At 43.5% G+C, this 143,105-nt stretch overlaps 7 protein-coding genes, 1 long non-coding RNA gene, 1 other non-coding gene and 1 pseudogene across 20 annotated transcripts; 5 read left to right on the forward strand and 5 right to left on the reverse strand.

Annotated features, from left to right (window-relative positions):
* Positions 1-2,499: 2,499 nt before the first annotated feature.
* LOC110532740 (endochitinase A) lies at positions 2,500-13,058 on the reverse strand. Of its 7 annotated transcripts, XM_036988812.1 has the most exons (15): positions 12,697-13,058; positions 12,301-12,406; positions 12,047-12,127; positions 11,833-12,013; positions 10,744-11,599; positions 10,439-10,563; positions 9,697-9,748; positions 9,409-9,537; positions 9,029-9,166; positions 8,654-8,802; positions 7,268-7,322; positions 7,079-7,158; positions 5,707-6,142; positions 4,180-4,391; positions 2,500-3,256 (listed from the first exon to the last, which is right to left on the reverse strand). In XM_036988812.1, exons 2-15 carry the CDS (start codon positions 12,360-12,362, stop codon positions 3,191-3,193), a joined length of 2,622 nt encoding a protein of 873 aa, XP_036844707.1. In that variant the 5' UTR covers positions 12,363-12,406; positions 12,697-13,058; the 3' UTR covers positions 2,500-3,190. The 7 variants fall into 7 exon arrangements, with proteins under 7 accessions (XP_036844707.1, XP_036844706.1, XP_036844705.1 ...); XM_036988811.1 differs by having other exon boundaries at positions 11,833-12,127; positions 12,301-12,391; positions 12,803-13,058; XM_036988810.1 differs by having other exon boundaries at positions 11,833-12,127; positions 12,301-12,391.
* Positions 13,059-14,277: 1,219 nt separating this feature from the next.
* Positions 14,278-27,113, reverse strand: LOC110531250 (differentially expressed in FDCP 6 homolog). 3 transcript variants are annotated; one of them, XM_036988817.1, is made up of 10 exons: positions 26,973-27,113; positions 22,413-22,553; positions 22,134-22,319; positions 21,516-21,743; positions 20,148-20,403; positions 19,689-19,987; positions 17,127-17,293; positions 16,316-16,514; positions 16,052-16,142; positions 14,278-15,494 (listed from the first exon to the last, which is right to left on the reverse strand). In XM_036988817.1, the coding sequence occupies exons 2-10, from the start codon at positions 22,443-22,445 to the stop codon at positions 15,298-15,300; spliced, it is 1,656 nt and encodes a 551-aa protein (XP_036844712.1). In that variant the 5' UTR covers positions 22,446-22,553; positions 26,973-27,113; the 3' UTR covers positions 14,278-15,297. The 3 variants fall into 3 exon arrangements, with proteins under 3 accessions (XP_036844712.1, XP_036844711.1, XP_036844710.1); XM_036988816.1 differs by lacking the exon at positions 26,973-27,113 and adding an exon at positions 26,313-26,497 and having other exon boundaries at positions 21,600-21,743; XM_036988815.1 differs by lacking the exon at positions 26,973-27,113 and adding an exon at positions 26,313-26,496.
* Positions 27,114-30,112: 2,999 nt separating this feature from the next.
* On the forward strand, positions 30,113-32,260 carry LOC110533037. Its single transcript, XR_005053457.1, has 4 exons — positions 30,113-30,203; positions 30,879-31,117; positions 31,256-31,581; positions 31,733-32,260. It is a non-coding gene; the product is annotated as an uncharacterized LOC110533037 (long non-coding RNA).
* Positions 32,261-33,135: 875 nt separating this feature from the next.
* On the forward strand, positions 33,136-38,894 carry fance (FA complementation group E). The gene is made up of 10 exons (XM_021616861.2): positions 33,136-33,485; positions 33,653-34,274; positions 34,373-34,417; positions 34,507-34,563; positions 34,652-34,795; positions 35,216-35,339; positions 37,068-37,143; positions 37,267-37,333; positions 38,129-38,254; positions 38,465-38,894. The coding sequence occupies exons 1-10, from the start codon at positions 33,277-33,279 to the stop codon at positions 38,567-38,569; spliced, it is 1,575 nt and encodes a 524-aa protein (XP_021472536.2). The 5' UTR covers positions 33,136-33,276; the 3' UTR covers positions 38,570-38,894.
* Positions 38,895-40,701: 1,807 nt separating this feature from the next.
* On the reverse strand, positions 40,702-64,624 carry LOC110532743 (innate immunity activator protein-like). 3 transcript variants are annotated; one of them, XM_036988819.1, is made up of 10 exons: positions 64,255-64,624; positions 50,689-50,776; positions 50,246-50,379; positions 47,697-47,819; positions 47,313-47,436; positions 46,019-46,072; positions 45,642-45,918; positions 45,244-45,417; positions 43,718-44,507; positions 40,702-42,124 (listed from the first exon to the last, which is right to left on the reverse strand). In XM_036988819.1, the coding sequence occupies exons 2-10, from the start codon at positions 50,741-50,743 to the stop codon at positions 42,029-42,031; spliced, it is 1,827 nt and encodes a 608-aa protein (XP_036844714.1). In that variant the 5' UTR covers positions 50,744-50,776; positions 64,255-64,624; the 3' UTR covers positions 40,702-42,028. The 3 variants fall into 3 exon arrangements, with proteins under 3 accessions (XP_036844714.1, XP_021472539.1, XP_036844713.1); XM_021616864.2 differs by having other exon boundaries at positions 47,196-47,436; positions 64,255-64,621; XM_036988818.1 differs by lacking the exons at positions 50,246-50,379; positions 50,689-50,776; positions 64,255-64,624 and adding an exon at positions 48,183-48,288 and having other exon boundaries at positions 47,196-47,436.
* A 2,256-nt stretch (positions 64,625-66,880) lies between these two features.
* Positions 66,881-72,724, reverse strand: LOC110531251 (protein FAM107B-like). Its single transcript, XM_036989288.1, has 5 exons — positions 72,538-72,724; positions 69,365-69,404; positions 68,879-69,047; positions 67,992-68,136; positions 66,881-67,623 (listed from the first exon to the last, which is right to left on the reverse strand). The coding sequence occupies exons 1-5, from the start codon at positions 72,562-72,564 to the stop codon at positions 67,519-67,521; spliced, it is 486 nt and encodes a 161-aa protein (XP_036845183.1). The 5' UTR covers positions 72,565-72,724; the 3' UTR covers positions 66,881-67,518.
* Positions 72,725-77,653: 4,929 nt separating this feature from the next.
* Positions 77,654-78,676, forward strand: LOC110531252 (annotated as a pseudogene).
* A 224-nt stretch (positions 78,677-78,900) lies between these two features.
* Positions 78,901-79,242, forward strand: LOC118966196. The gene has a single exon (XR_005053462.1).
* Positions 79,243-93,334: 14,092 nt separating this feature from the next.
* On the forward strand, positions 93,335-127,601 carry LOC110532744 (mitogen-activated protein kinase 14A). Of its 2 annotated transcripts, none has more exons than XM_021616865.2 (12): positions 93,335-93,742; positions 100,149-100,278; positions 101,473-101,531; positions 109,162-109,273; positions 109,556-109,585; positions 110,010-110,057; positions 110,270-110,384; positions 114,403-114,474; positions 116,787-116,866; positions 120,850-120,928; positions 121,212-121,385; positions 121,559-127,601. In XM_021616865.2, exons 1-12 carry the CDS (start codon positions 93,624-93,626, stop codon positions 121,621-121,623), a joined length of 1,083 nt encoding a protein of 360 aa, XP_021472540.1. In that variant the 5' UTR covers positions 93,335-93,623; the 3' UTR covers positions 121,624-127,601. The 2 variants fall into 2 exon arrangements, with proteins under 2 accessions (XP_021472540.1, XP_021472541.1); XM_021616866.2 differs by lacking the exon at positions 116,787-116,866 and adding an exon at positions 117,702-117,781.
* Positions 127,602-131,734: 4,133 nt separating this feature from the next.
* tlr5 (toll-like receptor 5) lies at positions 131,735-134,983 on the reverse strand (the record flags this gene model as incomplete). Its single annotated transcript, NM_001124208.1, is given in 2 exon segments — positions 131,735-134,099; positions 134,833-134,983. Coding segments are annotated over 2 exon segments (1,995 nt in total). The 3' UTR covers positions 131,735-132,124.
* Positions 134,984-143,105: the final 8,122 nt, after the last annotated feature.

Here is a 143,105-nt window from a genome sequence, read left to right on the forward strand (position 1 = left end):
TTGGTGGAGGTTCTTGCAGGAACCTAACTGCCCAACTGAAACGTTTGGATTTGAAAGGACAGCAGGTGCAGGCACTTAACTGAAAAAATGTTAAGATCTCCTCAATTTAAGTTAAATTGTAGGACCCCTTTGTATGACCTAAACATATATATATATATATATATGTTTTTTGAAGATTCCATTTGTCTTTTCATATTTGTGCAAATCTTTCTAAAACAGAAAATGGACACAATTCAATGGAAATCAATCAACAAAGAGGTAAGAATATGTAGACTATAAGAATATGTAGACTATAAGAATATGTAGACTATAAGAATATGTAGGCTATAAGAATATGTAGACTATAAGAATATGTAGGATATGTAGACTATAAGAATATGTAGACTATAAGAATATGTAGACTATAAGAATATGTAGGCTATAAGAATATGTAGACTATAAGAATATGTAGACTATAAGAATATGTAGACTATAAGAATATGTAGACTATAAGAATATGTAGACTATAAGAATATGTAGACTATAAGAATATGTAGACTATAAGAATATGTAGGCTATAAGAATATGTAGACTATAAGAATATGTAGACTATAAGAATATGTTGACTATAAGAATATGTTGGCTATAAGAATATGTAGACTATAAGAATATGTAGACTATAAGAATATGTAGACTATAAGAATATGTAGACTATAAGAATATGTAGACTATAAGAATATGTAGACTATAAGAATATGTAGACTATAAGAATATGTAGGCTATAAGAATATGTTGGCTATAAGAATATGTAGACTATAAGAATATGTAGACTATAAGAATATGTAGACTATAAGAATATGTAGACTATAAGAATATGTATATAAGAATATGTAGACTATAAGAATATGTAGACTATAAGAATATGTAGACTATAAGAATATGTATATAAGAATATGTAGACTATAAGAATATGTAGACTATAAGAATATGTAGACTATAAGAATATGTAGACTATAAGAATATGTATATAAGAATATGTAGACTATAAGAATATGTAGACTATAAGAATATGTAGACTATAAGAATATGTAGACTATAAGAATATGTATATAAGAATATGTAGACTATAAGAATATGTAGACTATAAGAATATGTAGACTATAAGAATATGTAGACTATAAGAATATGTATATAAGAATATGTAGACTATAAGAATATGTAGACTATAAGAATATGTAGACTATAAGAATATGTAGACTATGAGAATATGTAGACTATAAGAATATGTAGACTATAAGAATATGTAGACTATAAGAATATGTAGACTATAAGAATATGTAGACTATAAGAATATGTAGACTATGAGAATATGTAGACTATAAGAATATGTAGACTATAAGAATATGTAGACTATGAGAATATGTAGACTATAAGAATATGTAGACTATAAGAATATGTAGACTATAAGAATATGTAGACTATAAGAATATGTAGACTATAAGAATATGTTGGCTATAAGAATATGTAGACTATAAGAATATGTAGACTATAAGAATATGTAGACTATAAGAATATGTAGACTATAAGAATATGTAGGCTATAAGAATATGTAGACTATAAGAATATGTATATAAGAATATGTAGACTATAAGAATATGTAGACTATAAGAATATGTAGACTATAAGAATATGTTGAAGACTATAAGAATATGTAGACTATAAGAATATGTAGACTATAAGAATATGTAGACTATAAGAATATGTAGGCTATAAGAATATGTAGACTATAAGAATATGTATATAAGAATATGTAGACTATAAGAATATGTAGACTATAAGAATATGTAGACTATAAGAATATGTTGAAGACTATAAGAATATGTAGACTATAAGAATATGTAGACTATAAGAATATGTTGAAGACTATAAGAATATGTAGACTATAAGAATATGTAGACTATAAGAATATGTAGACTATAAGAATATGTAGACTATAAGAATATGTTGACTATAAGAATATGTAGACTATAAGAATATGTAGGCTATAAGAATATGTAGACTATAAGAATATGTAGACTATAAGAATATGTAGACTATAAGAATATGTAGACTATAAGAATATGTAGACTATAAGAATATGTAGACTATAAGAATATGTATATAAGAATATGTAGACTATAAGAATATGTAGACTATAAGAATATGTAGGCTATAAGAATATGTAGACTATAAGAATATGTAGACTATAAGAATATGTTGGCTATAAGAATATGTAGACTATAAGAATATGTAGACTATAAGAATATGTAGACTATAAGAATATGTAGACTATAAGAATATGTAGACTAAGAATATGTTGAAAGCTATCTGTATTGGGTGCAGATGACTGAACTTCTCACTTTTGTGTCTGTAGGTACACAGACAAGGAGGCATACAAAGGTATGTCAATTTGTATTGGCCGTTTCCAATGGGCTTCACTATAATAAAACTCACAAAACATAAATAATACATGTCAGTAAAGAAAGTTCATATACATTTATTATAAACAAATCTAGACAATCTGATTTGGGCCTCATTTAGTTAGTGTTGAACTATGTCACTATACACACACACAATGAAAAAATGCAAACATAATACACATTAAAAAAAAAATGAAAATTTTACTTTCGTATTTTTGAAAGCTGTAAAAAAAAAAAAAACATTTTATTGCAACATTGATCAAGTTAACAATTCCCAATAGGTTCAGTAGCCTACTCCAATAGGTTCAGTAGCCTACTCCAATAGGTTCAGTAGCCTACTCCAAAATCATAGATTTCAATCACTGGTACCCACCAACATTTGATTTCTGGACATCAATTCATTCACTTAGTTTCTGATTCCAATCAAAATGTAGAAATGTCTCATTCTTGGATATTTTGCATACTGTAATACTGTCAGAAATAAAATTATTAGTAGCATTATATAGCCAGTGCATGCCAATGTGGTAAAAATGTTTCTAACTTGATACATTATTGAACATGTTATGTTTTGGAAAAGTAGCTACTTGGAGCAGTAATAGATATTTTGTAAGTGTGACAGCAAATCTGGCTATAACAGGGTTCGGAAAACAAACATTAACACACTCCTTAAAGACGTAGCTTAACAATCCATTATGGGTCTCTTCTTATCAGTAAACTAGACCAGACTCAAAACATAAAACAGTGATGAGTCATTATCTCTCCCGGAGAGGAGAGGAGGAGGAAGTAGATGAGGGGTCCAAGATAATTGGCCGAAAAAACTGAAGGGGAGGAATGAACGGGAAGAACAGGAAAACAGTATTAAATACTTTCAACTATCACAACATGATCAATGATGCTCTTCTGATTAATCCACAATGAACATGAATCAGAGTCTAAAGGTTGGATAGTCTCACGATGTTATCCTACCAAGTCTTGTTTATCAAATTGGCTGCTGGAGGAATCCTGGAACCCGAGGCTATAGATAAATGCCTATAGGACTAATACAGTTACGGGCCAAATGTATTGGCACCATTGCACTTTTCTTAAATCATTTAAATTGAAGAAAAATAATTCCCTCCCTACAATTAAACATGGGGGGGGGGCTTTGCTGCCTCTGCTACTGGGGGCTTTCAATGTATGCAAGACATCATGAACTCAGCAGATTGATGTTCGACCCAGTGTCCATTGAAGGTGATGGTTCTTGTGTTTTTTTGTTGTTGTTGTCTTGCTACATCAAAAAGCACCCTGAAATGGTTCAAGATGAGATGCTGGACTGTTCTGGAGTGGCCTACGAAGAGTACAGATCCCAATCCCATCCATAACCTACAGTGAGAGCTGAAAACAGCAGTTGGTGGAGGGTACCCCTCACACATTGAATAATTAGAATGGTTTGCTGCTGATGAGGGGCCAAATTGCCAGTAGAAAGGTGCAGTAAGCTCATTGATGGCTACAAGAAGAGTTTATCTGCCGATATTTCTGTCTATGCCATGTCCTAATTTTCTAAATAAAAATGGTAAACTTTAGTTTACAAAAAGAAAATTGTTCTGCAATGTTGAAAATCCAATAACTAAGTGTGGGGACAAAAGGCTTTTTGAATTTTAACTTATTTTAGAAGAAATATGGAATGACTTCAGAAAAGTGCAAGGGTGACAATATATTTGGCCGCAACTGTATGTAAACTAAAGGATGATACCCAACTCACAGTGTAGTCCTGGAGATGCAGGGCTGCTGCTACAGGGTTTCCACAGCGGGTCTGCAGGGGCCAGGATGACGAGGGAGGTAGGGCTGGGGAGGAGGAGGAGGTGTAGGTGGCCACCTCCTCATCCAGACGTAGCTCCTTCAGAGGAGGGAGGCGCCGGCGGAGCAAGGCTGTAGCAGAACTCAGAGCACCGCTCTTTGGGAACATAATACTACCTGAAACAATACACGGTTATCGATCAATTAAACAGATTCATTTATAAAGCCCTTTCTGCAACAATACACGGTTATCGATCAATTAAACAGATTCATTTATAAAGCCCTTTCTGCAACAATACACGGTTATCGATCAATTAAACAGATTCATTTATAAAGCCCTTTCTGCAACAATACACGGTTATCGATCAATTAAACAGATTCATTTATAAAGCCCTTTCTGAAACAATACACGGTTATCGATCAATTAAACAGATTCATTTATAAAGCCCTTTCTGCAACAATACACGGTTATCGATCAATTAAACAGATTCATTTATAAAGCCCTTTCTGCAACAATACACGGTTATCGATCAATTAAACAGATTCATTTATAAAGCCCTTTCTGCAACAATACACGGTTATCGATCAATTAAACAGATTCATTTATAAAGCCCTTTCTGCAACAATACACGGTTATCGATCAATTAAACAGATTCATTTATAAAGCCCTTTCTGCAACAATACACGGTTATCGATCAATTAAACAGATTCATTTATAAAGCCCTTTCTGAAACAATACACGGTTATCGATCAATTAAACAGATTCATTTATAAAGCCCTTTCTGCAACAATACACGGTTATCGATCAATTAAACAGATTCATTTATAAAGCCCTTTCTGCAACAATACACGGTTATCGATCAATTAAACAGATTCATTTATAAAGCCCTTTCTGAAACAATACACGGTTATCGATCAATTAAACAGATTCATTTATAAAGCCCTTTCTGAAACAATACACGGTTATCGATCAATTAAACAGATTCATTTATAAAGCCCTTTCTGCAACAATACACGGTTATCGATCAATTAAACAGATTCATTTATAAAGCCCTTTCTGAAACAATACACGGTTATCGATCAATTAAACAGATTCATTTATAAAGCCCTTTCTGAAACAATACACGGTTATCGATCAATTAAACAGATTCATTTATAAAGCCCTTTCTGCAACAATACACGGTTATCGATCAATTAAACAGATTCATTTATAAAGCCCTTTCTGCAACAATACACGGTTATCGATCAATTAAACAGATTCATTTATAAAGCCCTTTCTGCAACAATACACGGTTATCGATCAATTAAACAGATTCATTTATAAAGCCCTTTCTGAAACAATACACGGTTATCGATCAATTAAACAGATTCATTTATAAAGCCCTTTCTGCAACATCAGTTGTCGAAAACTGCTTTACAGTAACCCAGACTAGACTCCAAAGAGCAAGTAGAAGCACAATCAGCTAGTAAATACACTGACTTTGAGTCCTACCTCTGGGCTGGCGCAGGGGGACAAAAGCTGAGAGGTTGGTCAACCTGGTCAGATCTGTGGCTGCAGCTGTGACTTCCGGGATTTCTGGTGCAGAGGCTCTGTCTAACTTTGGATGCAGAGGGAGGAGGTGCATCGCCTCCTGTCCTCCTGCAGCACAATGCTCCATGGGCCCACCTCGCTCCAGAAATCCGGCCACAGGGCTCTCCTGTTCATGTGCTGGAGCTGGTCTGTGCAGCTTCTTGCCAGTTGAGAAGAAAATGACTGATTCTCTGTGTGCGGCTTGGAAGAAAGTCTGGAGTCGTCCTCCTGTGTTACTTTGCTTCTCCTCCTTCGCCAGCTGTTGGTCTGCTCGTGTCTCAGCAGGGTCTTGATCCAACACCACACAGTCTGTCTGTTCTTCCTCCTCAGTCTCCTTAAACAATGTCTGGACAACCTCCTGCCACACATAGACATGTTAGTCATTTATCAGACACCTAATCAGAGCGACTTACAAACAATGCATTCAACTAAAGTATGTAAATCCATCAATCGTGGCAAGTAAATGCCACCTGTTAGCCCCCCCCCCCCCCCCTGCATGTCTCCAGATCTCCGCTGTGGCCCTGGAGGCCCCAGAGTCTGGGAGAGCCTGCGTAGGGGGTCCAATGGGCAGACAGGAGCCTCCTCTGAAAGAAGATGGCTCAGTGAGTTAGAGCATCCATGGTGCTGGCAATAGCAGGGATGTGAATTTAAGTATGCTCCCTCTAATTCTCTCCCTCCCCTCCCGGAGGATCTGAGCCTCAGGACTACCTGGCCTGATGACTCCTGACTGTCCCCAGTCCACCTGGTTGTGCTGCTGCTCCAGTTTCAACTGTTCTGCCTGAGGCTATGGAACCTCGACCTGTTCACCAGATGTGCTACCTTGGTCTAAAACAGCAGTTCGGGGACCTCTCTTGATCTCTCTACAGCACCTGCTGTCTTGACCTCTGAATGCTCCGCTATGAAAAACCAACTGACATTTACTCCTGAGGTGCTGACCGGTTGCACCCTCTTCAACCACTGTGATTATTATTTGATCCTGCTGGTCATCCATGAACGTTTGAACATCTTGAAGAACAAGCTAGCCTCCACCCGGCCACCCCTCATAGCCTAGTTCCTCTGTGTTCCAGCCTTTCTATGGTGTTTTTCCAAGCCACCGCGCTTCTACATCTGCAATGCCTGCTATTTGGAGTTTTAGGCTGGGTTTCTGAATAAGCACTTCGTGACATCTGTTGATGTATTTATAAAGCCCGTTTTACATTTGATTGATTGGGCAACAAATACTGAATGTTATCACTTTAGTGTTCACAGTTTAACCATGGACATAAGAGTCAGGGGTGTACTGTAACATACTGACCATGGACATGGGCTGATGCCTTGTGTCAGGGACCCGCTGGGGTGTCCACTTTAAGGCTGGGGTCAGGCTGATTGATGTCACTGAGGAGAGGGACAGATAGACATAAGGCAGACCAAAGAGGAGAGGGACAAACAGGAGAATATCTGGTTGAGATGTGGCAATAGAAAAGGAGGCATATGACCAACGTACCCATAGGTTCTCCAGGAGCTTCAGTGTGCCACTTTGTGATGGGTACTCGCTGTGCCTGGAAAGGTAAAGTACCACAGTGAATCTTGTGTTACTCACCCGTAGAGGGTGGCTGCTTGTTTCATACAGCACTAAGGTGACATAACAAGTAGGCACATGAGAAAGTAGGATGGTAATCATTTTTACAAGGTGTAATATGAAGAAAAATGCTCTGGTATATTTCCTGGTTTCTAAAATTCTAATAGTTTGCCTAAATTTCAGTTTGTGACAAAACAAGTTGTTCTTTTGTAAAAAAAAACATTTTTAAAACATTGTACCATCTAAACCGCTGTGAAATATATTTCCCATAAGCATTTTCAGCTGTCAGGGTTCATGCACTCACTCATAGATGGAATTTCATGACTTCTCAATTACTTCTAACCAAATGTCCATGACCAACAATGAAACCTTTATGTACAGTATGTATAAAGTGAGAATAATGTGGTACCAACACTGGGAGGCTGCTCTCATGAACCAGCTCCCGTCTTTCAGCAAGGCACTTAAAAATCCCACAAAGTAGAATAGCTGTTAGGCAACTGTATATAACACGTGGTCAACCCTCAGGTCTGGAAAGCTATTGGGTGTGCAGGCTTTTGATCAAGCCCTGCTCAAACAGGTCAGAGACAGTTTATCAAGAGCGGTTGAGCAGCTCATTTCTAAAATATGGTTAGTTAGAGAGGTACTGGAGGATGGTTGACCACCCTCGATGTAAAACATTACAACATTACAAACAAATACGCTTCGCCTTTAAATAATTCACTCATGTAATATATTAAAATATCAAATGACTATGGAAGGCTGCAAATATTCTAATTCAATTGAAGCAATCCCTCACATTTTCTTCAGTCATATTTAGCTAAACTATCTCAGAAGTGTTCACTTTGCTGGCTGACTGGAATATATTGAGTTACAATGCCCCATATATTGGATGCACAAACCACCTGGAAGTCTCTAAAAAAAAAACACGTTTTGAATCAACATAATAAAAAAAAAAACAGGCTACATCTATAAATCTCATTTGACGATTCACAAATTATTATTTAGATTCACATGATTCGATTCAACGCGATTGAAGGGTTAGGGTTGACTCTAACCCTAACATACATTTAATTTCCCTGACTTCATGGATTTTATAATTTTTCCAAAACTTTTCCAGGCCTTGAAAACACCATTATAAAAATTCCATAACTTTTCCAGGACCATTCAAAACCCTGTTGTTTGAAGCTGGTGTACAAAACCAAAAGCAAAAGACGCAAAAACTAAATGTATAATGTTGTTTTCGCCCTGGTGGGAGCAGCTTTATATGTGTTTTTGTTACTAATAAATCAAATCGATCAAACGGTGACTGACAGTGTAGATGGAGGTGCCCCTGCCAGATGGACAGACAGAGGTGCGCTGGGGTGTGGCTTCCAGGGGTGTCCCAGCCTTCACCTCTTCTTTCTGCAGGATGCTGCCGAGGGCTGCAGCATCTGGGAAGAACTGAACACGCCGTACTGGACCTGGAACACATACAAGGTTACAGACTTAATAGTTTGACAGTGTTTTTTCTTCTTTGCCGTTTGAAGCTATAAAAGCTTCTTTAAAAATTCATTTTTTTTGCATTATGATTAATGAAGCAGTACTGATCTATTTCTGGGATTTCTAAGCTTTGTTTCTTAAATGTATTCTTTTTTTTATTTTAAACTTACCCAAAGATAGGATGTGTCCACTAGTACTACCACTGACCTGCAGAGGCTGCTGACTTCTTGTGACTCTTCATGACAGACACTCTTTGGGGCTGGAGAGAGTAGCTGACCCCTTCATCCTGCAGGATGCTGTTGAGGGATGAAGGCTCAGGGGAGAACTGAACAGACCTTACGGGACCTATAAACAATACATGCACATACAAGGTAACAGACTTGCTAGCCGATCCCAGCTTCCATAGATTGAGCCGGAGTAGGGGTTTGAATAGGCTGGCTAATCAAACAGGTGCTACATATAACATTTCCACCCTCTAATAGCCCTAAACGTTTACACTATATCAGTAGCACATAGACCATTTATTTGCAGCATTAGGAAAGTTACACAAATCCATCTGGGATGTGTTCAGTAGTACTACCACGGACCTGCAGAAGCTGCTGTCGTCTGGTGACTCTTCATGACAGATACCCTCTCCAGCTCCAGAGGGGAGCCGACCCCTTCAGTTTGCAGGATGTTGCCCAGGGCCGGAGACAACTTTACATTCCTGACAGGACCTAATTCAACAGAAGAACATAAAGTATACTAAACAGCAAATTGTATTTTTTTATAAGATGCTACAGTACATTAAACAGGTCCACCTGTAAAAATGTACATAACATGAAGGAATGCAAATTCACAAGAGGAAAAATAAATAAATAAATAAATACACTGACCAGCAGAGGGCACTGTCCTCAGACCATTCTTCATGATGGACACTCTCTGGGGCTGCAAAGAAAATAATACCTCTAGTTAGTTAATAGGCAAACTGATGGACACAAACTCAGACAGTTCATCAGTACCAATTGTACAGGCAACCTCAAACATTGCTATGGCATTAATACAGATCGTAGTGCGAACGGCCTAGTACATCACTTCCGGTCATCCATGACCTCTATACCAAGTGGTGTCAGAGGAAGGCCCTGAAAATTGTCAAAGACTTCAGCCACCCTAGTCAGACTCTTCTCTCTGCTACCACACGGCAAGCGGTACCAGAGCGCCAAGTCTAGGTCCAAGAGGTTTCTAAACAGCTTCTACCCCCAAGCCATAAGACTCCTGAACATCTAGTCAAATGGCTACCCAGACTATTCACATTGCCCCCCTCCCCTCTCCACACCACTCTCTGTCATCTATGCATAGTCACTTTAATTCTACCTATATGTACATACTGGCTAAATAACCAGCACCCCCCTGTATATATTGTTATTTTTTACTTATATCTCATATTCTTATCTGTATTTTTGAAACTGCACTGTCAGTTAGGAGCTCGTAAGTAAGCATTTCACTGTAAGGTCAAGACAACCTGTTGTATTCGATGCATGTGATTAATGCAATTCGATTTGATTTGAAAACAAACAAATACCAACGCACTACAACCGACCCAAAATCCCTGTACCTCATTCCACAAGGACAACTCACCATGTTGTTATAGGCTTGTGTAGAGGGACGGCTGGACATAAAAACCCTGGCTGCACCGATTCCCTCATTCTGGAGGATACTACATAGGGCAGAGGGGTCAGAGTGGAAGGCAGCCTCCACACTCCCTGGAACACACACAGTACAATGGAGCACATCTTCAATTTTAAAAAGAAACGTGTGAAATGAAGCGATTGGGGAGAGAGACTATAGTAGGCTACTATGCCTAATATTACCAGAGAAAGAAGCAGAGGATGTTTGAGTCCTTTACTGGTACCCCACCATTGGTAATAAAAATCCCTTCTCACCAGTGCTACTACTTGGTAACTGCCCAGGCATGGAAGGATCTTTCATGCTGAGCATGTCAAAATGGCCACCACAGGCTTCCGTACTGAGGGCAGTGGGCTGGGCTGAGGCAGTGGAGGCACTACTAAATGAGAAAGCACTGGACGAAAGACCTGAGCCGAGAGCAAATGAACTGGGAGGTCTGGAAAGTTGTCCCAATCCAGGTACGTGCAATAGAGTTTCTGAAGAAGACTGTTTGGGATGTTGAGACAAAGACATGGAGGTGGCAGCACTGGGAGCCTGGGTCTGATGAGGCTTCCCCAACTCTCTATTTTGCTGTGACAAGATCCCGCCAGGCCCTGAGCCTGCTTTTCTAGCTGCCAAGTGTAGTGCAATTGTTGGGAGTTGAGCAGCAAGCGCTATTGTTGACTTTGATTGGGCCTTGTTATGAGTTGCTGGGATGCTACTGGGCAGTTGGGCAGTGGTTGTTGTGGGTCTTGTTTTTAGTTGAGCAGCAAGCGCTATTGTTGACTTTGATTGGGCCTTGTTATGAGTTGCTGGGATGCTACTGGGCAGTTGGGCAGTGGTTGTTGTGGGTCTTGTTTTTAGATGAGCAGCAAGCGCTATTGTTGACTTTGATTGGGCCTTGTTATGATTGGCTGGGATGCTACTGGGCAGTTGGGTAGTGGTTATTGTGGGTCTTGTTTTTAGATGGGCAGCATTGCTAAAAGTACTTTTAGGTTGGGTTGGTTGAGCACCAGCCCTTGCAGTAGCAGCCAGCGGTCCCCTCTGGTTCTGTACCCCCTTTCGGTTGGCCTTGAGATTAGAGAAGTTGAAAGGCACAGGCTTGGTGCTTGGTTTCATCCTCTTGGCTTTACCCTAAAGGAAAACAAAGACACACATAAACTAATTATTATTTAGCACTGACAAGTAGTGCTTTGGAGACGCATATTCAGGGCAGGTTTCCCAGACCGAGATGAATCCTAACCCTGGACTAAGAAGCACTGTTTAATAGCCAGTGAGTCTGCTTTTTAGTACAGGAATGGGCTTAATATGGGTCCTGGAAACCAGTCCTTAGTGATGCAGGTGATTGAAGAAAAGATGCTCCTTACCGCTAGAGAGTTGTCCTCCCATCTCTTGTGTGACCGCGTGAAGTCAGAGGGAGTCTTAAGGGGCAGGGACTTGGCCAGCACTGGGAGCCTGCTGATGCCCAGCGGTCTTATCGTGAGTTTAGGACCGTCGTCTGAGGCTGCTGCTGGGTCCTTGTTCTCAGGCCCCGGTTTGGAAGGATGGCCATGGGGTACAGAGGGGTGTTTGGAAGGATGGGGTACAGAGAGGTGTTTGGAAGGACGGGGTACAGATGGGTGTTTAGAGCCTGGCTTTGTGTCTGCTGTCATTCTGTTGAGACTGGAGGGGGACAGTCAATGTAGAGAGTGTAGACATATGTTTCAGGCAGTGTATCCACAGTGTTGTTTTTAAATGCAGGTTCAGCTATAGACAGCGGCCATGAATCATTAGCGAGATGCAACCACCAAAATAAAGCACAATAGACTAATTGTGTTCATACTCTGCAGGCCTACCTTGAATGGTCGTTCAGGACTGTGTTCTGACATTGCTGACGCAGTACTGGAGAGGAATCCATGTTGGCTCAGTCAGGGGTTCAACAATGTTCTGTAAATAACAAACCTGAACCAAATGTTTGTAAACATAATTCAGCATGCTGGCTAACACAGTTGGCAAGAGCGCATAGATAGCTATGCCTTTTAGGGACAACAACAACATTGACGCAGTGCTCAATTGCTTTGCTGTAGTTGGTTAACTTCATTTCACTTGAATACATCAAAGAACACATTGCAATCTTCTAGCTAATTCCTTAAAAAACACCACAAAACGTTGAACAATTTAACCGGTACTGCTAGCTTGCTAACGTTACTTGATTCATGATATGACAATATATCAAATCTTACTTTACTCACATGCAAACTTCAAAATAGTTAAATGTTTGCTTGCTTCCAAAAATTTATTCTGTAAATTTCGAAGAAAATATTAAGAATATCCCAGACTTTTCACCCCCAAACAAACCTCAAAACTTCCTGGACATGCGTCAGTTTGTACAAAGCACCTATTTTCATTGGTTAATCAACAAACACCAAAATCCAATCGCTGTGAATGTTTATTCTGCGGCCATATTTCCTTTGACCAATCAACAACAAGCGTGTAAAAACAACTCCATGGAAACGACGCATGAATCTTCACCAGGTGATCTATTGCAGAACCGTTCCATAGGCACAAAAAGCTTATTTTTCTAAATGTTTGTGTTTACATCCCTGTTAATGAGCATTTCTCCTTAGCCAAGATAATATATCAAGCTGACAGGTGTGGTATATCAATAAGCTGATTAAACAGCATGATCATTACACAGGTGCACCTTGTGCTGGGGACAATAAAAGGCCACTTTAAAATGTGCAGTTTTGTCACACAACACAATGCCACAGATGTCTCAAGTTTTGAGGGAACGTGCAATATGCACATTGACTGCAGGAATGTCCACCAAAGCTGTTGCCAGAGAATTGAATGGTCATTGCTCTACCATACGTTGTTTTAGAGAATATGGCAATACGTCCAACCGGCCTCACAACCGCAGACCGTGCACGTATCAGCACGCCAGCCCAGGACCTCCACATCCTGCGGGATCATCGGACAGGGAAGGGGGTGCTGTAATAGAGCCTTTTTGTGGGGGAAAACTCAGTCTGTTTGGCTAGGCCATGCTCCACAGTGGGTGGGCCTGGCTCCACAGTGGGTGGGCCTGACTCCACAGTGGGAGGGCCTGGCTCCACAGTGGGTGGGCCTGGCTCCACAGTGGGTGGGCCTTGTTCCACAGTGGGTGGGCCTTGCTCCACAGTGGGTGGGCCTGGCTCCCAAGTGGATGGGCCTATGCCTTCCCAGGTCCACCCATGGCAACACCCCTGCCCAGTCATGTGAAATCCATAGATTAGTGCCTAATTGATTTATTTCAATTTATTTATTTCCTTATATGAACTGTAACATAAGTAAAATCTTTGAAATTATTGCATGTTGCGTTTATATTTCTGTTCAGTAAATAAAGTAGTCAAAAGTTTTTAGTATTTGGTCCCATATTCCTATAATGTAATGACTCTACAAACTTGTTGGATGCACTTGCAGTTCGTTTAGGTTGTGTTTATTTTTTTGTGCCAAATAGAAATTGATGTTAAATAATATATTGTGTCATGTTGAGGTACATTTTATTCTAAATAAGAATATATGTTTTTAAACACTTCGACATTAATGTGGATGCTACCATGATTACGAATAATCTTGAATTGATCGGGAATAATGATGTGTGAGAAAGTTACAGAGGGCCAAAGATCATAACCCCAAGACATGCTAACCGTTCACCATTACCGTTAGCATGTCTTAGCATGTCTTTAATGCCTACCTCTGAAATTTAAAAATAAATTGTTAAACAACATTTCTTTCTCTGAGCAATTGTATTAGTATAAAATAATTTCCAAAAGAAATTGAGCATATAATATTGCTCAGTATTTGAATAATTTATTTTATACAGTCATTATTGCTCATCTTTATCAAGGGTGTCAATCATGTCAATCCCACCACATTATTGGATCTTGGTATTTGCAATAAATCTCTCCTGTAATTGTCCTTTTTGGTCAGAAGGTGTCTCTCTTAACACTTTTTTGATACATATTGTCACATCCAATATGTATCCACATCCAAAAAATAAAGCAGGATAATACCTTGAATTAGTTATTCGTTTCGTCACACAAACAATGAGAAGATATAAGGATTGGGAAAATGCAATGTCTACATAGTTTACACACACAGGGTACGCACCTGGCCCCCGAGCTTACATTTCTACATGTGTGTAAAGTTTCAACTGACTCCGGAAACAGGAAATAAAGAGACCACAGAGCTGTTTGCATTAATTTCCACTCTTCTCTGTTTTCATATTGTACCCATTTGGTACAGAGTACTCTCCTTATTTTATTAATATGTCTGTCTGTCTGTCTGTCTGTCTGTCTGTCTGTCTGTCTGTCTGTCTGTCTTTCTGTCTGTCATTACAAAGAGGGAGAGAAGAGAACAAACTAGACTCATTTAGTAAATATATTTACAGAATTCATTTTGTGAGATGAAAGAAATCTTCATCTTGTGATCTTTCAGAAGAAATTCTCAACAACAAAACAAACACTTGTGGTTATTCTGTTCTTCATTAAAACATGGAGACTTGCTATCAACATAGCGTGAGATGCTGTGATGGAATACTATTGACATAATACATTTACTACCAATGATGCATCTAATTGTTTACTACCAACTTGGTGGGAGAATAATATTCAAAAGATTAACATCATGTATCTTGACGATTCCTTTATCCCATCCATGCTTTTCCGTCAACTAGACAGAACGTTCACATTGACACCACCTAAAAGATGAATTCATACTCGCTCAGTCTTTCCACCTTTTCCATTACAAAAACCACAAACGAAACACAGTTGGTCACACAGTTTTCCCTTCTAGAGGAGAATAACCATATCCTCTCAGGGGATGTCCATGCCTCCGTTAGAGGTCTGTGAGAGACGTTTCTCTCCTTCACAGCCTAACCCCTCACCACTGCTGTCCACGTTCTCCTTGCTCTCGTCATCCTGCTCCTCTGACCGCTGTCTCAGACGCAGGCCGGGATCTCTCTGAGAAGGGATCTGGAAACGGGAGAACGAGCCTCCAGAAGATCTCTTCTCTGATACAGGATACAGAAACACAAACACTAAGCCTGCTGTACTGTTTTCTGCTGGGCAAGACCACATTGTAACTAAGTATGTCTTGGTCAATTATTCATAAGTGATGATTGGTGAATCTGACAAAGCCATCTTGTTATGAACGAGAACAGTGGTTGTTGGCAGGTAAGTCATCAGTGTACCTGTGGTTTGAAGTTACTGTGTCAAAGACAAGAGGGATGCTAGAGCCACGGATTTACAGTAGAAAATATGATGAATAACTCAGAAATGCACGAGTACGTCTTACCAACGCTATGCTTAAAGAAAGAAGTACACTAAAATGAGGTTGTCAAAACCTAGTTACAACCTCAGAGAAAGAGGGACATCTCTCACGACCTTTAGCATACACCTACTACTGTACAGTAGTTCTGCACATCGCATGTCTTACATCGCTCCCTGCTCTTTGTGCATAGTTAAATGTCAAATCGCAAGGAAATGTCTGCCCACTCAAGTGACCTCATTACATCACACGATGCTGAACACTTGACAAAATGGCAACATTTCAATGTGCGTGACATACCTCCTGGTCCAACTGGACTCATCAGCCGGTTCATCTGAACATTCCAGTGTTTGACGTTGGTGCTGGCTTGACGAAGCTTCCTTTGGGCAGCCTATCAGGACACAATGAAGATTGAAACATGTGGAACAAATTCACACTAAAGACATGAATAAGGCTCTAATGTTAATCACATTGATGTTAGTGTTGATAATTAAGCCCAATCTAAATATCCAGTGTTGTTGTGAAGGGAAGTAGTCAGTGTGTTGATAACGGTAGGCTACTCACCACAACGTCCTGGTCGACCCGGTGTCGGTTGGCCCTGACCTCCTCCAGCTGCCGCTGAGCTTCCTCCAGAGCCCGGGTCTTGTTCTCCATCTCTTGCCTCAGCTCCTGCTTCTCTCTCTGGGTCTTCCGGATGTACTCCTCCTGCTCGTCCTGGAGGGCCATCAGGGCCTTCATCTTCTCTTCCTCCTCAGACAGCAAACTGGGCAATACAGATTCAAGGTTTTTTAGAAACATGTCAAGTTAAAACACACAGGGCATACAGTAGTCAGTAAACATAGCATGATTTGCTGGAGATTTAGAAAGAATTCGGTAACACTGTATTTAAAGCCAAGTTATTACAAGCATGGACGAGCCTATATTCTTTATGATATCTTTGCCATGTCTGAGATTCTTTGAGAGCTTTGACAAGCAGGGAACTTAACGCTTGGTATTATATGCAGTGCTCACAGCCAGAAAGGGCATTAATGGAAGGACACGTCAGATAATTTCTTTTTTTGCATGTAAGATTGAGACAGAGCCCATGCACACCCTGTCAACATATCCAACAGATCGTAGCTAGACAACTTCCTCTGCTAAAAACTCTACTTCCTCAGGAACCTCACTAACGCAACAGCCCACCCTTCAACACTGATCAGCTTCTCACCACATCTGTCTCCCTGTGGTGTGCTGTGTTCAATAAAAGACATGCAGCTTATACGTGCTAAGTGGATGCGTTTTCACATGCCGACTGCTAGCCCTACCTGAGCCTGTCTATGGAAGTGAATATGTTTGAAGAAGAATACTGTGTGTGTGTGCGCATGCAGCACCCTACCCAGTCTGCGCGTATCTAAAGACCTCTTCGTCCTGTCTGGCCTTGATCTCCTGGTGCAAGGCCTCCTCCAGACTCGTCTGCAACCCCTCCAGCTCCTTGATCCTCTTCCTCTGCCGCTCCGCCTCCTCCTCCTTCAGAATCATCTCTGCTTGCATGCTGGCCCGCGACTGGAGAGACACACACAGCATAGAAGATCTGTCACCAACTCTAAATCTGCACCAACCATCCTCCACAGTACACAACACAACCGCCACCCTCCTCCTCCTTGACACAGGTAAGCACACACTCAAAACAGAAGGTTCTATAGACTGCCAAAAAAGGCAATTGGATCTTGGATCATAACCATAGCAGATCCCTTTTTGGTGCTACATAGAACTTGTTGTAAGGTTATATAAAAGAACCATGCTCATAAGGTTCTCATTGGAACCACACTCCTTTCTTCCCTTCACCCTCTCCCCCTTTCCTGTTACTAGCTGTCCTCACCGCCTCCCTCCCTGTCCTCACCGCCTCTCTCCTCTCTATCCTCACTGCCTCTCCATCCTCACCGCCTCCCTCCCTGTCCTCACCGCCTCCCTCCCTGTCCTCACCGCCTCTCTCCTCTCCATCCTCACTGCCTCTCCATCCTCACCGCCTCCCTCCTCTCCGTCTTCACCGCCTCCCTCCCTGTCCTCACCGCCTCTCTCCTCTCCATCCTCACTGCCTCTCCATCCTCACCGCCTCCCTCCTCTCCGTCCACACCGCCTCCCTCTCTGTCCTCACCGCCTCCCTCCTTTCCCTCCCTCCATTGTCACTGCCTCCCTCCTCTCCCCCCCTCTCTGTCCTCACCGCCTCCCTCCCCTTCATCCCTCCATTGTCACTGCCTCCCTCCTCTCCCCCCCTCTCCGTCCTCACCGCCTCTCTCCTCTCCGTCCACACCGCCTCCCTCTCTGTCCTCACCGTCTCCCTCCTTTCCCTCCCTCCATTGTCACCGCCTCCCTCCTTTCCCTCCCTCCATTGTCACCGCCTCCCTCCTCTCCCTCCCTCTCTGTCCTCACCGCCTCCCTCCTTTCCCTCCCTCCATTGTCACCGCCTCCCTCCCCTCCCTCCCTCTCTGTCCTCACCGCCTCCCTCCCCTTCCTCCCTCTCTGTCCTCACCGTCTCCCTCCTTTCCCTCCCTCCAGTGTCACCGCCTCCCTCCTCTCCCTCCCTCTCTGTCCTCACCGCCTCCCTCCCCTTCCTCCCTCTCTGTCCTCACTTTCTCCCTCCTTTCCCTCCCTCCATTGTCACCGCCTCCCTCCCCTTCCTCCCTCTCTGTCCTCACTTTCTCCCTCCTTTCCCTCCCTCCATTGTCACCGCCTCCCTCCCCTTCCTCCTTCCCTGTCCTCACCGCCTCCCTCCTTTCCCTCCCTCCATTGTCACCGCCTCCCTCCCCTCCCTCCCTCTCTGTCCTCACCGCCTCCCCTTCCTCCCTCTCTGTCCTCACCGCCTCCCTCCCCTCCCTCCCTCCCTGTCCTCACCGCCTCCCTCCCCTCCCTCCCTCTCTGTCCTCACCACCTCCCTCCCCTCCCTCCCTCTCTGTCCTCACCGCCTCCCTCCCCTCCCTCCCTCTCTGTCCTCACCGCCTCCCTCCCCTCCCTCCCCCTCTGTCCTCACCGCCTCCTTCCTCTCCCTCACCCTCTGTCCTCACCGCCTCCTTCCTCTCCATCACTCTCTGTCCTCACCGCCTCCCTCCCCTCCCTCCCTCTCTGTCCTCACCGCCTCCCTCCCCTCCCTCCCTCTCTGTCCTCACCGCCTCCCTCCCTCCCCTCCCTCCCTCTCTGTCCTCACCGCCTCCCTCCCCTCCCTCCCTCTCTGTCCTCACCGCCTCCCTCCCCTCCCTCCCTCTCTGTCCTCACCGCCTCCCTCCCCTCCCTCCCCCTCTGTCCTCACCGCCTCCTTCCTCTCCCTCCCCCTCTGTCCTCACCGCCTCCTCCTCTCCCTCCCTCCCTCTCTGTCCTCACTGCCTCCCCTTCCTCCCTCTCTGTCCTCACCGTCTCCCTCCTTTCCCTCCCTCCATTGTCACCGCCTCCCTCCCCCCTCCCTCACTCCCTGTCCTCACCGCCTCCCTCCCCTACCTCACTCTCTGTCCTCACCGCCTCCCTCCCCCTCTGTCCTCACCGCCTCCTTCCTCTCCCTCCCTTTCTGTCCTCACCACCTTCCTCCTTTCCCTCCCTCCATTGTCACCGCCTCCCTCCCCTCCCTCCCCCTCTGTCCTCACCGCCTCCCTCCCCTCCCTCCCCCTCTGTCCTCACCGCCTCCCTCCCCTCCCTCCCCCTCTGTCCTCACCGCCTCCCTCTTCTCCCTCCCTCTCTGTCCTCACTGCCTCCCCTTCCTCCCTCTCTGTCCTCACCGCCTCCCTCCTTTCCCTCCCTCCATTGTCACCGCCTCCCTCCCCTTCCTCCCTCTCTGTCCTCACCGCCTCCCTCCTTTCCCTCCCTCCATTGTCACCGCCTCCCTCCCCTCCCTCCCTCTCTGTCCTCACCACCTCCCTCCCTTTGTTATCGCTTCTTTTCCACCGTCTCCCTTTCCCCTCCCAGTCTTCACCTCCTCTGCCTCGCGGAGCTGCACCTCCAGGGCCCGCTGCATCTCATCATGCTGCTGACGCCTCCTCATCTCGTCCTGTTCCAGGAGAGCCTGGGCCTGCCTCTGTGCCTCCTTCAGGAGCTCCAGCTCGGCCAGCTTACGCTCCTTCTCCTCCTGGAGGGCCCGAAAACGTTGCAGCTCCTCCTCCTTGGCCAGCCGCCTCCTCTCCCGTTGCTCCCTCTGCTCCCTCCTCTTCAGCTTCAGGTCCTTGTGGAGAGAGGTCTTCCCTTCAGTGTGTAGACGGATGGCTGTCTGAATGGCTGTGGGGAGGGAGGGGGATAGGCTGTAACAAGTTGTACAATAGTACTTCCACACAGGGCTCACATTATATATTCACTCTTAGAGGAGCCTGAAGTCTATTGCGAGTGAATGCATTATTAGTAGGAGGGATCACTGAGTAGAAGAACATGCCCCACAGACCTGCTGTCCATTCCTGTCTCTGCTTGGTGTCTGAGGCACTCATCTCATAGGTCTTGGAGAGAGTTTTCAGACAAAACATACACCTCTTCCCATCTCTGTCTGGCAGAACCTCCACACAGCAGTCCCCGTCCAGAGGGATGTTTCCCTGGCGATCCTTGCGGTCCTCGCTGGTGTAGTAGGCCAGGGTACCGGGCCTTAAGGTGAACCAGCGCTCCTTCCAATTCCTCCTCAGCTGACCCTTCTTCCAAAGATACCCCTGGAGGCCACAAAGTCAACACACACATTATTGACATAGAACAACTTATCACTGACACATCCCCTTTTGCCCTTACCAATGTTTGCAAATCTTTAAGGTGGTGGCAGCAATATGGTGGAAGATACATCACTACACAGCTTAAACACTCAGTTGCCAGTTTATTCGGTACACCCATCTAGTACCAGGTTGGACCCCCCCCCCCCCCCTTTTCCTCCAGAACAATCTGAATTAAAATGTTGCTCAATTGCTATCAAGGGACCTAACGTGTGCCAGGAAAACCTTCCCCACACCATTATACTACCGCCACCAGCCTGTACTGTCGACACCAGGCAGGATGGGGCCATGAACTCATGCTGCTTACACCAAATCCTGACACTGCCATCATCATGACGCAACAGGAACTGAGATTTGTCGGACCAGGCAAACTTTTTCCACTCGTCAGTTGTTTAGTGTTGGTGATGGCGTGCCCACTGGAGCCACTTCTTCTTGTTGTCAGCGGATAGGAGTGGAACCTATCAGCTGCAGTAGCCCATTTGTGACAAGGACCGACGAGTTGTGCGTTCTGAGATGCCGTTCTGCTCACCACTGTTGTACTGCGCCGTTGTTTGCCTGTTAGCTTGCCCGATTTTTGCCATTCTCCTTCAACCTCTCATCAACGAGATGTTTTGGCCCACAGAACTGCCGCCGATTGGACGTTTGTTTGTTATGCCATTCTCTGTAAACCCTAGACACTGACGTGTGTGAAAAGTCCAGGATGCCGGCCGATTCTGAGATACTGGAACTGGTGCATCTGGCACCAACGATCATACCACACTCAAAGTTGCTTAGGTCACTAATTTTGCCCATTCTAACATTCAATCGAACAGTAACCGAATGCCTCAATGCCTGCCTGCTTTACATAGCAAGCCATGGCCACGTGACTCACTGTCTGTCGGAGCGAACCATTTTCATGAACGGCGTGGTGTACCTAATAAACTGGCCACCGAGTGTACATATCCCTTCAGACATGCTAACATCAAGATTTTCTGGCCAAGCGGGAGGGAAAGGGAGCGATGTGGGACCGGCTGAGAGACAGACAGACCATACTGCTCTATTGTTTTCAGGTAGCCTACCTCTTTGAGGACATCTCCGACTATCTCCCTGTACACCTCCTCTATGGCCATGCTGGTGATTTCCTGGTCCATGCCTCTAGTTACCTTCCCAGAGTTCATCATGTCCAGGAAGGACCAGACAGTGAAACCATTCTGCTGCACTGTATCCTTGGAGATGAAGTCCTCCAGCTCCACACAGTTGAGCTCAACACTCATGGCCATACACATCTTCTTGAGCAGGTATTCCACCTGAACAAATAAAGTGTGGAGCACAAATATTTGGCATAGAAAAAGACATTGACATTGTATATTGTGGTGAAAATAGTTGCCTTTCACTTGTTTTGCCACCAGTGAAATGTATTGTTTTTGATTGATAAGGTAACCTCCTCCATTTTGTTTTTAGTGAAACAACCTTGACTGCTGGTTCTCACGCAGAGCCACTGTGCTCTACTCTAAAAGCTGCCTGTAGCTTATCATAACAACACTGCCAACAGCAGTTGTGAAAAACAGACTACAGGAAACCAGAAGCTATGTGACATGCAAGCCCACATTTACTGCGCATAAAGGACCACAAGTCTGCAATTTTTTTCCGAGATTTGGCAGGTAAATACTAGGACTGGATGGTGAAGTTGAACTCACCTCATCTGGGACCATAATCAGAGGGTATTTGTCCTCTGACAAAAAGTTAAACAGGCACCAGAGACTAAAGGCATCTTTCCCTGGCAACACGTTCTTATTGTCCTTCCCCGGCTTGTAGTTCTTCTTAGCAGTGAGAGTCCAGCAAAGCTCATCTACTTGTTCCTTGACAAAACAGCCCTCTTCTACCTGTGTGCAGGAAACATAATAATACACACAATGTTGAGTGAGACTAACAAAAACATAAACTCAGCTGTTGCCATGATGCATGCATTTCATTACCTTGTCCAGTATGTATTTGTTGAGGTAAGGCATGTACCCCTGGCTGGAGACCGGTCCATCATCATCATCCCTGAAGTGTTCTTCCAGAGCCACTGGGTCGTGGGGGATGGACAGAACCGTACACAGGTTATGGGACAGAACCTAAAACACATGGACAACAGGTAGATCTGGAGGAGTTTTTTTTATTATTTATTTTTATTTCACCTTTATTTAACCAGGTTGGCTAGTTGAGAACACCTTTATTTAACCAGGTTGGCTAGTTGAGAACACCTTTATTTAACCAGGTTGGCTAGTTGAGAACACCTTTATTTAACCAGGTTGGCTAGTTGAGAACAAGTTCTCATTTGCAACTGCGATCTGGCCAAGATAAAGCGTAGCAATTCGACACAAACAACAACACAGAGTTACACATGGAATAAACAAAACATACAGTCAATAACACAGTAGAACAAAAGAAAACAAAAAGTCTATATACAGTGAGTGCAAATGAGCTAAGTTAAGGAAATAAATAGGCCATGGTGGCAAAGTAATTACAATATAGCAATTAAACACTGGAATGGTAGATCGGCAGAAGATGAACCAATACGGAACGTAACAGACGTCAATATTAGTATCTGGCCAAGACCTGTTTATAAACCTTGTACAGACTTGTCTCTGTCAGACAGAAAAGAGCATTAAATACTTTGACAGTTTAAGACCTGAAACACAAAAGCTGAATCATTACAGTATTTTAGTCTCAGAGGAAACATGCATCATGCACCCATCACGTCAGAATACAGGAGAAGGATATAGTCAAATATCTATTGGGTTACTTCAAGAGAGCTTCTTGTGTTCACACAACAATGTTCCAACTGCCATTTAGACCTTCTGATAAGATTGAGGATGCTCTCATGAAAAACAAGAATAAATGACTGGACCTTACTGAAATAGAAGTTGAGAGATATGTATCTTATTTTGAGAGAGACTCAGTAAACCCGTGTAGAACCCAGCCTTCATTTTCTGACACATCATCACCACATCCTGTCCTCCTCTCCTCCTCCCTCACTCAGTCAACCCTCTTCTCACAACTGAACCAAGGATTTTATTGGGATCCCCATTATCTGTTGCTGAAGCAGCAGCTACTCTGCCTGGGGTCCACACAAAACATAAAATATGACATAATACAGAACATTTAACTACACACATTTTAAATAAGCACAATGGAAACATAAACGTTCCTCTGGACAGTTACACGCATACATACTGACTGTACACTGGTACATATACATGTGAGTTATAGGGGAGAGGTGTGTTGTGAGGTGTTTTATTTTTTAAAGCAAATGTAGCTGTTTGCTTGAATAATTTGAGATGGGAAGGAGTTCCATGTGATCATGGCTCTACATAATACGTTGGGTTCCCTTGAATTCATTCTGAATGTCTGTGTCTGGTGGGTTATGTCTGTCAGAGCTGTGTGTAAGTTGATTATACAGGGAAGTTTGAATTTCACAATATTTCTCACAAAAACAAGAATGAATGCAGCCAATCTCTCCTCTACTATGAGCCAAGAGAGACTGACATGTATACTGTTGACATTAGCCCTCTTTTCTACATTGAAGGGCAAGACGTGTTGCTTTGTTCCGCGCCAGCTGCAGCTTTTCTAGGTCCTTAGTTGCAGCACATGATCATATCATCAGGCAATAGAGATGATTTGATAAAACTAGAGCTTGCAGGATTTGTTTGGTCGACTGTGGCGTTAAAAAAAAGAAGCAGAGCATCTCTTTATCACAGACAGACCTCTCCCCATCTTCACAACAATTATTCCTTGACCATGACACTTTACGGTCTCAGCTGACACCAAGAAGTTCTCCCCCCTCAACTTCCTCAACAGCCACACCATTCATTACCAGATTCAGCTGAGGTCTAGAACTTAGGGAATGATCTGTACCAAATACAAAACTCTTAGTTTTAGAGATGTTCAGGACACAGTTTATTATTAACCAACCACCCATTACAAAACTGACTGTATAATGTTAAATCATCAGCGTACATAGACACACAGGCTTTGTTTAACAGTAAAAGGCCCTAGAGTGCTACCTTGCGTTACAGCACACTTGACATGTTTTACATTAGAGAAGCTTCCATTAAAGAAAACTCCCAACCCATGATATGGCAGCAGATGTAAAGCCATAACACTTAAGTTCTCTCAACAACAGGTTATGGCCAATAATATCAAAGGCTGCTCTGAAGTCTAGCAGTACAGCTCCCACAATCTTCTTATTATCAATTTATTTTAGCCAATCATCAGTCATTTGTGTCAGTGCAGTACATGTTGAGTGCCTTTCTCTATAAGCATGCTGAAAGTCTTAATTATTTTTCAAAAAGTTGCTAAGAGCCGGCAGCAAGTTGATTGATCGGCTGAACGAGTAAAGGGGCTTTATCATTCTTGGGGAGCGGAATGACTTTAGCTTCCCTCCAGGTCTGAGGACAAACTTTTCTCCAGACTCAGATAATAAATGTGACAAACAGGAGTGGCAATACAGCCTGCCATCATCTTCAGTAGCTTTCCAGCTAAGTTATCAATACGAGATGGATTCTCACACTAACTTCACAGAATTTAAAATTACAATGCTTTCTTTCATTATTAGATATTTTATGCATGAATATGTTGGCTCACAGTTTGTTGTTGGCATTTCATGTTTGCATTTGCCCACTTTGCCAATGAAATAGTCATTAAAATAATTGGCAATATCAAAAGGTCATGTGATGAATGAGCCCCGAGATTTAACAAAACATGGAGTTGAATTAGTCTTTCTGCCCACAATTTCATTTAAAGTACTCCAAAGATTTTTATAGAATTTATATTAGTTTCATAAAACAGTTTCTTCTTATTTCTGTTCAGTTTAGTAATATACATTTCTCAATTTTAAAGAACACCAAGACCCGCGTGGCTTGGGGACCTTCAGCCTCTATGAACCTGACTCCCTGGTCTCTAGACTGGCCCATACTCCAGACCAGTCTGCCAGTACCAGCATGACAGGGATAAGCCTAGTCACGAGGTTCTGATAGTGAAAGCCAGGCCAGGAGCACATGGCTGAATCATGGAGCTCGATGGAGGAGAGTGGGACTGGTCCCACACCATGTAACAATATAGCCTGGTCCGATGTTTGTTTGTGCTCTGGCCAACTCCATTGTTCATTGTCAAGCCAAACAGCGTGACAGGGAGTTGGCATGCTAGCACCAACACACTGGCACTCATGTTCATATCAATAAGCACTGAAGATGTACGTGGACTGTAGTACAAGTGGCGATGTGGTGACAAGTCATATTCACCAGCTGTCTGGTCGTGCTCAGTGCCACAGTACCAATTGCACTGCATGTGGTGACATCATGGACCAGCCTGGTCACAACTTGGTGATGAGGCCTTCCATTCATAGAAACGCAGAGCAAACCGTAACTCTCCAGCTCACACATTGCCCCTACTGTGCACTATTTCACTATCATCAGTGTTGTTCTCCCACCCATGGGAAAAATACAGTTACCACTGCGAGCCCTATTACAACACTAAAACAATCAGCTAATAACTTGACACACACAGAGCATGTGCCATGAAGGTTTGCTCAACCAGGAAATACACTCAATCAGATGAAGATCAGCAGAAGATCTACCACATATACAAACATATACAGCATATCAAGATATTCAGGACCAGTTCTGCTCATCTTCACTAATGTCAAAAGTATATTTTTATTGACCCAGAACTATATATTATTGGATGACTCCAGCTACCCCAATAAAGATCTTCATGAGGTCGGAAATGAGAGAGCTGGGTGCCTTGGTTAGAAGACGGTGCCCCTAAAACATGGGGCCAAACCCCTTAGTAAAATCCCATCAATTTTGGCTGAAATGAATCCAGGTGCTCACCTTGAGTTGAGACTTGGACACTTTCCCACTCTTCTCAAGATCCAGAGCAGTGAAACCATACCAAATAGACTTGAGGAGCTCTGAGCGTAGGTCCATGTCTACAGCAGCATAACTTTTTCTCTCTCTCCCTCCCTCCTCTCGATACATGCCCCTACGCTGTGATAGCCTCTCGAGCCACCCACACCCAGTAGTGCTTTGACTGTGGGGCCCTGCTGTGCTGACTGCACTACTAAACCAGTCAGTCTCAGTTGCACCACCTGCTGGCGGGGCATTGTAGTGTAAGGGTCCAATAACAGACTGACATACTCCTTTAATATAGTGAACAAAAATATAAACGCAACATGTAAAGTGTTGGTCCCATGTTTCATGAGCTTAAATAAAAAAGGTACTTATGTAAAATGTCCATTTATTTTTTATAACTTTGCACAAATTTCACACCGTCACACTGTGTGTAGATTGCTGACAAAAAAACACAACTATTTAATCCAGTTTATAATAAAGCTAACGTAACAAAATGTGGAAGAAGTAAATGGGTCTGAATACTTTCAGAATACACTGTATTCACTATATAAGTCCAAAATATTACAGTGAAGTATATCACCTCCCGCTTAACGTCTTATTTTGAATATAACCAATGACATGTATTTCATTTACTCTTACCTGTATAGTTGGTAGCAGCAGCTGGACTGTCTTGTCTGCTGTGGCTGGTCTTCACCTTCTCCAGTCTCTCCTCTTCCCCTCTTTCATTCTGTTGGCTGCCAGTCCCATTCCATGATACCCTCGAGATGGGGAGGGCAGTGGGGCGGAGAGGTCGAGGTCCCCCAACCCCCAGCAGGTCTCCAAAGTCAGAGGCCACTGCCTCTTCCTCCTGTGCAGTTCATATGATATCAGCTGCTGTGTCCAGGGTCTCATGCAAGTATAACTGTAATCGCTGCCGAAGGTGCTTCAACAAAGTACTGAGTAAAGGGTCGGCAGGGTTACAGTTACACAGACAAGTTATACTTGCATGATTTAGCATAATTAATTAATTAAACCGTTTTGTTTGAAACTGAGATTGTGAAATTCCCATAAACAAAACATTTTTTAAAATCTTTATTTAACTAGGCAAGTCAGTTAAGAACAAATTCTTATTTTCAATGATGGGTTAACTGCCTGTTCAGGGGCAGAATGATAGATTTGTACCTTGTCAGCTTGGGGTTTTGGGGGTTTGAACTTGCAACCTTCCGGTTACTAGTCCAACGCTCTAACCACTAGGCTACCCTGCCGCCCCACTTAAACAGGAAGGTGGAGTGGTGTTCCTGTGTGGGTTTCTAACACAGCCCACATATATATATATATATATATATATATATATATATATATATATATATATATATATATATATATATATATATATATATATATATATATATATATATATATATATATATATATATATATATATATATATATATATATATATATATATATATATATATATATATATATATATATATATATATATATATATATATATATATATATATATATATATATATATAAAACTTTTTTTTGTTTTTTATGTTGTTCAGTCTTTGATCTGCTGCAATGTTCAACATTTCATCCGGTTGTAGAGCACAAGTTGTTTTGATCAACTAAAACAACTGATTTCTGTTATTGATTAAACTTGTAGTTGAAACTTGGTATCACTTAACTTCATTCAAACTTTGAATTTGAAATGCCATTGCTATGGAATTTACTGCCTCCAAAATAATCGATTCCTCGACTCCCATTCTCCTATGATTCAGTATTTTTGCAACGAAGGAGACAGGATGGTTGCCATGGTCACTTTAATTATGCCTATACTGTTCAGCAGCTGAAATCAGCAGGATGGGGAGCGGGGGCGTATTTACTAAGAGAGGTTTATCATGGATTTCTGAAATAATGATTATGATCACACTTTCTCAATGTAAATATTATGGGGACACCTATACATTTGGCAGCCAAGCATGAGTTATCAGTGTAGCCTTGTCTAGACATGACTTTGAAAACTATCTTCACGTCTTAAAAAAAATAACAATACAAAATAAAGAACTCCACTCCAGACTTCCGTTAATAGAATGAAAAATAATTACAGGGCAGTTTGTCAAAACTAAACCTTTGTGAATCGTCCACTGGAATAACACACATGCTTGTATAATAATTACATAAACATTTCAAGTAATACTATCCCCATCCAGAAAGGGCTGTGTAACACCGCAAATAATGGGTTTATCAGCATAGTGCACCACATAACCCCATGTGATCTGTCAAGGCTGTGCACAGCGGAAATATGACTGAATAATTCTAGTTCCTACACACCACCTTCTATATTTATACAAAATAGGCCTTGTTATAAGTTGATAAGCATCATGCTAATGCCAGTTCTCTCTAGAATGCAAAATGTCTTCTTAGTAGGACTCCGCAATATTGAGTTGTTTTGGGAGTCGAGGAAGATTCGACTCCAACCACAGGAGTCTGAGTCTACTCCAAAAATCATAGAGTCTTTCACCCCTAGCTTTAACTAGCTAAAGTGTTAAGTTCAATGATCGGTTAAAAAAAAGGTTTGAACCCCGGTCACACCACACCCAGACCCATATATTTAGTTACGCCAACTTTTAGAATTCTAGACATTCCCTGTTACACGACATTGTTTAAATATTCCCCATGTAATGTTTATGAGGAGGTAACATGGCTGCCATAGAATGTTGAAGTGTCATGTACAGGGCTGTGAAAAAGTTTTGCCCTCTTTCAAATTCACATTTTTGATAGTGAATGTTATCAGATCTTCAACCAAAACCTAATGTTAGATAAAGGGAACCTGTGTGAACAAATAACACAATTACATTTATTTCATAAAGTATACAACACCCAATGCCCGTGTGGTACAAAGTAAGTGCCACCTTTTAGCTGCAATGATTCCAACCAAATGCTTCCTGTAGTTGTTGATCAGTCTCATGTCTCAAGACATCAGTCAGGAAGTTAAAGCTTGGTCATTTGCAGTCTTCCAAATGGACAAAGAACCCAAGCATACTTCTAAAGTTGTGGCAAAATGGCTTAAGGACAACAATGTCAAGGTATTGGAGTGGCCATCACAAAGCCCTGATCTCAATCTTATAGAAAATGTGTGGGCAGAACTGAAAAAGTGCATGCGAGCAAGGAGGCCAACAAACCTGACTCAGTTACACCAGCTCTGTCAGGAGGAGTGGGCCAAAATTCACCCAACTTATTGTGGGAAGCTTGTGGAACGCTACCCAAAACGTTTGACCCAAGTTAAACCATTTAAAGGCAATGCTACCGAATACTAATTGAGTGTATGTAAACTGACCCACTGGAAATGTGATGAAATAAATCAATCATTCTCTCTACAATTATTCTGACATTTCACATTCTTAAAATAAAGTGGTGATCCTAACTGACCTAAGACAGGGAATTTTTATTTGGATTAAATGTCAGGAATTGTGAAAAACTGAGTTTAAATGTATTTGGCTAAGGTGCATGTAAACTTCTGACTTCAGCTGTACATAAAGTGCATTTGGGAAAGCATTCAGACCACTTTACATTTCCACATTTTGTTACGACAGTCTTATTCTAAAATGTATTAAATTGTATTTTTTTTCCTCATCAGTCTACATACAACACCCCTTAATGACAAAGCAAAAACAGGTTTTGAGAAATGTTTACAAATGTGATAAGAAAGTAAAATATCATCAATAGTATTCTCTAATGGCACACGGAAATATTTATTGAGCCTTTTGGCTTTTCTTATGTTCTTTGTGTAACAGAGTCAAAGATTGTCCTGTAAGCTTTCCCAAAAGCTTGACATTTCTCTACTGGCGCTGCCGAATTGGATCCTTTTTGGAGGCGCAGCTGGTTAGTATGTTTCTGGTTAGTATGTTGCTGGTTAGTATGTTTCTGGTTAGTATGTTGCTGGTTAGTATGTTGCTGGTTAGTATGTTTCTGGTTAGTATGTTGCTGGTTAGTATGTTGCTGGTTAGTATGTTGCTGGTTAGTATGTTGCTGGTTAGTATGTTGCTGGTTAGTATGTTTCTGGTTAGTATGTTGCTGGTTAGTATGTTGCTGGTTAGTATGTTGCTGGTTAGTATGTTGCTGGTTAGTATGTTTCTGGTTAGTATGTTGCTGGTTAGTATGTTGCTGGTTAGTATGTTGCTGGTTAGTATGTTTCTGGTTAGTATGTTGCTGGTTAGTATGTTGCTGGTTAGTATGTTGCTGGTTAGTATGTTGCTGGTTAGTATGTTTCTGGTTAGTATGTTTCTGGTTAGTATGTTGCTGGTTAGTATGTTGCTGGTTAGTATGTTGCTGGTTAGTATGTTGCTGGTTAGTATGTTTCTGGTTAGTATGTTTCTGGTTAGTATGTTGCTGGTTAGTATGTTGCTGGTTAGTATGTTGCTGGTTAGTATGTTGTCAAACAGGGTGGTTGCGTGTTGGAGAAGCGGAGGTTGCAATATCAACTACCATTAAGGATGTTGAGTGCGGAAGTAATACTGCTAAGCAGCACTTGAAAGCTGTTACATTTGTTCCCAGCAGGAGCCTTCCTCCCAGGAGGCAGCGAAGGCGGTGGCAGCAGAGTGTGGTGCCTCCTCTTTCTCCCCTTGCCCTCCAGGCAGACCAGGACAAACTTCAACCTGAGTAAAGATGTGACCTGTGGCATCTGCATGAAGACGGTGTACGAGAAGACCAGCGCTGGGGATAGGCGCTTTGGCATCATGCCAGAGCTACAGTGTCACCTGGAGAAAAAAACTAAACTTCCAGGAAGAAGTTATAAAGTAAGCGAATGGGGAGAAATGTTAGTTTATTGTGGCTTGTTTTAGTTTTTGATCATCTACTGTCGGCAGTGTCCTATCTTTTTTAAAACATTTTTTGGACTTGTCGAAGTAACCAACAACTTTATCTCTCTTCCCAAGGGGTTTCCAAAAGTGCAGAGTCAAGTCGGCGTTTTACATCCCCAACAAGTACTGGGTGGAAGGAAAACCAAAGGAAAATCTTATCCGTAACTTTAAAGATAAATGCAGGTCAGCTTTTACCATTCTCTCGACCAGATGTCACTATGGATTTCTGGGGTTCTGGCATCCTAGTTTGATTGTGGTAAACCTATGCTCTGTTTCAACTCCAGAAAATAAGATGTAGTTTCTTCATGTGTCATGGATGCTGTCCCTTCAAGATGGAGTGTCTCTGTTGGTATGACCTGCCTCAAGGCTACAGACCCCATCGCTGCCACGATCATCTTGTGGTATTTCAATGATCGTATTAATGTCACACACACACACACACAGTTCAACATAGATAAATGTAAACTGAAACAGATATTTGTGATATTGTTGTGACCACTCAATGCATTTCTAAATTGTAAAAAGCTTCTTCTTTTTTTTCTCACCCAACAGCACCATGCCATGAGTCTGGATGACTTAAACAGCTTCTTGACTGTGTCATTGTTCTGCCTCTTCTGGATGACTTAGACAGCTTCTTGACTTTGTCATTGTTCTGACTCTTCTGGATGACTTGCTGGATGATGACAATGGTGTTCCCGCTGTACCTGGGTGAATATGACAAGTATGACCTATTCTAAGCACTGCCACCCTGCCCCATGGGTTTGGACTGCAATGGGTTGACTAGGGCCTTTACTTTTGATTGGATCCCAGGGTTGTGTGGGTTGTTGCTTGGAGTCATCCTCTTAGACCTGTGATTGGCTGTTCTCTTGCTGTTGATGGGTTTTGGTTCCATGCAAGTTGATGGGTTAATGAATTAGTTGACTAATTGATGTGATGGTCACCCCACATTGCCTGGTTCATCTCTAGGTTTCTTCCTAGGTTTTGGCCTTTCTAGGGAGTTTTTCCTAGCCACCGTGCTTCTACACCTGCATTGCTTGCTGTTTGGGGTTTTAGGCTGGGTTTTTTTACAGCACTTTGAGATATCAGCTGATGTACAAAGGGCTGTATAAATACATTTGATTTGTTAAGAACAAATTCTTATTTTACAATGATGGCCTACCCTGGCCAAACCCTCCCCTAAACCCGGACGATGCTGGGCCAATGGTTCGCACCGCCCTATGCGACTCCCAATCACTGCCGGTTGTGATGCAGCACCTTAGACTGCTGCGCCACTTGGGAGCCCAGATTAGGCTTCATGCTTACCTTTACTGTTGACAGGGAAACTCTTGTTGCGGTGTTGACATGATGATTGAAGACCTAATGTTAGATTTGATTTATTCTATTATGTTTTCAATGTACACACAGAAAAGGGAATAAAATATTGTTTCACAGTTTGCTGATTATTTATTTTTTTCCTGCTGCAGGCATTGGCGATGTCTAATGTTAGTGAATTCCCACATATGCACAAGTGGTACTGTGCATTTGTAAATTCATACCCCTTCTCCTTTTCACATTTTGTTACTTAAGTCTTATTCTAAAATGTATTAAATTTGTTTTCCCTCATCAATCTACGCACAATACCCCATAATGACAAAGCGAAAACAGGTTTTTAGAAATGTTAGCAAATGTATAAATAAAAAAATAACAGAAATACCTTATTTGCCTAAATATTGCGACCCCTGTGTGTCTTAGTTGGCTTCAAGTAAAATTTGAGAACTGGCTTGTCTTTGTTGAACCTTTTTATACTGAAGCCAAAACTGCACACAGTGGTTGTGATAAAGACTGCTTGGTATGGATGACTCAAACACACATTTTCAGTATAGCCTCAAAAAAGTGAAAAACCATTTAGTTAGCCACGTCACCGGGGACCAGCAGTTATCGATCTTACCACTCCAGCTCAGTAGGCGGCGCCAGACCCTCATGTTACAAGTTCACGTCAGGAAGAGGGTGGTGAAAACGTAAACAAAGCATGACATTTTGTATCGCTGGTTAGTTGGAGGAAAAAAACAACATATTACGCTTATTTTAGGCCGTTTCTTGTTATCCATAAGACGACCATGGACACAAATACTTTGTTGCTCCGGTTTGATGGACGCTCCCGGTTGCTGCTTCGTTCTTTACTATCGGGAGCTACTGGTGCCCGTCGAGGTCTGTGGGTGTTCCAGCGGCAGCGACGGTCAGACCCGGACCGCTGCCTACACACCTGTCTCGAGACTCTTTGCCAGCAGGAAATATGCCTGAACAGTGATGCTCAGACCCTGACAACGTGAGAAAATAGTCCAAACTCGTTTATTCCACTAAAGTTAAACAGCTAGGCTTTTTGACCTCGTTGTTTGACTTCTCTAGACTGACCAGACTAGTGATGTGTATTTTAAATGTAAAAAAATACATAATATACGTTTCTCTTCGATAACCCACTGCTCTTTTCCTTAGCAAACCACTCGTGTGCCTATTTCCAGTTGCCTTCCAACGGAGCCTCGTGTCCTTCCTCCATCTCACCCACCCTTTGCATCCCCGGACCAGTGTCCTTCACCTGCTAGACTGCCTCAGCCAGGGGGAGCATGCCCCAAACCCCTGGGTGTCTGCCCTAGTCGTACAGCTCCGGAGAGACCTGGGAGCCCCTGGGGGGAAGGAGCCTCTAATCACCCCCCAGTGCAGAGAAAGACTAAGGGGACTATGTGAGCGTCTGAGGGATAGTGGTGGTGGTGATGATAAAGCAACAGGATGGGCCTTGTGTTTAGGTGGACCAATAGAGCCACAACTGTCTTCATCCTCACAGGGTGGGCTAGATGTGGTTCCGAAGAGGAAGAGCAGCTGTGTTGATCTGGACTCAGAACCTGAGGACGACGCCGGACAGCAGCGTAAGAGGATGAGGATAAGTCTCTCTCCTGTGGACACTGAGAGGAGTTGTAGCAGTATGGAGTATGTGGTGGGAACGGAGGGTTTGAAGGATGAGATGGAGACGGACCGGGTGGTTGGTGTCATCCCAGAACCAGCTGTGGAACCGCAGCCAGCAGCAGGGAGTCCAAGTGATGCCCTGCCTGAGAATGTAAAGGTGAGATGAATAAAGGACATGACTTAACTATTCAGTCACATTAGTATTCTGTTGACACCACCGAAGAACTGAAAGTAACTTATGTGTTCTTGGTTCAGGCTTCTATCCCTCAAATCAAGGAAATGTTGGAAAGTGAGATGGAGGTAAGATATCTATTTTAATGAAGTGATCATGTCTGAGATGCACTGACTCACATGAAAGGGCCTTAATCCCCTGTGTCCTCTTTGTTTAGTGGGACCAGAGCTCAGTGGATATCTTCAAGGTGCTGAACGACTGTGACCCCTCCCAGGTTGGACTTTTTTAAATTGACACTAAAACATTAGCAAAATCAGGTTGTTCATGAGCACTACTTCCAATAACAACCATTCTCTCTGTAGGTAGAGATCTTATGTAGGATGCTGAGTTTGTCTGAGATGCCAGAACAGACCCTACCTCAGCTCTGTAGCTGCCTGCTAGAACTCTCTCCTGATCTCAGTCACAGCACAGCAGCCACACTCATCAAGAGTCTCCTGCTGGGAAAGGTACCTCACATTTCATTCATATGTACCCTTTTCACACCACTGACCAACACTGAGCCAAAACAAGCTGCACTGGGCTGGCCTGGTTACCAAGCTGCACTGGGCTGGCCTGGTTACCAAGCTGCACTGGGCTGGCCTGGTTACCAAGCTGCACTGGGCTGGCCTGGTTACCAAGCTGCACTGGGCTGGCCTGGTTACCAAGCTGCACTGGGCTGGCCTGGTTACCAAGCTGCACTGGGCTGGCCTGGTTACCAAGCTGCACTGGTTACCAATCCATCATAGTTTCTTTGCTGGAAAGGACAATGTGAAAATAAAAATCTGAGCCAGTACTGTTCAAGTCGGCCTTATAATGTGAATAAGACAATAGCTTGTCAGGCTACCTATATCTCTGACTTCTTCTCCCGTACTGTTGAACTCTGGCAGGTTCTGTCCCTTTCTGAACCTGCCTCACGCTGTCTAGTCACGGCTGTGACGTCACTATGCAGTCGCTACCCCAGGCCAACCTGCCACGCTCTGATTGGACCAGTCCTGGAGGAAGGGCAGACAGGTGAGTGGGACATACACATTGATCAATAGTGGACTCCAAAATAGAAGAGCATTAACTGTCAGTCAATAAAGTATTCACCACCTATGATGTTATATTTAGCCACTAATCATCAATTCATCTTTCTATTTATATACAATCTCTTTATTTACCACGTACGGTTCCTTTGGAAAATATTCAGAGCCCTTGACTTTCCACATTTTGTAACGTTACAGCCTTATTCTAAAATGTATTGCATTGTTCCCCCTCCCCCTCAATCTACACACAATACCCCATAATGACAAAGCAGAAACAGGTTTTTATAAATGCTTGCTAATTTATGCAATTTTTAAAAAAATGGATCACATTTATTAAGTGTTTCGACCCTTTACTCAGTATTTTGTTGAAGCACCTTTGGCAGCGATTACAGCCTTGAGTCTTCTTGGGTATGATGCTACAAGCTTCACACACACCTGTATTTGGGGAGTTTCTTCATTCATCTCTGCAGATCCTCTCAAGCTCTGTCAGGTTGGATGGGGAGCGTTGCTGCACAGCTATTTTCAGGTCTCTCCAGAGATGTTCAATCGGGTTCAAGTCCCGGCTCTGGCTGAGCCACTCAAGGACATTCAGAGACTTGTCCCAAAGCCACTCCTGCGTTGTCTTGGCTGTGTGCTTAAGGTCGTTGTCCTGTTGGAATGTGAACATTTGCCCCAGTCTGAGGTCCTGAGCACTCTGGAGCAGGTTTTCATCAAGGATCTCTCTATTCATCTTTCCCTTGAATCTGACTTGTCTCCCAGTACCTGCCGCTGAAAAACATCACAGCATGATGCTGCCACCACCATGCTTCACCGTAGGGATGGTGCCAGGTTTCCTCCAGACGTGACGCTTGGCATTCAGGCCAAATAGTTCAATCTTGGTTTCATCAGACCAGAGAATCTTGTTTCTCATGATTTGAAAGTCCTTTAGGTGCCTTTTGGTAAACTTTAAGTGGGCTGTCATGTGCCTTTTTACTGATGAGTGTCTTTTGTCTGGCCACTCTACCATAAAGTCCTAATTGGTGGAGCGCTGCAGAGATGTTTGTCCTTCTGGAAGGTTCTCCCATCTCCACGGAGGAACTCTGGAGCGCTGTCAGAGTAACCATCGGGATCTTGGTCACTTCCCTGACCAAGGCCCTTTCCCCCGATTGCTCAGTTTGGCCGGGCGGCCAGCTCTAGGAAGAGTCTTGGCTTCCCTTTAAGAATGATGGAGGCCACTGTGTTCTTGGGGACCTTCAATGCTGCAGACATTTTTTGGTACCCTTCCCCAGATCTGCGCCTTGACACAATCCTGTCTCAGATCTCTACGGACAAGTCCTTCGATCTCATGACTTGGTTGTTGCTCTGACATGCGCTGTCAACTGTGGGACCTTATATAGACAGGTATATGCCTCTCCAAATCATGTCCAATCAATTGAATTTACCACAGGTGGACTTCAATCAAGTTTCAGAAACATCTCAAGGATAATCAATGGAAACAGTCTCATAGCAAATGGTCTGAATACTTATGTAAATAAGCTATTCGGTTATTTTTAGTACATTTGCAAACATTTCTAAAAACCTTTGTCATTACGGGGTGTTGTGTGTAGATTGCAGAGGAAATGTTTTATTTAATACATTTTAGAATAAGGCTGTAACGTAACAAAATGTGGAAAAGTCAAGGGGTCTGAATACTTTCCGAAGGCACTGTACATCTAAATCTGGGATGTATCATCAGGCAGTGCACAGGCTGAGCTGCTCAACAGATTGATAGAAGACTGCCTGGATCCCCACTTCAGACTGCTGGTGTTTCAGTAAGACAAACCAACCCATTGGGCGTAATGGATCTAACAACTAGTGAAGTGTTCTGGCTGTATTGATTACATGTATTTTAATACAACGTCTTATACAGTCTCATAAGATCTTCTTTTGTCCAGAATGACAATCAAAGGGATTTGGTGTGAAGGACTGCTGTCTGTCATTCATGCCCTGCTGGACAAGAAGGTGAACCATAAATCTACTCCATTCAAATACAAACTAGTCCTCTAATGTACCATATCTACCAGACCAGACCAAACTATACTGAACAAAAATATAAACGAAACATGCAGCAATTTCAACGATTTTACTAACTTAACGTTAATGTAAGGAAATCTTGTCAATTAAAAAAAGAGTTTTTCCCCACAAAAGGGCATCATTATAGACAGAAATTCTCCTCAGTTTCATCAGCTGTCCGGGTGGCTTGTCTCAGACAATCCTGCAGGTTAAGAAGCCGGATGTGGAGGTCCTGGGCTGGCGTGGTTAAACGTGTTGTGAGGCTGATTGGACGTGTTGCCAAATTCTCTGGCAACAGCTCTGGTAGACATTCCTGCAGTCAGCATGCCAATTGCACGTGTGGCGTTGTGTGATATTTTAGTAGCTTTTTATTGTCTCAAGCACAAGGTGCACCTGTGGTAATGATCATGCTGATTAATCAGCTTCTTGATATGACACCTGTCAGGTGGATGGATTATCTTGGCAAAAGAGAAATGCTCACTAACAGGGATGTAAACAAATTTGTGCACAACATTTAAGAGAAATAAGCTTTTTGTGTGTATGGAACATTTCTGGGATCTTTTATTTCAGCTCATGAAACATGGGACCAATATAAATGTGGCATTTATATTTTTGTTCAGTATAGTTCTCTAATCTACCATAGTTATCTAAACCAATTGATTTGATCGCATTGTATGTGAAAACAGAGTATTCATAAAATCTCTAGTCTCTCATTGATTTGAATCTGTTTGTATCACTTTTCAGCTGGAGCTGAATGAAGAGCTGTTCACACTCTTCACTGACCAGCTAAGCTCCCAGGCACCTCACTTCACCAAGTCCATGAAGTATGCCAAGATGATGCTCACTGTGCTGACCAAGTATAACACGCATGTAGGTTATTTCAATCAATCAAACGTATTTATAAAGCCATTTTTAAATCAGCAGTTGTCCTAAAGAGCTGTACAGTAACCTGACCTAGATCCCAAAGAGGAAACGGAGGCACAATGGCTATGAAAACACCTTAAGTCCAGTCTAAAGGTATAACTGTCACTTAACGTCTGTTTACTGATAGACTGCTATTGTCTGGTTGTATTTGTCCAGGTAACTGTGGCTCACAAACGCACACTGTCCTGCTGCTTGTCCTCCAATGAGACATTCTTGAAGAAGTCTCTTCAAGCTGCCCTGAAGAGAATCAAACATTCATGAAATACTGTCTGAATCACAATACTGTTAAACTATTAAATTCATTATAATGACTGATTACAGTAAATGGTAGGGTATTTTTAAAGTCATTTTTACTAAAATGTTATGTCAGCTGTGTTTAAAACAAATTACAAGTCAGACGTTTGTTGTTTCATATTGATCTAATGTAAAAATTCTGGAATTCTGCAAGAACTTGCATAGCATACCTGTAAACCTGTATGTATAAACAATGTTGCAAATGTTTGGAATGCAGTTTTAACCAATCAGCATTTAACCAATCAGCATTTAGACCCACTAGTTGAAATAAAAGCCAACATGCACAAAAATATTGGTTACCTTTTGGAGTGTCTTTGAACCAGTATTTTGCTGTCAGAGAGGCATACATGTGGCACCACAGCATTCACTTTAAGTCCCGATCAGATTTTCTTTAGTGGCACGATGGAAAAAATATCGCAATATTTGCACCCACCAATATGGCTGAACTCCGTGTCCAGTTTATTTTTGCGCAATTTTCGGGGCGACTTCCTTTCCAGCGCAGCGTGAAGGAGGAGAAACCGACAATATGAGGTCAGTAAAAAAATATTTTATAAATCATTTCTAATTATTATTATTTTTGACAATTATTACGGAATATATTTCTGTAAATCAGAACTTCAACAATTGCCCATTGGATGGATTTACATAGAGAACCTTTGTAACTAACATCCTGGACACATTATTTTTGAAGGTCAAATTTACCCAAGGACTTGTGGAGACACTTCTAACTATAGAATTATATATTCTTCTTTAACTCCTTGATTTACTTCAATTCTATCTTATCTAATTGAACACATGAAGCAGTTCAGGATTTACTTCTGATTTATTACTGTTAAAGCAATGTATGTTCAACAATCTAATTGGAGCTTGCTCTAAATAATGGGAGGCACTCAAAAGCTTTGCTTAATTTTTTCACGGCTCAAAGAAACTTAACTTCATAATAAGTGGGGTTTTAAATGATTGGTAAATAAATCCCTTGCTGCCCTGTACTACAGTTGTATGTCGTAATTTGTTGTTTGTCCTTTTTTTCCATTCACAGTAAGGTCTCCAGGGACACGGTTATATGAGGCTGTTAGGGAGGTCCAGCAGGGCTCTCTGGCTAAGCCCAGGAAGTACATTACATCGTTTTTCCCCCCTCAATCTACACAATTCCACATAATGACAAAGCAACAACAGGTTTAGATTTTCTTGCATGTTTATTAAAAATGAAAAACGGAAATATCACATTTAGATAAGTATTCAGACCCCTTTACTCAGTACTTTGTTGAAGCACCGTTGGCAGTGATTACAGCCTCAAGTCTTCTTGGGTGTGACGCTACAAGCTTGGCACACCTGTATTTGGGGAGTTTCTCACATTCTTCTCTGCAGATCCTCTCAAGCTCTGTCAGGTTGGATGGGGAGCGTCGCTGCACAGCTATTTCAGGTCTCTTCAGAGATGTTCGATCAGATTCAAGTTCCTGCTCTGGCTGGGCCACTCAAGAACATTCAGAGACTTGTCCAAAAGCCACTCCTGTGTTGTCTTGAATGTGCTTAGGGTCGTTGTCCTGTTGGAAGGTGAACTGCCGCCTCAGTCTGAGGTCCTGAGCACTCTGGAGGAGGTTTTCATAAAGGATCTCTCTGTACTTTGCTCCGTTCATCTTTCTCTCGATCCTGACTAGTCGTCCAGTCCCTGCCGCTGAAAAACATCCCCACAGCATGATACTGCCACCACCATGCTTCACCGTAGGGATGGTGCCAGTTTTCTCCAAATGTGACGCTTGGCATTCAGCCCGAAGAGTTCAATCTTGGTTTCACCAGACCAGAAAATCTCATTCCTCATGGTCTGGCAGTCTTTAGGTGCCTTTTGGCAAACTCCAAGCGGGCTGTCGTGTGCCTTTTACTGAGGAGTGGCTTCCATCTGGCCACTCTACCAGAAAGGCCTGATTGGTGGAGTGCTGCAGAGATGGTTGTCCTTTTGGAAGGTTCTCCCTTCTCCACAGAGGAACTTTAGAGCTCTGTCAGAGTGATCATTGAGTTCTTGGTCACCTCCCTGACCAAGGCCCTTATCCCCTATTGCTCAATTTGTATTAATCTCTCAAAAAATAAATGCCACTTAACGATCAGTCATAACAAGCCTTTTAATTATAAATATAGAAACGATATCAAAACGTAGACAATAAACTGGTTAGTACCACAACAAATCCGCAATGCAGTGAAAACCTCCCAACACAATTATGCCTCAAACAAACCAATTAGAATCAAATGCATCTTAGGTTAATATAAATTAAAAGTTTAACAGGTTAATGTGCAGCTTATTTCATGTTATTGTACTACAGCTTACAGAGAAACAGACACTTTCTAGCATTTTCTAGTTCTATTTTCTAAATGATGTTAAAAAATAATATAATACAATTATATTAAGGATTTAGTGACAGTTGTGCTGAAGGATCCCTTAAGTTAAAAGAGAAAACAAAGATAATGTAGACATTCAATTAAATAAATACATAATTATATTAGGAATGTTACAGCTTTATTACTCCCAATGTAATAGATAAAGAAAGAAAACAAATATAAATAAATAAATAATTATATTAAAAATGACGTAACTTCATTTGGAAACTACGTGAACCTTGTTGTGCAAATATGTGTGCCAGACACGTAACTTCTACAGTAAGACACGTAACTTCTACAGTAAGACACGCAACTTCTACAGTAAGACACGCAACTTCTACAGTAAGACACGCAACTTCTACAGTAAGACACGCAACTTCTACAGTAAGACACGCAACTTCTACAGTAATCTTGATATGTTATAGTCATTAACAAATGTATGAAACTTGTTACAAACACATATCATATTTAACCTGAAGAAAATAATCTAATTGATTCACCTGATAATAATAATAACGTAATTTTTTAAATAAAATAAATTAACTGGCAAAGTGCCTTTATATAGAAATGTCAAACTTGCTTTGCATAAAGCATTCGATAAAATAGTGGTCGAGCTAGATACTTTTCACGGTGCCCTACTACACATGGAGCCAAGATCTTCTTCATTTTGTCGAGGACAGTTGTCCCTCACCAGGGACATATAATCTCACAGAGAGTCCATTGACTCAAAAAATACAGACATACTCAAGTCTCTAGAAAGTCATTCCCTCCTTGTGTGTAGCATAGCATACTGCAGTAGGGTAACTCCCCCTGGTTACAGCCAGAGACATATACTGCAGTAGGGTAACTCCCCCTGGTTACAGCCAGAGACATATACTGCAGTAGGGCAACTCCCCCTGGTTACAACCAGAGACATATACTACAGTAGGGCAACTCCCCCTGGTTACAACCAGAGACATATACTACAGTAGGGCAACTCCCCCTGGTTACAACCAGAGACATATACTGCATAGATATAGATATATATTGTGTACCATATACTGTATATGGCTGTGGTTACACCTGGCTGACGATCTCTGAGTCCTCTTCAACAAACCACTGTACAGGAGTTCCATCTGCAGCCCTCTGAAGGATCCGCTTCTGGTGGGGACCCTGAAACACAACAACACATTTCGTTCCTGTTCATTATATTTAAATGTATACTTTAAATTTTAGCCATTTAGCAGACACTCTTATCCAGAGTGACTTACAGGAGCAATTAGGGTTAAGTGCCTTGCTTAAGGGCACATCAACAGATTTTTCACCTAGTCAGCTCGGAGATTCAAACCAGCGACCTTTCGGTTACTGGCCCAACGTTCTTAACTGCTAGGCTACCTGCCGCCCTACATACCATTACACTCTTAACCGCTAGGCTACCTGCCGCCCTACGTTACATTATACTCTTAACCGCTAGGCTACCTGCCGCCCTACATTACATTACACTCTTAACCGCTAGGCTACCTGCCGTCCTACATTACATTACACTCTTAACCGCTAGGCTACCTGCCGCCCTACATTACATTACACTCTTAACCGCTAGGCTACCTGCCGTCCTACATTACATTACACTCTTAACCGCTAGGCTACCTGCCGCCCTACATTACATTATACTCTTAACCGCTAGGCTACCTGCCGCCCTACATTACATTACACTCTTAACCGCTAGGCTACCTGCCGCCCTACATTACATTACACTCTTAACCGCTAGGCTACCTGCCACCCTACATTACATTCTTAACCGCTAGGCTACCTGCCGCCGTACATTACATTACACTCTTAACCGCTAGGCTACCTGCCGCCCTACATTACATTACACTCTTAACCGCTAGGCTACCTGCCACTCTACATTACATTACACTCTTAACCGCTAGGCTACCTGCCACTCTACATTACATTACACTCTTAACCGCTAGGCTACCTGCCACTCTACATTACATTACACTCTTAACCGCTAGGCTACCTGCCACTCTACATTACATTACACTCTTAACCGCTAGGCTACCTGCCGCCCTACATTACATTACACTCTTAACCGCTAGGCTACCTGCCACCCTACATTACATTAAACTCTTAACCGCTAGGCTACCTGCCGTCCTACATTACATTATACTCTTAACCGCTAGGCTACCTGCCACTCTACATTACACTCTTAACCGCTAGGCTACCTGGCGCCCTACATTACATTACACTCTTAACCGCTAGGCTACCTGCCGCTCTACATTACATGACACTCTTAACCGCTAGGCTACCTGCCTCCCTATATTACATTACACTCTTAACCGCTAGGCTACCTGCCACCCTACAATACATTACACTCTTAACCGCTAGGCTACCTGCCGCCCTACATTACATTACACTCTTAACCGCTAGGCTACCTGCCTCCCTATATTACACTCTTAACCGCTAGGCTACCTGCCACCCTACATTACACTCTTAAGCGCTAGGCTACCTGCCGCCCTACATTACATTACACTCTTTACCGCTAGGCTACCTGCCGCCCTACATTACATTACACTCTTAACCGCTAGGCTACCTGCCGCCCTACATTACATTACACTCTTAACCGCTAGGCTACCTGCCGCCCTACATTACATTACACTCTTAACCGCTAGGCTACCTGCCGCTCTACATTACATTCCCGTTCCTTTAATATCAATATGAGATGTTAGTAATGCTATGGTGGTGAGTGTTAGGGGGCATCCTCACCTGCAGGTAGGGCGGGAGGTGAGGGGACGTGGGGCTCTTCACTCTGAACGACCCTTGGCCTTCCAGGGAACTCGGGCGTGACTTTTGGAACTGGTTCCAGGACTTGAGCTCGTCTGACGACATTTCCCTGGGCAACACCCGGGCAGGTTGATTGGGGTACTCCCTCAGTGACGGGGTATGTACCAGGCGAGTGTAGGGGGGTGGAGGCTTCAGAACTCTCCTGGGGGATGACGGTGGGGGCCCCTGCTGCCAGCGTCTGTGCTGCTGCTGTTGCTGTGGGGGCCGGGAGGGGGACAGGTAAAGACCCTTCCCCAGGGGACTGCCCAGGTCCTGTGGGGAAAGAGGGGAACATGTGCCTTCCTCTGCCATTCTTCTTCTCAAGCTGGGAGAGGACCGGTGCTGGTTGTTTTTCTTGTGAAAGCTGGAGCCATTCAACGCAGGGCTGGTGGGACTTTGGGCTCCGTAGTGGAAGCCATAGGGAGGAGGGCAGAGCTTGGGGATCTCGGGAGATGCGGGGCCCTCCCTCTCTTTGTGATTATCTCTGTCCGTGTCCCGGCTGGGGGGGCTGGTGTAGGAGGGGACAGAGTGTTCAGAGCTGCTGTCCTCAGAGCTGGACTGGTACAGTCGCTGGGGGCTGGTGTAGGATGGGACAGAGTGTTCAGAGCTGGACTGGTACAGACGCTGGGGGGTGTACTGTGGAGACCGAACCAGGAACTCTGGCCGTCGGCGTGGCAACCTGGCTCTCCCACGTCCCTCACCCAGGTCATGAGTGGGCTTACTTCTGGGAAGCCTGAGAAGATGAAAAAAGACAGGGGAGAGAAAAGTGAGCTACTGTGATGCACTTTGTGTATGTCTGTCTCCCTATACTGTGTAATTAATACAGCAACTTCATTATTAAATGTGATCTAATCTAGTCAATGTATTTTATCAATATAATTTATGTAACGTATTACCCACCCACAACAATAGACACACAAGAAGACACAATAAAGGTAATCAACACCTTCATCTGTGTTATGGTGTTGATGTTCTGTGTTATGGTGTTGATGTTATGGTGTTGACGTTCTGTGTTATGGTGTTGATGTTCTGTGTTATGGTGTTGACGTTCTGTGTTATGGTGTTGATGTTCTGTGTTATGGTGTTGACGTTCTGTGTTATGGTGTCGACGGTCTGTGTTATGGTGTCGACGGTCTGTGTTATGGTGTCGACAGTCTGTGTTATGGTGTCGACGGTCTGTGTTGTGGTGTCGACGCTCTATGTTATGGTGTCGACAGTCTGTGTTATGGTGTCGACGGTCTGTGTTGTGGTGTCGACGTTCTGTGTTGTGGTGTCGACAGTCTGTGTTATGGTGTTGACGTTCTGTGTTGTGGTGTTGACGTTCTGTGTTGTGGTGTCGACAGTCTGTGTTATGGTGTCGACGTTCTGTGTTGTGGTGTCGACAGTCTGTGTTATGGTGTCGACAGTCTGTGTTATGGTGTCGACGTTCTGTGTAACGGTGGTGACGTTGTTAAGCGTTAGTTGGTTACCTGAAGGACAGGGAGTACTGTCTGCGTACGTGCAGCTCTGGAGTCGAGGGGGCGCTGGAGGAGTTGATCTGTCCATGTCTCAGAGCCAGGTTCTTAATGGAGGGGAAGTGGGAGGGCAGGACTCTGCTGTCTGCAGGGAACACTGGGGTCCCTACTGGGGTCCCTACTGGACTTCTGCTCAGAAAAAGAGGGAGAGAGAAAGAGTGGGCAGGGCAGGATTTAGACAACTGCTAGTTTAAAAGTTAGAGGATGTAGTTTATGTAGTCAAAAGCAAAACCCTTTTTAATGGGGTTCTGGGCAGAATAAATATTTGAGTAGCAAAGTAGGACCTGCACACTCAGTTGCTCCACCTTTATTGGTTAACAGCGTTCTTATCCAAAAAGGATATGGACTCTTACCTTGGCCTGCTGCTGCAGACAGTGTTAGGTTTCAGATAGGGCTGGTCCAGATTAGACTCTCTCCAGGGGGAGTTCTGGATGGGGGAGCGCTCAGGAAACTCCACACTGCAGCTGGAGCCCATACTGGAGGTTTGGGTCTGCTCCACACTGCAGCTGGAGCTGAGGCTCTGGGCTGAGATGTGATGGAGACTGCCCTGGGATGAGGAGGACTGGAGGGACAGGGAGCCCACAGAGGACTGTATGAGTGGGTCGACAGATGATGAGGAAGAGAGAGAGTCTATGGATAGATAGAGGAGACACAATAGAAAGGGTCAGACATGACACTTTGGAATCGTTGAATTGTATTGGCATTTCTACTGTGTTAGTTGATAACTCACCATCGTCCAGGGCCACTGCATCAGACAGGGAGCTGTCGTCGGACATGCACAGATCTGGGGACAGAAATAAAAGAAGGCTTTATTTAAGACTTCATTCAATTAGGGGAAGGGGTTGTGAAAATGATCAACATTGTAGTGTAATTCTTCTGACATGTACTGCTTATGTGATTCAATAACTAAACAATTGTGAATTTTAAAAAACTCCAACCTCCATCGGAATGAGTGAGAATATAACCAAAGACAGTATCGTATGAAAATAGGCATAGCCTTAATGGCCATGGACTCTTAGAATCTCTTAGAATCTTCCTAGGTTCCAGCCTTTCTAGGGAGTTTTTCCTAGCCACCGTTCTAATGCATCTGCATTGCTTTTAGGCTGGGTTTCTGAATAAGAACTTTGTGACATCTGCTTACATAAAAAGGGCTTTATAAATACATTTAATTGATCGGTAGAAACTGCCTATCAATCAATGGCATGGCGACCTTGGCTAGCTAAGCTCATGCGTAGAAACATGTCATCGGGTCTTAACTGTCCAATAAAAATAGTATCTGAAATACTTCTTCAGTATATCCTGTCCACAGGGGGCTGCTGAGGGGAGGACGGCTCATAATAATGGCTGGAATGGAGTGAATGGAATGGTATCAAACACCTGGAAACTGTGTGTTTGATGTGTCTGATACCATTCCATTTATTCCGCTCCAGCCATTACTATCAGCCGTCCTCCCCAATTAAGGTGCCACCAGCCTCCCGTGATCCTGGTGCTATCATCCGTAAAATATCTGTATAAATGAATTGGTCCCAATGAAGTATGAACAACAGTACAACTATAAAACTCAAAGGCACTCCTTCGATGTAAATTTGTTTTTGACAAAAATGAAAACTTGTCAGTTCGTCACTTTCACTAGGTTGGAGTTATAACATGTTCAACTACTTAAGAAATGGGATACAATCTAGGTTGTGCCTTTTAGATTTAGAGAAAATGAACAACTAAGGAATCATTTTTCATTTCTCTCATCGACTTGTCAAGCTCCAGCCTGGTCTGCTTAGTTTGCTTCGCAAGTATTCCCGGAAGTCTCACAATGTTTAGAAACGGTGATTCTGTGTAACCTAAGCTCCCTGCGGACTGCAGAGCCCAATGTGACCAGGTTGGGGCAGCAGTAGCACAGGCACAGCATTCACCTCTGTGTTTGGCTGTGTTGTTGTTCTTGTTGGTCGGTGGAGAGGAGCACTCGTTTCTGATCCTGTGCTGAAACACAGCTTCCTGGAGATCCTTAACTTTCCTATCTTCCCTCTTACACTGCTGCAGCCTGCTCTTCTTCTGTGGTTTGGACAGGTGCTCCTCCACTGAGAGTCTACGGGCCGCTTCAACGATCTGGAGCTGCAAGGCCAGGTCTGCCTCTAAGGAATGAAGCTCTGAATCCTGAGTGAGAGAAAGTTTTTATTTAGCTTAGATGAATAACAATGAACTATCAATTTAATAGACTTCTTGATTGGGCTGGGTTTAAGGAAATAAATACTGTATTCAGTGTTCAAATCTCTCTATCTGATATGCACTTTGCCTTTGCTTATAAGCTTTACGACATATTGTTAGGAAAAACTGCTGACCTTACCTATTACCAATACTGTGTAATATAGGAAGTGTAAAGGATGACCGTGGGAAGGGTTCATATTGGTCTGTACCTCTCCATCCTGGTGAATGAGACTGCCATCCAGTTTGAAGGTAGCTCCTATCCTCCTCCGGACACGAGGTGGCTTCTCATCAGGAAGTAGGGGGTAGTCTGAAGACAACTTACCTGTCAGCTCCTGTAAAATAAATACAATCCAAAGTCAACTGAAGTCATTTCTAAACATACCCCTAAGAGATTACATCTGAAAGAGCAGTCTGTAACTCTTCTATGAACCATTGGTATGTAAATATGAGACTCAGTTTTGTGACGTGCAGGAGACCTATGTTAGCCCACTGAACTACAACCTAGGCATTACCTCAGGGAGCTAACATAGGTCTTCAGGTCTCAGGCTAGGTTAGACACTCACAGCCTCCCTGACGCAAAAAATATATATATTTATTATTATTATTTATTTTTTATATATTTTTTATTAGGGGGTAGATCAGCTTTAATATTGCAGGTAGATTGTAGCTTCCATCAATGTAATTGTCTGCATCACCCATATTGTCACGTATGCTCCCTCGCTGGCCTCTAGGTCACCAGGCTGCTCATTAGGGCGCACACCTGTCACCAGCGTTACGCGCATAATGACACTCACCTGGACTCCATCACCTCATTGATTACCTGCCCTTTATATGTCCCTCCCTTTGGTTTCCTCCCCAGTTGTCATTGTTCCTGCTTCATGTCGGTGCGCTGTTTGTGTGTCTTGTTTTGTTCATTTTTTAAATGTATTCACTCCCTGAACTTGCTTCCCGACTCTCAGTGTACATCGTTACACATATATTCTTGTTGCAAGTATATATACAGTACCAGTCAAAAGTTTGGATACACCTACTCATTCAAGGGTTTTTCTTGATTTTTTACATGAAATAACACCATATATAACACCATATATTTTATATTTGAGATTCTTCAAAGTAGCCACCCTTTGCCTTGATGACAGCTTTGCACACTCCTAGCATTCTCTCAACCAGCTTCATGAGGTAGTCACCTGGAATGCATTTCAATTAACAGGTGTGCCTTGTTAAAAGTTGTGGAATTTCTTTCCTTAATGCATTTGAGCCAATCAGTTGTGTTCAAACAAGGTATGGGTGGTATACAGAAGATTGCTCTATTTGGTAAAAGACCAAGTCCATATTATGGCAAGAACAGCTAAGCAAAGAGAAAGGACAGTCCATCATTACTTTAAGACCTGAAGGTCAGTCAAGGCGGAACATTTCAAGAACTTTGAAACTTTCTTCAAGTGCAGTTGCAAAACAATGAAGCGATACGATGAAACTGGCTCACATGAGGACTGCCACAGGAAAGGAAGACCCAGAGGTACCTCTGCTGCAGAGGATAAGTTCATTAGAGTTACCAGCCTCAGAAATTGCAGCCCAACTAAATGCGTCACAGAGTTCAAGTAACAGACGCATCTCAACATCAATTCTTCAGAGGAGAATGCGTGAATTACATTTTTTTATGTTAACTTTATTTAACTAGGCAAGTCAGTTCAGAACAAATTCTTATTTACAACGATGGCCTAGAAACAGTGGGTTAACTGACTTGTTAACCCACTGTTAATAACAGTGGCAGAATGACAGATTTGTACCTTGTCAGCTGAGGAATTTGAAATTGCAACCTTTCGGTTACTAGCCCAACGCTCTAACCACTAGGCTACCTGCTGCCCCAATCAGGCCTTTGTGGTCGAATTGCTGCAAAGAAACCACTACTAAAGTACATCAATAAGAAGAGACTTGCTTGGGCCAAGAAACAGGAGCAATGGACATTAGACCAGTAGAAATCTGTCCTTTGGTCTGATGAGTCCAAACGTGAGGTTTTTGGTTCCAACCACCGTGTTTTTGTGAGACGAAGAGTAGGTGACCGGATGATCTCTGCATATGTGGTTCCCACTGTGAAGCATCGAGGAGGAGGTGTGATGGTGCTTTGCTGATGACACTGTCAGTGATTTATTTAGAATTCAAGGCACACTTAACCAGAGATACGCCATCCCATCTGGTTTGCGCGTAGTTGGACTATCAATTGTTTTTCTACAGGACAATGACCCAAAACATCTCCAGGCTGTGTAAGGGCTATTTGACCAAGAAGGAGAGTGATGGAGTGCTGAATCAGATGACCTGGCTATCACAATCACCCGACCTCAACCCAATTGAGATGGTTTGGGATGAGTTGGACAGCAGAGTGAAGGAAAAGCAGCCAACAAGTGCTCAACATATGTGGGAACTCCTTCAAGACTGTTGTAAAAGCATTCCTCATGAATCTGGTTGAGAGAATGCCAAGCGTGTGCAAAGCTGTCATCAAGGCAAAGGGTGGCTACTTTGAAGAATCTCAAATATAAAATATATTTTGATTTGTTTATCACTTTTTTGGTTACTACATGATTCCATATGTGTTATTTCATAGTTTAATGTCTTCACTAGTAATCTACAATGTAGAAAACCCCTGGAATGAGGAGGTGTGTCCAAACTTTTGACTGGTACTGTATATATAATATATATATATATATATATATATATCAACACCGTTATAGATATGCATAAATACAATAGTGTGAATACTCACAGCCTCTCTAATGCAGAGCTTCTTGAGGTCCAGTAGACACAGCTCCAGCCTGTTCTCCAGAGCCTGGTGCTTCAGCCTCATGGCCCGGGTGTGGGTGGTCAGGTCCTTGACTGGCAACGTGGGGCTGTCGGGACCTGAGATGATGTTAATGGAGATTTTTCCACAGAGCACAGGCCTCATGCAGGCATCACATGGTGCCACATTTGGTGCTTTTATCACAGAATTAACGATTGCTATAGATTATAGACAGCAAGCTTGCCAACTATCAATACACTTTATCTCTTGAATTTATCTCCTGAATTTATCTCTGAAGTTCAATATTTGATACGACAGATTTAGGTCTCAGCATTAATAATGCGTTCAGTGCTTTCCGTAACGATTTATATCTGAACCTAGAATGGATCTCTTTCACATTTAGGGTTGTTGATGTGTTAAGCTCTTACCAGAGTTGAGAATGATCCCACTGTCAGTGTCACTGGTCTCCTCTTTATCCATCATGGCTGTTGGAAGGTATTTTCACACTGTTAAAACCTGTTGGAAAATAGACAAATAGTTAAATCATTATTAAATCATCCTTATTCACCAAAAAACATATCCAGCTTTATGATCACTCAGGACGGGGGAAAACTGATTCACCTAAAAAACATATCCAGCTTTATGATCTCTCAGGACGGGGGAAAACTGATTCACCTAAAAACATATCCAGCTTTATGATCTCTCAGGACGGGGGAAAACTGATTCACCTAAAAACATATCCAGCTTTATGATCTCTCAGGACGGGGGAAAACTGATTCACCTAAAAACATATCCAGCTTTATGATCTCTCAGGACGGGGGAAAACTGATTCACCTAAAAACATATCCAGCTTTATGATCTCTCAGGACGGGGGAAAACTGATTCACCTAAAAACATATCCAGCTTTATGATCTCTCAGGACGGGGGAAAACTGATTCACCTAAAAACATATCCAGCTTTATGATCTCTCAGGACGGGGGAAAACTGATTCACCTAAAAACATATCCAGCTTTATGATCTCTCAGGACGGGGGAAAACTGATTCACCTAAAAACATATCCAGCTTTATGATCTCTCAGGACGGGGGAAAACTGATTCACCTAAAAACATATCCAGCTTTATGATCTCTCAGGACGGGGGAAAACTGATTCACCTAAAAACATATCCAGCTTTATGATCTCTCAGGACGGGGGAAAACTGATTCACCTAAAAACATATCCAGCTTTATGATCTCTCAGGACGGGGGAAAACTGATTCACCTAAAAACATATCCAGCTTTATGATCTCTCAGGACGGGGGAAAACTGATTCACCTAAAAACATATCCAGCTTTATGATCTCTCAGGACGGGGGAAAACTGATTCACCTAAAAACATATCCAGCTTTATGATCTCTCAGGACGGGGGAAAACTGATTCACCTAAAAACATATCCAGCTTTATGATCTCTCAGGACGGGGGAAAACTGATTCACCAAAAAACATATCCAGCTTTATGATCTCTCAGGACGGGGGAAAACTGATTCACCTAAAAACATATCCAGCTTTATGATCTCTCAGGACGGGGGAAAACTGATTCACCTAAAAACATATCCAGCTTTATGATCTCTCAGGACGGGGGAAAACTGATTCACCTAAAAAACATATCCAGCTTTATGATCTCTCAGGACGGGGGAAAACTGATTCACCTAAAAACATATCCAGCTTTATGATCTCTCAGGACGGGGGAAAACTGATTCACCTAAAAACATATCCAGCTTTATGATCTCTCAGGACGGGGGAAAACTGATTCACCTAAAAACATATCCAGCTTTATGATCTCTCAGGACGGGGGAAAACTGATTCACCTAAAAACATATCCAGCTTTATGATCTCTCAGGACGGGGGAAAACTGATTCACCTAAAAAACATATCCAGCTTTATGATCTCTCAGGATGGGGGAAAACTGATTCACCTAAAAACATATCCAGCTTTATGATCTCTCAGGACGGGGGAAAACTGATTCACCTAAAAAACATATCCAGCTTTATGATCTCTCAGGATGGGGGAAAACTGATTCACCTAAAAACATATCCAGCTTTATGATCTCTCAGGACGGGGGAAAACTGATTCACCTAAAAAATATACGTTTCCATTCCTGATGCCGAAAGTATTTTTATTCTGATCCTCTAGCTTCCTCTTCTCTCTCTTTCTTCTTCTCCCTCCTCCCTCTTCTCCCTCCCTCCCTCCTACCCTGTCCTCCCTCCCTCCTACCCTTACCTCTCTCCCTCCTACCCTGTTCTCCCTCCCTCCTGCCCTGTTCTCCCTCCCTCCTGCCCTGTCCTCTCTCCCTCCTGCCCTGTCCTCCCTACCTCCTACCCTGTTCTCCCTCCCTCCTGCTCTGTTCTCCCTCCCTCTTGCTCTGTTCTCCCTCCCTCCTGCCCTGTTCTCCCTCCCTCCTGCCCTGTTCTCCCTCCCTCCCTCCCTCCTGCCCTGTTCTCCCTCCCTCCCTCCTGCCCTGTTCTCCCTCCCTCCCTCCTGCCCTGTTCTCCCTCCCTCCTGCCCTGTTCTCCCTTCACAATAGGCAGCAGCCCCCATGCTTGACTCGGCACATGTGCGAGGGGACCATGGGTTAATCCGAAACCGGACGCTATGGCAACGGTCACAGGGCGTACCGCTGTTCTCCAAGGGGAGTGTGTGTGTGTTGCCATACGGAATGTCAGAGGGCGTTTAAAAGGGACGCACCGTCGCACCCCAAAAAAGAGAACAGGAAAGCAGATGGCTGCAGAGCAGGGGAATTATCCCTCTCATGGACTGCACCTGTTCCCCCTCCCAGAGTCACACACACACCAACAGCGCTCCATTCAACCAGTGTCCAGAGAAACAACCCTCGAGGGGCTTTTGAAGTGGAACAATGTTTCAATGCTGAACCTGTCTCTGTAGCATCAGCCAGCTCACATAAAGACACTGAAGGTTCATGATATAGCACATCTAGGATTTCACTTATACATTCTCACACTGTTGAACACATAAACAATGTTTATGATCCATTCTATTGTGTGTGTGTGTGTGCGTGTGCGTGCGTGTGTGTGTGCGTGTGTGTGCGTGTGCGTGTGTGCGTGCGTGTTTGTATACGTACTAGGGTTGAATGGCGGGAACCCGGTTACTGAGATTTACCGCCCAAAACCACTCCCTTTCCCCGGTATAAATAACTGAGAGAAAACGGTAAATTATAATAAATTATTTATATGAACAGCATGGTGTGAAATGGAACTTTTTAATTATATGCCATGTCTAAATACGGCCTCTATACGGCCTCTATACAGGCTCTATACGGCCTCTATACGGGCTCTATACGGGCTCTATACGGTCTCTATACGGCCTCCATATGGCCTCTATACGGCCTCCATACGGCCTCCATACGGCCTCTATACGGCCTCTATACGGCCTCTATACGGGCTCTGTACGGCCTCGGCATGATGAATCAACGCTCAGGGTGGGGACAGACCATCTCAGGATGGAGAGTAGTTCACAATGAATGTACTGTAGATCTATGTATCATCTCACCATGGTAACGTTTTGTGACAGGTAGGCAGCAGCACAGCCTATGCTACAGTAATAGAAAGCCTGAACATCTCCATCTGGCTTTCAGGGATCACCTTGTTATTGTTTTAATTCCAGATGCAGAGTTTTAAAACAGCCTGTCACTCAAATATCGTTGCTTTAAGTCAGTGTACATGCAAGCACTCTCTCTCCGTCAACTCTCTCTCCATCAACATCCAAAATAGATCATCCTGTTCTAGATTTTCTAGATAGATTGAACAGGTCAGCGTAGACCAAGTGTGCATCTGAAATGGCACCCTACTCCCTATATCATGCCCATAGCTCTGGTCAAAGGTTGTGCACTATAGGGAATATGATGCCATTTTGGGCACATCCCATGACCACTACACTGCTGAAAATAACTTCCTTTAGACTGGGCAGCAAATTTGAGCTGTTGACATGAATCTTCTGTATCTATGTCTAAAAACACAACTTCAGTATGTCAACAGACGGAAGGAACTCATGTAGCTCACGTCTCTACAGGTCATGTTGCCTTAGCCACTGTGGGTTACCAAGTCCAAATAATCCACTGGCCCTATCTAGAGCAGTGATGTTTAGAGATGGGTATCAGGCCTGTTCCTGTAGAGATGCGGAGGACTCATCACCCTGGGAGAGTTCCAAATGGAACCCTATTCCCTTTAGGGTGCACTACTTTTGACCAGGGCCCATGTCTTCTATATAGAGAATAGGCTCAATGGCACGGACAAATTATTCACCTAGTCGGCTCAGGGATTCGCACCAGCGACCTCTCGGTTACCGGCCCAACGCCTTAACCACTAGGCTACCTGTATCCACCAGTCTGGACAATCTGCTGTGGGTTCAATAATTGCTGATCCAGTCGAGAAGGAGCGCTGGTTGGTTGGGCCAACACTGAGACAACAGAGCAGGAGGAGGAGAGTGGAAAGGAACAGGGCTGAGTGGCTGAGGTAGGGGCCTACAGTGAGACAGTGGAAGGAAGAGGACTGAGGTAGGAGCCTACAGTGAGACAGTGAAAGGAAGAGGACTGAGGTAGGGGCCTACAGTGAGACAGTGAAAGGAAGAGGGCTGAGGTAGGGGCCTACAGTGAGACAGTGGAAGGAAGAGGGCTGAGGTAGGGTCCTACAGTGGAAGGAAGGGGGCTGAGGTAGAGGCCTACAGTGAGACAGTGGAAGGAAGAGGGCTGAGGTAGGGGCCTACAGTGAGACAGTGAAAGGAAGAGGGCTGAGGTAGGGGCCTACAGTGGAAGGAAGAGGACTGAGGTAGGGGCCTACAGTGAGACAGTGGAAGGAAGAGGGCTGAGGTAGGGTCCTACAGTGGAAGGAAGAGGACTGAGGTAGGGTCCTACAGTGAGACAGTGGAAGGAAATGTGCTGAGGTAGGGGCCTACAGTGAGACAGTGGAAGGAAGAGGGCTGAGGTAGGGGCCTACAGTGGAAGGAAGAGGACTGAGGTAGGGGCCTACAGTGAGACAGTGGAAGGAAGAGGACTGAGGTAGGGGCCTACAGTGAGACAGTGGAAGGAAGAGGGCTGAGGTAGGGGCCTACAGTGGAAGGAAGAGGACTGAGGTAGGGGCCTACAGTGAGACAGTGGAAGGAAATGTGCTGAGGTAGGGGCCTACAGTGTGACAGTGGAAGGAAGGGGGCTGAGGTTGGGGCCTACAGTGTGACAGTGGAAGGAAGGGGGCTGAGGTAGGGGCCTACAGTGTGACAGTGGAAGGAAGGGGGCTGAGGTAGGGGCCTACAGTGAGACAGTGGAAGGAAATGTGCTGAGGTAGGGGCCTACAGTGTGACAGTGGAAGGAAGAGGACTGAGGTAGGGGCCTACAGTGTGACAGTGGAAGGAAGAGGGCTGAGGTAGGGTCCTACAGTGGAAGGAAGAGGACTGAGGTAGGGGCCTACAGTGAGACAGTGGAAGGAAGAGGGCTGAGGTAGGGGCCTACAGTGAGACAGTGGAAAGGAAGAGGGCTGAGGTAGGGGCCTACAGTGTGACAGTGGAAGGAAGAGGACTGAGGTAGGGGCCTACAGTGAGACAGTGGAAAGGAAGGGGACTGAGGTAGGGTCCTACAGTGAGACAGTGGAAAGGAAGAGGACTGAGGTAGGGGCCTACAGTGAGACAGTGGAAAGGAAGGGGGCTGAGGTAGGGGCCTACATTGAGACAGTGGAAAGGAAGGGGGCTGAGGTAGGGGCCTACATTGAGACAGTGGAAAGGAAGGGGGCTGAGGTAGGGGCCTACAGTGAGACAGTGGAAAGGAAGGGGGCTGAGGTAGGGGCCTACAGTGAGACAGTGGAAAGGAAGGGGGCTGAGGTAGGGGCCTACATTGAGACAGTGGAAAGGAAGGGGGCTGAGGTAGGGGCCTACATTGAGACAGTGGAAAGGAAGGGGGCTGAGGTAGGGGCCTACAGTGAGACAGTGGAAAGGAAGGGGGCTGAGGTAGGGTCCTACAGTGAGACAGTGGAAAGGAAGGGGGCTGAGGTAGGGGCCTACAGTGAGACAGTGGAAAGGAAGGGGGCTGAGGTAGGGGCCTACAGTGAGACAGTGGAAAGGAAGGGGGCTGAGGTAGGGGCCTACAGTGAGACAGTGGAAAGGAAGGGGGCTGAGGTAGGGTCCTACAGTGAGACAGTGGAAAGGAAGAGGACTGAGGTGGGGGCCTACAGTGAGACAGTGGAAAGGAAGAGGACTGAGGTAGGGGCCTACAGTGAGACAGTGGAAAGGAAGGGGGCTGAGGTAGGGTCCTACAGTGAGACAGTGGAAAGGAAGGGGGCTGAGGTAGGGGCCTACAGTGAGACAGTGGAAAGGAAGAGGGCTGAGGTAGGGGCCTACAGTGAGACAGTGGAAGGAAGAGGACTGAGGTAGGGGCCTACAGTGAGACAGTGGAAAGGAAGAGGACTGAGGTAGGGGCCTACAGTGAGACAGTGGAAAGGAAGGGGACTGAGGTAGGGTCCTACAGTGAGACAATGGAAAGGAAGAGGACTGAGGTAGGGGCCTACAGTGAGACAGTGGAAAGGAAGGGGGCTGAGGTAAGGGCCTACATTGAGACAGTGGAAAGGAAGGGGGCTGAGGTAGGGGCCTACATTGAGACAGTGGAAAGGAAGGGGGCTGAGGTAGGGGCCTACAGTGAGACAGTGGAAAGGAAGGGGGCTGAGGTAGGGGCCTACAGTGAGACAGTGGAAAGGAAGGGGGCTGAGGTAGGGGCCTACATTGAGACAGTGGAAAGGAAGGGGGCTGAGGTAGGGGCCTACATTGAGACAGTGGAAAGGAAGGGGGCTGAGGTAGGGGCCTACAGTGAGACAGTGGAAAGGAAGGGGGCTGAGGTAGGGGCCTACATTGAGACAGTGGAAAGGAAGGGGGCTGAGGTAGGGTCCTACAGTGAGACAGTGGAAAGGAAGGGGGCTGAGGTAGGGGCCTACAGTGAGACAGTGGAAAGGAAGGGGGCTGAGGTAGGGGCCTACAGTGAGACAGTGGAAAGGAAGGGGGCTGAGGTAGGGGCCTACAGTGAGACAGTGGAAAGGAAGGGGGCTGAGGTAGGGGCCTACAGTGAGACAGTGGAAAGGAAGGGGGCTGAGGTAGGGTCCTACAGTGAGACAGTGGAAAGGAAGAGGACTGAGGTAGGGGCCTACAGTGAGACAGTGGAAAGGAAGAGGACTGAGGTAGGGGCCTACAGTGAGACAGTGGAAAGGAAGGGGGCTGAGGTAGGGTCCTACAGTGAGACAGTGGAAAGGAAGGGGGCTGAGGTAGGGGCCTACAGTGAGACAGTGGAAAGGAAGGGGGCTGAGGTAGGGTCCTACAGTGAGACAGTGGAAAGGAAGGGGGCTGAGGTAGGGGCCTACAGTGAGACAGTGGAAAGGAAGGGGGCTGAGGTAGGGGCCTACAGTGAGACAGTGGAAAGGAAGAGGAACTCTAACCTTGAATACAAACTTATATGAGCAGAAACAGCATATTCAGACAGAGAGAGGGGGAAAACAGGGCTAGGTCTGAGTGGGTGAAGTGGAGTGAGGTGGAGACCTACATAGGGGGAACTCTCTGACTCAGACACTGACTGTAATAAAAAACAGACAGCAACAGGAACTCAAGAACTGAGTAATCAGACAGAGGCAGTCAGAGTTAGGGTAATATGGTGTTTCGCCCACTTAAGACTTTCACAATGTCTGTGGTTGCCTGAGGCCTAGGTCTACTGAGTGGGTGGATTGGATTGGATTGGGGTACAGCATTATTCAGAACCTTTCTATAAGTTGTAAACCTATGCCAAGATAAAACATAATTTGCCATAAAGTCTCCCTCTGTAGTGCCTTGCGGTTGGAGGCCGAGCAGTTGCCATTCCAGGCAGTGATGAAACCAGTCAGGATGCTCTTGCTGGTGCAACTGTTAAACCTTTTGAGGATCTGAGGACCCATGCCAAATCTTTTCAGTCTCCTGAGGGGGAATAGGTTTTGTTGTGCCCTCTTCACGACTGTCTTAGTGTGCTTGGACCGTGTTAGTTTGTTGGTGATGTGAACACCAAGGAACTTGAAGCTCTCAAGCTGCTCCACTACATCCCCGTTGATGAGAATGGGGGTGTGCTCGGTCCTCTCTTTCCTGTAGTCCACAATCATCTCCTTTGTCTTGATCACGTTGAGGGAGAGGTTGTTGTCCTGGCACCACACGGCCAGGTCTCTGACCTCCTCCCTATAGGCTGTCTTGTTGTTGTCAGTGATCAGGCTGTTGTCATCTGCAAACTTAATGATGGTGTTGGAGTTGTGCCTGGCCGTGCAGTCATGAGTGAACAGGGAGTACAGGAGGGTGCTGAGCACGCACCCCTGAGGGGCCCCTGTGTTGAGGATCAGCGTGGCGGATGTGGTGAGTGCGACCCGTCAGGAAGTCCATGATCCAGTTGCAGAGGGAGGTGTTAAGTCCCAAGGTCCTTAGCTTATTGATGAGCTTTGACGGCACTATGGTGTTGAACGCTGAGCAGTAGTCAATGAATAGCATTCTCACATAGGTGTTCCTTTTGTCCAGGTGGGAAAGGGCAGTGTGGAGTGCAATAGAAACTGCATCATCTGTGGATCTGTCGGGGTGGTATGCCAATTGGAGTGGGTCTAGGGTTTCTGGGATGATGGCGTTTATTTGAGCTATGACCAGCCTTTCAAAGCATTTCATGGCTACAGACATGAGTGTTACGGGTCGGTAGTCATTTAGGCAGATTACCTTAGTGTTCTTGGGCACAGGCACTAAGGTGGTCTGCTTAAAACATGTTGGTATTGCAGACTCGGACAAGGAGAGGTTGAAAATGTCAGTGAAGACACTTGCTAGTTGGTCAGCGCATGCTTGCAGTACACATCCTGGTAATCCGTCTGGCCCAGTGGCCTTGTGAATGTTGACCTGTCTAAAGGTCTCACTCACATCGGCTGCGGAGAGCGTGATCACACCGTCTTCCGGTACAGCTGGTGCTCTCATGCATGTTTCAGTGTTATTTGCCTTGAAGCGAGCATAGAAGTAGTTTAGCTCGTCTTGTAGGCTCGTGTCACTCTCGGCTGTGGTTCCCATTGTAGTCTGTAATGGCTTGCAAGCCCTGCCACATCCGACAAACGTCAGAGCCGGTGTAGTACGATTTGATCTTAGTCCTGTATTGACGTGTTGCCTGTTTGATGGTTCGTCGGAGGGCATAGCGGGATTTCTTATAAGCTTCCAGGTTAGAGTCCCGCTCCTTGAAAACAGCAGCTCTAGCCTTTAGCTCAGTGCGGATGCTGCCTGTAATCCATGGCTTCTGGTTGGGGTATGTACGTACAGTCACTGTGGGGACGATGTCATCGATGCACTTATTGATGAAGCACTCGGCGGTTCCGTTCTCTTAGCTTGTGTGGCTTACCAGTTGACCATGACAGCTCAAGCAGGCCAGAAATTTTATGAACTGAGTTGTTGGGAAGGTGGCATACTATGACGATGCCACGTTGAAAGTCACTGAGCTCATCAGTAAGGCCATTCTACTGCCAATGTTTGTCTATGGAGATTGCATGGCTGTGTGCTTGATTTTCTTGGTCGACCAACAGCTTATCGACCAGTCGACTAATTCGGGCCAGCTCCACTCCACTGGGTCAAGAGTAGCCAAAAATCTCAGCATTTCCTGTAGTATTACTGTTACCTTATGCTCTACCTTACAGTAGACCATGGCTTCATTGCTGTTGTCATAACAAGCTAACTTCCCCAAAGTCCTGTGATGATCAGTGATCACAGCAATCTTAGGATGGCTTGTCAGGATCACTGCTTCTGTTACTCCCATCCTCATTCCCCTCTGCTCGGAGGACTGTGAAAACTAAACATCTAACGGGAAACGGTTTGTTTACAGTTGATGATGATGATGATGGTGTGTGTGTGTGTGTGTGTGTGTGTGTGTGTTCAAATGAAACCAAACCAAGGCGTATGTGAAGCCTGTAATTAAGATTCACTAGTGAATGCTGATACTATGGAAGAAACTAAATGACTTTACAAAATGGATCCATTCTGTTCTGTCTGTATATACACAACATGGTCTGCTGGAGTGGAGGAAAGGGATTCCATTTATTTAACCTTTATTTAACTAGGCAAGTCAATTAAGAACAAATTATTATTTACAATGACAGCCTGCCCCGGGTGACGCTGGGCCAATTGTGTGCCGCCCTATGGGACGAGTGAGTGAGGTGAGTGAGTGAGTGAGTGAGTGAGTGAGTTGTGAGTGAGGTGTGAGTGAGGTGTGAGTGAGGTGTGAGTGAGTGAGTGAGTGAGTGAGTGAGTGAGTGAGTGAGTGAGTGAGTGAGTGAGTGGAGTTTTATACCCCCACAATATTTTCTTTGATCATCTTATCTAGACCAACAGTACTGTAAAGTCAAAATATGTATCCATCAACATAGTGGTAAAACAATGGGCAAAGATGGGAGAGAAGAACATCTGAAATTCCACAACCATAGAATTAGAATGAATAGAATGGTTATTCTAAAGTCATTCATTCTAATTTTATCACCACACCAGCATGGAGAGAATGAACCTCCCTCCCACACACACACACACACAGTTGCCTGAACCCAAGCAGTGGAGGCCATATGCTAGGCAGACACAGCAGCTCTGCTACAGACCAAGAACAGCATTAATACAGAGACCATAGAGGACAGCATTAATACAGAGACTATAATACAGAGACCATAGAGGACAGCATTAATACAGAGACCATAGAGGACAGCATTAATACAGAGACCATAGAGGACAGCATTAATACAGAGACCATAGAGGACAACATTAATACAGAGACCATAGAGGACAACATTAATACAGAGACCATAGAGGACAACGTTAATACAGAGACCATAGAGGACAACATTAATACAGAGACCATAGAGGACAACATTAACACAGAGACCATAATACAGAGATCATAGATGACAACATTAATACAGAGACCAGAGAGGACAATATTAATACAGAGACCATAGAGGACAGCATTAATACAGAGACCATAGAGAACAGCATTAATACAGAGATCATAGAGGAGATAACCCATTGTTCTGGTTCTGAAACATGGTGAAGCCCCAAAATTTCCCTCCCTGGAAGCCTGTGTTTCAGACATAAGGAAGTGGATGGCGGCAAATGGTCTACTTTTAAACTCGGACAAAACAGAGATGCTTGTTCTAGGTCTAGGTCTAGTTCTAGCATTAATACAGAGACTATAATACAGAGACCATAGAGGACAGCATTAATACAGAGACCATAGAGGACAGCATTAATACAGAGACCATAGAGGACAACATTAATACAGAGACCATAGAGGACAACATTAATACAGAGACCATAGAGGACAACGTTAATACAGAGACCATAGAGGACAACATTAATACAGAGACCATAGAGGACAACATTAACACAGAGACCATAATACAGAGATCATAGATGACAACATTAATACAGAGACCAGAGAGGACAATATTAATACAGAGACCATAGAGGACAGCATTAATACAGAGACCATAGAGAACAGCATTAATACAGAGATCATAGAGGAGATAACCCATTGTTCTGGTTCTGAAACATGGTGAAGCCCCAAAATTTCCCTCCCTGGAAGCCTGTGTTTCAGACATAAGGAAGTGGATGGCGGCAAATGGTCTACTTTTAAACTCGGACAAAACAGAGATGCTTGTTCTAGGTCCCAAGAAACAAAGAGATCTTCTGTTGGATCTGACAATTAATCTTGATGGTTGTACAGTCGTCTCAAATAAAACTGTGAAGGACCTCGGCGTTACTCTGGACCCTGATCTCTCTTTTGACGAACATATCAAGACTGTTTCAAGGTCAACTTTTTTCCATCTACGTAGCATTGCAAAAATGATTAACTTTCTGTCCAGAAATGATGCAGAAAAATGTATCCGTGCTTTTGACACTTCTAGATTAGACTACTGCAATGCTCTACTTTCCGGCTATCTGGATAAAGCACTAAATACATTTATGTTAGTGCTAAACACGGCTGCTAGAATCTTGACTAGAACCAACAAATGTGATCATGTTACTCCAGTGCTAGCCTCCCTACACTGGCTTCCTGTCAAGGCAAGGGCTGATTTCAAGGTTTTACTGCTAACCTACAAAGCATTACATGGGCTTGCTCCTAAATATCTTTCCGATTTGATCCTGCTCTACATTTGACCTTTATTTAACTAGGCAAGGCCTCCTTATTGTCCCTAGAATTTCTAAGCAAACAGCTGGAGGCAGGGTTTCCTCCTATATAGCTTATTTTTTATGGAATGATCTTCCTATCCATGAGAGAGACAGACTCAGTCTCCACCTTTGTCTTTATTGAAGCCTCATCTCTTCAGGAGGCCCTATGATTGAGTGTAGTCTGGCCCAGGGGTGTGAAGGTGAATGGAAAGCCACTGGAACGACGAACCGCTCTTGCTGTCTCTGCCTGGCCGGTACCCCTCTCTCCCTATTAACCCTATTACGGGGGCTGAGTCACTGGCTTACTGGTGCTCTTCCATGCCATCCCTAGGAAGGGTGCGTCACTTGAGTGGGTTGAGTCACTGACGTGAAATTCTTGTCCGGGTTGGCGCCCCCCTCAGGTTCGTACCATGGGGGAGATCTTCGTGGGCTATACTCGGCCTTGTCTCAGGGTAGTAAGTTGGTGGTTGAAGATATCCCTCTAGTGGTGTGGGGGCTGTGTTTTGGCATAGTGGGTGGGGTTATATCTTGCCTGTTTAGCCCTGTCCGGGTGTATCGTCGGACGGGGCAAGCAGTGTTTCCTGACCCCTCCTGTCTCAGCCTCCAGTATTTATGCTGCAATAGTTTATGTGTCGGGGGCTAGGGTCAGTCTGTTATATCTGGAGTATTTCTCATGTCTTATCTGGTGTCCTGTGTGAATTTAAGTATGCTCCCTCGACTTCTCTCCTCTCTCCCTCTCTCTTTCTCTCTGAGGACCTGAACCCTAGGACTATGCCTGGCATGATGACTCCTTGCTGTCCCCAGTCCACTTGGTCATGCTGCTGCTCCAGTTTCAACTGTTCTGCCTGCAGCTATGGAACCCTGACCTGTTCACCAGACGTGCTACCTTGTCCCAGGCCTGCTGTTTTCATCTCTCTCTCTCTCTACCGCACCTGCTGTCTCTAACTCTGAATGATCGACTATGAAAAGCCAAATGACATTTACTCCTGAGGTGCTGACCTGTTGCCACCTCTACAACCACTGTGATTATTATTATTTGACCCTGCTGGTCATCTATGAACATTTGAACAACTTGGCCATGTACTGTTATAATCCCCTCAGAGCCTGGTTCCTCTCTAGGTTTCTTCCTAAATTCCTGCCTTTCTAGGGAGTTTTTCCTAGCCACTGTGCTTCTACACCTGCATTGCTTGCTGTTTGGGGTTTTAGGCTGGGTTTCTGCACAGCACTTTGTGACATCGGCTGATGTAAGAAGGGCTTTATAAATACGTTTGATTGATTGATTGACAGGATCTACTGGTGATTGTATCATTAAGATAACTAGTGTGGTGTATAAACAACACACTCTCAATTAGTAATATGTTAGGACTATTGCAGCTTTAATTCTGGGTCTAAGAGGTCAACTTAAAGTAATGCTCATATGACACACCGTTTATCAGACAAATAATAACCATGTAAAATAACAGGAAGGCTGAGAGTTGCTCATCTAATGTCTGTCAAATATTTTATGTCTGAATCAAAGAGTACTTTTCAGATAAATCTGAGTTGAAAAAGTCATCCTCATAGTCAGTCACACTCACACAGATAAAATGCATTCTGAAGAATCACCGCCAAACTCATCGATTGAAACTTTGTATCAGTTGTCCTGTTGGAACGTCTATACATTCATCTGATAATGATACAGTAACTTTGCATAGTTTTAAACTGTCTACATTGTTACTGTACACCCAGTTACTGTATTCTCACTGTGCCATATAACAACAATACGATTGTAAAATGTGATAATTATTTTTACCTTTTAGAAGCGTTGGTCCAACAATCCTGAGGACTTCACCACAGCACCTCGTTGAGGAAATGTGCAGAGTCTATCTCGGGTCACATGTGTGATGGGTATTGGGGCGTTTCGTTCTATGGTGGGACGTCTGTCCTCGGATCAATCCGTTCTCTAGAAAGAGAGAGGAGCGTGCTGCGAAGTTTTGGAATTTTGACCGATTTTTTTTTCTTTAACTGGGTATATTTTCTAGATGAGTTTTTGAAAGAATAACAAAGTAAAATCTAACTTCATTTGGGATAATTCCTCCTTCCGTGTTCACTTTTTGTTTGTTTGTCCAGACACGCTCTGCCCCATTGACGCAGACAGGACTCTCGGAGGAGGGGAAGGGGGCATTATACGACTGAAAGGGGATCTCGAGAAGAATAGCCGTAGGAAAGAAAAGTTTATGGGAGGGGCAGAGACCGGTGGACAGCTGGCTGGTAGGACTGTGTGATGGAGCATGCCTCTTGAATAATACAATGACATACAACTCAAATGCGTGACATGCATCCACAATTACATACAACTTTTTTCATGCTATTTTGACTAATTCTAAGATATATATATAAATAAATATACATAAAGATATTTAAATTCAATGAAGGAGGATGATGGATTGTAGAATACATTAAAATCAATTAAAAATCCCAACCCCCAGAGTCACAAATGCCCCACGGAGCATCTTGACCAGATCAGAGCATCCCTTTACTTGCCTGGTCGGGGCGGAGAGGGGAGAGGGAGAACAAGCCTGTCGCTATAGCTACCATTCCCTCCCCCCGCCGCATCCCTCCAGATGGCCAGCTTTCTTCTCTCATCCCGTGATGGAATGAAAAGATCGGCTAATTAAACAAAGTCCCATATCCATGTGAAAGACCGAAGAGCCCTTGGGGAACAGTTGAGCGCAGGAGAGCTGGCCTGGCCAAGTATTGATTCTCACAGTTGTTGTCCCCTAGATTCTACAGCACTAGGGTTATTTAAACGGGCATGTTTGTAATCGTTGAAGTCTTTATTGCTAAAAAAAAAGAAAAGGAACAACCACAACAACAACAGACAAACAAACAATTTAATTAAACGATTAGGACTAATACACCTAACATCTGCGATTATGGGGGTTTAGCTATATGAGTGACAACTGAAAAGAGAACATAACTACATTACATAAAGAGAGTTCAGAGTTTCAGTCACTGCCCTGTGTCCAATAGTGGAGTAAGGTATACTTAGTATATGGCCTTTGAAAGAAATGAACAAATGAAAATGAACACACACACCACATTATGATGCCATGCTGCTGTAAACCAATTGCTTGTGTTGAATACAGACTTCAAAACTAAAAGTGAATCATTTTTCTAGTAATATTATTTTTAAAAACGTAGAAAAAGAAAAACATCTATTCATAAATAAAATAAGATATTTGTCCTTAACATACACATTGTTTACAGTAGACATAAACTCAGCAAAAAAAGAAAGTCCCTTTTTCAGGTCCCTGTCTTTCAAAGATAATTCGAAAAATAATTCAAAGATCATTTGAAAATGTTTCCCATGCTTGTTCAATGAACCATAAACAATTAATGAACATGCACCTGTGGAACGGTCGTTAAGACACTAACAGCTTACAGACGGTAGCCAATTAAGGTCACAGTTATGGAAACTTAGGACACTAAAGAGACCTTTCTACTGACTCTGAAAAACACCAAAGGAAAAATGCCCAGGGTCCCTGCTCATCTGCGTGAACGTGCCTTAGGCATGCTGCAAGGAGGCATGAGGACTGCAGATGTGGCCAGGGCAATAAATTGCAATGTCCGTCCTGTGAGATGCCTAAGACAGCGCTACAGGGAGACAGGACAGACAGCTGATCGTCTTCACAGTGGCAGACCACGTGTAACAACACCTGCAAAAGATTGGTCGCTGGACCAGACAGGACTGGCAAAAAGTGATCTTCACTGACGAGTCGCGGTTTTGTCTCACCAGGGGTAATGGTCAGATTCGTGTTTATCGTCGAAAGAATGAGAGTTACACTGAGGCCTGTACTCTGGAGAGGGATTGATTTGGAGGTGGAGGGTCGTCATGGTCTGGGGCGGTGTGTCACCGCATCATCGGACTGAGCTTGTTGTCATTGCAGGCAATCTCAACGCTGTGCGCTATAGGGAAGACATCCTCCTCCCTCTTGTGGTACCCTTCCTGCAGGCTCATCCTGACATCAACCTCCAGCATGACAATGCCACCAGCCATACTGCTCATTCTGTGCGTGATTTCCTGCAAGACAGGAATGTCACTTCTGCCATGGCCAGCAAAGAGCCCGGATCTCAATCCCATTGAGCACGTCTGGGACCTGTTGGATCGGAAGGTGAAGGATAGAGCCATTCCCCCCAGAAATCTATGGGAACTTGCAGGTGCCTTGGTGGAAGAGTGGGATAACGTCTCACAGCAAGAATGGGCAAATCTGGTTCAGTCCATGAGGAGGAGATGCACTGCAGTACTTAATGCAGCTGGTGGCCATACTGACTGTTACTTTTGATTTTGACCCCCCCATTTTGTTCAGGGACACATTATTACATTTCTGTTAGTCACATGTCTGTGGAACTTATTCAGTTTATGTTTCAGTTGTTGAATCTTGTTATGTTCATACAAATATTTAGACATGTTAAGTTTGCTGAAAATAAATGCAGTTGAAAGTGAGAGGATGTTTCTTTTGTTGCTGAGTTTATGTATTTTCACTCACATTCTTTATATAAAACCTACTGACTGGTTTTCCTACATTGCTTATTTGGGGTGGCAGGGTAGGCCTAGTGGTTAGAGCGTTGGACTAGTAACCGGAAGGTTGCAAGTTCAAACCCCCGAGCTGACAAGGTTGTTCTACCCCTGAACAGGCAGTTAACCCAGGCAGTCAACCCTGTCAATGAAAATAAGAATTTGTTCTTAACTGACTTGCCTGGTTAAATAAAGGTCAAATAAATAAAAATGGCCTTTTTCCACACAGTATAACAGTCCAGCAAGAGATGCATATCAGTCCTAGGAGAAGTCTTTTCAGTAACTTGCTGCAGTGAAGTTGATCCTCATCATATAGCTGTAGGATATGGATCGCAGTGGAGGCTGGTGGAGGGAGAAACAGGAGGATGGATTCATTGCGATGGCAGAACCATTGTGGTGGGGAAGGTGAACAAGTGCACCTCCCCCACCAGAAACGGACTGCAGCCGTGGTGAGAGGCTGCGGGGGCGGACGGGACGGGACGGAGCGTCAGCTGGTCGTCACTGCCCAGACACCTGTGTGCGTCTCAGGTTGTCCTTTACACGTACAAACTCAGGGACTTCTCTCTCCTGCTCCTCCCTGCGCCTGATCTCCTCCTGCTCATACTGAAACACGACAGTAGATTAAATATGGTCATAGCCTTCTGCTGTTTTTGTAAATAGTAAATACACCATTTATTTTTCTTCCACTTATTGGTGTTTTATTACATAGTGTGTGGATGTGTGTTTGGCGTGTGTGTGTGTCTGGTGTGTGTGTGTTTGGAGTGTGTGTTTGTGTGTGTGTGTGTGTGTTTGGAGTGTGTGTCTGGTGTGTGTGGCATGTGTGTGTGTGTGTCTGGTGTGTGTGTGTGTGTGTCTGGTGTGTGTGTGTGTGTGTGTGTGTGTGTGTGTGTGTGTCTGGTGTGTTTGTGTGTGTCTGGTGTGTGTGTGTGTGTCTGGTGTGTGTGTGTGTGTGTGTGTCTGGTGTGTGTTACCTCCAGCAGTATCTGCTGTCTCTTGCGTAGCTCCGTCTCCAGTTCCAGAGGAGGCTGTAGAGCCAGTTCCTGCTCTCTGTGCTGCTCCAGCCTCCTCTGTTCCAGGACTCGCTTCAGCTCAGGCTTCTCTCCTGGCAACAGACCTCTAAGTGGGCAGAACAGACAACATATTCAGACATATTTACACTACTGCGCCAAGCAGAGCTGAGCTGGCCTGGCTTGCATCCATCATAGTTGCTGGAAAGGACAATGTGAAACAAAATATCTAAGCCAGAAGAACGGTTCAGGTTGGCATGATTTGGGGGGAAAGGGTATTACATGCAGGGGTCTCAGTCTCTCTCACTCACTCACTCACTCACTCACTCACTCACTCACTCACACACTCACACACTCGAACACTCACACACACACACACACACACACACACACACACACACACACACACACACACACACACACACACACACACACACACACACACACACACACACACACACACACACACACACACACACACACACACACACACAATATGTCTATAGCGTCATCCACAGGACTCAGTGTAAATCCTGGCATGCCATTACACTATGTACTGCATGTGTACAGAGGCACAAATAAAAGTTCAAATGAACACACACACACACACACACACACACACACACACACACACACTACCACTCGATCTGTCCTTGTGGTGCTGGGAATAAAGGCAGCATAGTTTAATAATACTAGACCTACACTCAGACACTATTATCTCTTACACCTTTCATTTTGTCTATGCTTCAGCAGATGAGATCTTTCTTCAAAATTTGGAGACATATAATAGAGCCTTCTGTTGATTTCTATGTATATTGTAAGTATATGGAGGTGTTTTATTTCAACCCCACCGTTTGGTGCTGACCAACAGTTCGCGGTGCAGGTCGTGGTGACTGGGTGTCTCCACAGTGGAGCCGTTCAGCTTCACCCTGGACTGCTGCAGCTGGGACTGGCTCGCCTCCTGGACCTCACTACACTCTGTAGACTGCCGGGACAGGGCGTCGCGGCACACATAGTTCTCTACAGAGGAGAAAAGGGTAAAAAAAATAAAAAATATCTGAGAATTTGGCACGTCGAGCGTTTTTCCAGATCTGTTTTTTTTGCGTTTGCCAACTCCAATGCTGTCATTGTCAGATAATTCCATAAGTTGTCAAGAGAGTAAAAACAGACAAATCAAATCTAATTTTATTTGTCACATGCGTCGAATACAACAGGTGTAGACCTTACAGTGAAATGCTTACTTACATCTCAGCCTACCACAAGTCAACGTGTACCATCAAATCTGAGATCACATCATTTATGAATTAAATCCCTCTTAGCTGTTACTATAGATGTACCTTTTCTATGGTGCCGAAATCCTGGCCGCTGAGGAAGCACCTGAAAGGTGAGAGAGAAAAGAAAGGAAATCGCCCATCAATTAACTCCAGCAGAGTATACAAACATTGTACTGCATGGAGTCTAATAATATGATACAGTAGGGAACAACACATCCGCACCACACCGTACCAAAGGCATGGTGTAAAACATCAGAGAGCTAACGGAGAAATAAGGATTGAGCCACATCAGTGCATTATGTGGAGTGGAGTCTGAACATCCTGTCTGATCACCATCACCACCACCTCAGAAACACTGGATGTGTGGGTAATATTCTCCTATAGTGTAAAACATCTTCCGTCACAGCACATTTTAATCTAACAATGTGGTATGTAATCAAGTCTTCCCTGTGTTAATCAAGCTGTTTGTTGATTCACCCCGTGCGATCTAGGTTGTGTAATAAGGGATAGAAGAAGAAGAGCCATCCCGGATAGGCTGCCTGCTGTGTTACTAAACGCGTGAAGAAGAAGAAGAGCCATCCCGGATAGGCTGCCTGCTGTGTTACTAACGCGTGAAGAAGAAGAAGAAGAAGAGCCATCCCGGCTAGGCTGCCTGCTGTGTTACTAACACGTGAAGAAGAAGAAGAGCCATCCCGGCTAGGCTGCCTGCTGTGTTACTAACACGTGAAGAAGAAGAAGAGCCATCCCGGCTAGGCTGCCTGTTGTGTTACTAACACGTGAAGAAGAAGAAGAGCCATCCCGGATAGGCTGCCTGCTGTGTTACTAACGCGTGAAGAAGAAGAAGAGCCATCCCGGCTAGGCTGCCTGTTGTGTTACTAACACGTGAAGAAGAAGAAGAGCCATCCCGGCTAGGCTGCCTGCTGTGTTACTAACGCGTGCCGTCTCTATTTAGTCCCTCCGTGCTGTCACACGAAGGGAGCTCCTGTCAGAGCGCCAGGTCTTATTAACGGTTTGGCTCTACACTCAAGGTTACCAAGCTTTCCCAGTCCAGTCCATTCTCAAGCTCATCATCATCATCATCCTCACAGGGGCTTTAACTAAGGAACTTCAATATCATCATGATAATAATGCCATGGCAACCATCTGATGACAAACTCAACAAATATAAGGAGAAACCGTAGTATGCATGTGAAAACAAGCACCAAACTATTCGAACTGAACAGCGTAACAGCCTAATTATAGCCTTTATAAGAGATGACCCTGCTTCTACACCTGCATCGCTTGCTGTTTGGGGTTTTAGGCTGCGTTTCTGTACAGCACTTTGAGATATCAGCTGATGTACGAAGGGCTATATAAATAGATTTGATTTGATTTTGATTTGACTTTATTGTAAAGTGTAACTATTAGAAGTATAGAAATGGCTACCACAGCTGGTAGAGAGAATCAATTCATCATAAGACTGTCCCTACTAGTCTCGACACACAGATTCCTCTGTCAGTAGTTGAAATCAGATAACCCTACTCTCAGATATATAATCACACACTCCTTTGGAAGCAGGCCTCATGAACAGTATTAACCAGAGGACAGATGGCAGACTGCAGTTGTCGTGACTGTTCTGTGACTGACCTTTGACTCACAGACAGGCAAAGTCAAAGACAAAAACTAGCATCTTGCTCCAGGCCACAAACACTATCAACTACTACTACAGGTCTCTAGATAGTTTTTTCGTGCTGGATTGATTGTACTGCACCCATAATGTGTCGGAGGCACTGAGGCTTTGGGAAAAGACCGCTGTTGGTCCTACAGCCTATCAACTACCCAGCATGCTCTGTGCTGTGCCACGTTGTGCATGCATGTCTGTTTAGAACATGTCACTCTAAAGACTGTCAGGGACTATCTGCTATCTCTGGAACCAGTGTTATAAGCTGTACTGTCCTATTGCCTGCTCCCTCCCTCCCTGCCTCCTTCTTCCTGGTGCAGCCGGGTGTTATTGCAGCCCCTCCCACAGGGTGTTGATCTGGAAATGGAGGATAAAGAGGGACAGGGAACATGGTGACTCACTTTTAACCAGAGTTACAGAGCCAGGAAATAGATGAATGCCACCCGCCAGCCAGACAGACCAGTCAGCCAACCAACGGCTAGCTAGACCAGAACAGATCAGCCAGCCAACCAACAGCTAGCCAAACCAGACTAGCCAGACAACAGCTAGCCAGACAACAGTCAGCCAGACCAGTCCAATCTGATCTTCTGGTGTCCCTCTCTAACCCTTCAGACACTGACATTGTTGGACCAATCCATATCTATAGAAATTCATGTCATTTTGATCAATCTCAACAACTAGGGCATTTTATTGCATTCTTGGGGGAAAACACATTGGATTGAATTTGTATCATTATGCCATAGGTTTATGGTCAAATCAGTTCAATAGGAAGCTATTCCCTTCTTGTAAGATTCAGATGACCCATTTTAAAACCCACTTGGCCACCTTGTGGCCACCAGTGGTAACATCAGCAGTCAGACCTGAAGTGTTTTTATCATGGTCTGTAGACTATAACTAACTCAAAGCCCAATGCTTGGTTATGACAGAAGGATAGACTAGGTTTCTTCATAGGTTCCAGCCTTTCTAGGGAGTTTTTCCTAGCCACTGTGCTTCTACACCTGCATTGCTTGCTGTTTGGGGTTTTAGGCTGGATTTCTGTACAGCACTTTGTGACATCAGCTGACGTAAGAATGGCTATATAAATACATTTGATTGATTGATTGAGCTCTCATCCTTTGCCAAAAAACACCAACATACACCTCCAGTCTACTGCAAAGAAATCCACATGTCTGTCTGAAATTTTTGTCGATTGCTCGAATCTTTTGATTGTTTGGATCAATCCACACACTGTCTGTAATGCTGTACTACTGATTAAATATAGGCACAGTAGAGTTGTTGCTCTACAATGTAACCCCATAACATTTAGACTATGCAGAAAGAAGCAACAGCATCCATAGCATCAATGCATAGTCAGCTTAGGTATCCATTCCTAGAAGGTCACAGATCAGCATCTCTAATATGTTGATCAGAATCACCTGCCACTGTCAGTCAACACCATAGAATTGAATATAACACTAATTGAATGTATCTCTATGGCCAGCACCCACCACCTATGACAGGTGTCCAACGGAAAACCAGGTGTGATAGTTGAGCCACCAATTCAGAAAGCAGTTCAGACGATAATAAACAGACTCACTTTCTTTGAGTTGTATGCCCCTTCCATGGCACGGTCGCTACGGTCCCCCGCTTCTATCAAGCTACAAGGTCTCTCCCCTCTCTCTCTCTCTCTCTCTCTCTCTCTTATTCAATAGTCCATTGTCAAATGCCACACACCTCTACACAGACTGCTTCTTTGCATCTCCCAAATCCAACATACTAGTGCTGTCGCCGAGGAGAAGACTGTCTGTAAGGTTACAGTTGAATGATTTAAACTACCAGTCGTTGACACACAGTGGCAGTAGACAACCCCGATAATCCCATTACGCCATTCAAGATTAAGGGAACATCCCAAATGCAACCCTATTTCTTATATAGAACACTACGTTTAACCAGAACACTGGTCAAACGTAATCTACTACATAGAGACTAGGGTGCCATTTGGGATTCACCCCCCCCCAGATAAGGACGTGGGATTAGCTAATTGCCTTGGACATGAATGCGGCTTTTAACCACTCCAAATTACAAAGGTAACGTAATGCAAAGAAATCGAGCCAAGACCTCAGAAAAAAAATTGTAGACCTCCACAAGTCTGGTTCATCCTCAGGAAGGAGACACGTTCTGTCTCCTAGAGATGAACGTACTTTGGTGCGAAAAGTGCAAATCAATCCCAGAACAATAGCAAAGGACCTTGTGAATATGCTGCAGGAAACAGGTACAAAAGTATCTATATCCACAGTAAAATGAGTCCTATATCGACATAACCTGAAAGGCTGCTCAGCAAGGAAGAAGCCACTGTTCCAAAACCTCCATAAAAAAGCTAGACTACGGTTTGCAACTGCACATGGGGACAAATATCGTACCTTTTGGAGAAATGTCCTCTGGTCTGATGAAACAAAAATATAACTATTTGGCAATAATGACCATCCTCATGTTTGGAGGAAAAAGGGGGAGGCTTGCAAGCCAAAAACACCATCTCAACTGTGAAGCACAGGGGTGGCAGCATCATGTCGTGGGGGTGCTTTGCTGCAGGAGGGTCTGGTGGACTTCACAAAATAGATGGAATCATGAGGAAGGACAATTATGTGGATATATTGACGCAACATCTCAAGACATCAGTCAGGAAGTTAAAGCTTGGTCGCAAATAGGTCTTCCAAATGGACAATGACCCCAAGCATACTTCCAAAGTTGTGGCAAAATGGCTTAAGTACAACAACGTCAAGGTATTGGTGTGGCCATCACAAAGCCCTGACCTCAATCCTATAGAAAATGTGTGGGCAGAACTGAAAAAGCGTGTGCGAGCAAGGAGGCTTACAGTTACACCAGCTCTGTCAGGAGGAATGGGCCTATGTTCACCCAACTTATTGTGGGAAGGTTGTGGAAGGCTCTCTGAAACGTTTGACCCAAGTTAAACAATTTAAAGGTAATGATACCAAATACTAATTGAGTGTATGTAGACTTCTGACCCACTGGTAATGTGATGAAAGAAATAAAAGCTGAAATAAATAATTCTCTCTACTATTATTCTGACATTTCACATTCTTAAAATAAAATGGTGATCCTAACTGACCTAATACAGGGAATTTTTTGTGTGTGTTTGTGTGTGTGAATATATATATATATATATATATATATATATATATATATATATACAGTATATCACAAAAGTGAGTACACCCCTCACATTTTTGTAAATATGAGTATATCTTTTCATGTGACAACACTGAATAAATGACACTTTGCTACAATGTAAAGTAGTGAGTGTACCCCTTGTATAACAGTGTATAACAGTGTAAATTTGCTGTCCCCTCAAAATAACTCAACACACAGCCATTAATGTCTAAACCGCTGGCAACAAAAGTGAGTACACCCCTAAGTGAAAATGTCCAAATTGGGCCCAATTAGCCATTTTCCCTCCCCGGTGTCATGTGACTTATTAGTGTTACAAGGTCTCAGGTGTGAATGGGGAGCAGGTGTGTTAAATTTGGTGTCATCGCGCACACACTCCCTCATACTGACTGGTCACTGGAAGTTTGACATGGCACCTCAAGGCAAAGAACTCTCTGAGGATCTGAGAAAAATAATTGTTGCTCTATATAAAGATGGCCCAGGCTATAAGAAGATTGCCAAGACCCTGAAACTGAGCTGCAGCACGGTGGCCAAGACCATACAGCGGTTTAACTGGACAGGTTCCACTAAGAACAGGCCTCGCCATGGTCGACCAAAGAAGTTGAGTGCACGTGCTCAGCGTCATATCCAGAGGTTGTCTTTGGGAAATAGACGTATGAGTGCTGCTAGCATTGCTGCAGAGGTTGAAGGGGTGGGGGGTCAGCCTGTCAGTGCTCAGACCATACGCCGTACACTGCATCAAATTGGTCTCCATGGCTGTCGTCCCAGAAGGAAGCCTCTTCTAAAGATGATGTCCATCTCTGATTTCTTCCTGTGACATCGGGTGCTGTAGATGTCTTGGAGGGCAGGCAGGGTGCTCCCGGTGATGCGTTGTGCAGACCGTACCACCCTCTGGAGAGCTCTGCGGTTGCGGGCGGTGCGGTTGTCATACCAGGCGGTGATAGACCCCGACAGGATGCTCTCAATTGCGCATCTGTAAAGGTTTCTGAGGGTCTTAGGGGCCAAGCCGAATTTCTTCAGCCTCCTGAGATTGAAGAGGGGCTGTTGCGCCATCCTCACCACACTGTCTGTGTGGGTGGACCATTTCAGATGGTCAGTTATGTGTACGCCGAGGAACTTGAAGCTTTCCACCTTCTCCACTGCGGTCTCGTTGATGTGGATAGGGGCGTGCTCAGTCTGCTGTTTCCTGAAGTCCACGATCAGCTCCTTCATTTTGTTGATGTTGATGGAGAAGTAATTTTCCTGATACCAATCCGCCAGGGCTCTCAACTCCTCCCTGTAGGCTGTCTCGTCATTGTTGGTAAATCAGGCCTACTACTGTTGTGTCCTCTGCAAACGTGATGATAGAGTCAGGGTGTGCGTGGCCGCGCAGTCATGGCTGAACAGGGAGTACAGAAGGGGGCTCAGCACACACCTTTGTGAGGTGCCTGTGATGAGGATCAGCGAAGTGGAGGTGTTGTTTCCTACCTTAACCACCTGGGGGCGGCCCTTCAGGAAGTCCAGGACCCAGTTGCAGGGTGGGGTTCAAACCCAGGGCCCCGAGCTTAATGATGAGCTTGGAGGGTACTATGGTGTTGAAGGCTGAGCTATAGTCAATGAACAGTATTCTGACGAAGGTATTCCTCTTGTTCAGTTGGGTTAGGGCAGTGTGCAGTGCGATGGCGATTGCATCAACTGTAGATCTATTGTCGCGGTAAGCAAATTGAAGTGGGTCTAGGGTGTCAGGTAAGGTAGAGGTGATATGATCCTTAACTAGCCTCTCAAAGCACTTCATGATGACAGAAGTGAGTGCTACGGGGCCATAGTCATTTAGTCCAGTTAACTTTGCTTTCTTGGGAACAGGAACAATGGTGGACATCTTGAAGCATGTGGAGACCACAAACTGGGATAGGGAGAGATTGAATATGTCCGTAAAGCCTTGCGAGGGTTAACGCGCTTAAATGTCTTACTCGCGTTGGCCACAGAGAACGAGAGCCCACAGTCCTTGGTGGCACTGTATTATCCTCAAAGCGGGCAAAGAAGGTGTTTAGCTTGTCTGGGAGCAAGACGTCGGTGTCTGCGACATGGCTGATTTTCGCTTTGTAATCCGTGATTGTCTGGAGACACTGCCACATACATCTGGTGTCCGAGCCGTTGAATTGCTACTCCACATTGTCTCTGTACTGATGTTTAGCCTGTTTGATTGCCTTAGGGAAGGAATAATTACACTGTTTCCATTCTATCATGTTCCAAGTCACCGTGCCATGGTTAAATTAGGTGGTTTTCTAAAATGAGTTATCTGTGTTTTGTCTGGTTGATCATGAGTCTCCATCTTTTACACTAATTGACTGCACATTGCATGTTCTGTAGGTCATGTCCCGTTTCTTTCATCAAAATAACATCAGCATATAAAATGATACTTAGCATTTCATCATCTTACTCCAATATTTAACTGTTTCATTTCTTTTGCCAAATAATTTATAAACAAAGCAAACAAAGTCAGTGATAAGGCATCTCCTTGTTTTACACCCGAAAGTGTTGGAAACCAATCTGTATGATATTCATTACATCTAGTTCTTAACTGGCTTGCCTAGTTAAATAAAAATGTATTAAGAACTAACATAAACACAAACAATTGGTACTTTGTAAAGAGACTGGATTGCATGATAAAATTTCCCATCAACCATTGTCTTTAACATTTCAATAGTCTAAAGTGGGTTTCTCTCATAGTCTCCTTTCAAAATAGATCTGTTAAGATCAGCTTGGTCCAGTTTAGCTCAGTGCAGAATGCAAATGTAGGGATTAAGTAAGTTAAAAAGAAAAAGATTTCAGTAAGAGATGGACCCTCATTGATTTCAGTAAGAGATGCACCCTCATTGATTTCACTAAGAGATGCACCCTCATTGATTTCACTAAGAGATGCACCCTCATTGATTTCACTAAGATATTGACCCTCATTGATCTCACTAAGAGATGGACCCTCATTGATTTCACTAAGAGATTGACCCTCATTGATCTCACTAAGAGATGGACCCTCATTGATTTCACTAAGCGATGCACCCTCATTGATCTCACTAAGAGATGGACCCTCATTTATTTCACTAAGAGATGCACCCTCATTGTACCAGATATGGACTAGAAGTGATCCTGCAACTGGTTTACATTTCCCTTCTACTGTAATACATCAACCATGTACATGTTTTTCCGGTCAAACAAATGTAAATATAGTAGCAGCATGACTTTGCTTGGAGAATGCAACGCTTATTTCTGTATCGTTATAAAAGTGTTTAAGTACAGTTGCTTATTAGCTAGCAAGCTAACTTTAGCCACCAACAAGTTTTCAGGTGTCGTTCGCCAGCAGGTAATTTAGCTAGCTAATGTGAAGACTTGGCTGACTCAGTCAATAGTCATTCACTTCAGAAGCACAATAAAGCCCTAAATTAACGCCACACTTGAACTATTCGTTCAACTTCAGCAAGTTAGTACACAAACGGTCTACAAACAAATCTATGAAATTGTTACATCAGTTTGCTAATGCCTATCTCTGAGCAATGTATTCGTTCGATGGTGTACTGGTGTTCGGCTTGCTGTTCATCTGCACGTGTGCCTCGCATGAAGGGCTGGCTGAAAAGAGAGGGGTCTGGGGGAGTGTTCTATAATGGTATTAAATGGGAATAAGACTGTGCCTCCTAATTAACATGCCAGCGATTGATAATTAGTCAACAGGATTAAATCAGGCATCCCTTAAACACAGTAAAGGGTCTTCTTATTAATGTGCTATTTAAAATGGAAAGTTTAACATTCAATAAACGTTCATGCACATCACTTGTGCATTTGTACACACACCTACCACTTGCTTTTCTAATGAGTTTAAAATGTGATGTTTACGACTTGATATAACCAGTGATTGTCTTTGTTCTTGTCTCAACAGCATCTGTGATTGGGACCAGACTTCACCTGACAGTGGCTCTATCCTGTGTGACCATGGCGTTCTATGTCTTTCTAAAGGGACCAACTAGGGGACTGGACTGTCTAGTCGGCACCTCATGGACACTAGCCTGGTCCCAGGTTTCTTTGACAATGACAGCAATTGAATTTTCAAGACAGTAAAAACACAAATAGATCTGTGACCAGGCTGCATGAACACTGGCTATGAGCTCGGAACCAAATGAACGATGGGGATAAAAACTTTCCAAAAGTGGGCTTCTCTCTGTCAACATGCCACACTTTCTGAACTGAGATGTTATTTGAGTTAGAGAGGTGATGAAAAAAGGTCAAGACACTGACAGACACAGAGATCAACAACATGAGAGAGGGCCCCTCTGTGTGCAGTCAGTGGTGAAAACAAATTGGGTGATGTATCTCTTTCTGTGTATTCAAAAGGGGACTTTGGGAATTTAACTGTGAATCTCAGGAGTTTGGACCAAGGTACCTCGACAGGACCAATGTATAAAATTTTCATTTGACATTTATTTTTTAAAGTGTGATTTTCTATTACGTGGATGAAGGTGGAATAGAGGGTGGAAATGGAAAATAAAGTTGATAAAATATATTGCCGTAAATTAATAAAGTTTAACCATTTATGAGTTATTTATATGTTAAGAATGTTGTGTGATTTTTTTTTTTTTTTAAAGGCACATGTAAGCCTCCTGCTCAATACAAGGCAGCCACTGGTTACCATCTATGGCCACATGAGGGCACGCTATTATTTTACGACAGCCTTCCCCCCGAAATGTCCCATGATTCCTTGCGCTCTATAAATTCCATAACTCGGAAACGGAGCCATTCTTGTTTTGTTTGACTGGTGGCGTGTGTTTGTGTGAGCGAATGAATGCGAGAGAGAATGATTGTTTTATGTCTGTAATGTTTCATGTCTTAGTCTAGCGACCAAAAAAAAACTACACAGTGATCTTATTTGATCTGATCGGGGTTGGGCCTTGCTCCGATTCGGAAATGATAGGACCCGACATGCGAGCCCCTGAGGCCATGAGCATGAAGCTTCCACTAACTTCAGGGCCTCCACAAGAAATTGTGGTCAGAAGTGATGACTCGATCAGATATACTAGGTCCGAGGAGATTTGTGGTTTTACCTCATTCTCCACACCGGCCAATGAGTATAACAGCGATTCTGATCTGCCATAAATTCGATAATTGTGCCCAGGTGTAAGAAGCTGCCTGTATTTGGCTGGCTAGCTACTAAGCTAACGTTGGCTAACGAGGTGACTCTTTGTGGCCCATGCGAACAGCAAAGCTAACAAACAGCCAGGTAATGAGCCAATGACAATGGCAGTAAAGTCGTTTTGGAGAGAAGTGGGCAAATTTGTAGTTTCATAGATATTCGTTTTGTGGTCCTGCTGCTGGTCACTTCAAAAGAAACCATGCTCGTTAAACACTTTCTGCTCAATGGTCATCCAGTCTAACATGTCATTTGACATGGTTCGTTTTTCTTGGGGGGTAGATAGATAGTAGCTTCCGTCAATGTAATTGTCCGCATTTTCAATCTCCCATGTATTTTATTTTTTTATGTGTGTGTATGTATATGTAGCGTGGTTCGTTCTGCGTTGTGTACTTTTAATTAGGACCTTGACACAACTGTAGGTCTGCTGATTTGCCCTGCCCACGAAGAGACGACACACAATATTTTTGCCTTTTAGCACTTTTACAATCACGTGTATGTACAATATTGATATGAAAAAGTGTTTGTACACCAAAAATAACATTAGCTATGCAGCTGTAAAAAAAAAAAAAAGCAATTTTAAAGCACACGGAATTATTATTATCAAATTATTAACATCTCACCTTGGCCTTGCCTATTTGAATTGGACCTTGTGTGCAATTTGGTGCATAATCTAGGGGAACAACATCACACTGTGACATATATATATATGTATGTATGTATACATTATCATTTTCTGCTAACTCTACCTCCCCTAATTGGAGTAAACTAATTAACAACAACACTTAGGATTTTACTTCCAGTTTATACACACTATATACATTTTACAGACACAATCTATTTTACAATAGTTATATTTTGTTTGTTTTTAGTCCTGTCCTTCCCCAACCTCCCATCGATTTCTGATGTCCATCTAGTTGCTGTATATTTTTAACCGCTGTTTCACAAAAGTTCTGAACCTATATACATTTTACAGACACAGTATATTTTAGATTTGTTATCTTGTTATTAGTCCCACCCTACAGCTCCATTCAACTCCTCCCATCTGTCTCTTAACGCCATCCTCATTGGATTTCTATTCTATCTGTGCTGAGATGCTTCACAAAAGTTCGGAACCTTTGTAATCTCATAGTTTCTATAGATTGTAAATTAAATAGTTTTTTTTTTGCTAAAAGTATTATATTATTGATCGATTGACTGACTTTTCAGATCACCCAGTATTGCTATCTGCAGCGTTAGTTCCAGGTAAATGTTGCAATTCTTCAGCCATTACATATGGACAGTACCAAAATAAATTGTCTAATGACTGTCACTTCGCAGAAAAATCTGCAGAGCTGGGAAAGTTGTATCCCCCATATATGCACGACCGTTCAAAAGTTTGGGGTCACTTAGACATTTCCTTGTTTTTGAAAGAAAAGCTAATTTTTTGTCCATTTTAAAATAACATCAAATTGATCAGAAATACAGTGTAGACATTGTTTATGTTGTAATGACTAGTGTAGCTGGAAACGGCAATTTTTTAAATGGAATATCTACATAGGCATACAGAGGCCCATTATCAACAACCTTCACTCCTGTGTTCCAATGGCATGTTGTGTTAGCTAATCCAAGTTTATCATTTTAAAAGGCTAATTGATCATTATAAAATATTTTTGCAATTATGTTAGCACAGCTGAAAACTGTTGTTCTGATTAAAGAAGCAATAAAACTGGCCTTCTTTAGACTAGTTGAGTATCTGGAACATCAGCATTTGTGGGTTCGATTACAGGCTCAAAATGGCCAGCAACAAAGTATTTTCTTCTGAAACTCGTCAGTCTATTCTTGTTCTGAGAAATGAAGGCTATTCCATACAAGAAATTGCCAAGAAACAACATGTCATACAACGCTGTGTACTACTCCCTTAACAGAACAGTGCAAACTGGCTGGCTCAGTGCACAACCGAGCAAGAGGACAAGTACATTAGAGTGAAAAAAAAAAAAAAATGCTAATAACGGTCCTCTGAGTATATCAACAAAAGGCTTGGTATACCTCCACTGGTATGCCAACCAGCCCTGGAGATTTCCCAGACTTAAAGGCTTTAATTGCATCAAGAAGTTCCTGCTATGTAATTTGGCCTTCACATAGTTTGTTTTCTTTTCACATACTTGTTTAGTTATGTAGTGAAAGCAACTTAAAAGAGGTGTTGACAAAATAGTGATTTTATTGAAATATGTTTCTGTAGACTTGAATACAGTAATAGTAATGATCTTGCGTAGGGGTTAGTTTACTGGACGCTGAGTGGGATGTCCTCTGGGTATGTTGGTATTATTAAATAGAGTAGAATCCACAATAGTGCTTCCAGGAGTATCTCCTTTTGGTAGAGGTATTGTGAGGAATTTATGTGGAGACAAAAGAAAGATGAGATCTTATCACACATTGTTTGGGAACATGCCCTGCCTAGGCCAGTAGGCCTGTGGATTGAAATTATCCCCAACTGCCTTTTTCTTTGATAACTGGTGTCCCTCATACTTGGCCAGGCCCAGAGCCCGTACCATTATGTCAGAACTAATACCTTTACCATTAGGTCAGAACTAGAACCCTTACCATTAGGTCAGAACTAGGACCCTTACCATTAGGTCAGAACTAGAACCCTTACCATTAGGTCAGAGCTAGAACCCTTACCATTAGGTCAGAACTAGGACCCTTACCATTAGGTCAGAACTAGAACCCTTAACATTAGGTCAGAACTAGAACCCTTACCATTAGGTCAGAACTAGGACCCGTACCATTATGTCAGAACTAGAACCCTTACCATTAGGTCAGAACTAGGACCCTTACCATTAGGTCAGAACTAGAACCCTTACCATTAGGTCAGAACTAGAACCCTTACCATTAGGTCAGAACTAGAACCCTTACCATTAGGTCAGAACTAGGACCCTTACCATTAGGTCAGAACTAGGACCCTTACCATTAGGTCAGAACTAGGGACTCTTACCATTAGGTCAGAACTAGAACCCTTACCATTAGGTCAGAATTAGGACCCTTACCATTAGGTCAGAACTAGGACCCTTACCATTATGTCAGAATTAGGACCCTTACCATTAGGTCAGAACTAGAACCCTTACCATTAGGTCAGAACTAGGACCTTTACTATTAGGTCAGAACTAGAACCCTTACCATTATGTCAGAACTAGGACCCTTACCATTAGGTCAGAACTAGAACCCTTACCATTAGGTCAGAACTAGGACCTTTACTATTAGGTCAGAACTAGAACCCTTACCATTAGGTCAGAACTAGAACCCTTACCATTAGGTCAGAACTAGGACCTTTACCATTATGTCAGAATTAGGACCCTTACCAATAGGTCAGAACTAGGGAACCCTACCATTAGGTCAGAACTAGGACCTTTACCATTATGTCAGAACTAGGACCTTTACCATTAGGTCAGAACTAGAACCCTTACCATTATGTCAGAACTAGAACCCTTACCATTAGGTCAGAACTAGAACCCTTACCATTAGGTCAGAACTAGAACCCTTACCATTAGGTCAGAACTAGGACCCTTACTATTAGGTCAGAACTAGAACCCTTACCATTAGGTCAGAACTAGGACCTTTACCATTATGTCAGAACTAGGACCTTTACCATTAGGTCAGAACTAGAACCCTTACCATTAGGTCAGAACTAGAACCCTTACCATTAGGTCAGAACTAGAACCCTTACCATTAGGTCAGAACTAGGACCTTTACCATTAGGTCAGAACTAGAACCCTTACCATTAGGTCAGAACTAGAACCCTTACCATTAGGTCAGAACTAGGACCCTTACCATTAGGTCAGAACTAGAACCCTTACCATTAGGTCAGAGCTAGAACCCTTACCATTAGGTCAGAACTAGGACCCTTACCATTAGGTCAGAACTAGAACCCTTAACATTAGGTCAGAACTAGAACCCTTACCATTAGGTCAGAACTAGGACCCGTACCATTATGTCAGAACTAGAACCCTTACCATTAGGTCAGAACTAGGACCCTTACCATTAGGTCAGAACTAGAACCCTTACCATTAGGTCAGAACTAGAACCCTTACCATTAGGTCAGAACTAGAACCCTTACCATTAGGTCAGAACTAGGACCCTTACCATTAGGTCAGAACTAGGACCCTTACCATTAGGTCAGAACTAGGGACTCTTACCATTAGGTCAGAACTAGAACCCTTACCATTAGGTCAGAATTAGGACCCTTACCATTAGGTCAGAACTAGGACCCTTACCATTATGTCAGAATTAGGACCCTTACCATTAGGTCAGAACTAGAACCCTTACCATTAGGTCAGAACTAGGACCTTTACTATTAGGTCAGAACTAGAACCCTTACCATTATGTCAGAACTAGGACCCTTACCATTAGGTCAGAACTAGAACCCTTACCATTAGGTCAGAACTAGGACCTTTACTATTAGGTCAGAACTAGAACCCTTACCATTAGGTCAGAACTAGAACCCTTACCATTAGGTCAGAACTAGGACCTTTACCATTATGTCAGAATTAGGACCCTTACCAATAGGTCAGAACTAGGGAACCCTACCATTAGGTCAGAACTAGGACCTTTACCATTATGTCAGAACTAGGACCTTTACCATTAGGTCAGAACTAGAACCCTTACCATTATGTCAGAACTAGAACCCTTACCATTAGGTCAGAACTAGAACCCTTACCATTAGGTCAGAACTAGAACCCTTACCATTAGGTCAGAACTAGGACCCTTACTATTAGGTCAGAACTAGAACCCTTACCATTAGGTCAGAACTAGGACCTTTACCATTATGTCAGAACTAGGACCTTTACCATTAGGTCAGAACTAGAACCCTTACCATTAGGTCAGAACTAGAACCCTTACCATTAGGTCAGAACTAGAACCCTTACCATTAGGTCAGAACTAGGACCTTTACCATTAGGTCAGAACTAGAACCCTTACCATTAGGTCAGAACTAGAACCCTTACCATTATGTCAGAACTAGAACCCTTACCATTAGGTCAGAGCTATGACTGTTTGTTAGTAGTCCCAGTAGTTATGGACACAGTCAAAAATATGTTCATATACCAGTCACAAAGTAGATAACCATGATATTCCTTTCAGACTTCTTCATTATGCACATCCTCCCCTTGTCTGCCCATCAGAGTATTTGCTAATTCACCCCATTAGTTATAATTTATTGAACAAGTCATCAGGACCGAGTTTGCGAAACCCTGATCTAGACAACAGCAGCACCACAGTTTGAGCGTTTCCCCCAGTTTTATGCCCATGTTTTGTGACTTTTGACCCCTAGCCTCCTGGTTTTGTCACCCATGCTTGTCAGTAGCAGTCTCCCTCTGGTATAAAGTTCTTACTACTGAGGAAATCTTGGTGGTGTTCATTTGTTGATTTCAGATGGAAGTCTAGGTTGTCTTTAGGTGCCATGGATGGTATAGATGATCGTTAAGCTAATTTATATGCCATTTTATGATGTAAATTATGCATATTTTCAGTTTCTGTAAAATGTGCGTGTGAATCAATCATGTCAAAGTTTATATTGTGCTAGCTGCATTTAGCTAGTAGGGCTACTCCCCCCCCCCCCCCATGTTGCCCTTTGTGTCAAGTTGATAATAGGCCTTGTAGAGCTTGAATATTAGCCTACCTGCCAGTAATGATACAGGACATTCCTTCTGATAATGACCAGAGTAGCCATGACAATCAGATGACTCCACAGTTTGCCATTTTGAATTAGGCGAGTTGGTTTATCAAACGGCTCTTTCTGTTCAGTTGGGAAGAAAAATGCATAGGCTGTGATAAAAGAACAGAAATCATTTAACGTCAGATCTACTGCCGGGGCGGCAGGGTAGCCTAGTGGTTAGAGCGTTGGACTAGTAACCGGAACGTTGCAAGCTCAAACCCCTGAGCTGACAAGGTACAAATGTGTCGTTCTGCCCCTGAACAGGCAGTTAACCCACTGTTCCTAGGCCGTCATTGAAAATATGAATTTGTTCTTAACTGACTTGCCTAGTAAAATAAGGTTTTTAAATTTTTGAGCCAAAATATTGCTCAAATATCATCAGCGCTATTGCTGTAGTTCTCATGTTTAAGGAAAGGGATCTCTCGTTCTCATGTTTAAGGAAAGGGATGTCTCGTTTTCATGTTTAAGGAAAGGGATCTCTCGTTCTCATGTTTAAGGAAAGGGATCTCTCGTTCTCATGTTTAAGGAAAGGGAAAGGGTTCTGTCGTTCATGGCGTTATAACAGCTAGAAATAAAGATAAAGATAAATAAATGTTTTTGCCGCCAAATTGTGTCCCCTTGTGTTTGTCGCGCTCTACAATGTTTACTAACATAACATTGGTAGCCCAAAAGCTGGCAGATGGCAATATTGAGTCGTGTCACCTTACCATCCAAATGCACCATCCGTTCAGGCTGCATAGGCTTCGATTTCCTCCTTAACTTTATTTAATGGCGAAAAGGCAGAAAAAAACGGGGGAAATATGCATACTTTCCTTATTAAAAAACCCATTACCAACACCATTACCCACCACCATGCTATTGGCTAATCCCAGATTCTGTGTATTGCATTCAGTTTCAACCTGATTGTCTGAATACGATACACAACATCCGGGATTAGCATTTAGCCAAAAGGGTCAGCAGCCAGTTCTGAACTGATAATCGGGCTGAGCCGAGGTATCACAGCAGGAACAGACATGTTCTCCAGAGAATGCAGAATCGCTCCCCGGGCAGGGTGTGACTGTGGATCCTGGGCTAGAACTGCAGAGGGTTCTTCACAACTGGCAGGTTGGGGCTCCCGACAGAGCCAGGGTGGACCTCACAGGCAGGGACTAGCAGAGGACTGAAGGGCCCAGAAGTCAAGGTCGAGCTCTGGCCTCTCAGGAGGCGTCGCTGAAGGTCTCCGATGAGGAGCAAGCGGAGGCTCCCCCACAGGGTCAGAGAGGACCTTGCTGGTGAGGATGGGACCTCAGGGCAAAGGCTGAAGCGGCCCCCGTGGAGGAAGCCATGGTGGGCTCCCACTCAAGACCAGGTGGGGGCTCCCCAAAGGAGCTGGGCTGGTCTCTTTGTGCTGAGATAAGTGGGAACCCCAATGCATGGGCAGCCGGTGTCTGGAAGCCAGGGCTAAGTGGAGGACCCGTTGCTGGAGATGAACTTGGCTCCTCATCAGGAGCAGGTGGGGGCTTGTCATTGGCTTCTTGTGAAGCCCCCCTAACTGGAACAGGGATGACTCCTAGTGTAAAGCCAAGTGGTGGCCCCTGGGCTGCAGCTGGTGGCATAGATACTGGGACAGGGTCTAAAGATCCCTGGGCTGCAGCTGATGGCAGAGATACTGGGACAGGGGCTGGGGATCCATGGGCTGCAGGTGATGGCAGAGATACTGGGACAGGGGCTGGGGATCCCTGGGCTGCAGCTGGTGGCAGAGATACTGGGACAGGGGCTGGGTATCCCTGGGCTGCAGCTGGTGGCAGAGATACTGGGACAGGGGCTGGGCATCCCTGGGCTGCAGCTGGTGGCAGAGATACTGGGACAGGGGCTGGGCATCCCTGGGCTGCAGCTGGTGGCAGAGATACTGGGACAGGGGCTGGGGATCCCTGGGCTGCAGCTGGTGGCAGAGATACTGGGACAGGGGCTGGGGATCCCTGGGCTGCAGCTGGTGGCAACCAGGGAGATGCTGGCTGATGAGCTGCATCAACGACGGTCTGTGGGCCAGTGGCTGCAACACGATGGCTCTCTGTTACAGGAGCTGGTGACCTGAAGACTGGGCCAGGTTGTACCTTCAGGTCCAGCTGGGCTGCCCGGGTAGCAGGCAGCGGGTCTACGATGACGGAAGCAGGCTGGGCCCTTGTAGATGGAGAAGGCTGCTCCTCATGCCTGGCAGACAGGGAGTCTGACTTGACAAGGGTAGGCTGAGCTCCTATCGCAGGAACAGACAGAAGACTGGAGCACAAGGTAGGCTCAGACCCATATTCAGTGGCATACAGGAACTTGAGGGAAGAATGGGTTAGCTTTGTAGGGATCAGCAGTAACCCTGGGGAAGGGGCAGACTGGGCCCCATCTGTGGTAGCTGGTCTGGGCTCCAGGAAAGGGGTAGTCAGAGCACCTGTGGCTGGAGAGGGCTGTAGCACCATGTTTGCCTGGAGCACCACGGTGGCTACTACTGGCTGATTCTCTGTAGCCGGAGCAGCTGAAGAGTCCACCTCGTTGATTAACTTCGGCTCTGTAGCAGGAGCGGGTGGCAACACTGGAACAGCAGCTGGCTACAGGCTACTGTTGACTGATAGGTCCTTTGTGGCGGCAGACTGAAACACCTTGTTAGGAACAGGCTGGATACCCATGCTGAGGGCAAATTGAGAACCAATGGCAGTGACGGGTAGACATACCCTGGCACCGTCAGTTGGCTGGTACTCCACACTGGGAGTGTCTAGAAGCTGACAGGTAGGTATGTCTCTTAGCTGGACCACTGGTGGAGGAGTAGCCACCTGACAGGTGGAATGAGCACTGGGACTGAGGGGAACTCATAGCTGCTGGAGGAGGCTCTTGGTAGCCGCACTGTAGGCTTGGAATGCCATCACATGCTGGAGGCCATGCATACCAAACATACCAAGACAGTCGTGAAGAGGGCACAACAAAACCTTTTCCCCCTCAGGAGACTGAAAAGAATTGGCAATGGCCCCCAGATCCTCAAAAGGTTCTACAGCTGCACCATCGAGAGCATCACCGCCTGGAATGGCAACTGCTCGGCATCTGACCGTAGCACTACAGAGGGCAGTGCGAGCGGCCCAGTACATCACTGGGGCCAAGCTTCCTGCCATCCAGGACCTATATAATAGGCGGTGTCAGAGGAATGCCCATAAAATTGTCATAGACTCCAGTCAACCAAGTTATAGACTGTTTTCTCTGCTACCGCACAGCAAGTGGTGCCAGAGCGCCAAGTCTAGGACCAAAAGGCTCCTCAACAGCTTCTACCCCCAAGCCATTATACTGCTGAACAATTCATACAAATTGCCACTGGACAATTTACATTCATTTACATTTCCCCCCTCATCAATCTACAGACAATAGCCCATGATGACAAAGCAAAAACAGGTTGAGACATTTTTGCGTAGTTTAGAAGAAAAAAAACTGAAATGTCACATTTACATTTACATACTCAGTACTTTGTTGAAGCACCTTTGGCAGCGATCACAGCATTGAGTCTTCTTGGGCATGGCGCTACAAGCTAGGCACACCTGTTTTTGGGGAGTTTCTGCCATTCTTCTCTGCAGATTCTCTCAAGCTATGTCAGGTTAGATGGGGAGCATTGTTGCACATCTATTTTCAGGTCTCTCCAGAGATGTTCTATCGGGTTCAAGTCCGGTCTCAAAGACATCCCGAGACTTGAACCTTCGCCCCATCTGAGGTCCTGAGTTTCGCTTTGTCATTGTGTGTAGATTGCTGAGGATTTTATTCTTAATTTAATACATTTCAGAATAAGGCTGTAACGTAACAAAATGGGGAAAAAGTCAAGGGGTCTGAATACTTTCCGAAGGCACTGTACATGTGACTATTAAATTTATAATCTGAAATTGTGTTGTTGAATCTCTGTTCATCAACATATTGGGCCTTATAAAAATGCACACAGTCTCATTTAATTCATACATCTGATGAGATCGTGCACCTGTCAAGTGCGGCAATGCCTGCTAAAACAGCATTCTCTAATGCAAAAAATTGACTTTTAGTAAAATAGACAAAATGTTGCTGTCCATTCATTTAACTAAATTAAAACCCTATATTTATTTAATTATTTTTGGGGTTCTAGAGTGGAATCCTGTGCCTCATAGTTAGGCTAGATACTGTATCAGCAGTCGTAGAATAATTTCAACTCTACACCCCAACTGAGTATCATCTCCAGCGTGGAGGGACCTGCAAGCTGTTTTTTGTAGTCTACCTACTGCTCAACAACGATGATGCTTCACAAAGTTTCACAAAGCCTTCTTTGGCTCTTTTTATCCAAATTGATGCATCCATAGTGAGTGTTGCAAACGAGGACAGACCATTTTTACACGCTACGTGCATCAGCACTCAGAGGTCCCATTCTGTGAGCTTGTGTGGCCTACCACTTCGCAGCTGAGCCGTTGTTGCTCCTAGACATTTCCACTTCACAATAACAGCACTTACAATCGACTGGGGCAACTCTAGGAGGGCAGAAACTGATTTGATGGAATGGTGGCATCCTATGACGGTGCCACGTTGAAAGTCACTGAGCTCTTCAGTAAAGCCATTCTACTGCAAATGTTTGTCTATGGAGATTAAATGGCTATGTCCTCGATTGTACACACCTGTCAGCAATGGGTGTGGCTGAAATAGACAAATCCACTCATTTGAAGGGGTGTGCACATGCTTTTGTATATAATGTATAGAATGATGTATCATCATCATCAATCTGCATTTCCAAATAAAATACATATTTTAGTGTTAAAGATGCGTTACAGTAGTTTTGAAACTTAAAGGCAGAGATATAACCAGATGTACTAGTGGTGGTTATTGTTGTTCTGAGTACCAGTACTATCCCAACTTAATACTATATAACCGCTATTTATCAACCAGTACTATCCTAACTTAATACTATATAACCTCTATTTATCTACCAGTACTATCCCAACTTAATACTATATAACCTCTATTTATCTACCAGTACTATCCCAACTTAATACTATATAACCGCTATTTATGAACCAGTACTATCCTAACTTAATACTATATAACCTCTATTTATCTACCAGTACTATCCCAACTTAATACTATATAACCTCTATTTATCTACCAGTACTATCCCAACTTAATACTATATAACCTCTATTTATCGACCCCAGCTGTTCTCTCCCAACCTGAATAGGTTCTGCTGTGTGACGTCTGGCAGTGTGAGACTACTACAGCATGTTAACTCTCTCAACCTGAAAAAGAGCAAAGCACCAATATTTGGAAAGGCACACACCTGTCTATATAAGGTCCCATAGTTGATAGTGCATGTCAGAGCAAAAACCAAACCATGAAGTCATCATCAGGTTCAGAGATGGAAATTAGTTAGAGAAGGGATTCCCAAACGTTTTAATGTCGTGGCTCCGAAACATGATACTCCTCTGGTAGACCCCAGTTTGGGAATCCCTCCCCTAACTAGAAGAGCACCTGGAACCTCCTTCAACCTCTGGATGGAGGAGCACATATGGGATCTATTTATTATTCCGTGTGTTGAAATTTTCAGAACGTTGCATATAGAAATGTATGAAATAGTGCTGTCACGATTCCTGGACTCTATTCTACCTGACAGACAGTCATATTTGTTCTACACAATACAAATCTATGGGAACATTCTGTAATGTTGCACCTGGTGAACAGTATGAATGTTGCTCCATTCACTGCTTTGCACCAGACAAGAAGCATATATTCTAAACCAAGCAATGGAATGAATGGAATGGCCGGAACATGATGGATGTCTTTCTAAGTTTACAGAGAGGTGAAGAGAGTAAACATTTTGTTCAAAAACACTCTCCGTTTAAACTCTCAACATCTCTGGATTGTTGCAAGAACTATGTTAAAGATTAGTGGTGTAAAAAGTATTGTCATACTTGATTAAAAGTAAAGATAACTTAATAGAAAATGACTCAAGTAAACGTGAATGTCACCCAGTAATATACTTCGTGTATAAAAGTACCTGGTTAAAAATATTTTTATTTTTATTTTATTTCACCAGGTAGGCTAGTTGAGAACAAGTTCTCATTTGTAACTGCAACCTGGCCAAGATAAAGCAAAGCAGCGCGACACATACAACAACACAGAGTTAGACATGGAATAAACAAACATTTTTATTTATTTTACCTTTATTTAACTAGGCAAGTCAGTTAAGAACAAATTCTTATTTTCAATGATGGCTTAGGAACAGTGGGTTAACTGCCTTGTCAAACATCTGCTATCTGAGCAGCTAACCGATCGCTGCAGCTGTACATAGTCTATTGGTAAATAGCCCACCCATTTTCACCTACCTCATCCCCATACTGTTTTTATTTATTTACTTTTCTGCTCTTTTGCACACCAATATCTCTACCTGTACATAACCATCTGATCATTTATCACTCCAGTGTTAATCTGCAAAATTGTAATTATTCGCCTACCTCATGCATTTTGCACACATTGTATATAGACTCCCCCTTTGTTTTCTACTGTGTTATTGACTTGTTAATTGTTTACTCCATGTGTAACTCTGTGTTGTCTGCTCATACTGCTATGCTTTATCTTGGCCAGGTCGCAGTTGCAAATGAGAACTTGTTCTCAACTAGCCTACCTGGTTAAATAAAGGTGAAATAAAAATAAATACAAATTGTTCAGGGGCAGAATGACAGATTTGTACCTTGTCAGCTCGGGAACTTGCAACCTTTTGATTGCTAGTCCAACACTCTAACCACTAGGTTACACTGCTGCCCCACTAGGCTACACAAACAATCAATAATACAGTAGCATATACAGTATATACTTAAGTACAGTTGTGGAAAAAGTTCTCAATTGTCATACTTAAGTAAAAGTAAATACTATACATCAAAATCCTTATATTACGCCAGCCAGATGGCACGATTTTCTTTTTTTTATGTACAGCTAGGGCATATTCCAACAACACTCAGACATCACAAATGCAGTATTGGTGTTTAGTTAGTGCACCAGATCAGAGGCAGTAGGGATGACAACACACTGTTCTGCCTGAGCATTCAAAACGTAACAAGTACTTTTGGGTGTCAGGGAAAATGTTGGGATTAAAAAGTACAGATTTTCTTTAGGAATGTACATTTTACATTTAGCAGACACTTTTATCCAGAGCGACTTGCAGTTTAGTGCAGTCATTTTAAGATAGCTATGTGTGACAACCACATATCACAGGCATAGTTAGTACACTTTTCTTCAATAATGCAGCTGTCAGCAAAATCAGAGCTAGAAGGGGAAGTCAAGTGTTGGTTCAGGAAAGTTTTTTTGTGTGGGGGGGATTCAAGGGGAATTATAGCCTACCTGGTGATATAAAATAACGATACTCTTTGAAGAGGCAGGGTTTCAGGTGCTTTCAGAAGACGGGCAGGGACTTTGCTGTTCTAGCTTCTGGGGGAGCTCTGTCCTGGCAGTGCCAGAGAAGAGCTTTGATAGGGCTCCTGTATGGGTGGAAGGACAGCTCCTGCTCAAAATGTTGTAACTTTACATTTGAGTCACTTAGCAGACACTCTTATCCAGAGTGACAGTAGTGAGTGCATACACGTTCATACTTATCCCCCTTGGGAATCGAACCTACAATCCAAAGTTGCAAGCACCATTCTCTACCAACTGAGCCACACAAGACCAATGTAGCAAAGTAAAAGTTAAAAAATATATAAATAGTAAAGTACAGATATCCAGTAGAACCTCAAAGTAATTTTACTTAGTTACTTTACACCTTTGTTAGAGATAATGAGAATATGTTTTTTACCTCAAGTTTTTATGTATTTGATCATATCAAAACAAATTCATGTTTCCATGCATTTGGAGAATGCTTTTCTCACCAAATTGTGTTGAATGTTTAGACGCGAACATGGACCGATTTGATGCTCTCGCAATAGTAATATAGTTTGCAGCCATGTAAAAGTCTCAATGGGTGCCTTTATGGTGAGATTGATTTATATATATTTTCGGTATATTTTCATGAAACATGTGAACCTGTGCATTTGGGTTAATTAATTACTGACGTGTGTTTTTTTTCTTCATTATTATCAGCCATTATATAAAAACATTTCCAAATGATGTCTGTTTCCCAAAATATGTTGTGAAAAACATGACTTTGTTCTTATTTCTACTCATACTGGAGGTGAGTATTTAATTTGGAAATGGGGCCATTTACTAAATGTTTGATACGCTTTTTTATTGACTCTTTAAATAATTTGTATTTGCATTAAAATCACTGTTTGTCTAAGCTTTTAAATAAACTTATTAAAAAGGTTCAGTGAAAAAATATCTGGTTTGTCCTTTGAGTTGCTCGAGGTTTAGAGTTTATCTCGCGACATTTTGTTGTTTTAGCAGAGGGAAACGGGCGCGCAGGGTAGATGACATTGTGAAATCCCGGGAGCCTAAACGCAAATGGAGTAGCTAGAAACGCATTCTCAACAAACTATTTCCGCCTTAAAACGTGCAGAATTTCAAGAATTTTGCACCTCGCTCACAACGAACTAGTTAGCTAGAGGCAACAGCTTTTTCTTAAACTAGTTAGCGAACTTACTTTAGTTGCTGCCACCTTTGACCAAGAAAAAGGAGAAGTCACAACTTGCACTTTGAGGGTTGTTCTGCAGGAATGTCGCAGAAAGAAAGACCTACGTTTTATCGGCAGGAGGTGACCAAGACGATTTGGGAGGTACCAGAACGCTACCAGACCCTGTCTCCAGTCGGTTCCGGGGCCTACGGATCAGTTTGGTAAATCACGTTTTTTTGTGTGTCCTATTATGTCTACGTAGATCTAACTAATGTAGCCATTAATTTCTATAAGGCCTGTATAGACAGACGCTAAAGTTAGTTTTCACGGCTGGTGTATTCAGAATAGACCGATGCCCGGCCGTAGAGGCCCTCCGGATTCGCCAAAGGTGACAGCGACAGCGAACGAGCTAAACCAAGTCTGTCCTCGCACAGTCGAATAACATTAACTAGACTCAACATTTAGAGAAAAAAATTGCCATGTGAAATGCTGCAAGTTCCCTAATATACAAAGTTGGCTAGAGTACGTGCACGATTTAAATGTAGCCAGGTACTTGTATAGCTTTATCCGAATAGCAACATTACATTTTAAACGTATTAAACCTATGGAAATATTATGCAAATTGATAGCCACAAAGAGAGTTGTAAAGTACTCCGTGTGGTCGTATCGGTAATTGGGTTCGTGTACTTTCTGTTATGTTATTTAATACTTTATCCAGCGGGTTGGGCCACAGATGCATTTTCAACCCAAAGTTGGCAGCTCTTTAGTGGAACTTGCCGCAACTGAAGTAGCTAATTACATCTGTTGTTAAACCTCCTCAGAGTGATGTTATGATGACTCATAGGCCCAGAATAGGACTAATTATTCTTACCGGGATACATAGCTCACTGGTTTACTGTCTGGACTTGCTCCTTAGATGTTGAAGAAAGGGGATAGGGTCTGTCAGTCTTTACGTGTTCCTTAGTTGAGGAAACAAGATATGGTGTGTGTTTCTGTATGAAGGACATTGACTGCAAATTATTAACCTCTTGCCCTTTTTTTCCCCCACTTTTGACATCTATGTTTTCCCGTTTGAATCCACTTTTAGTGAAGTACTTGCCTGGTCCCACATCTGCTAGTGCTTTTGCCAACTCCATTGTCATGTTAGCCTAGTTTGTTTTGCTCCAATACAGGCTCCTGTAATACTTCTGCTGCTAGGCAACAACAGGACAGGGTAATCCTTCAAGTATCATATATTCAGAGGTTTCCTTAACCTTTAGTTAATGAAAATGGGCCTAGTAGTACCCTGTACTACCCGAGTAGTACTCTGTACTACCAGAGTAGTACTCTGTACTACCAGAGTAGTACCCTGTATTACCCGGGTAGTACCCTGTATTACCCAGGTAGTACCCTGTATTAGTATCATCTGCTGGGTTGGTGTCTGAGTAAACATATAGTTGTTGTTGTTCTCCCCAGAGCAGGAAGTGACTGCTGTGCTGCTACTTGATGGCGGGATTACTTTTGGGTTAAAAAGGGAACTGGATATCAGACCAAGGGACATTTTATAGTACATAAAACATTTGCTTTATATTCAGAAGGATTACCTCCTTAATGTGTGCACCACAGCTCACATACATACAACTCTAGTTTGTATTGCTCCAATACAGGCTCCTGTAATACTTCTGCTGCTAGGTAACACCAGGACAGGGTAATCCTTCAAGTATCATATATTCAGAGGTTTCCTTAACCTTTAGTTAATGAAAATGGGCCTAGTAGTACCCTGTATTACCCGAGTATTACCCGAGTAGTACCCTGTATTACCCGAGTAGTACCCTGTATTACCCGAGTAGTACCCTGTATTACCCGAGTAGTACCCTGTATTACCCGGGTAGTACCCTGTATGTTATTAGTATCATCTGCTGGGTTGGTGTCTGAGTAAACATATAGTTGTTGTTGTTCTCCCCAGAGCAGGAAGAGACTGCTGTGCTGCTGCTAGGCAGTGGGCTGATTTTTTTTTATGGCGGGATTACTTTTGGGTTAAAAAGGGAACTGGATATCAGACCAGGGGACATTTTATAGTACATAAATCATTTGCTTTATATTCAGAAGGATTACCTCCTTAATGTGTGCACCACAGCTCACATGCATACAACTTTATCTAAATGTTTGTTTGGTGTGGCCCGGGGGACTCCGGACCTCCTTGGTCTTGCAACTATTTCATCACAAACAATTATTCACCTCTGCTCTGTGAGGGTGTACAACAGTTTTGGCTCTCTTGCCAACTCCCTGTGGAATTGTCAATGACCGCAATAGATTTGACAAGAGAGACCAAACGGATCCAGGCTGGCAGCTGACTGCTCATGACTGTGGTTAGGAGAGATTCAAAGAGAGAGGAAGTGAGTGGGAGACTTCCCTCCCGGTCTGTCAGTCAGCCAGGGTGAATCTCAAAGGTATTATACTCGATTCCTCAGGTCTTCCCTCTCCTTGCCATCTTCAATACGTCAGGAATAGAGGAGAGCATTGTTTCAACTTTTTTAATGTCACATACACAAGTACAGTGAAATGACTTTCTTGCCAAATCAAAACCCAACAATGCAATAATCAATAACAATGTATTACTAGAAAAAAGCACACGAGAATTAAGAAATATGAAGTGCATGATAAAGTAAGCATACTATGTACAGGAAATATTTAAAAGGTCAGTTCCAATACCATATTTACATGTGCAGGGATACTAGTGTGATAGAGATAGATATGCATAGGGGTAAGGTAACTAGGCAACAGGATAGAAGGTAAACAGAGTAGCAGCAGTTTGCATGTGAGTGGGTGTGCGGGTGTGTCGAGTCAGTATAAATGTATGTGCATATTATGTGTGAGTGAGCAAATGATGGAGCGGGTGTGTGTGTTGGAGTGACGTGAGTGTGTAGGGTGTGCACTGTGCATAGTGAAAGGTCAATAAAGATACAAGGTTAACTTGGTCCGTTTTAGATATTTGATTAGCTATTTATCAGTCGTATTGCTTGGGGATAGAAGTTGTTCAAGAGCCTGTTGGTGTCAGATATTATGCATACCTTTTCCCGTGCTGCAGCAGAGAAAATATTCTATGGCTTGGGTGGTTGGGGTCTTTGCTGATTTTCCGGCCCTTCTTTTCACGCCTGATATAGGTCCCAGTGATGTACTGGGCTGTCGGCACAACTCTCTGTAGCGCTTTACGATCGAGGGCGGTGCTATTGCCATAACAAGCAATGATGCAGCCAGTCATTGGAGGAGAAGATCCAAGATGAGATCCAAGGTGTTTGTCTCCTCCAATGCTTTCCTCACTTCCCTCTAACGCAACAACACATCTGCCACGCTGATCCTCAACACTGGGGCCCCTCAGGGGTGCGTGCTTAGTCCCCTTCTATACTCCTTGTTCACCCACGACTGTGTGGCCAAGCACGACTCCAACACCATTAAGTTTGCTGACGACACAACGGTGGTAGGCCTGATCACCGACAACGATGAGACGGCCTATAGGGAGGTGGAGACCTGGCAGTTTGGTGCCAGGACAACAACCTCACTCAACGTGAGCAAGACAAAGGAGCTGATCGTTGACTATAGGAAAAGGAGGGCCGTCAGGCCCCCGTTTAACATCGTATTGAAGTGGAGCGGGTTGAGAGTTTCAAGGTCCTTGGTGTCCACATCACCAATGAACTATCATGGTCCAAACACAAAAGACAGTTGTGAAGAGATTTGGCATGGTTCCCCAGATACTCAAAGTTCTACAGCTGCACCATCTAGAGCATCCTGGCCGGTTGCATCACCGCCTGGTATGGTAACTGCTTGGAATCTGACCGTAAAGAGCTACAGAGGGTAGTGCCTACAGCACTGGGGCCAAGCTTCCTGGCATCCAGGAGCTACAGTTGAAGTCAGAAGTTTACATACACCTTAGCCAAATACATTTAAACAACATTTTTTCACAATTCCTGACATTTAATCATATTAAAAATTCCCTGTCTTAGGTCAGTTAGGATCACCACTTTATTTTAAGAATGTGAAATGTCAGAATAATAGAGAATTATTCATTTCAGCTATTATTTATTTTATCACATTCCCAGTGGGTCAGAAGTTTACATACACTCAATTAGTATTTGGTAGCATTGCCTTTACATTGTTTAACTTGGGTAAAATGTTTCGGGTAGCCTTCCACAAGCTTCCCACAATAAGTTGGGTGAATTTTGGCCCATTCCTCCTGACAGAATTGGTGTAACTGAGTCAGTTTGTAGGCCTCCTTGCTGACACATGCTTTTTCTGTTCTGCCAACAAATTTTCTATAGGGTTGAGGTCAGGGCTTTGTGATGGCCACTCCAATTCCTTGACTTTTTTGCCAATTTGCCACAACTTTGGAAGTATGCTTGGGGGCATTTTCTAGTTGGAAGACCCTTTTGCGACCAAGCTTTAACTTCCTGACTGATTTTTTGAGATTTTGCTTTGATATATCCACATAATTTTCCTCATGATGCCGTCTATTTTATGAAGTGCACCAGTCCCTCCTGCAGCAAAGCACCCCCACAATATGATGCTGCCACCCCCGTGCTTCATGTTTGGTATGGTGTTCTTTTTCCTCCAAACATAACGATAGTCATTATGGCCAAATAGTTATATTTTTGTTTCATCAGACCAGAGGGCATTTCTCCAAAAAGTACTATATTTGTCCCCATGTGCAGTTGCAAACCGTATTCTGGCTTTTTTTATGGTGGTTTTGGAGCAGTGGCTTCTTCCTTGCTGAGCTGTCTTTCAAGGTTATGTCAATATAGGGCTTGTTTTCCTGTGGATATAGATAATTTTGTATCTGTTTCCTCCAGCATCTTCACATGGTCCTTTGCTGTTGTTCTGGGATTGATTTGCACTTTTTTCTTTTGATTTTCCCATGATGTCAAGCAAAGAGGCACTGAGTTTGAAGGTAGGCCTTGAAATACATCCACAGGTACACCTCCAATTGACTCAAAAAATATCAATTAGCCTATCAGAAGCTTCTAAAGCCATGACATAATTTTCTGGAATTTTCCAAGTTGTTTAAAGTCAGTCAATTTAGTGTATGTAAACGTCTGACCCACTGGAATTGTGATACAGTGAAATAATCTGTCTGTAAACAATTGTTGGAAAAATTGCTTGTGTCATGCACAAAGTAGATGTCCTAATCGACTTGCCAAAAACTATAGTTTGTTTACAAGAAATTTGTGGATTCGTTGAAAAACGAGTTGTAATGACTTCAATTTAAGTGTATGTAAACTTCCGACTTCAACTGTATATACAAAGCGGTGTCAGAAGAAGGGCCAAAAAATTGTCAAATCCTCCAGTCACCAAATCATAGACTGTTCTCTCTGCTACCGCAAGCGGCAAGCGGTACCGGAGCGCCAAGTCTAGGACCAAAAAGCTCCTTAACAGCTTCTACCCCCAAGCCATAAGACTGCTGAATAATTAATCAAATTGCCACCCAGACTATTTACGTTGATCCTCTGCCATTTTGTTCCAATTTCTATTTTCTAAGTTTATTTAGTAAATCTTTTCTTAACTCAATTTTTTTGAACTGCGATGTTGGTAAAGTGCTTGTCAGGAAGCATTTCAATGTAAGGTGTTGTATTCGACCCATGTGACAAATATAATTAGATTTTATTTGCTGATAGCGTATTGATAGGGTGTCAGGAGAGAGGACAAGAGGACTCTAGGAAAAGACTGAGCATTCCCTAGCAATGCTCCTCTTCCCCTAGCCTTTCAGTCAGACTCTCCATGGCCAGACAACATGGATATGAAGTGGACTTTTAAAGGGAATAGGGTGCCGTTTGGGGGATAGCCTCAGTCTGCTGAGAGATTACATTTTCACTTCTGCTGACGTCTCGTTTTCCTTCTCACTTCACCACCTCTTGCGTCACTTCATCTGGTTTCATGCAAATATCGGGCCCCTTTAAATGTTTTTTCCCCCTGTGTCTTGTAAAATGACAGCCTGGCTGCAGCAACTTGCTTCAGGATGATACCTATTTGTGAGTTAAGTTAACTCTTATGTTTATCGTTAGCTGTTTTCCTTTATATTTTCCTGTCAGACAATGCCTATTGACAGTGGATCGTTCTCTCGGCCAATGCCTATTCACAGTGGATCGTTTTCTCGGCCAATGCCTATTGACAGTGGATCGTTCTCTCGGCCTATGCCTATTGACAGTGGATCGTTCTCTCGGCCAATGCCTATTGACAGTGGATCGTTCTCTCGGCCAATGCCTATTGACAGTGGATCGTTCTCTCGGCCAATGCCTATTGACAGTGGATCGTTCTCTCGGCCAATGCCTATTCACAGTGGATCGTTCTCTCGGCCAATGCCTATTCACAGTGGATTGTTCTCTCGGCCAATGCCTATTGACAGTGGATCGTTCTCTCGGCCAATGCCTATTGACAGTGGATCGTTCTCTCGGCCAATGCCTATTGACAGTGGATCGTTCTCTCGGCCTACGGTTCGTGTGCGTAACTTTTTGTCACAACGCTGATTTCTATTAGATCCGTACTTTGAACTAACCTATCAGTACTTGTATTGAAGAATGGGTGCAGCTCTGTTAGGTAATGTTGACTAATATCCAACTCTTGTAGTTGAAATAATCTGTTTTTTGTTTTCTCCTCCAGCTCGTCGTACGATCAGAAGACGGGTATGAAGATCGCTGTGAAGAAGCTCTCCCGGCCTTTCCAGTCCTTTATCCACGCCAAGAGAACCTACAGAGAGCTACGGCTGCTCAAGCACATGAAGCATGAGAATGTGAGTTTTGTCTCAAAAGCTTCACAAAGCTGTTTGCTGCATGAATCATTATGTAACTGCTTGAATCATTATGTAACTGCTTGAATCATTATGTAACTGCTTGAATCATTATGTAACTGCTTGAATCATTATGTAACTGCTTGAATCATTATGTAACTGCTTGAATCATTATGTAACTGCTTGAATCATTATGTAACTGCTTGAATCATTATGTAACTGCATGAATCATTATGTAACTGCATGAATCATTATGTAACTGCTTGAATCATTATGTAACTGCATGAATCATTATGTAACTGCTTGAATCATTATGTAACTGCATGAATCATAATGTAACTGCTTGAATCATTATGTAACTGCTTGAATCATTATGTAACTGCTTGAATCATTATGTAACTGCTTGAATCATTATGTAACTGTTTGAATCATTATGTAACTGTTTGAATCATTATGTAACTGTTTGAATCATTATGTAACTGCATGAATCATTATGTAACTGCTTGAATCATTATGTAACTGCTTGAATCATTATGTAACTGTTTGAATCATTATGTAACTGCATGAATCATTATGTAACTGTTTGAATATTATCTCTAGGATGATGTTGGTTTCAGTCTTCTATTGCCCTCGCTGTCTCTGTCTGTCTCTCTGTCTCGCTGTCTGTCTCTGTCTCGCTCTCTTATCCGTCTCTCTGTCTCGCTCTCTTATCCGTCTCTGTCTCGCTCGTCTGTCTCTCTGTCTCGCTCTCTTATCCGTCTCTTTCTCGCTCGCTCTCCTGTCCATCTCGCACGCTCTCCTGGCTCGCTCTCTCTTATCCGTCTCTCTGTCGCTCTCTCTTATCCGTCTCTCTGTCGCTCTCTCTTATCCATCTCTCTGTCTCGCTCGTCCGTCTCTCTCTCGCTCTCTTATCCGTCTATCTCTCTCTCCTGTCCGTCTCGCTCTCTCCTCTTTTAAAAGCAGCAGAACTGTTGGCTACATGAATCATATTACTGAATACAACTGTACTGCTTACTGAGATATCAACTGTATGAAGATGTTGGTTGAAGTATTCTATTGTTCTAGTTCCAATGCTCTCCGATGCTCCTCTCTGCTGAAACCAACTTCTTGTGGAGTCATGAAGTCATTGGGAGAGCTGATACAGTCCTCGTTCCTTGTTGCGTTATTAACTTGACCATTGGCCTTTCTGTATTTCAGGTGATCGGCCTTCTAGATGTTTTCACACCTGCTACTAGTCTGGAGGAGTTCAATGATGTGTGAGTTGAGTTAACTCTTAGGTTTATCGTTAGCTGCTTTCTTTAAGTACTGAATATCTCTTTATTACCCCTTCATATTTTCCCGTCAGCCAATCAAGGCCTATTGACAGTGGATCATTCTCTCAGCCAATGCCTATTGACAGTGGATCGTTCTCTCAGCCAATGCCTATTGGCAGTGGATCGTTCTCTCAGCCAATGCCTACTGACAGTGGATCGTTCTCTCAGCCAATGCCTATTGGCAGTGGATCGTTCTCTCAGCCAATGCCTATTGGCAGTGGATCGTTCTCTCAGCCAATGCCTATTGACAGTGGATCGTTCTCTCAGCCAATGCCTATTGACAGTGGATCGTTCTCTCAGCCAATGCCTATTGACAGTGGATCGTTCTCTCAGCCAATGCCTATTGACAGTGGATCGTTCTCTCAGCCAATGCCTATTGACAGTGGATCGTTCTCTCAGCCAATGCCTATTGACAGTGGATCGTTCTCTCAGCCAATGCCTATTGACAGTGGATCGTTCTCTCAGCCAATGCCTATTGACAGTGGATTGTTCTCTCAGCCAATGCCTATTGACAGTGGATCGTTCTCTCAGCCAATGCCTATTGACAGTGGATCGTTCTCTCAGCCAATGCCTATTGACAGTGGATCGTTCTCTCAGCCAATGCCTATTGACAGTGGATCGTTCTCTCAGCCAATGCCTATTGACAGTGGATCGTTCTCTCAGCCAATGCCTATTGACAGTGGATCGTTCTCTCAGCCAATGCCTATTGACAGCGGATTAATACCTCACTTCCGACACAGAGTAGCCTACACAGTGTCTTTATTTTCCCAGCAGCAGAGATCAAACAAATCCTGCTCAGCTTAACAATGTTCCCTCTAAGCTGCGTGAGTGCCCGTACTCTACACAGACTGCACTACTCAGCCTGTACTCTACACAGACTGCACTACTCAGCCTGTACTCTACACAGACTGCACTACTCATCCTGTACTCTACACAGACTGCACTACTCATCCTGTACTCTACACAGACTGCACTACTCAGCCCGTACTCTACACAGACTGTACTACTCAGCCCGTACTCTACACAGACTGCACTAATCAGCCTGTACTCTACACAGACTGCACTACTCAGCCCGTACTCTACACAGACTGCACTACTCAGCCCGTACTCTACACAGACTGTACTACTCAGCCTGTACTCTACACAGACTACACTACTCAGCCCGTACTCTACACAGACTGCACTACTCAGCCTGTACTCTACACAGACTGCACTACTCAGCCCGTACTCTACACAGACTGCACTACTCAGCCCGTACTCTACACAGACTGTACTACTCAGCCCGTACTCTACACAGACTACACTACTCAGCCCGTACTCTACACAGACTGCACTACTCAGCCCGTACTCTACACAGACTACACTACTCAGCCCGTACTCTACACAGACTGCACTACTCAGCCCGTACTCTACACAGACTGCACTACTCAGCCTGTACTCTACAGACTGCACTACTCATCCTGTACTCTACACAGACTGTACTACTCAGCCTGTACTCTACACAGACTGCACTACTCAGCCTGTACTCTACACAGACTACACTACTCAGCCTGTACTCTACACAGACTGCACTACTCAGCCTGTACTCTACATTGGTGGTGGTGCTCCTGCTTCCCATCACTCAGAAGTTATGTAACAACCTAAGGTGATGACAACAATGTGTCGCCATGGAAGTTTCACAGTTGCTTTGAATGTTCAAAATCATAGTGTAAAAACACTTTTAAAGCCTCAAAGGATAATCCAACTTTCAAAATTGTCCTTTTTGGCCAAAACTAGCTAGGTACCTGTTTAGCTATCTTGCACATTCACACTTTTTTCAAAAGCTTTATTTAACAAGGCAAGTCAGTTAAGAACAAATTCTTATTTACAATGACGGCCTAACCCGTATGATGCTGGACCAATTGTGCGCTGTGCTATGCAACTCCCAATCACGGCCGGTTATGATACAGCCTGGAATCGAACCAGCGTCTGTAGTGACGCCTCTATCACTGAGATGCAGTGCCTTCGACTGCTGCGTCACTCGGGAGCATGATGGTATGGGAATAATAATGCATTTGATTTTGTAAAGTGGTTTCTTCGTCATACAACACAAAATCATTTTCAGTCAACTCCATGTCTTTACAAACAGGTTAATGTAGATGAACAGGTTCATGTCCAGCCCTGCGTGTTTTATTTATTCCATAAGTCTCATGGAATGTAGGTCTACATTGAACACCACACATTGGCTTCTACTGTAGGCTGAATGATCATATAACACCTATTTCCATGTTAAAATGTGATGGGATGCATTTTATCTGTTGTTTTTGATGGCAGGCCATTCTTGTAGGCCTACATGATGATAAAATAGCCACAGTAGCCTACGTGGCTGTTGTTAAAACTGAAACCTAAAGCGGGTACAGCCTCGGTGTTCACAGTAAACAGGTGCTGGAAGCTGCACAGAATCTTGTGCTTAACAAGACCTGAAATTTGCTCAGTGCTGACATTTATTTGAAGGAACATTGCCTGTGACTCTTGTCGGTAGTACTGCCTGGCGACTCTTGTCGGTAGTACTGCCTGGTGACTATTGTCGGTAGTACTGCCTGGTGACTATTGTCGGTAGTACTGCCTCTCCCTTCCTTACCTTGCTAAGAGTTCCTCATTGACTGCCTTGGCTTCAGGCAGTTATGGCTTGTTGATGTTGAAAGTGAGAAAAGGACATTGTTCAGCTAGTGAGTCAGAGCTGCACTGCAGGCTGTGTCTGTTAGTGCTATTTGCCATGTTTGTCTTGACAATGACAGCAATGACTGATCTGGGACCAGGCTAGCTCTCTGGCAGCTCCACACCCATAGGCAGATAGGCAGGGGTGAAGTATTCTCTCAGACTCTCAGCTGTCCCCTTGTCCCAGATAGATGAACACCCTGTACCACAGAGGAATTGGGGGGGGGGGGGTGATATGTCACACAGGGAGAAGAGAGGGAGGGTAGAGAGGAGAGAAGCGTCTGGAGAGAGGAGGGGAGGGTAGTGGAGGAGCGAAAGAGAGGGTGGGTGGAGAGAGAGGGAGAGATGTGAAACTGCTGCAGTGGAGGAAGCTGCTCACACAGAATGATCAAAAGGGAATTAAGGCTATTTTCAGTTCATGTTTATAATCTGTGTTCAACATACGCCTGCAGGACGGAGGAGCACAAACTGCTGTCCAGGAAAATGATGGGATATGTTATGCAGAGGTGCTGTATCAGTGGTTCGCCCAAACAGCTTCTAAAATATGTGACTCACAAGACTGTCCATATCACCTCCTACCTACCACCCCCTGAGAGGGAGAGAGGGAATGGATCAACACAGATGAGGGCTCAGTATTTATTTACCTTATTTATACCCCCCCCACCCCCCCCTCTCTCTCTCTCTCTTGCCCTCCCTCACTCACTCTGAGTGAAACCTCCATCTGCTCCTCCTGTATCTTTTGGCTCGTCTTCCTCCTTCCCTCCAGAAGTGCTTTACCACTGTTTGGGGCTGTTTTAATCCACTATGGGATTAGATTTGAATTGCAAAAAATAAGTGGGTTTAATGGACCTGTATTTTGTTTAATGCCATTCTATTCGTGGAGGGCTCGCCTTGCTGTGGCTTCTAGAGAGGAGGAGGAGGAGGAATGTGTGTCTGGGGAGCAGCCGCTCAACCGGTTTCAGCTGGCAAAAAAGGGACACAGTCGGTTTACAATCAAAGGCTTATTGACAACTTGTGAGCTATATTTCATTAGCAAATATTTATTGTGAGAGCAGCCGCTTAAATGCATTTGTCCACAAGCACGTGTTGTCTCAAATACATTGTTACGGTTGTTGGTTAGCTAGCTAGCAAATCTGAGCCATATTAGCATAAACATGACATCAGTCAAAACAAGAGATGGTATCAAGAACAAGATAGAACTAGCTGAAACGAGACATCTACAATTCACAGCGCAGCAGTTTCTTGTCATTGTTGCCATCGATCTGACCATTCAGGCAACATACAGCCTTTTAACACTCTGCACGCGCGTTATTATAGTGACATCGTCAACCCACCCGTCTATAGAAACAAGTGAATGTATGTGTCTATGGGTAAAACAAATATAATGAAGAATTTTGGGAAAATGATATATATTTTGGTCTATCCAATGACTTTTTTAGAGGTGGGTGGGAAACAGATGGCACATCGTAATACTGTGGCGTTGGTGAGCATTATGGGTTCACTGGTTACATTAACCAGATAATAAACAAATTAGCCGAAATGGCGGCAGGTAGCCTAGTGGCTAGAACCTTGGACTAGTAACCGGAAGGTTGCAAGATCAAATCCCTGAGCTGACAAGGTAAAAATCTGTCATTCTGCCCCAGAACAAGGCAGTTAACCCACTGTTCCTAGGCGTCATTGTAAATAAGAATTTGTTCTTAACTGACTTTCTTAGTTAAATAAGGGTAAGATAAAAACTTATTTTTTTTAAGCCGAAAACCTAAACATATGTCACACTAGTGGACTATGTAACAGTGAGAAACAGATGGTTGTCGATGTCTTAATACCACAGAGTTCTAAACCCAGAGGCGCAGCAACGCGATACTTCCGGGAATGCTTGCAATTCCTTTCAATAGTTTTTCCAAATCTGAATGCACAAGCTGGAATGGAGCCAATGTCTTCAGTAGCTGAACATGTTGTAATGCCTTCAGTAGCTGAACATGTTGTAATGCCTTCAGTAGCTGAACATGTTGTAATGCCTTCAGTAGCTGAACATGTTGTAATGTCTTCAGTAGCTGAACATGTTGTAATGCCTTCAGTAGCTGAACATGTTATAATGCCTTCAGTAGCTGAACATGTTGTAATGTCTTCAGTAGGTGAACATGTTGTGAACATGTTATAATGCCTTCAGTAGCTGAACATGTTGTAATGCCTTCAGTAGCTGAACATGTTGTAATGCCTTCAGTAGCTGAACATGTTGTAATGCCTTCAGTAGCTGAACATGTTGTAATGCCTTCAGTAGCTGAACATGTTGTAATGCCTTCAGTAGGTGAACATGTTGTAATGCCTTCAGTAGGTGAACATGTTGTAATGTCTTCAGTAGCTGAACATGTTGTAATGTCTTCAGTAGCTGAACATGTTGTGAACATGTTGTAATGTCTTCAGTAGGTGAACATGTTGTAATGTCTTCAGTAGGTGAACATGTTGTAATGCCTTCAGTAGGTGAACATGTTGTAATGTCTTCAGTAGGTGAACATGTTGTAATGCCTTCAGTAGGTGAACATGTTGTAATGCCTTCAGTAGGTGAACATGTTGTGAACATGTTATAATGCCTTCAGTAGCTGAACATGTTGTAATGTCTTCAGTAGCTGAACATGTTGTAATGTCTTCAGTAGCTGAACATGTTGTAATGTCTTCAGTAGCTGAACATGTTGTAATGTCTTCAGTAGCTGAACATGTTGTAATGTCTTCAGTAGCTGAACATGTTGTAATGTCTTCAGTAGCTGAACATGTTGTAATGTCTTCAGTAGCTGAACATGTTGTAATGTCTTCAGTAGCTGAACATGTTGTAATGTCTTCAGTAGGTGAACATGTTGTGAACATGTTATAATGCCTTCAGTAGCTGAACATGTTGTAATGCCTTCAGTAGCTGAACATGTTGTAATGCCTTCAGTAGCTGAACATGTTGTAATGCCTTCAGTAGCTGAACATGTTGTAATGCCTTCAGTAGCTGAACATGTTGTAATGCCTTCAGTAGGTGAACATGTTGTAATGCCTTCAGTAGGTGAACATGTTGTAATGTCTTCAGTAGCTGAACATGTTGTAATGTCTTCAGCAGCTGAACATGTTGTGAACATGTTGTAATGTCTTCAGTAGGTGAACATGTTGTAATGTCTTCAGTAGGTGAACATGTTGTAATGCCTTCAGTAGGTGAACATGTTGTAATGTCTTCAGTAGGTGAACATGTTGTAATGCCTTCAGTAGGTGAACATGTTGTAATGCCTTCAGTAGGTGAACATGTTGTGAACATGTTATAATGCCTTCAGTAGCTGAACATGTTGTAATGTCTTCAGTAGCTGAACATGTTGTAATGTCTTCAGTAGCTGAACATGTTGTAATGTCTTCAGTAGCTGAACATGTTGTAATGTCTTCAGTAGCTGAACATGTTGTAATGTCTTCAGTAGCTGAACATGTTGTAATGTCTTCAGTAGCTGAACATGTTGTAATGTCTTCAGTAGCTGAACATGTTGTAATGTCTTCAGTAGGTGAACATGTTGTAATGTCTTCAGTAGGTGAACATGTTGTGAACATGTTATAATGCCTTCAGTAGCTGAACATGTTGTAATGCCTTCAGTAGCTGAACATGTTGTAATGTCTTCAGTAGGTGAACATGTTGTAATGTCTTCAGTAGGTGAACATGGTGTAATGTCTTCAGTAGGTGAACATGTTGTGAACATGTTATAATGCCTTCAGTAGCTGAACATGTTGTAATGCCTTCAGTAGCTGAACATGTTGTAATGTCTTCAGTAGGTGAACATGTTGTAATGTCTTCAGTAGGTGAACATGCTGTGAACATGTTATAATGCCTTCAGTAGCTGAACATGTTGTAATGTCTTCAGTAGGTGAACATGTTGTAATGTCTTCAGTAGGTGAACATGTTGTAATGTCTTCAGTAGGTGAACATGTTGTGAACATGTTATAATGCCTTCAGTAGCTGAACATGTTGTAATGCCTTCAGTAGCTGAACATGTTGTAATGCCTTCAGTAGCTGAACATGTTATAATGCCTTCAGTAGGTGAACATGTTGTAATGCCTTCAGTAGGTGAACATGTTGTAATGCCTTCAGTAGGTGAACATGTTGTAATGCCTTCAGTAGCTGAACATGTTATAATGCCTTCAGTAGCTGAACATGTTGTAATGTCTTCAGTAGCTGAACATGTTCACCTACTGAAGACATTATAACATGTTGTAATGCCTTCAGTAGCTGAACATGTTGTAATGCCTTCAGTAGCTGAACATGTTGTAATGCCTTCAGTAGCTGAACATGTTGTAATGCCTTCAGTAGCTGAACATGTTGTAATGCCTTCAGTAGCTGAACATGTTGTAATGCCTTCAGTAGCTGAACATGTTGTAATGCCTTCAGTAGCTGAACATGTTGTAATGCCTTCAGTAGGTGAACATGTTGTAATGCCTTCAGTAGGTGAACATGTTGTAATGCCTTCAGTAGGTGAACATGTTGTAATGCCTTCAGTAGGTGAACATGTTGTAATGCCTTCAGTAGCTGAACATGTTGTAATGCCTTCAGTAGGTGAACATGTTATAATTCCAACCTCGTGAAAGTGACAAACTGGCGCATTTTAATTTTCAGAAACAACTTTATATCGAAGAAGTACCTTTTATTTTGAAGGCCTGCGCCGTTCGGTGCAAGACGACCGTTAGACCAGATGACGTGGTTTTGCGCATGAGCTTAGTTGGCCAACGTCGCCATGACATCGCCGACGCACGTGATCAGGGATTTCTATTGGAGAAGCCATTTCTACATATCTTCGTACTAAACCATCTTTGTTAATCCAGTGGAGGTGTTTAGTTTGAGCCTATGTCTGGTTGTGATTGGCAGGTACCTGGTGACCCACCTGATGGGGGCAGACCTCAACAACATAATCAAGTGTCAGAAGCTGACAGACGACCATGTGCAGTTCCTCATATACCAGATCCTCCGGGGGTTAAAGGTGAAACACACACACACACACAGACAGACAGTTCCTTATCTACCAGATACTCTGGAGGTTAAAGGTGAAACAACATGCTTGGAGATTTTAAACATTCTTCAACTAACTGCCATTCACAGTTGTTGACCAGTGTTGTGTACATTCCCAGCAGGCAAAACTGTTGAAAGGAAGTCATCATTTTGTAATTTTGCCATCTGTGATGTACCTAAAAACTACCAACTTATGATTCATGATGTTGATTTAATGTAATCCCTTTGCTCTCCTTCACCTCTCTCTCCTCAGTATATCCACTCAGCAGATATCATTCACAGAGTAAGTCTCCTCTCCTGTTTGATTCAGCCCACAGTGAAAAATCCCTTCCCAGATGGCAACCCTGTTTCTTGTGTTAGTTTATGACCAGTTGGTTCACTTCCACATGGCAGGTTCAGGCCCAGGCTCGCTCCTTATTCAAACACTATAAACCACAGAGGAAGTGAAACGATAAACAGTACCCCTGTTTTGTACTGTGACCGAGTCAATTATTCAGATCTGCTGTTTTGAAATAACTGATCTGATTGGTTAGAGATTGAGTTAGTCTTGCAGAAGTACTGTAGAAGTTTTGTAGGAACACTTCTACAGATAGTGGGGGTTTGGTTTGAGAGAATCTAGACCCAATTGAGAAAGCCCATTCAGATCTGGCCTCATGTAGGTAGTCTGTAGTAATATAGAAATAATCTTGTCTCCCATCGCTCTCCAGGACCTGAAACCCAGCAACCTGGCTGTGAATGAGGACTGTGAGCTGAAGGTAAGGTGTTTATTATTGGCCCACTCATTCAAACTTTGTTCATCCTGAACAGTCTGGACAAGAATATCAGACCGTCTGCCTGAGGGTGAAACCAAGCACACCCTTATGAAATGGTTCTATTAAATGTTCACTGCAAGGAAAGAACAGGGTGTGACTTTTCACTATCTGACTCTCGAAGTACCACGTGGTTTGGTTCTGTCTGTCCTCCTCAGATTCTTGACTTTGGGCTGGCGCGGCACACAGACGACGAGATGACTGGTTACGTTGCCACTCGCTGGTACAGGGCCCCAGAGATCATGCTAAACTGGATGCATTACAACATGACAGGTACAGTAGCTAGAGATCTGATGTATTACATCATGACAGGTACAGTAGCTAGAGATCTGATTTATTACATCATGACAGAGACAGTAGCTAGAGATCTGATGTAATACATCATGACAGGTACAGTAGCTAGAGATCTGATGTATTACATCATGACAGGTACATTAGCTAGAGATCTGATGTATTACATCATGACAGAGACAGTAGCTAGAGATCTGATGTAATACATCATGACAGGTACAGTAGCTAGAGATCTGATGTAATACATCATGACAGGTACAGTAGCTAGAGATCTGATGTATTACATCATGACAGGTACAGTAGCTAGAGATCTGATTTATTACATCATGACAGGTACAGTAGCTAGAGATCTGATGTAATACATCATGACAGGTACAGTAGCTAGAGATCTGATGTATTACATCATGACAGGTACATTAGCTAGAGATCTGATGTATTACATCATGACAGGTACAGTAGCTAGAGATCTGATGTATTACATCATGACAGAGACAGTAGCTAGAGATCTGATGTAATACATCATGACAGGTACAGTAGCTAGAGATCTGATGTATTACATCATGACAGGTACATTAGCTAGAGATCTGATGTATTACATCATGACAGAGACAGTAGCTAGAGATCTGATGTAATACATCATGACAGGTACAGTAGCTAGAGATCTGATGTATTACATCATGACAGGTACAGTAGCTAGAGATCTGATGTAATACATCATGACAGGTACAGTAGCTAGAGATCTGATGTATTACATCATGACAGGTACAGTAGCTAGAGATCTGATTTATTACATCATGACAGGTACCGTAGCTAGAGATCTGATGTATTACATCATGACAGAGACAGTAGCTAGAGATCTGATGTATTACATCATGACAGGTACAGTAGCTAGAGATCTGATGTATTACATCATGACAGGTACCGTAGCTAGAGATCTGATGTAATACATCATGACAGGTACAGTAGCTAGAGATCTGATGTATTACATCATGACAGGTACAGTAGCTAGAGATCTGATGTATTACATCATGACAGGTACATTAGCTAGAGATCTGATGTATTACATCATGACAGGTACAGTAGCTAGAGATCTGATGTATTACATCATGACAGGTACAGTAGCTAGAGATCTGATGTAATACATCATGACAGGTACCGTAGCTAGAGATCTGATGTAATACATCATGACAGGTACAGTAGCTAGAGATCTGATGTATTACATCATGACAGGTACAGTAGCTAGAGATCTGATTTATTACATCATGACAGGTACAGTAGCTAGAGATCTGATGTATTACATCATGACAGGTACAGTAGCTAGAGATCTGATGTAATACATCATGACAGGTACAGTAGCTAGAGATCTGATGTAATACATCATGACAGGTACCGTAGCTAGAGATCTGATGTAATACATCATGACAGGTACATTAGCTAGAGATCTGATGTATTACATCATGACAGGTACAGTAGCTAGAGATCTGATGTATTACATCATGACAGGTACAGTAGCTAGAGATCTGATTTATTACATCATGACAGGTACCGTAGCTAGAGATCTGATGTAATACATCATGACAGGTACAGTAGCTAGAGATCTGATGTATTACATCATGACAGGTACAGTAGCTAGAGATCTGAGTGGTTTAGACAGCCTGCATCTGCTCACTGTAGACATGTATACGAGCTATACATTTAGGCTACACACTGTTGATGTACTTGTGATGTTGGGCCGATGTTCTTGCCAGGTGGATGTCTTAATGGCAGGACACTGAATGGACATGCTGAACATAATGTTTTCCCCCCTATATGTAACAGTAGATGTGTTATTCCCCTAAATGTAACCGTAGATGTGTTATTCCTCTATATGTAACAGTAGATGTGTTATTCCCCTATATGTAACAGTATACATGTCTTATTCCTCTACATGTAACAGTATACATGTGTTATTCCTCTATCTAACAGTATACATGTCTTATTCCTCTATATGTAACAGTATACATGTCTTATTCCTCTACATGTAACAGTATACATGTGTTATTCCCCTATATGTAACAGTATACATGTCTTATTCCTCTACATGTAACAGTATACATGTCTTATTCCTCTATATGTAACAGTATACATGTCTTATTCCTCTACATGTAACAGTATACATGTGTTATTCCCCTATATGTAACAGTATACATGTCTTATTCCTCTACATGTAACAGTATACATGTGTTATTCCTCTATCTAACAGTATACATGTCTTATTCCTCTATATGTAACAGTATACATGTCTTATTCCTCTACATGTAACAGTATACATGTGTTATTCCTCTATCTAACAGTATACATGTCTTATTCCTCTATATGTAACAGTATACATGTCTTATTCCTCTATATGTAACAGTATACATGTCTTATTTCTCTATATGTAACAGTAGATGTGTTATTCCCCTATATGTAACAGTAGATATATGTTATTCCTTTATATCTAACAGTATACATGTGTTGTTCCTCTGTTACGGTACACGTGTGTTGTTCCTCTGTTACGGTACACGTGTGTTGTTCCTCTGTTACGGTAGACGTGTGTTGTTCCTCTGTTACGGTAGACGTGTGTTGTTCCTCTGTTACGGTAGACGTGTGTTGTTCCTCTGTTACGGTAGACGTGTGTTGTTCCTCTGTTTGTGTTACGTGTGTTGTTCCTCTGTTACGGTAGACGTGTGTTGTTCCTCTGTTACGGTAGACGTGTGTCGTTCCTCTGTTTGTGTTACGTGTGTTGTTCCTCTGTTACGGTAGACGTGTGTTGTTCCTCTGTTACGGTAGACGTGTGTTGTTCCTCTGTTTGTGTTACGTGTGTTGTTCCTCTGTTACGGTAGACGTGTGTTGTTCCTCTGTTTGTGTTACACATGTGTTGTTCCTCTGTTACGGTAGACGTGTGTTGTTCCTCTGTTACGGTAGACGTGTGTCGTTCCTCTGTTACGGTAGACGTGTGTCGTTCCTCTGTTTGTGTTACACATGTGTTGTTCCTCTGTTACGGTAGACGTGTGTTGTTCCTCTGTTACGGTAGACGTGTGTTGTTCCTCTGTTACGGTAGACGTGTGTCGTTCCTCTGTTTGTTACGTGTGTTGTTCCTCTGTTTGTTACGTGTGTTGTTCCTCTGTTTGTGTTACACATGTGTTGTTCCTCTGTTACGGTAGACGTGTGTTGTTCCTCTGTTACGGTAGACGTGTGTCGTTCCTCTGTTTGTTACGTGTGTTGTTCCTCTGTTACGGTAGACGTGTGTCGTTCCTCTGTTTGTTACGTGTGTTGTTCCTCTGTTTGTGTTACGTGTGTCGTTCCTCTGTTTGTTACGTGTGTTGTTCCTCTGTTACGGTAGACGTGTGTCGTTCCTCTGTTTGTGTTACGTGTGTTGTTCCTCTGTTTGTGTTACGTGTGTCGTTCCTCTGTTTGTTACGTGTGTTGTTCCTCTGTTACGGTAGACGTGTGTCGTTCCTCTGTTTGTTACGTGTGTCGTTCCTCTGTTACGGTAGACGTGTGTTGTTCCTCTGTTTGTGTTACGTGTGTCGTTCCTCTGTTTGTTACGTGTGTTGTTCCTCTGTTACGGTAGACGTGTGTCGTTCCTCTGTTTGTTACGTGTGTTGTTCCTCTGTTTGTTACGTGTGTTGTTCCTCTGTTTGTGTTACACATGTGTTGTTCCTCTGTTACGGTAGACGTGTGTTGTTCCTCTGTTACGGTAGACGTGTGTTGTTCCTCTGTTTGTGTTACACATGTGTTGTTCCTCTGTTACGGTAGACGTGTGTCGTTCCTCTGTTTGTTACGTGTGTTGTTCCTCTGTTTGTTACGTGTGTTGTTCCTCTGTTTGTGTTACACATGTGTTGTTCCTCTGTTACGGTAGACGTGTGTCGTTCCTCTGTTTGTGTTACACGTGTGTTGTTCCTCTTACGGTAGACGTTAGACGTGTGTTGTTCCTCTGTTTGTGTTACACAGACTAATGATTTCCTCTTTGTTACAGTGGACATTTGGTCTGTGGGATGTATCATGGCTGAACTCCTCACTGGCAGAACTCTGTTTCCCGGTACTGACCGTATCCTTTCATTGCCCTAACCTCAGTTACCCTACTATTGGTCTGATATGAGTACCGAAGCTGAAATGCCCTCTACTTTGTGAGTATGCCTGGCCTACACATTAAACCACTGTTTCCGTGACGGACCTTCGAGTGGTTGGTGGTGAGATTCCCACACAATATGTCCTTATTGAATCACATTGGATAAGACCGGTGTACACACAGAATCCTACTGCTGGTGATTGATTGACGTAATGGTAACAGCTTTTTGCAGGTCCAAGCCACGTGACCTAAAATAATGTGTTCTAAGCTAAAGCTCTTCAATGTTCCTAACCTGCTAGTCTGCAAAACTAACCTCTTCAACTAACCCCACTATGGTGTTTTCTTCAACTAACCCCGCTATGGTGCCTTCTTCAACTAACCCCGCTATGGTGCCTTCTTCAACTAACCCCGCTATGGTGCCTTCTTCAATTAACCCCGCTATGGTGCCTTCTTCAACTAACCCCGTTATGGTGCCTTCTTCAACTAACCCCGCTGTGGTGCCTTCTTCAACTAACCCCGCTGTGGTGCCTTCTTCAACTAACCCCGCTGTGGTGCCTTCTTCAACTAACCCCGCTGTGGTGCCTTCTTCAACTAACCCCGCTATGGTGCCTTCTTCAACTAACCCCGCTATGGTGCCTTCTTCAACTAACCCCGCTATGGTGCCTTCTTCAACTAACCCCGCTATGGTGCCTTCTTCAACTAACCCCGCTATGGTGCCTTCTTCAACTAACCCCGCTATGGTGCCTTCTTCAACTAACCCCGCTATGGTGCCTTCTTCAACTAACCCCGCTATGGTGCCTTCTTCAACTAACCCCGCTATGGTGCCTTCTTCAACTAACCCCGCTATGGTGCCTTCTTCAACTAACCCCGCTATGGTGTTTTCTTCAACTAACCCCGCTATGGTGCCTTCAACTAACCCCGCTATGGTGCCTTCTTCAACTAACCCCGCTATGGTGCCTTCTTCAACTAACCCCGCTATGGTGCCTTCTTCAACTAACCCCGCTGTGGTGCCTTCTTCAACTAACCCCGCTGTGGTGCCTTCTTCAACTAACCCCGCTGTGGTGCCTTCTTCAACTAACCTCGCTGTGGTGCCTTCTTCAACTAACCCCGCTATGGTGCCTCGATGCCTTCTTCAACTAACCCCGCTATGGTGCCTCGATGCCTCTTCAACTAACCCCGCTATGGTGCCTCGATGCCTCTTCAACTAACCCCGCTATGGTGCCATCTATGTTTGTTCTCTTGCGATCCGCTCTGTTGTCTCTCCCTACAGCATGCCATGAGGCTGAATTACACTGTAGAAACTTTGTCCGTTTCTGTAGCCACACTAACGTCTACCTCTCCACACTTGGTCTCTAAAACTCTGTTTTATCAGGCTTCCTAGCCTTCTTACGTTGTCTGTCCGATGCACAGAGCCTCCTCTTCTGTAATACGTGTCTAATAGTCTGCTGGACTGTATGAGAATGTTTGTCTTTGGATCTGCTGAATGAGTCTGGCACTAATCTTTGTATTTCCTTGCCTGTCAGTGTTTTCAGAGGTACTAACAACGAGGCATTTAAAGATCCATCCTCTGCTGTGTGTTTACCCATTCCATAGTTCTTATCCAGCATGATAACACCTAGCAATTCCAATTGGGGCCCTGTGTTTTGCACAGTCATGTGTCATAGCAAGATTTGAATAAAGGTTCAAATCCAAGCATGTCACATGATTGCGCAAAACAGGGCCTCCGATATAATATAGGTCATGTTGATTTTCAACCATTCAGAGAGGCAATTCTGATTATAGTTTGTACAAGCATGTTACACTTAATTTATAATAGCAGTAAGGCCCGAGGCGATGTGGTGTATATGGCCAATATACCACGGCCAAAGGATGTTCTTAGGCACAACGCAACGCAGAGTGCCTGGATACAGACCTTAGCCGTGATATTTTGTCCATATCACAAACCCCCGAGGTGCCTTATTGCTATTATAAACCTCTTACCAACATAATTAGAGCAGTAAAAATAAATGTTTTGTCATGCCCGTGGTATACGGTCTGATATACCATGGCTGTCAGCCAATCAGCATTCAGGGCTTGAACCACCCAGTTTATAATATATGTTATAGTCCGTGTGAAACTCTGACAATTCAATGTCCCGGGCTGCATTTGTCATTGTTCTTGGTTCCATTGTGCCAGGCAAGCTCAATCAAGTACAGCTCAGTTATTTTTAAAGACAACAAATACTGTTCTTGCTGGTTCCTCTCCCCTCCCCAGCCAGCTCCTGTTGTTCCTTTACACACGGTACCTGTTAGACATTGATCAGTTGAAGCTAATAATGATGCTCGTTGGGACGCCAGAGCCTGAGCTCTTGATGAAAATCTCCTCTTCGTCTGTGAGTTGTACACATAGTTATTATGCTGCAAGGTCTCTGCTTGCTTAAATTGCTAAAGTCCCTGGTAATTATTTGTTTTTGCATCAATTTGTGAAGTGTGTTATACTCTTCAGCAACAACAACTATTTTACATGTTTACATCCTTTGAAATCTCTGTTTGTGAGATGGGGTCAAATGCAATACCTGTTTTGATTTGAAAACAAATTCTTCACTTGGATAAATGAACATACATTTCTCAGGGCTCTACAGTGCGACCATTTTACTTGCATATGCGCCTAAATATTTTGCTGTGTGATCTGGAATTTAAATTTAGGAGCACCAGTGCTCCTAGAAAAATTATGAATTCTAGCTTTATTACCAAAAATATTTTTTTCGGTGTGCTCCTAAATTTCTGTGTGCCTAAATTTTTTTAAACTAAAAAGGGTCAGCATAGAGCCCTGCTTCTATGTTCAAAGCTTTGGGTTTCACACCTGTGATTTATTAACTTGACTTTCTCCTGACTAATTGAACTTTCTCTTCTCTAACATAACCTCAAGCATGCTATCAGTCTGCCTTACACACACCTTTACAATCTCACCCTCTCTTTTCTTACCTTTCCCTCCAAAGATGGGACTATTCACTTTTTTTTTTGCAGAGTGTCTTAGGAGTTGAGCCTTACCATAAAACTCATAAAGAAGACTGTTAGCCCGCGGAGCTAAACGCCTAGGCCAGAAAGCCAGGTATAAGCTCGAGGAGCTAATGCGAGTCATCAGGTCTCCCACTGACTAGCTGCTTGTCAACTTACCGTCTCTGCTATACTGCTGTCTGCTGATACCCCTTGACCCGTACCTGATAGATATAAACCAGCTTCAGCAGATAATGCGTCTGACAGGAACGCCCCCAGCCTCTCTAATAAGCAGGATGCCAAGCCACGAGGTGAGCAGGACCAAATTACTCAATTCAATGCATTCTATATGGGGCCAAGCAAGGATTTGAACCCAAGTCCTCGAACCTGCGTGCCACAAGACTGTTAGCTCCAGGGTTTTGGTAAATTCCAAGTCAATTCAGGAAGTAAACTGAAAATTGCATTTTTACTCCCTGAGTTGACCAAATTGACTCCAACCCTGGTTAGCCCGAACCACCGCCGTCACACCTAGCCCAGAGCAGTGCCACCGCCGTCACACCTAGCCCAGAGCAGTGCCACCGCCGTCACACCTAGCCCAGAGCAGTGCCACCGCCGTCACACCTAGCCCAGAGCAGTGCCACCTCCGTCACACCTAGCCCAGAGCAGTGCCACCTCCGTCACACCTAGCCCAGAGCACTGCCACCTCCGTCACACCTTGCCCAGAGCACTGCCACCTCCGTCACACCTAGCCCAGAGCAGTGCCACCGCCGTCACACCTAGCCCAGAGCAGTGCCACCGCCGTCACACCTAGCCCAGAGCAGTGCCACCTCCGTCACACCTAGCCCAGAACAGTGCCACCTCCGTCACACCTAGCCCAGAGCAGTGCCACCGCCGTCACACCTAGCCCAGAGCAGTGCCACCGCCGTCACATCTAGCCCAGAGCAGTGCCACCTCCGTCACACCTAGCCCAGAGCAGTGCCACCGCCGTCACACCTAGCCCAGAGCAGTGCCACCGCCGTCACACCTAGCCCAGAGCAGTGCCACCGCCGTCACACCTAGCCCAGAGCAGTGCCACCGCCGTCACATCTAGCCCAGAGCAGTGCCACCTCCGTCACACCTAGCCCAGAGCAGTGCCACCGCCGTCACACCTAGCCCAGAGCAGTGCCACCGCCGTCACACCTAGCCCAGAGCAGTGCCACCGCCGTCACACCTAGCCCAGAGCAGTGCCACCGCCGTCACACCTAGCCCAGAGCAGTGCCACCGCCGTCACACCTAGCCCAGAGCAGTGCCACCGCCGTCACACCTAGCCCAGAGCAGTGCCACCGCCGTCACACCTAGCCCAGAGCACTGCCACCTCCGTCACACCTAGCCCAGAGCACTGCCACCTCCGTCACACCTAGCCCAGAGCACTGCCACCTCCGTCACACCTAGCCCAGAGCAGTGCCACCGCCGTCACACCTAGCCCAGAGCAGTGCCACCGCCGTCACATCTAGCCCAGAGCAGTGCCACCTCCGTCACACCTAGCCCAGAGCAGTGCCACCGCCGTCACACCTAGCCCAGAGCAGTGCCACCGCCGTCACATCTAGCCCAGAGCAGTGCCACCGCCGTCACACCTAGCCCAGAGCAGTGCCACCGCCGTCACACCTAGCCCAGAGCAGTGCCACCTCCGTCACACCTAGCCCAGAGCAGTGCCACCTCCGTCACACCTAGCCCAGAGCGCTGCCACCTCCGTCACACCTAGCCCAGAGCGCTGCCACCTCCGTCACACCTAGCCCAGAGCGCTGCCACCTCCGTCACACCTAGCCCAGAGCGCTGCCACCTCCGTCACACCTAGCCCAGAGCGCTGCCACCTCCGTCACACCTAGCCCAGAGCAGTGCCACCGCCGTCACACCTAGCCCAGAGCAGTGCCACCTCCGTCACACCTAGCCCAGAGCAGTGCCACCGCCGTCACACCTAGCCCAGAGCAGTGCCACCTCCGTCACATCTAGCCCAGAGCACTGCCACCTCCGTCACATCTAGCCCAGAGTACTGCCACATACCCAGTGCTACAATATTACAACCTCCTTAGATGATATTTGCTCCCACATAAAGAGGAAGTAGACAAACATACATGTAGCATTTTGACATTGCTGCTTTTCTCGACTGTAGGTTTCTATGTTCTACTACCCAAAGCGCTCTACTATAACCACTGAGTGGCGTCTGATGCTTGCTGTACGTCAATGCAAGTCAAGCAGCAACTACTCTCTTGCCTTCTAATGTTTGGCTTGCCATAGCAGTGTTGTAAAGAATTATGAAACCATATAAAGTATTAATATGTCTAGAATTGCACACTAACAAACTATGGCACATTGCCTGAACCAGAATTTGTTTGAAACACTTCCTCCTCTGACAACAGTGTGGTAAGAAAAGTAGGAACTGAAATTCACAGTATTGCAGTTCCTCTTCTTGAAGTGTGAACTGATTGAATAGATGGTAGCTATATTACATGGTGCTAGATTATACAGTAAGTACTGCAACCAAATAAATAAACAATACTCGGTTATTGTTTACATACTCATGGGGCGGCAGGGTGGCCTAGTGGTTAGAGCGTTGGACTAGTAACCGGAAGGTTCCAAGTTCAAATCCCCGAGCTGACAAGGTACAAATCTGTCGTTCTGCCCCTGAACAGGCAGTTAACCCACTGTTCCTAGGCCGTCATTGAAAATATGAATTTGTTCTTAACTGACTTGCCTAAGGTAAAAAAAAAAAATGTTTTTAAATACTGTTTCTTCTCCTTCTGCTTTCTCTCTCTCTCTTTGCACATTCACCAAATCTGCAATGAAACCCTCTCTTAGCAGTGCTGATAATTAATCAAATTCTTGCCAATGCTGCCATATGATCAAGTGACTGGGACAATATGGTTATGAGTAAATCTAGTCACATTTCTCCTGATGAGGGATCCCAAATGGCACCCTATTCCCTTTATAGTGCACAGTCACAAGTGGTGACATGGGGAATATGATGTGGTTTGGGAAAAGTCCTTGTCTAATATGGGACTAATTAGTGCTAATCATAGTCTTTACTCTCTGAATACAATGTTAGTGGCCGCTTTCGCAGCCCCAGATAAAGATTTTTTTTGTTGTTGTTACCCAGAATGAGTAGCCTTAATCTGGGTCGGGGAAACCAACCTTATGACCCCAAAAGAAAAGGGGTCATCTTGTGGCTTTGAATTGTATTCCAAATGGCACCCTATGTTCTACATAGTGCCTATGCAGAGCCCTATGGGACCTGGTCAAACAGGGCATTATGTAGTTAATACGGTGCTGTTTTGGATGCCAGCCTTGTTTTGTGTTCTAATGGCCTTTAACCTCTGATCTCTTTACTCCCATTGGTTTTCAGGCAAGGAACTACATCAAATCCTTGCCTCAGATGCCCAAGAGGAATTTTTCTGACGTGTTCATTGGAGCCAACCCACAAGGTAGTGTTGGAATAATTTTATACTCAGAACACTTGGCTGTAAATCAGACCCCAAGATGTTATAATTTATGATGATAATGAGAGGAAGGAGTCATAAGATGGCCTGCTGCAGCCATTTTCAAAAAGCATCATAGAGTAGGTGCTTTTTTAGGTTCCCCCTGTCCATACAATCTTTATCAATTTATGATGGAAAAAGCTAAACTGATCCTATAACAGCACTCCTACACTGAGAGTCTTTGTGAATATGGACCCTGTTGGTATGGATGATGTTTTTCTGCTTGTAGCTGTGGACCTGCTGGAGAAGATGTTGGTTCTGGACACAGATAAGAGGATCACGGCTGCCGAGGCACTGGCCCACCCCTACTTCTCCCAGTACCACGACCCAGACGACGAGCCTGAGGCTGACCCCTACGACCAGAGCTTTGAGAGCCGCGATCTGGACATCGAAGAATGGAAACGTATGTAGAATGGAATAGACGGGGCCATTATACCTGAATGCTTTAAAGTAAAGTGGGACCAAACTTTTTCCATCTTGCAAAATAAATGTATTTTGCTCTGCTCTGCTCACAACCCCTCAGACAGCTCTGAAACACCTGCGAAAAACATTTCTATCTCCCTCCCTTCCTCACAGGGCTGACCTTTGAGGCGGTATGTGATTTTGAGCCACCCATCTTCGATGAAAACGACATGGAATAGTGATTGGGCGATGTGATTTCTACAAGCCCCTCTCCCGTCAACACCAAACATCTCTATCACTGAGGTTCCCTCTTATCAGACGACCTTTTGGAATAATATTATCATCTGAGTGCCTGCAAATGTTTGTCTATTGTTATATTTCTTAAGCTCGCGCTCTCTCTCCCACCATTTTGACTCCGTAAGGTGTTGCAAGGGAAACGTTACAAAAAATAGCCTGGTCCCAGATTCGTTGGTGCTGTGGCATGACAATGGCCATGGGAGTTGGCTGTACAACCCAAACAGATATGGGACCAGGCTAGAACTACAATGGAGGAGAGGAGAGCGACATTTTAAGGGCTGTTAAATCGGTGTTAACAAATACTGATTGTATGTGTCTACTACCGTGTATTTTCAAGGGAGAAACGGAGGCAAGCAGAAAACAACCACTAATACCATTATTGGTCCATTTCTGAAAAATGTCATGCTTCTTTTATTATTCTGTCTATATTTGTGTCCCAAATGGCACCCTATTCCCTATTTAGTGCTCTGCTTTTGACCAGGGCACTATATAGGGAATAGGATGCTATTTGGAATAAAATCTATATTTAAACTAGTTTTGTATTCCTCCTTCAGAAGTTTTATTATTATGAAAGTATTGCTCACCACTGTATTCTCTTGCTCACCACTGTATTCTCTTGCTCACCACTGTATTCTCTTGCTCACCACTGTATTCTCTTGCTCACCACTGTATTCTCTTGCTCACCACTGTATTCTATTGCTCACCACTGTATTATCTTGCTCACCACTGTATTCTATTGCTCACCACTGTATTCTCTTGCTCACCACTGTATTCTCTTGCTCACCACTGTATTCTCTTGCTCACCACTGTATTCTCTTGCTCACCACTGTATTCTCTTGCTCACCACTGTATTCTCTTGCTCACCACTGTATTCTCTTGCTCACCACTGTATTCTATTGCTCACCACTGTATTCTATTGCTCACCACTGTATTCTATTGCTCACCACTGTATTCTATTGCTCACCACTGTATTCTATTGCTCACCACTGTGATATCCGAAAGAAATTAGATGCTGAATTGAAACATCCGGAAAATGTGTTCTGATTGAATCATTTCATGATGTGTATCATCTGAAATGTGCAATAATGCTTGTCTGTCACTCGCGCTCTGCCAATCTACCAATCACAGCGTTCGTGTCAGACTCCCCTGGCTTTGTTTTCCTGTCAGTCACAGCACTGGTGTCAAAACTCCCAGGCGCTTCAGAAACCGTTGATGATCTTCTTTAATGGATCTGGTATATGATATAGGATGTGTCCCAAATGGAACTCTAATACTGCAGTACTAAATGTGGAAGACTATATTTCAGTTGAATGCATTGAGTTGTGCAACTGACTAGGTATGTTCCTTTCCTTTGAACAGGGCCCATAGGCTTATGGTCAACAGTAGTGCACTATATAGTGAATTGGGGACCATTTGGAATGCACATAGGGATTCATTCTATTCTTCAACATTGTTATGAACTTTTTAACTTTGCAGATTAGTTCCCCCTCCCCCAAGTGTTAATACTGTTCAATATACCACGTTGCAGATTAGTTCCTCCCCCAAGTGTTAATACTGTTCAATATACCACGTTGCAGATTAGTTCCTCCCCCAAGTGTTAATATTGTTCAATATACCACGTTGCAGATTAGTTCCCCCTCCCCCAAGTGTTAATACTGTTCAATATACCACGTTGCAGATTAGTTCCCCCTCCCCCAAGTGTTAATACTGTTCAATATACCACGTTGCAGATTAGTTCCCCCTCCAAGTGTTAATACTGTTCAATATACCACGTTGCAGATTAGTTCCCCCTCCCCCAAGTGTTAATACTGTTCAATATACCACGTTGCAGATTAGTTCCTCCCCCAAGTGTTAATATTGTTCAATATACCACGTTGCAGATTAGTTCCCCCTCCAAGTGTTAATACTGTTCAATATACCACGTTGCAGATTAGTTCCTCCCCCAAGTGTTAATACTGTTCAATATACCACGTTGCAGATTAGTTCCCCCTCCAAGTGTTAATATTGTTCAATATACCACGTTGCAGATTAGTTCCCCCTCCCCCAAGTGTTAATATTGTTCAATATACCACGTTGCAGATTAGTTCCCCCTCCAAGTGTTAATACTGTTCAATATACCACGTTGCAGATTAGTTCCCCCTCCAAGTGTTAATATTGTTCAATATACCACGTTGCAGATTAGTTCCCCCTCCCCCAAGTGTTAATATTGTTCAATATACCACGTTGCAGATTAGTTCCTCCCCCAAGTGTTAATACTGTTCAATATACCACGTTGCAGATTAGTTCCTCCCCCAAGTGTTAATACTGTTCAATATACCACGTTGCAGATTAGTTCCCCCTCCCCCAAGTGTTAATACTGTTCAATATACCACGTTGCAGATTAGTTCCCCCTCCCCCAAGTGTTAATATTGTTCAATATACCACGTTGCAGATTAGTTCCCCCTCCCCCAAGTGTTAATACTGTTCAATATACCACGTTGCAGATTAGTTCCCCCTCCCCCAAGTGTTAATATTGTTCAATATACCACGTTGCAGATTAGTTCCCCCTCCCCCAAGTGTTAATATTGTTCAATATACCACGTTGCAGATTAGTTCCCCCCCCAAGTGTTAATATTGTTCAATATACCACGTTGCAGATTAGTTCCCCCTCCCCCAAGTGTTAATATTGTTCAATATACCACGTTGCAGATTAGTTCCCCCTCCCCCAAGTGTTAATACTGTTCAATATACCACGTTGCAGATTAGTTCCTCCCCCAAGTGTTAATACTGTTCAATATACCACGTTGCAGATTAGTTCCCCCTCCCCCAAGTGTTAATATTGTTCAATATACCACGTTGCAGATTAGTTCCCCCTCCCCCAAGTGTTAATACTGTTCAATATACCACGTTGCAGATTAGTTCCTCCCCCAAGTGTTAATACTGTTCAATATACCACGTTGCAGATTAGTTCCTCCCCCAAGTGTTAATACTGTTCAATATACCACGTTGCAGATTAGTTCCTCCCCCAAGTGTTAATACTGTTCAATATACCACGTTGCAGATTAGTTCCTCCTCCCCCAAGTGTTAATATTGTTCAATATACCACGTTGCAGATTAGTTCCTCCTCCCCCAAGTGTTAATATTGTTCAATATACCACGTTGCAGATTAGTTCCTCCCCCAAGTGTTAATACTGTTCAATATACCACGTTGCAGATTAGTTCCTCCTCCCCCAAGTGTTAATATTGTTCAATATACCACGTTGCAGATTAGTTCCTCCTCCCCCAAGTGTTAATATTGTTCAATATACCACGTTGCAGATTAGTTCCTCCCCCAAGTGTTAATACTGTTCAATATACCACGTTGCAGATTAGTTCCCCCTCCAAGTGTTAATACTGTTCAATATACCACGTTGCAGATTAGTTCCCCCTCCCCCAAGTGTTAATACTGTTCAATATACCACGTTGCAGATTAGTTCCTCCCCCAAGTGTTAATATTGTTCAATATACCACGTTGCAGATTAGTTCCTCCCCCAAGTGTTAATACTGTTCAATATACCACGTTGCAGATTAGTTCCCCCTCCCCCAAGTGTTAATATTGTTCAATATACCACGTTGCAGATTAGTTCCTCCCCCAAGTGTTAATACTGTTCAATATACCACGTTGCAGATTAGTTCCCCCTCCCCCAAGTGTTAATATTGTTCAATATACCACGTTGCAGATTAGTTCCCCCTCCCCCAAGTGTTAATACTGTTCAATATACCACGTTGCAGATTAGTTCCTCCCCCAAGTGTTAATACTGTTCAATATACCACGTTGCAGATTAGTTCCCCCTCCCCCAAGTGTTAATACTGTTCAATATACCACGTTGCAGATTAGTTCCCCCTCCCCCAAGTGTTAATACTGTTCAATATACCACGTTGCAGATTAGTTCCCCCTCCCCCAAGTGTTAATATTGTTCAATATACCACGTTGCAGATTAGTTCCCCCTCCAAGTGTTAATACTGTTCAATATACCACGTTGCAGATTAGTTCCCCCTCCCCCAAGTGTTAATATTGTTCAATATACCACGTTGCAGATTAGTTCCCCCTCCAAGTGTTAATACTGTTCAATATACCACGTTGCAGATTAGTTCCTCCCCCAAGTGTTAATATTGTTCAATATACCACGTTGCAGATTAGTTCCCCCTCCCCCAAGTGTTAATATTGTTCAATATACCACGTTGCAGATTAGTTCCCCGTCCCCCAAGTGTTAATACTGTTCAATATACCACGTTGCAGATTAGTTCCCCCTCCAAGTGTTAATATTGTTCAATATACCACGTTGCAGATTAGTTCCCCCTCCAAGTGTTAATACTGTTCAATATACCACGTTGCAGATTAGTTCCCCCTCCCCCAAGTGTTAATATTGTTCAATATACCACGTTGCAGATTAGTTCCCCCTCCCCCAAGTGTTAATACTGTTCAATATACCACGTTGCAGATTAGTTCCTCCCCCAAGTGTTAATACTGTTCAATATACCACGTTGCAGATTAGTTCCCCCTCCAAGTGTTAATACTGTTCAATATACCACGTTGCAGATTAGTTCCCCCTCCAAGTGTTAATACTGTTCAATGCCAGCGCCAGACCATAGGATGTTTAATACCTTTTACATGTTAGTCATTTTAACAGACGCTCTTATCCAGAGCAACCTACAAGAGCAATTGGTGTTAAGCGCCTTGCTCAAGGGCACATCGACAGATTTTTTTAATTGAATACCCAAATGATGGAATTCTGGCAGATTCAGACAATTTTTGTGGATTCCTCTTGTCCTCATCTCCTGATCTGCACCGAGGTAAAGGAACTGGACAGGAGAAAGCGAAGGCCTGGTAAGGGGTCAACCATATTGCTTTCAACTGTTCTATGTTTTCAGAACACAACTGTGCAGATGACGGACACAATGGAAGGAAGCCACTAGAATATTGAGATACAGCCCGAGTCAGAATAAATAATCGTGATAGCCCCAGGACTCTAGTTGAACCATGCTGCACTCCATTGAATAGCCCCAGGACTCTAGTTGAACCATGCTGCACTCCATTGAATAGCCCCAGGACTCTAGCCTAGTTGAACCATGCTGCACTCCATTGAATAGCCCCAGGACTCTAGTTGAACCATGCTGCACTCCATTGAATAGCCCCAGGACTCTAGCCTAGTTGAACCATGCTGCACTCCATTGAATAGCCCCAGGACTCTAGCCTAGTTGAACCATGCTGCACTCCATTGAATAGCCCCAGGACTCTAGCCTAGTTGAACCATGCTGCACTCCATTGAATAGCCCCAGGACTCTAGCCTAGTTGAACCATGCTGCACTCCATTGAATAGCCCCAGGACTCTAGCCTAGTTGAACCATGCTGCACTCCATTGAATAGAGAATTCATTCTGGTTTCACCACTTTCCATATTGACACTTTAAAACCAGATGGAGTTGATATGAGCCACTGTGGGTTGTCAATGAATGTGCCAATCAACGTGGCATTAAGTAAACTAGGAAAAATATGTATTTTTGGGTACAAAATCAACTCAAATGTATGTAAATATCTGTTCTATATTTTATTTTTTAATCTTCATGACTTCTTTTTTGGTTTGTTGAATTTAAACAATCTTCATTATCAGCATGTTCATCATTTGTGCGTGTGTGTTTTGAATATGTGTTAACAGGAGCTTGACGTGTCATGCTTAAAGCCGCAAAATAGAAAAATGTAAGTCGATGTCAAAAAGAAATGAGGGAATTGCTTAGTTATATTTATACTTTGTTGAGGTGGTATTTCAACTGGAGAGAGATACTGTTGTTTATTTCAGCCAATCCCCATAGAAGACTGACATCTAACAGTCTTTACAGCAGAGTAACTATTACTATAATTAATGCCTTTGTTTCTAAAGAAATAAAGACAGTTATTTTTAAGTCTATAGTCTGTTTTATACTTTGTGCCTTCAAGTCCATACCCTACATGTGCTAGAAGTATTCAAGGTTTGCAAACGAAGTGGCAATGCTTATCTCTGTAGCTTATAACAGTTTTTCACACTACTGAGTCATATCATGCGGGATTGTGCATCCACCAACCAAGCAGTAAAAGACAATGTGAAAAGATCAGAGCCATCACAGTTGTGTTTGGGTCAGAGCAGTTGTGTAGAAATGTGTATTATCATTAGTGTATTAATGGTGAAGTTTGTTTTGCATGGCCAGGTACCCCAGGTGGGCAGAGTTCTCATTTTAGACCATTCCATTGGTCCTTAAGTGAATCCTCATCCAACCGAGGCACCAGCCATCCAAAACGAACTCCACCACTCAATTAAATGAAGGCATGAGTCTGTGGGCCATTCATTCATTCAATCATTTAAATGTGAAGACAGTTATATTTATCAAATCAATTCTCTGTATAATTATTCAGTAATTAAACAAATCACGGAATAGTAATTAGCTAGGAAGTCGGGGTTCCACGGGGAAATGTTTTATAGAGTTTAAATTTCCCAAATTTAACTTCAGATATTTTATCTTATCGATTAGTCTTCTATTAATGTATTGTGACCTCGTCTCATTCCTAAACGTTGCAAGCCTTTGGATATCTGCACGAATCCTAACATAAATCATGAATCAGCGATAAACAAATTGGCTTATTTATTTACCAACTAATCAATCACAGAATTACATAAACACACACACACACACACACACACAATAGTTATACATTGGTTACTGACATGATACACAAAAGTCCCTAGTGGGCTAAGTCGATATGACGGCTTGGTAGACAAAGGAAAGGGGTGGGGCCAGCTCAAGAGTGGCCCCACCCCTTCGCAGAGAGGGCCTTTGTTGTCCCTCTCTGCGATCGCCCGTCTGCTGGATAGATTTTCGACAGAAAGTCTCTGGTTTGTCCACCATAGATCAAAGTCTTTGGGAGTTGTAGCTTGTTATAATAGATACGTCAGAGTACTATTCGGTCATTCGACTGTTTGCGTTTACTAGACTAAAGTACTTAAAAAGCTGCAGCCTGAATAATTGGTCTGTAGTTTGTAGATTTCTTCACCATTTCAGCGTGGTGATGATCTCCACGTTCTCTGGCCTTGTCCTTTGGTAGAGTTGTAGTTTGAACCACTTCACACGCTAGCATCACCCTGCGTGTTTTGGTCTAGCGTTTTAGCCATTTCAACGTGGGGACCCTGTCCTGGCGTTATCTTGACTAAATGTACATTTTGTAAATGTGCTCTGTGGTCACTGACTAGTTGAAACTTTACATGAAAAACCATACTCTCATTTAGAAGGCTAACATCACATTTCATCTTTTAAAAAGTAGTCCCATACTCAATCATTAATTTTATACAACATTCAAATGTAAATCTGGTAACTGGGAAATATACACATTCAGAGAAACAGTTATGTTGTTCAGCTGTGGTAGTTTGTTACATGAATTTAGTAACTATGTGTTCATTAACCAATTCAATTGTAACAAAGCAAAACACTTTGTCCGTTTCTAAGAATTTGTAAGGTTCTTATTTGCATAAAATAGACAAAGATCAGTCTCAAAATTAATCAATAGCATTAATTCCCGAGAGCTCTGGTCATAATACCATGTACATTGGTTTATATACCTCACATTTCGTCATAAATGTCCCTCCTCTCAGATACAATGGCAATATAGTTCACAAGCCTTCTCAGATTGTCTGCCACCTGTTAAACAATCTACAACAAGCCCACGGTCTCTCCCCTCCCTGGTAGGGACAGAATGTCCTGTAAGGAAAACAGTATTCCAGCCTGTCTGATGATAGCTCCATTAGTTTCTAACAAGGAACAGAAAGTCCTTGTTCTAATTCTTGACTAAAACTACACACATTATATTCAGTATTATGATTATAAAAAGATTCATACATTCATACAGTAACATAGTAGTATTCTGTTTAGTTCTAGTTCTAAATTAAATGTATACATAATTTAGTAATTATTCATAAAAAATCCCATAACATTGTTACATTACAAATTAGTAAAGGAATTCAACATGATTGTTCTTTGAGTACCCACGGACAATTTCAATTGGTTGGAATACAGAAATATTGTTACATTATTCAATCTTTTGAGTTTACCATATTGCACAGTCTTTCTCTGTGGTAACAAAGGGATTCCTAACCTCCATTTTTGCTGAGTGGGGCAAAGAGTTTTAGGTATTTATGACCGTCATAAACCTGTGGTCGGAGAGAGCGAGAGAGGGCTATGATCTTCACCGAAAAAAGGACGCGTTGAGACACTAGATTGAGTACATTCTATTTTCAAAATAATGTTATTTTGCAGTTATTAATAAATTGATTGGGGACCCTGTGTAGCACCTGGATTAGGCCAAACCTAATGAACAGACGAAGCAGGTTGTGTTCTGTATAAAGGGGGGAGGTGACAAATAAACGTGGCGTACTGGAAGATTGAACGAACATGCGTGAGATACTAAACCTATCTAGCTGCTATCTGGCGTGGGATATTAAACCTCTCTAGCTGTTATCAGGCGTGGGATATTAAACCTCTCTAGCTGCTATCTGGCTTGGGATATTAAACCTATCTAGCTGTTATCAGGCGTGGGATATTAAACCTATCTAGCTGCTATCAGGCGTGGGATATTAAACCAATCTAGCTGTTATCAGGCGTGGGATATTAAACCTCTCTAGCTGTTATCAGGCGTGGGATATTAAACCTATCTAGCTGCTATCAGGCGTGGGATATTAAACCTATCTAGCTGTTATCAGGCGTGGGATATTAAACCTATCTAGCTGCTATCTGGCGTGGGATATTAAACCTCTAGCTGTTATCAGGCGTGGGATATTAAACCTATCTAGCTGCTATCAGGCGTGGGATATTAAACCTATCTAGCTGCTATCAGACGTGGGATATTAAACCTCTCTAGCTGTTATCAGGCGTGGGATATTAAACCTATCTAGCTGCTATCAGACGTGGGATATTAAACCTCTCTAGCTGTTATCAGGCGTGGGATATTAAACCGATCTAGCTGTTATCAGGCGTGGGATATTAAACCTCTCTAGCTGTTATCAGGCGTGGGATATTAAACCTATCTAGCTGCTATCAGGCGTGGGATATTAAACCTATCTAGCTGTTATCTGGCGTGGGATATTAAACCTATCTAGCTGTTATCAGGCGTGGGATATTAAACCTATCTAGCTGCTATCAGACGTGGGATATTAAACCGATCTAGCTGTTATCTGGCGTGGGATATTAAACCTATCTAGCTGTTATCAGGCGTGAGATATTAAACCTCTCTAGCTGTTATCAGGCGTGGGATATTAAACCTATCTAGCTGCTATCAGGCGTGGGATATTAAACCTATCTAGCTGCTATCAGACGTGGGATATTAAACCTCTCTAGCTGCTATTTGGCATGGGATATTAAACCTATCTAGCTGCTATCAGGCGTGGGATATTAAACCTATCTAGCTGCTATCTGGCGTGGAATTGACATTTTAGTCATTTAGCAAACGTTCTTATACAGAGCGATTTACAGGGGGGGATGTTTATTCATACATTCTCTCTGAATTAAAACATTCTGAATAGTTCAAAATGTCATTGTTATTACAATCATATTAGCCTCTCAGAATACAAACATTTATCTTAATTTAAAAAAGAAATTAAGTTCGTATTGGTAATGTTTTTGGGAGCAGGACAGATATGATCTGAAATTACATATAATGTTGATAAAATCGCAACCCTGCACGCAAAATGAACTCTGTCTGGAATAAGACAATATATTGAATTAATGAAAAATGAATGGCTATATAAGGATAGCTATAACCTGGGTGGTTTGAGCCCTGAATGCGGATTGGTTGACAGCGGTGGTATATCAGACCGTATAACACAGGCATGACAAAACATGTATTTTTACTGCTCTAATTATGTTGGTAACCAGTTTCTAATAGCAATAATGCACCTCTGGGTTTGTGGTATATGGCCAATATACCACGGCTAAGGGCTGTATCCAGGCACTCCTCGTTGCGTCGTGCTTAAGAACAGCCCTTAGTCGTGGTATATTGGCCAAATACCACTCCCCCCCGGGCCTTTATTGCTTAAATAAGCATCAAATAGCAGCCTCTTTAGTAGTCCACAGGGGCTCACACTTCACAAAGGATTGGGTCTTGTGGTGAGATAACGGAAAAAAGCACAGAATGACAATATATATATATATATGTATTTTCCTTTAGACAAACATTTGAAAATAATGCTTTTGGAAGACACCTTTTTACTGTCTTTTGGCTGATTTGTTTTACGCTGTGTGATAAACTAAAGATGTGTTGATGAGGTATTTATATCATACATTATGCCATATGACATTCAGGATATTGTAGGCAACAAAATAAAATGTGATTCCCAATAGCAATTGTGTAAACAGAGTAGATAGCATGGAAAATGACACACATAATACCAACTCTAATTGTCTTGTTTTATATTTTTGTCAAAGATGGTTTTGGGTACTTTTCCGTTATGACTTTGCTGTAATTCAACAGGCTGACACCATGGAGATCCGAGGGGAACTCACAGCTGAATTCAGCCACGCCGGGGTCTGGAAAAGTCACGTTGGTCCTGTTCATCCACGTCAGAAAGTCCTTCAGGCCACCGTCACAGTGGAAGCGATTCCTATATAAGTTGATCCAGCTGAGAGAACTGAAAGCCGCTGGGTCAGGAGAGGAGAGGAAATTGTAAGAGAGGTCAACTGTTTTGAGACTCGCTGGGAAAATGTCTGGTTGGAGGTATGTGAGAGAGTTGAAGCTGAGATCCATCTCTTCCAGAGAGACGAGGCCTTTGAATATGCCATCTGGGAGAGCCCTCAGCGAGTTAAAGCTTAAATCCAGACTAAAAAGCTTGATAAGATTTTCAAATACGTCCAAACACACTCCATGTCCCCATAAAATCTGCAGGGCGATGTTCCTGAGCTCCAGCAGCTTTAGAGAGTTTACAGCGGGCACTGAAATATTACTGCTAAAGATGCACCACTTTATGTTGTTGTTACCATACCAGATACGCTCAATGCGCATGAATTTAGCTAACACAATGTATACATCCTCTAAATTAGTTAACCTGTTGTTTTGAACATTCAGTATGATAGTACTGTTAGCAAAGCCCAAGAGGCCCTCTAAGGATGTGATCTTATTATCAGCCAAATTAAGAAGTTGCAGGTTTGGTAGTGGTGCAAGGTAACCATATGTACCTAGTTGGCGAATAGAGTTTCCTGTAAGATCCAGGATTTGTAGGTTTGGAAGTCCTGTAAATGCCTGATATCCCAATGCACCAATATGATTGTAAGATAAATCTAATTCTAAAATATTGGGTAGATTGTCAAATGTGTAAGAATAGATTTCCCCTATAAGATTGTGTGACAGGTTGAGCCTTTGTAAATTTTCAAGACCCCAAAACGCCCCCCTGTCAATCTGGTTAATTTTGTTTTGGGCTAATGTTATGTCCTCTACCTCTCTCAGTGGACTGAATACTGCATATTGCAAAGCAAATATAAAGCATTTGGACAAATCTAGAATCTTGATGCCACTATTCTTGAGGCCATTGAATGTTTTCTTGTTTGGGTCTTTGAAATTGCTGAAACCAAATGATTTTCCCATAGTGCTGTGTTCCAGAATAATATGGTGAATTTTCGTTCCTTGGATTGCATTGAAAAACAATTTAGCCTTGTCCACGTTGAATCCGTTGGAAGATAAGTCAAGTGTCTCTATAGACATGTTTCTAAAGGGATTTCCACATCGTTTCCAGTCAAAACCATTTTGAGTCATACCATATAGAGAGACACTGTTCAAATTGAGCAACCGAAAGTGTTTTCCACAAAAGCCAAGCAAATCTTCCTCACATATGCTTTCCATCTGGTTTAGGGTAATGTTTAACTCTTGGAAATCTGTCATGTTCACAAAGAATGGTGAAGGTTGGATTCTTTTCACTTGGTTACCATACAGATCTAGCGTTTTCAAAGACACCAGGGGCCTGAGATAGTCGCCCTGTAATATGGATTCAGTCAGGTCACACACATACAGAGAGAGTGTTCTCAGGTTGGACAGTCCCACAAACGCACCTGGCTCAATCTGTAAACCTCTATTATGTCCTAAATAGAGCACTGCCAAGTTTGCCAGTCTTTGAAAGGTGTTAGTTCTTATAGTTAGCCCATTGACACGTTGCCAACTGAGGTCCAGTTCCTTTAGCCCTTCAAGCCCAGAGAAAGACGTCTCGTTTATCTCACTGATGTAGTTATCCCTCATATACACATGGGTAATGTATGGAGGCAGTGCAGGGACCTGATATAGAGACAGGTTGGTGCAAACTGCTATAGAACCATATAGTGGACATCTTGGGGTGCATTTCACCACTTGCAGGTAGACTCCAAAGATAACCAGCAGTATACAGTTCCTCATCATCCCCCTTGCACAAAAGTAGAAAATAATGCAAATTATTTAAATATAATACAAATGATGTTTATGTCATTACAGGGCTACCATACATACATTAATTGGATAGATATTTCAGTCTTGAGGTATCCCCTTCAGATGAGACATCCTTGGTTAGGGAGTTTATGTTTAACTGTCTGTTTTCACTTAAAGGTCCATAGTCCACTGGTTCTGTCCCAGCCTGCTAATGGAAATCCCCTACTTTATGTGAGTACACAGCCTTGCTCTAGTCTGGTGTAACAAGGCTTCCCCAGGCCTGTTTGTATTATATCAATGAATAAAGGTGCTTTTTGAGCTAAACAGCTGAGGGATGGGACTGGAGAAATGTCACCACTCTCAAATTCATAGACGGGACTATGAGATCAAAATGGTAGAAGCTATTTTTTGTATCTTTTTGACCATTTTAATTAAAAACAACCCAAGTTAGATACTTAGTTGTTACCCAGAAATGATTTGATGGTGAGATCAAAATGGCTGCATTGAACCTTTAAGTTCTTGTACATTTTTTCCTCCAAAGTTCAATGCAAATCCAATGTCAACAATCAGGTTCAAATAATGTTGAAAAACAAATCAATATTTTCTCCATGTATTAAGTTAAGTCAAAAAAGGTCAAAAAAAGAAAAAGTCAATCACATTAAACCAACCAATCAACTTCAACAAAAATGAATAGTCAATAATCAAAGAATTAATGAAAAGTTGTAGCTTACCTGAAGTGATGCGCGCTCATAAAGAATGTGTTTACAGCTTGTGAGTATGTTTATCAGATCTCCCCTCGCAGATAACTTGAAGCACTGATTTTCATAAACCCAGAAACTGACTTTCCTATCCAGCAATTTTTGAGAGTGATCTACATGAGATTCTAGTGATCTACATGAGATAACCTTACTTCTCTTCTGACTGACCTAGTGAAGTTTTTATAGGCCTGTGGTTTTGACTTAAATCAAAGCGTCCTTGTGAAACACAGGGGAAAAACCTTTCCCCCTGTCTAAACATGTTGTGCAACATTGTGTCACAATTACATTGTTATTACACATTATGCTAATTGAATGTGTAGAACCAGGGAATTTCTTTCTGTCTCAATACTCCATTTACAATCAGGGGTGGAATTGGTGAAAAAATATCACTCCGGGAATGAACCACTATCGGACCACCGGGCATGAGCCTCAAAACATTTTGCATGCCGAAAATGTTCCCCCTGTTGTTTTGGAAACTCCTTCCTTACGCAATTTCCACACAATTTGATTTGGTTTGATTTTCACCGCTGCTTACCTGTAGCCCACTAGTGTGAACTTCTAGAACTGTAAAATGGTGTATTAATATTTTCACTCTGAATGAAAAGATTTGGAATAGTCCAAAACTGTAAGCTTTTAATATTACACTCATATTAGCCTCTCAATAACATTTAAAAAATGAAGTCCTCGGATGAATAGTCCAAAACTGTAAGGTTTTAATATTACACTCATATTAGCCTCTCAATAACATTTAAAAAATGTAAAGCTCATATTGGCAATGTCTTTGAGAGCAGGACAGACACGATCTGAATTACATGCAATGATGGAAAAATTGCAACCCTGCACACCAAAAACATCAGCCTGGAATAAGACAATATATTGAACTAATGAAATAGGAACGACTGTAAATCAATAAGGATGAATAAGCATCATCAAATAGCAGCCTCTAGTAGTCCACAAGGGGTCACACTTCACAAATGAGTGAGACTTATCATAGAGAATGATAAAGGACTCTACTGCCCAAAAGCCTGTTTTACCATGGGCATCACTATTGAGGACTTTTACCAGTTTGAAGTCGTCAACTGGGAGGGACTTGCTGTGGGTTAAGGACGAGTCACATAATTCCACCCAGGTCATCAGGAGGGATCAGTCAACTAATTGTAATTGTGATAAAATATTCCATAACTGCAGGGGGCAGTAAATCACCAACCTTGGCTTATCCCTCTTTAAACAACACACTCCAGGTGGCAGTATGCACCGTTTCAGTTTGTTTATCAACTCATAGAAGTAGTAGAAGAAGAAAAGGGACTACTTCAAAGTGGAGATGGCCTCAATGGCGCTGCCCGTACGCTCACAGATGCCATAATGGGACAAATACAAAAAAAGAGTCCTCTATCCTTCTATATGGGACTTACCACTAGTCTTATTAGAGGTTTGACTTCACTAGCCAGTTCCCTCTTCAACCACTAGAAGGCCTGTCATGCCAAATAGTGTCCCCCTGCTCAAAAGTGTAATAGTTTATCGATTCCCATTGTGACTCAGGGGGGGACCATTTTTGTCTTGGGGACATTATTTGTCATGACAGCCCCACATTTCTCTGAGAAGGATGAGCAGGAAGTAGGGCAGATGCTTTTTTCACTCTCTCTCTCTGTCTGTGTGTGTACCAATGTATTTTGGGTTTTCTATCCAGGAATCTATGTCAATTGTGGATGAAGTGATTCTTTCCCCCTCCCTGACCTACAAGTCCCTGCCCAGCCCCACCTCCTCACTGTTGGCCCTGACTGTCCTTCAGAGCCCTGCTCCTCACACCTGGAGAGACACCACTGTCCTTCAGAGCCCTGCTCCTCACACCTGGAGAGACACCACTGTCCTTCAGAGCCCTGCTCCTCACACCTGGAGAGACACCCACTATCCTTCAGAGCCCTGATCCTCACACCTGGAGAGTCCATCACTGTCCTTCAGAGCCCTGGTCCTCACACCTGGAGAGTCCATCACTGTCCTTCATGCCGTGGTCCTCACACCTGGAGAGTCCATCACTGTCCTTCAGAGCCCTGCTCCTCACACCTGGAGAGTCCATCACTGTCCTTCATGGCCCTGCTCCTCACACCTGGAGAGTCCATCACTGTCCTTCAGAGCCCTGCTCCTCACACCTGGAGAGTCCATCACTGTCCTTCAGAGCCCTGATCCTCACACCTTGAGAGTCCATCACTGTCCTTCAGAGCCCTGGTCCTCACACCTGGAGAGTCCATCACTGTCCTTCAGAGCCCTGATCCTCACACCTGGAGAGTCCATCACTGTCCATCAGAGCCCTGGTCCTCACACCTGGAGAGTCCATCACTGTCCTTCATGCCGTGGTCCTCATACCTGGAGAGTCTACCACTGTCCTTCATGGCCCTGGTCCTCACACCTGGAGAGACACCACTGTCCTTCAGAGCCCTGCTCCTCACACCTGGAGAGTCCACCACTGTTCTTCAGAGCCCTGGTCCTCACACCTGGAGAGTCCATCACTGTCCTTCATGGCTCTGGTCCTCACACCTGGAGAGTCCATCACTGTCCTTCATGCCGTGGTCCTCACACCTGGAGAGTCTACCACTGTCCTTCAGAGCCCTGCTCCTCACACCTGGAGAGACACCCACTGTCCTTCAGAGCCCTGCTCCTCACACCTGGAGAGTCCATCACTGTCCTTCAGAGCCCTGGTCCTCACACCTGGAGAGTCCACCACTGTCCTTCATGCCGTGGTCCTCACACCTGGAGAGTCCACCACTGTCCTTCATGCCGTGGTCCTCACACCTGGAGAGTCTACCACTGTCCTTCAGAGCCCTGCTCCTCACACCTGGAGAGACACCACTGTCCTTCAGAGCCCTGCTCCTCACACCTGGAGAGTCCACCACTGTCCTTCAGAGCCCTGCTCCTCACACCTGGAGAGACACCACTGTCCTTCAGAGCCCTGCTCCTCACACCTGGAGAGACACCACTGTCCTTCAGAGCCCTGCTCCTCACACCCGGAGAGACACCACTGTCCTTCAGAGCCCTGCTCCTCACACCTGGAGAGTCCACCACTGTCCTTCAGAGCCCTGCTCCTCACATCTGGAGAGACACCACTGTCCTTCAGAGCCCTGCTCCTCACACCTGGCGAGTCCACCACTGTCCTGGGGAGCATTCAGCAGGACACAACTTCTTGGAATGTTCAGATCGAAATATGCTATGTAGAACAAACATGCCTTTGACTTGTAGAATAAGGAATCATGTTTGCTCTATTCTATGCCACGATCAACCAAGTTTGGCTACTGAACGTGGCCCAGCAGTCCACCACACAGATCCTGGGTGAGACTCAAGCAAGGATGAATCACTGGCAGTCAGCTTGTAGTTCTATTTCTAATCATTAGTAAAAAAAAAACATTCTAAAATAAATTATTATTATTTTGAAATAAGTCATTTTCTGGTTTAGATATTTCATGTATATGACAAGTATTTAGATTAGCTTAAATTCTCTTTCGGTAGTTAGTTTAAAGCACAGGAGGTTGGTGGCACCTTGATTTGAGAGGACAGGCTTGTGGTAACGGCTGGAGCAGAATCAATGGCATGGTATCAAACATAAAACACAAGGCTCTCCACTTATGAGCTGTTGTCACGTTGGTAAAAGATATCAGGAGATGCATAATAATAACTTTTATTTACCCAAATTACAGAGTGCCATGTAAAGGCACAGGGACGAAGACCAAACAAACACGTATACAAAACACAAGGTCGAGAACCAAACAAAAGAGCGAGGAGTACCTCGAATAAATACACAAGCGCCCAATGATACCACACGGGACAAGACCCGTAATCATCTGCACAATACAAGCGGCACGAAAGCCAAAACAACACAGCACAGCTACTCACACGACCAACGGATATTGGAACAATAATCAACAGCCCAATGGAAATCAAAGGGCACATTTATACAATTACAATTAGGAAAATGGGGACCAGGTGTGCGTAATGACACAGTTCCGGAGGGATCCGTGACATCCGTAAAGGGATACTTTTATGGTAGCCCTATGCATTGATGTGGCACAGTAGAGAGTTTCCAAAACATGAGCCCAATGCGATCATTACAGTATGTGGAACTACTCCCCACTGACAGCACAATCATCTCTCCATCTGCAACACACCAATTAGATAGTCAGAGATGGGTGTGTGAGCAGGCACAACATGTATATGGAATGCACACCAGCAGACATTTCACTGTGTTGTCAGTCACTTTAAAGTTAAGATAATGATAAGAAGAAGGGATCTTTGTTTACTGACAATGCAATGTTTTTTCTCTGTAGCATCAGGTCAGTTATTGAGGCAGCAGGTCTCCCCAACCTGAGTCTACCCCAGAGTTAGTCCAATAAGAGAACACAGCCGAATCCCGGGAGGACAAATCAGACATCCTAGCAGTGGCGATTTTAACATGTAAATCTTGGTGAGGCAAACAAAAAAATGCATGTTTTAGATGCATGCCAGCAAACCCACTACACAAAACACAACACTACACAATACATGAATTGCACTGTTACTGTGACAAATGGTGCCCACACACTGTTAGGGCCCACATAAAGCTGTCCCAACAGCAGTCCCAACACCTTACCACTGCTACACCCGGCAGTGGAGCCTTGTATGGCAACTAAACAGTTCATTCAGCCTCATTTACTGCCTTTCAAAAACAAACATAGCTGATATGGCTGACTTGTTTAACAAATGTGGTTTCTACTGACAATTGAGATGTACAAATTATGGCATAAGGGGACAACAAGCGGATAAGAGGCAATCTGTAATTTAGATTAAAACATTTTTCGAGCTAGGACGGACGTAGTCAATATTACTAACGTATTTGTTTAGCACTTTTGAAATGTACAGCGACAGAATTCAGAACATGGGCCGTTAAAGTATTCTCCCTGTACACCAAGTCAGAACTGCAGAACTGTATGATAAATAAATGGGGCATATAAGCAGACAATGAATGCTCTTACAATATTCAAAGATTACATTTTTAAAACATGCTATAGGCTACATGTACACCACCAAGTCAGAACAGTAGGCTAAGTTATAAGGGGAAAAGGGACCAAATGATTAGAGTGAGGCACATAGGCTATTAACAGCTTACTACACAACATCAATCAATCAATCAATCAAATGTATTTATAAAGTCCTTTTTACATCAGCCGAGTGCTGTACAGCAACCCAGCCTAAAACCTCAAACAGCAAGCAATGCAGATGTAGAAGCACGGTGGCTAGGAAAAACTCTCTAGAAAGGCCAGAACCTAGGAAGAAACCTAGGGAGGAACCAGGCTCTGAGGGGTGGCCAGTCCTCTTTTAGCTGTGCCAGAAGGAGATTATAACAAAACATGGCCAAGATGTTCAAACGTTCATAGATGACCTGCAGGGTCAGATAATAATAATCACAGTGGTTGTAGAGGGTGCAACAGGTCAGCACCTCAGGAGGAAATGTCAGTTGGTTTTTCATAGCCGATCATTCAGAGTATCTCTACCGCTCCTGCTGTCTCTAGAGAGTTGAAAACAGCAGGTCTGGGACAGGTAGCACATCCGGTGAACAGGTCAGGGTTCCATAGCTGCAGGCAGAACAGTTGAAACTGGAGCTGCAGCATGACCAGGTGGGCTGGGGACAGCAAGGAGTCATCAGGCCACGTAGTCCTGAGGCATGGTCCTATGGCTCAGGTCCTCCGAGAGCAGAGAGAGAGCAAGAGAAAGAGAAATAGAAAGAGAGAGAAAGATAATTAGAGGGAGCATACTTAAATTCACACAGGACACTGGATAAGACATGAGAAATAGTCCAGATATAACAGACTGACCCTAGCCCCCCGACACAAACTATTGCAGCATAAATACTGGAGGCTGAGACAAGAGGGGTCGGGAGACACTGTGGCCCCGTCTGACGATGACCCCAGCAGGGCCAAACAGGCAGGATATAACCCCACCCACTTTGCCAAGGTACATCCCCCATACCGCTGGAGAGATATCTTCAACCACCAACCTACTACCCTGAGACAAGGCCGAGTATAGCCCACGAAGACCTCCCCCACACCACGAACCCGAAGGGGACGCCAACCCAGACAAGAATTTCACGTCAGTGACTCAACCCACTCAAGTGACACACCCTTCCTAGGGACGGCATGGAAGAGCACCAGTAAGCCAGTGACTCAGCCCCCATAATAGGGTTAGCAGCAGAGAATCCCAGTGGAGAGAGGGGAACCGGTCAGGCAGAGACAGCAAGGGTGGTTCGTCACTCCAGTACCTTTCCGTTCACCTTCACACCCCTGGTCCAGACTACACTCAATCATAGGACCCACTGAAGAGATGAGTCTTCAATAAAGACTTAAAGGTCGAGACCGAGTCTGCATCTCTCACATGGATAGACTCCATTCCATAAAAATGGAGCTCTACAGGAGAAAGCCCTGCATGCAGCTGTTTGATTAGAAATTCTAGGGACAGTAAGGAGGCCTGCATCCTTACCGTAGCGTACGTGTCGGTATGTATGGCAGGACCAAATTGGAAAGATAGGTAGGAGCAGGCCCATGTAATGCTTTGTAGGTTAGCAGTAAAACCTTGAAATCAGCCTTAGCCTTCACATGAAGCCAGTGTAGAAATGCTAGCACTGGAGTAATATGATCACATTTGTTGGTTCTAGTCAAGATTCTAGCAGCCTTGTTTAGCACAAACGGAAGTTTATTTAGTGCTTTATCCGGATAGCCGGAAAGTAGAGCATTGCAGTAGTCTAATATAGAAGTGTCAAAAGCATGGATACATTTTTCTGCATCATTTTTTGACAGAAAGTCAAAAAATATGTAAAAACTGAAATATTATTGATATGTTCGTCAAAAGAGAGATCAGGGTCCAGAGTAACGACGAGGTCCTTCACGGTTTTAATTTGAGACGACTGTACAACCAGATTAATTGTCAGATCCAACAGAAGATCTTTTTGTTTCTTGGGACCTAGAACTAGCATCTCTGTTTTGTCCGAGTTTAAAAGTAAAACATTTTCCGCCATCCACTTCCTTATGTCTGAAAGACAGGCTGTGTCTAGTCCGCATAGCAGTGAAAGTTAACATTATGTTTCCGAATGACATCACCAAGAGGTAAAATATATAGTGAAAACAATAGTGGTCCTAAAACGGAACCTTGAAGAACACCGAAATTTACAGTTGATTTGTCTGAGGACAAACCATCCACAGAGACAAACTGATATCTTTCCGGCAGATAAGCTCTAAACCAGGCCTGAACTTGTCCATGTAGACCAATTTGGGTTTCCAATCTCCAAAATAATTTGGTGATCGATGGTATCAAATGCAGCACTAAGGACTAGGAGCACGAGGACAGATGCAGAGCCTTGGTCTGACTCCATGAAAAGGTCATTTACCACCTTCACGATTGCGGTCTCAGTACTATGACAGGGTCTAAAACCAGACTGAAGCGTTTCATATACATTGTTTGTCTTCAGGAAGGCAGTGAGTTGCTGCGAGACAGCTTTTTCAAAAATGTTTGAGAGGAATGGGAGTTTTGATATTGGCCGTTAGTTTTTAATATTTTCTGGGTCAAGGTTGGCTTTTTCAAGAGAGGCTTTATTACTGCTACTTTTAGTGAGTTTGGTACACATTCGTGGATGGGAAGCCGTTTATTATATTCAACATAGGGGTGCCAAGTACAGGAAGCAGATCTTTCAGTAGTTTAGTTGGAATAGGGTCCGGTATACATCTTTAAGGTTTAGAGGCCATGACTATTTTCATCAATGTGTCAAGAGATATAGTATTACAAAACTTGAGTGTCTCTCTTGATCCTAGGTCCTGGCAGTGTTGTGCAGACTCAGGACAACTGAGCTTTGGAGAAATACGCAGATTTAAAGAGGAGTCCGTAATTTGCTTTCTAATGATCATGATTTTTTCGTCAAATAAGTTCATGAATTTATCACTGCTGAAGTGAAAGCCATCCTCTCTTGGGGAATACTGCTTTTGAGTTAGCTTTGCGACAGTATCAAAAATACAATTTGGATTGTTCTTATTCTCTTCTATTAAGTTGGAAAAAATAGGATGATCGAGCAGCAGTGAGGGCTCTTCGATACTGCACGGTACTGTCTTTCCAAGCTAGTCGGGAAGACTTCCAGTTTGGTGTAGCGCCATTTCCGTTCCAACTTTCTTAGCTACTGTATACATATCTCCATGGCATATAACATCGTTTATGCAGCAGCATGCAATACATTTTTGGAC

The sequence above is a fragment of the Oncorhynchus mykiss genome, chromosome 9, assembly GCF_013265735.2.
Source record: "Oncorhynchus mykiss isolate Arlee chromosome 9, USDA_OmykA_1.1, whole genome shotgun sequence".
Taxonomy (NCBI): Eukaryota; Metazoa; Chordata; class Actinopteri; order Salmoniformes; family Salmonidae; genus Oncorhynchus; species Oncorhynchus mykiss.

Coding starts and splice junctions, on each gene's coding strand:
- LOC110532740 (XM_036988811.1), bottom strand. CDS start 12,362: ATGGATTCCTCTCCAGTACTGCGTCAGCAATGTCAGAACACAGTCCTG. Junction 9,749..10,438: donor CACAAGCCTATAACAACATG/GTGAGTTGTCCT, acceptor TTTTCTTTGCAG/CCCCAGAGAGTGTCCATCAT. Junction 9,538..9,696: donor GAGGACAGTGCCCTCTGCTG/GTCAGTGTATTT, acceptor CTGTTGAATTAG/GTCCTGTCAGGAATGTAAAG.
- LOC110531250 (XM_036988815.1), bottom strand. CDS start 26,459: ATGTATCGAGAGGAGGGAGGGAGAGAGAGAAAAAGTTATGCTGCTGTA. Junction 21,744..22,133: donor TGATTATGGTCCCAGATGAG/GTGAGTTCAACT, acceptor TTATTTGTTCAG/GTGGAATACCTGCTCAAGAA. Junction 20,404..21,515: donor TCGGAGATGTCCTCAAAGAG/GTAGGCTACCTG, acceptor TGTGGCCTCCAG/GGGTATCTTTGGAAGAAGGG.
- fance (XM_021616861.2), top strand. CDS start 33,277: ATGGACACAAATACTTTGTTGCTCCGGTTTGATGGACGCTCCCGGTTG. Junction 37,144..37,266: donor TTCAGACTGCTGGTGTTTCA/GTAAGACAAACC, acceptor TCTTTTGTCCAG/AATGACAATCAAAGGGATTT. Junction 38,255..38,464: donor TGACCAAGTATAACACGCAT/GTAGGTTATTTC, acceptor GTATTTGTCCAG/GTAACTGTGGCTCACAAACG.
- LOC110532743 (XM_021616864.2), bottom strand. CDS start 50,743: ATGATGGATAAAGAGGAGACCAGTGACACTGACAGTGGGATCATTCTC. Junction 47,437..47,696: donor TCATTCACCAGGATGGAGAG/GTACAGACCAAT, acceptor TCTCTCACTCAG/GATTCAGAGCTTCATTCCTT. Junction 45,418..45,641: donor GTCTGCAGCAGCAGGCCAAG/GTAAGAGTCCAT, acceptor TTTTCTGAGCAG/AAGTCCAGTAGGGACCCCAG.
- LOC110531251 (XM_036989288.1), bottom strand. CDS start 72,564: ATGGAAGGGGCATACAACTCAAAGAAA. Junction 69,405..72,537: donor GGGCATACAACTCAAAGAAA/GTGAGTCTGTTT, acceptor CTCACCTTTCAG/GTGCTTCCTCAGCGGCCAGG. Junction 69,048..69,364: donor ATTTCGGCACCATAGAAAAG/GTACATCTATAG, acceptor TCTCCTCTGTAG/AGAACTATGTGTGCCGCGAC.
- LOC110532744 (XM_021616865.2), top strand. CDS start 93,624: ATGTCGCAGAAAGAAAGACCTACGTTTTATCGGCAGGAGGTGACCAAG. Junction 120,929..121,211: donor CATTGGAGCCAACCCACAAG/GTAGTGTTGGAA, acceptor TTCTGCTTGTAG/CTGTGGACCTGCTGGAGAAG. Junction 121,386..121,558: donor GGACATCGAAGAATGGAAAC/GTATGTAGAATG, acceptor CCTTCCTCACAG/GGCTGACCTTTGAGGCGGTA.